The sequence below is a fragment of the Saccopteryx bilineata genome, chromosome 9 (assembly GCF_036850765.1).
Source record: "Saccopteryx bilineata isolate mSacBil1 chromosome 9, mSacBil1_pri_phased_curated, whole genome shotgun sequence".
Classification (NCBI taxonomy): domain Eukaryota; kingdom Metazoa; phylum Chordata; class Mammalia; order Chiroptera; family Emballonuridae; genus Saccopteryx; species Saccopteryx bilineata.
The window spans coordinates 36,517,780-36,661,617 of NC_089498.1; the positions used below are offsets into that span (position 1 = coordinate 36,517,780).

A 143,838-nucleotide genomic window follows, 5' to 3' on the forward strand; every position below is an offset into this window, starting at 1 on the left:
TACTATAAGCTGATACTTCGCACTCCTCCCCTAACCCAGCTCCTCTCTCTAAAATTATTAAAATCTTTTTTAAAAATTATCTGAGAAACGAAAGAAATTATCAACAATGAGATATCATTTTCCCATTATCTCCCTTTTTAAAATGGAAATTTTGCCCTGGCTGGATAGCTTTGTTGGTTTGAGCTTCATCCCAAAGTACACAGCTGGCCCGTTCAGTCCCTGGTCAGGGTACATACAGGAACAGATCAATGTTCCTCTCTCTCCCTATTCTTCTCTCTCTAAAATCAAGCAATTAAAAAAAATTTTTTTTAGAGACAGGAGAGAGATGAGAAGGATTCACTCATAGTTGCTTCACTTTAGTTGTTCATTGCTTCTCATGCTTGAGGGAGGCTGCTCAAACTCAGCCAGCGACCCCACACCCAAGCTGACGACCCCTTGCTCAAGCTGACAACCTTGGGGTTTCAAACTAGGAACCTCAGCGTTCCTGGCCAACTCTCTATTCACTGTGCCATCACCAGTCAGACAATAAATTTTTAAGAAAAACATTTTTTTTTAATGGAAATTTGGTCGAGTGTGGTGAAACTTGCATATATTTTATTGGTAGTGGTATAAGTTGGCACATCCTGTCAGGAAGACCAACTTCAGTGTTACATTCTCCCAAATGAAAACTCTGCCCAGGCCAGATAGCTCGGTTGGGTAGAGCATCATCCCAAAGCACAGAGGTTGCCAGTTCTATCTCTGGTCAAGGCACACATAGGAACAGATCCATGTTCCTATCTCTCTCCCTGTCTCTCTCTCTCTCTCTCTACCTTCCTCTCTGTGAAATCAAGAAATTAAATATTTTTTTAGATGAAAACTCCTATAAGCAGTAGTGCTCCAAGAATCTATTCCAGGGAAACAACGCAAAGTGCAGATAACAATGTCAGCAAAAAGTGTTTATCACATTATTTATGTAATCCATAGTGCTAGGACCTCCAGCCTTCTTTTATTTTTTAATATTTTCTGTTTTTAGATTTTATTTATTCATTTTTAGAGAGAGAAAGAGAGAGAAGTGGGAGGAGCAGGAAGCATCAACTCCCATAAGTGCCCTGTCCAGGCAAGCCCAGGGATTTAAACCAGTGACCTGAGTGCTCCAGGTCGACATTTTATCCACTGCACCACCAGAGCTCAAGCTCTCCAACCTTCTAAAAAGGAGCTCAGAGGGAGATCTCTGCTCTCAAAGGGGGTCCTTAAATAACTGTTCCATCCCTACCTGCCCTACTTAAAGCTTCCAAGATATAAACAATATATTGGAGCCCAGAGTCAGCTAAAACTCACTCTAATAATAGGAAATAACAACAACAACCCAAATCAGACACAGAAGCAATTCTGCCTGACCAAGCTGTGGCACAGTGGATTGAGTGTCAGCCGAGGATGCTAAGGACCCAGGTTCAAAACCTCAAGGTCATCGGCTTGAGCAGGGGTTGCTGGCCTGAGCATGGGATCCTCTCTCAGACTCTCTGTCTCTGTCAAAAATTTTTTTAAAATTTGTTTTCTGACACATGCGTGCGCAATTAAAGAGGACTGACAGGGACAGACAGGAAAGGAAAGAGATGAGAAGCATCAACTCATAGTTGTGGCACCTTAGTTGCTCATTGATTGCTTTTCTCATATGTGCCTTGACTGGGAGGTTATAGCAGAGCGATGACCCCTTGCTCAAGCCAGTGACCTTGGGCTTCAAGCCAGTGACCTTGGGCTTCAAGCCAGCGAGCTTTGGGTTCAAGCTAAAAACCTCACGGTTTGAAATCAGAGTCCTCAGAGTCCTAAGCCAACACTATATCCTTTGCACCACTGCCTGGTCAGGCAATAAAAAATCTTGGGAGGGAGGGAGGGAGGGAGAGAGAGAGAGAAGGGGGGAGGAAGAGAAAATGTTTTTATCCACTAGAGGGTTTTACACTAGATAGAAGACTTTAGTTCTATGAGAATATGTCAGCCTGTTTGCATTCATTTGTGCATTAATTTCATCATCTGAACTATACTTAGGTGTTACGAAAACCCATAACGGGTTTAGAATTGAGTAGAAAATTTTAATTTAGCTGTCTCAAATTTAGTCTCTTCCCTGTGCGACAGAGGTTTCGAGTAATGTCAATCCTCCACCTTTGATTAGTCAACTAAATAGTTAAGAAAACAAGATAAACATGTCAGCCTGACCAGGCAGTGGTGTAGTGGATAGAGAATCGGACTGGAACACAGAGGACCCAGGTTCGAAACCCTGGGGTCACCGACTTGAGAGCGGGCTCATCAGCTTGAGTGCAGGGTCGCCGACTTGAGTATGGGATCATAGACATGGCCCAATGTCACTGGCTCGAACCTAGGGTCACTAACTTGAGCAAGGAGTCACTCGCTCTCCTGTAAGCTCCTGGTCAAGGCACATATGAGAAAGCAATCAATGAACAACTAAGGAGCTGCAACGAAGAATTGATGCTTCTCATCTCTTCTTTCTGCCTGTCGCTATCTGTCCCTCTCTGTCTCTGTCACCAAAAAAAAAAAAAAAAAAAGTAAACATGATAACTGAAATAGTAACACAAGAGGCAGACTTTGTCCTCAAAGGAGGAACACAGACAGGGCATGGGAGGACACAGCTCAGGAACGTGGCAACACTAGGCCACAGCCCAGGCACAGGACCACAGAAGAGGCTGGGAATTCTCATCAGCACCACTGGCTCAGGTAAAAGATGAATTTCCAAACTAATTAGGGATTGATGAAGGGTGAGTAAACATCAAGCCTGGTGAAATGCATCTCCCTGACCTCAAACCCCAGGCTGTCTCCACAAGGCTGACAGTGGACAGGGCACTGATGGCCCAGGCACTGTCACAAAGAAGTTAGAGTCAACTGTGTCGTGCAGGCGCCTATGACAGGTGTGTGGCACGTAACATCAGGAAGGTAAGGCAGAGGTTATAGGACAGTCCAGGAACCAGCGGGAAGAGCAGGTATATGTGATGTGGGCAGCTCCATGGGCACAGCAGGCCTGGAGGAGAGTGTGCATTGGTGTGAGAAGACAGGAGTGAAAGGGAGCAGTTGGGCATAGACAGCAGGTGAGCCAAATGTTTCAGGACCATAATCCTCCAGGCCAAGGAGGCCCACAGAGACCTGGTGTCCTTGGGAGCCTCTCAGGTCCTCTCTGTGCTCCAAGGTAACTCTCCTTGTAGGACAGGAAAGGGTCCACTTGACACACACACACACACACACACACACACACACACACACACACCCCAGGCTGAGGAAGGGCAGTCCAGCAGGGCCAGAGAAGAAAAGCAGAAGGGGGAAGGCCCCCCTTCTGTTCCAGCTATTTCCCTTGGGTTCACCAAGACTCCAGACACATCCTGGGCTCTCTGTCTCCAGGAACCAGGAACCTCATGAGTGCCTGCTGCCTCAGACTGCTCCTGCTACCCCAGGAGACAGTGCCACACACTTCCTCCCAGGATGGCTCCAGAACTGCTTCTCCATCTCCACCCTAGATGATATGTCCTCTCCCATCTCTGAGCCCCTCACCCAGGCCTGTTCTGAGCAGTCACCCATCCCCAGAGCATGTGTACTCACTCAGGCCTCTCCCAGGCAGGTGCCCATCACACGCACTCGGGGCCTACACAGACCCAATGCCCACACACCACACAGGGCCAAGTCCTCCAGAGCTGTGCTGGGTGGAAAGTCATCTGTGAGCGTACTCCCAGACGCATGCTGAGTCCCCAGCCAAGGCCCTCCCAGAACCCACTACAGGCCTAACCTACTCCTTTCCCACAGCCCTCGTGCATAGAGAGCAGCTGCTAACCAGAAGGGCAGAGCTGGAAAACAACCTCAGGAACGGGGTGACAGTGGGAAGAGATGGTGGCGAGCACCACCGCGTTCAGCCCAACCACCATGACGGCCCAGACCTTTGCTGCTGTGAATTCCCGTGCCCAGCCCCGCCCAGTTCCCATAAATCACTACCCGAACTTCCCATCCATCCTAGCCCTCTCCTGACCAAAGGACTCAGGTTTACCTGCAGTTAAGCAAACTCTTATCTGTGTCTCTTGGCCAAAGAGGTCAGGAAGCACTACCAGGAAGGGTCAGCATCATCCGCTCCTCTCCTAGGACCATGAGGGCACCCCAGGCCCAAGACCTACCTCAGAACTCTCTAAGAGCCCACCATCCCAACCCAACATCTCTCTCTCTCTCCCTTTCTCTCTCTCTCTCTCTCTCTCTCTCTCTCTCACACACACACACACACACACAGTGGATCCAGCACTCAAGGGTCTTGCTTCCAGGCATGAGCACTGAATGGCTGGCCTTGCACAAGGGCCCTGTGTATACTGCCTGGACACACACACACTTGGTACACCGTGCATAGCACTCAAGTAAACCCCGGTTCTTGGGTCTTTATGTCCGACCCTTGGCTCCTTTATTGGGCCACTCAGGCTGTACTTGGACTTGCAAATAAATGGGGGTGGGGCTTCTTAAGTCTAGATTCTAAAGGCCAAGGCAGGTCTGATTTTGGCTGTGGTACCAAGACACCATGCACCAGACACTCTGGAGGCCCAGACAAACACTGGCCTGGAGAGCACACCAGCTAGTGAGGAGATGGACATCAAAGAAATAAGAACTTCTAGGCCCTGGCCAGTTGGCTCAGCGGTAGAGTGTCAGCCCGGTGTATGGAAGTTCTGGGTTTGATTCCCAGCCAGGGCACACAGGAGAAGCACCCATCTGCTTCTCCACCCTTTCACCTCTACTTTCTCACTCAGAGCATCACCCTCTGGTGAGCATGCCTGGTAGATCAGGGTCAGGCGCATGCAGGAGTCTCTGCCTCCCCACTTCTCATTTCAGAAAAATTAAAATAATTAAAAAAAAGAGAACAAGAACTTTTATTCTCCTGATAAACGAATGCAAGCAGTGATTATAGGCACAGTTAGAAGTGTCACCAGGTACTGACAGGAGAGTTATCCTAGAGGCAGGTGGCTTTGGCACCCAGGGCATCTATCTGGCTCTGAGTCTCATTCACACACTGCTTCCTCAGTGTCACTTTTGGAAAACAAACTTGGAGAGCAGGGGCCGAAAACTTTGGGAGTTTGGTGAAATGCAATAATTGGGAGCCTGGCTTATTTGTGTAACTGAGATCTAAAGCATCTGACCAAAAATTGAAATACTGGGCAGGGAGCGGACTAGGCAGAGGGAACTACATGTGCAAAGGCTCTGTGGTCAGAGGGAGAGTAGCCAACAGCAGGCCTGAAAGAAGGCAGTAAGGGCCCTGAAGTTCAGAAAGGGTAAAGTGTGACCAGAGATGTGCCTTTGATTCTGACAAAGTATGGTACATGAACTCAGTGCAGCTGAGTGTGGAAGCACGGGTAACCAGGATGGAGTAGGTGTGAAGCAGGAGGAGCTGAGTCCAGCTCCACAGAAGACACACAGGAAAAGTGGAGGGCTTCATTAGCACAAGGAAACACCAAGAGCAAAGCAGCTTTGATATCAGAAGCAAAAAAGAGGGCATTCAGAAGAAAGCTTTGCAGTAACTGGCTAGAAAACAAAGCAGACCAGCTCAAGAGGGAAAAACCAGAACAGGTTCCCGTTCCTGGAATTTACCCTCATCTGCCCTGTTCAGGTCACCTCCTCCAAAGAATCATCCTGTTGAAGTCCCCTTCTCCTCAGACACACTTTCCCCATCTGGGGACAACCTCTTCCTTCAAACACCTTGTTTAAAATCCCCAAACTCCCAGTACTTGCTTCCTCCACCCACCAGGGGGCCTCCCAGCTCCAGGCCTCAGTGCAGCAGGACCCCACTGGCTGCCACTCTGCTATTAGTCCCAATGGGCACTCCCCACAATGATCCGGTTCCTTACGCCTGGTTCCCCCAGATTGGTCCTACAGGCAGAGACCCCACATCTAACACTTGGGGAAAGGGAGGGCAAGAGTAGTAGCCAAAAGATGGTGGTCCAGGTTCCCAAAGAGTAAAGGGACTTGAGCACTGTGACTGGGTCTCTCCCCGGGGGCCACCCACAAGAGCAACTCCAGCGTAAGTCCAGGCTTCCTGATTCTGCTGTGTTTGTCAAAGAAAAATATTTACTCTCTGTTTCTTTTAACCACATTTCATTAGGTCACCACTCTTAAGACACGGACAAACAAAACCCCACATATTCTGAAGTCTGAAAGGCAGAGACATATATTGGCATTTTAGAGGCATTTATACAAAAATAGTTCAACTACAACACTTTTACCACCTGAAAATGATATACATTGGACAGTTGTGAATTTAACTTTCCTAAAAATAACAACTGTGAGCCAATTTTTAAAGGAACACTATATTCTTTTAAAGAAAATATTCTCAAAGGAAAAACTTAATTTAAGTCAAATCGTACGCGTGAGTCCTGGAGCCGGAGACAGTGCTTACTGCAATGTGTTCTCCCGCCACAGTGCAGGGAGCCCCTTACAGTCTCTTGACCCAGGCCTGTGGCTGAAATTCCGTGTAAGGGTCTTTTCCCGAGGTGGAAAGGTGGGGGAGGGGGGCACATCAGGACTGTGGCTTAAAACACCCACTGGAATCCATGTGGCCAAATCCCAGTGACCATAATGGTCAAAGGAAGGGCTCCTTTGCAGGCCCCACACCCTCCTGTGACCCCACCCAAACACGGCACACACCTCTGAACAAGACGCTTATGAAACATAGAAACATGCACACCCATAAGCCAACCACCATCGGCCAGTCCGCACTCAGCACGGAGAACTCTGGGAAAGGGTTCCTGGCCCCTTTTGAGCAGGAAACCGGCTCTGCCCGTGTATTCCTCTGCTCTCCTACCTGCACCCCCACTGAGTCCAGGAGCCTGTGCCTAAGGGGCGCAGGAGTCTCAGAACAGAGGCCATGATAGGGCAGGGGACCTGGGCAGAGCTGGAAGGAAGGAAGTGGCTGGAGGAGGCACAGACGGTGAATAAATAGAAGTAGCTTCGCGGAGGGGCCGGCCCCTCGGACAGCAGCTTGGTCGCAATTGTGGGGGGGGGGGGCCCGGAGGCGGGGCAGCCGGGCTACCCTGAAACAAAGCTCTGGCACTGAGCTGGGTCACCCATCCTGCTCACACGCTCTCTCTCTCTCTCTTTCTCTCTCTCTCTCTCTCTCTCTCTCACACACACACACACAGCGCCTCAGGGTCGGCTCTGCCCCTGCTCAGAGCTCAGTGACATGCACAGCAGGTGAGGGAAGTGGGCCCGTCCCGAGGCGCCGCAGGTGGCAGCGGCGGCACAGCAGATGGCCCTCCAGCGGGAAGCAGCGTCGCCCATCCTCCCCGCTCAGCTGAAGCCCGCAGTCCTAGGGAAGAACAAAAACCCCAAACACAGAGTGAGTAGGCGGGGTAATATACTGAGCAACTCAGGGTAAGGGTGTGGGGCTGTGTCTGACCTCCAGAGGACTCTCTGTGGCTTTAAATTGGGGGGCGGGGGGTGAAGGGATTGGGAACCCAGTGTGGGACACAAAACGGGGTGCTTCTCAGAGGAAGGAGGTGGGAGGACAGAGCGTAGAATCTGGGAGAGAGCTAGATGGTAAATGCGGCTCAGATAAAATAATAGGAACTTCTTAAAGCAGAGTACATCTCCCAGGGAGCACAGAAAATTAGAAAAGAGGGCAGGCAAGCACCTTAGCTATGGAGGCTCCAATGGTAAGAAAAAGTCTGAGCCAGGACTTGAGAGGAAAGTAAAAGTGAGGAAAACCAAAACCGCTTTGTCCTAAGGGCCCAGTGACAAGTCAAGGGAACTAGTCTGTGTGTGGAAAGCTGCTGAGAGCTGAGGAAAGAACAAGTGAGTGTCTCCTGATCCCACCATGTGGGGCCACTGATGATCTTGAGAAGGACAGGTGTCAAATACCTGACCCCAGAGACCTTGAGAGATAATGGAAGAGCCTGACCAGGCAGTGGTGCAGTGGATAGAGCGTCAGACTGGGATGCAGAGGACCCAGGTTCAAGACCCCGAGGTCGCCAGCTTGAACGCAGGCTCATCTGGTTTGAGCAAAGCTCACCACCTTGGCCCCAAGGTCGCTGGCTCGAGCAAGGAGTCACTCGGTCTGCTGAAGGCCCACGGTCAAGGCACATATGAGAAAGCAATCAATGAACTAAAGTGTCACAATGAAAACCTGATGATTGATGCGTCTCATCTTTCTCTGTTCCTATCTGTCTGTCCCTATCTCTCTCTCTCTCTCTCTCTCTCTCTCACACACACACACACACACACTCTGTCTCTGTTAAAAAAAGAGAGAGAGAGAGAGAGATAATGGAAGAGAAGAACTGGAGACACTAATTGAACAAGGAGTTCTACTTTGCCCCTCATCTTACCATTTTACCACTGCGGTATACTGTGTAGGCTAATTTTTTGTTTAAGAAGTCATGTGATTGGAATACGACCTCTGTAGAAAACTGGCAGGCAGTGTGAGGCACAGCCACAGAGGGGGTGCTGTCAAAGACAGTGGGACACCGGGCAAGACCAATGAGATCTTTTCCTTCCTTTTGCCTCCCACCCAGGAATGCCATGTTGGTCACACTGACTGCATCCAGGGCTGAACTCCTGCCTGGAAACTCTAACACTTGTTAGCCAAAGACCCTGAAACAAACCCCTGCCCTGCCCCACAGAAGTATAAGAGCTAGGCTGCTGGGATGGAGCCTCCTGTCCCAAGCCACTCATGTCTTAAGTGTCCTCCCTGTCCCGCCACAGACCCCTGACTGGGGCCTGCTACTAACTACCACGCACAGAGGAGGGAGAAAGAGGGGGGCCTAGAAACTCTAGTTCCTGCCCACGGTCCTGAGGCTTTGGGGGTGGAACCATCCACAGCCTGGCTTGCTCCTGGACTTCCCTGATCAACCTTTCTCTAGGGACTGTGCTTAGTGACCCCAAGGGGACACCAGTCTCTAGGACAGCCGAATAGGATGGCCTGTTAACTGGAGGGGGAATTGTAGCCCCTCTGCGGGCCATGATCCTCCTTCCCTGTTCCCCCAGCAGGATTCCTGTTCCCACTGGGCCACTTGCCCCACCAGGGTAAGCTGGTTCCAAACAGACCCTTGATGAGTGAAGATTTCTCACTCACACTCCCTCCTGCTCTTCCCTGGGCCCCGAAACCCAACTGCTCTTCTAAGTTTCTCTCCAACCACCTCATTCACTCGTTCTCGGCCTCCTGCTGCAGCTGCTTTGCCTCCGTGTGTCCCCCAAATGTTGCTGCTCTTTGGGCCATCCTCAGCCCAGTTCCCTGGCTGTACCAGCCATCCACAGGCCCAGGATGGGGCTCCTGCTTTTGGTCAAAACAGTAGCAAGGACTGCAATTCCCAGCCTACCTTTAACAATAAGAACCAAGCAAAATATATGATACAATGGATTCTCAGACCCTGGACAACTGCAAGGCAGGTCAGTGATCTCTGAGAGAAGAGAACCCAATGAGATGAGCCCTACAATTGCTCCATGTTACTATCAATACAGGTTTTCCAGGATGCCCATAGAGGACCCACTGGTCTCCTTGAACAGAGAACATGGGGAAGCCAAGGTATCTAGAAACCACAGGGTTGAGATTCAAAGAAGAAAGGTCTACATATGCCAATGGCTCCCAAATTCCTCTACCTATAGTTAGTCTTTGAACTCTAGCACATCCAGCTGCCGCCTGGACATCTCCATCCTGGTGTCTCCAGCTGCCAAAAATAAGAGCATCTTACCCCCTCCCCCTCTTGCCCTTACTCTCTCCTGGGGTCCTAATGAACACCTCCCAACCCCCAAACTCCCACACCCAGTGACTGACCAAATCTGGTCCTTTTTACTACCTGACCATCACTCACCTCAATGTACTTCCCTGACTCCACTAGCCTCCTCACAGAAAGCCAGCCCCTGTCCCTCTACTCCATTCATTCTCTGCATGGTGCTGAAAGCCCTTTCTGAAGTCCAAATGACATCATGGAACCCTTTTTGATTATTCTCTACTGCCCTCAGGATAAATCCACACTCCTTCACTCATGCGGCCTTTTGTCCCCAGCTCCTGCCAACTTCTCCAGTGACACAGAACACACTATTGAAGACAAGATGGCGATGGAGTAGGCAGATGTACCAACTTCCACCTCCCAGAACCAAAGTGGATTACAAACTAATTTTAAGAACCATCATCTGGAAAAACCAACTTTGGACTAAACTAAGAGGACTCTTCAACCAAGGAACACTGAAGAAGCCACACTGAGACTGGTAGGAAAAGCAGAAACGCAGAAGGGCTGCCCAGCTCCCCGAAGTGAACTGCAGTTGGGAGAGACTCGCGTGGTGGGAAGTGAGTTTAACAGAGAGGGGAGGGACCCAAGTCCCAGGAACAAAGCCCAAGCTTGCAGCCCCAGAGCCTAGAAGAGGCGTATGGACCATATTTAGCTGGAAACAAGACAGGATACTGTTTGTGAGAAAGAGACTGATTTCTCAGACCCAGGATTCTTCTTAAAGGGACCGCGCAGAACACCTCTCTCACAACCACTCACCCGGGGCTTGGGGGATGGGGAGAGAGGAGAAAACTGGAGTAGCAGTAAGAGAGTGTAATCTAGGAGGCATAGGGAGAAACACTTTGAGGGACAGCCACTGTAACCCCTGAGCTGAGTCACTCCCCAAATCTGAAGTGAATATTTCCCCCGGAAACAGCAATACCAGCAAAGGGAAGCAAGACACCAGCCAAACAAGCTCTCCCATGGCACTCAGAGCAGAATCGCTTAGAAGGAGGGAGCTTTCGGGACTACAGTAGTGAGTGTTAGTGTCTGAGCTGCAGCATCCCCACCCACACGGCTGAGGGCTTGCTGGGGGGCGGGCGGCAGCAGGACACAAAAGCGTGGTTCTTTTTTTTTTTTTTTTTTTTTACAGGGACAGAGAAAGAGTCAGAAAGAAGGATAGATAGGGACAGACAGACAAGAATGGAGAGAGATGAGAATCATCAATCATCAGTTTTCATTGGGACTCCTTAGTTGTTCATTGATTGCTTTCTCATATGTGCCTTGACCACGGGCCTTCAGCAGACTGAGTAACCCCTTGCTCGAGCCAGCAACCTTGGGTCCAAGCTGGTGAGCTTTTTTTGGCTCAAGCCAGATGAGCCCGCACTCAAGCTGGCAACCTCGGAGTCTCGAACTTGGGTCCTTCCGCATCCCAGTCCGATGCTCTATTCACTGCGCCACCACCTGGTCAGGCCAAAAAGCGTGGTTCTTTCAGCAAGGGCGAAAGCCAGCTGGCCACCACTGAGGCCCAGGTGTGAGCTCAGTATTGCCCTATTGGGGAGGAGGGGACGTGCAAAAGTGGTCAAGCCCAGCTGCGGGGGAAGGGCAGGAGCCCCAGAAAGGGCGGAGACCCGCCCTTGAGCAAGGGCGCAGGAGCACAGCCTTGCCCCACCCACGGAACCTAGGCTTGTGGCCTGTTTTGGGAGCCGGCTCCTCCTGTGGGGGTGAAGCCAAAAGCCCAGAACAGGCAGAGTCCCGCTACTGAGCGTGGGCATGCAGTCTCACCCGGCCTGTGGAGCCAAGGCTTGCAGCCATCCCACGAGCGGGCTCCTCCTTCAGGGGTGGGGCGAAAGCCCAGAGTCAGGCAAAGACCCGCAGCTGAGCAAAGGTGCTCACCCCTGCCCTCAGGGCTGAGCATAATGCCATCCGCGGGGGCTGGGCAAAGGCCAAAGCCACCAAGGCTTTTACACCCGAGCACGTGAGCACAGCCAATCCCATGAAGGAGAGGTGGAAACCACAGCAACAGCCCCAGTGGGCAGGCACCAGCAACGCCCATACCCAAATTCCCTAGGCATCAACAGCAGAGCGGGTGGCGGGCCTGTAGGCAGACCACACCTAGGGAACACATAGGCCACACACCAGTGGACTCCAGTGGACAAAACCTTCTTTTACACAGACAAAATGAAAAGGCAGAGAAATGCAACACAAATGAATCAAGAGAAATCCCCAGAAAAGGACCTGAATGAGTCAGATATACCCAAATTATCAGATGCAGAGTTTAAAATAACAATTGTTAGGATGCTCAAAGATATTAGAACAACAATAGATGGTCATTATGAACACCTAAATAAATAGCAAGTATAAAAAAGGATACTGAGGCCCTGGCCGGTGGCTCAGCGGTAGAGCATCGGCCTAGCGTGCGGAGGACCCGGGTTCGATTCCCGGCCAGGGCACACAGGAGAAGCGCCCATTTGCTTCTCCACCCCTCCGCCGCGCTTTCCTCTCTGTCTCTCTCTTCCCCTCCCGCAGCCGAGGCTCCATTGGAGCAAAGATGGCCCGGGCGCTGGGGATGGCTCTGTGGCCTCTGCCCCAGGCGCTAGAGTGGCTCTGGTCGCAACATGGCGACACCCAGGATGGGCAGAGCATCGCCCCCTGGTGGGCAGAGCGTCGCCCCTGGTGGGCGTGCCGGGTGGATCCCGGTCGGGCACATGCGGGAGTCTGTCTGACTGTCTCTCCCTGTTTCCAGCTTCAGAAAAATGAAAAAAAAAATAAATAAAATAAAAAAAAAAAAAAAAAAAAAAGGATACTGAAATATTAAAAAAGAATCAGTCCGAGATGACAAATACAATATCAGAAATGAAGACCACAATGAAAGGAATTAGAAACAGGATGGATAGAGCTGAGGATCAAATCAGCGAGTTAGAGGACAAGATAAAAAAAAGACACGGAAGCAGAGCAGAAAAAAGAAAAGAGACTCAAAAAGTCTGTAAGAGAACTCTGTGACAACATGAAAAGAAATAACATCCGCATCATAGGGGTTCCTGAAGAAGAAGAGAAAGAACAAGAGATAGAGACTTTGTTCAAACATATCATAGCTAAAAACTTCCCTCAATTGAGGCAGGAAAACATCTCAAAAGTTCAAGAAGCACAGAGAACTTCATTAAAGAGAAACCCAAAGAAATCTACACCAAGACACATCATAATTAAAATACCAAAGCTAAGTGAAAAAGAGAAAATATTAAAAGCTGCTAGAGAAAAAAAAACAATCACCTACAAAGGAGCCCCCATAAGGATGACTTCTGACTTCTCAACAGAAACACTTGAGGCCAGAAGGGAATGGCAAGAAATATTCAAAAGAATGCAGAACAAGAACCTACAACCAAGACTACTTTATCCAGCAAGGCTATCGTTTAAAATTGAAGAAGAAATAAAAAGCTTTCCAGACAAAAAAAAAAATTCAAGAAATTCACTACAACCAAACCAAGGCTGCAAGAAATGCTAAGGGGCCTGTTGTAAACAGATCAAAGGAGAAAACGAATATAGCAAAAGAGGAATACAGTTTTAAAGAATAAAATGGCAATAAAAATTACATATCAATAATAACCTTAAATGTAAATGGATTAAATGATCCGATCAAAAGACATAGGGTAGCTGCATGGATAAGAAAACAGGACCCGCCTGACCAGGCGGTGGCGCAGTGGATAGAGCGTCGGACTGGGATGAGGAAAACCCAGGTTCGAGACCCCGAGGTCGCCAGCTTGTGTGCGGGCTCATCTGGCTTGAGCAAAAAGCTCACCAGCTTAAGCCCAAGGTCGCTGGCTCAAGCAAGGGGTTATTCAGTCAGCTGAGGGCCCACGGTCAAGGCACATATGGGAAAGCAATCACTGAACAACTAAGGTGTAGCAACAAAAAACTGATGATTGATGCTTCTCATCTCTCTCTGTTCCTGTCTGTCTATCCCTCTCTCTGACTCTCTCTGTCTCTGTAAAAAAAAAAAAAAAAAAAAAAAAGAAAACAGGACCCATACATATGCTGTCTACAAGAGACACACCTTAAGCCAAAAGATGCACATAGACTGAAGATAAAAGGATGGAAAAAATATTTCATGCAAATGGAAATGAAAAAAAAGCTGGGGTAGCAATACTTATATCAAACAAAATGGACTTTAAAACAAAGGCTATAGTAAGAGATAAAGAAGGTCACTACATAATGATAAAGGGAGCAATCCAACAGGACCTAATATAGGATCACCTAAATATATAAAGCAGACTTTGATGGATTTAAAGGGCGAGATCAACAGCAATACTATAATAGTAGGGGATTTTAATACCCCACTAACATCACTAGATAGATCCTCAAGTAAGAAAATTAACAAAGAAACAGCAGACTTAAAGGACATACTAGATCAACTTGATTTACTATATAGATATCTTCAGAACCTTTCACCCTAAAGCAGCAGAATATACACTCATTTCAAGTGCTCATGGTACATTCTCTAGGATAGAACACATGTTAGGGCACAAAAGTGGTCTCAACAAATTTAAGAAGATTGAAATCATATCGAGCACATTCTCTGATCACAATGGCATGAAACTAGAAATCAACCACAACAGAAAAATTGAAAAATACTCAAACACTTGGAAACTAAATAGAATGTTATTAAGTGCTTCAATGGTGGAAAGGAAGGTCATTGAGCTAAAGCCTGCCAGACTTACATGCCTCTGCTGTGAGGAAACAGGGACACTGGAAGGTAGGCATAAAAATGAGACTCAGAGACATGGACAAGAGTGTGGGGGTTACGGGGTGGGGGGAAGGAGAGAGAGAGGGTTGGGGAAGGGGAGGGGCACAAAGAAAACCAGTTAGAAGGTGATGAAAGACAATTGGACTTTGGGTGATGGGAATGCAGCATAATCTAATGTCAAAATAATCTAGAGGTGTTTTCTCTGAACATATGTACCCTGATTTATCAATGTCACCCCATTAAAATTAATTTTAAAAATAAATAAATAAATAACCACACTCTTTACATCTGAGCACATTCTGCTTCGATTGCCTGAAAAGCCCTTCTCACTGCCTCCTTGGCTAACTCTTCTTCATCCTCTAAATCTTAGCTTGGGTATTGCCTCCTCCAGAAAACCTTCCCTTATTTTTCCAAGGCCTCTTATGCTCTCTGAACACCCCTTTGCTAGCAATGATGACATGTGTAGATAGTGCCCCAACACTTGTCTCTCCCAAGGGAGCAAGGACCATATTCTATGTGATCCACAACACCCCACACACTGTAAGCCCTCAATAACTATTTGACTGAATAGGACAAAGGCTGATAGCATATCTTGGGCACAGGGCTGAAGTCAGGAGAACAGGTAGAATGGTTAAGAAACCATAAAAGAGGAGATGAGCTTACAGAACACCCAGAAAGACGGAGACCCGTGTGAAGGTCAGCCTCTAGCCTTCTGGGAGAGCCAAGCTCACCTCACAGTGATAACATTCCACATGGTAGTCTCTGTCCATGGACACCACACGGATGGTTGTTTCACAGCCCTGAAAAAAGAGACGGAGTTCACACACAATAAGCAAGCTAGGATGTGACGTGAATTGTGCGTGGGGACACACCTACACCATGTGCTCTTGTCATGGTGGACGGGCACTCCTGCCATGTGAACACCCACATCAGGGTTTCCATAGGGTATAATGGGCCTCAGTACATGCACGAATGGATGTGCGTGTGCCTGGGCACCCGCCTACGGCTGCAGCCAGAAGCATGCCCACGTGTCCATGAGAGCCATTACATGGGTGTAAATGTGCAGGGACATGTTCTTTTCTGTTCTTTGGAGTCAGGAGATCACTGCCAGTCCTGCTTGCCCAGCATGGGACAGAACAAGCATGAGTGGAAGACAAAGCACCTGAGAGAGCCGCACACCCAAGGATGTCTCTGCAGAGACTGGCCCTCAGCTCATCTGTCCCCCGTGACCTCTGCCTACAGAGGTAACAGAGCCAGGGAGCAGTTCTCCTTCCATCGATGGGCAATGGAGCGGAGGGTGGCCAAAGAGAAGGGGCCACCATTTCCCTCTAACTCATGCAGGTAAACCACACACATGTCCCGAGGGACATGGAGGAGGAGCATCTGCTCATCCCTCCCACGCGGGCCCCAACAGCCAGGGCTGACCTGGGTAGGACCAAGCAGGGGCCAGGCTGGGCCAGGCACCTGGTCATCTCCTGGTGAGTGGTTCCTACCTGTGCAGGAAGGATAGGACGAGCACAGGAGGCACATTTTGGTGCAAAAACCCTGAAGAAGGAAAGGAAACCAGAAGTGACCAGCTGAGTGACCAGAGACCAAGGGCGCAGGGCAGACCCACCCACAGTAGCCCCATGATATGGCCTAGATGTCAGACCCCCTCTACTTATGTAGACATATTGGGGTGGGAGCAACTTCTGCCATGCCTTCTTGGCAATGGCCTTTTATCTAGCTTCCTAATTCACTCACCTCCATTCCATCACCTCCTCCAGATAGCTTCCAGTTCCACTTGGCCCTCTCCCTCATGCTTCCTGCAAGTTCCTTTCCCCCTAAAGTGCAGGTTTGGGCCACCCTCTAGCTGAGACCCCTGCGAAACCTGGCTGCACACTGAGTACCAGGGACCTAGGGCAGTTACCAACCCCATGCAATGCAGTCACAGTAAGGGAGAATGGATTGGCTGCTCACATGGATACCTGAGAGGCAGGAAAAGACTCTGCAGAGACCCAAATCCCCCATCCTAGGCAGAAGAGGCCTGGCCTGGCCTGGCCTGGCCCGACCCAGGGAATAGAGGAAGAGATGCTAGTAGGGCAGCGAGGAGCGTCCCCACCACTAGAAAAAGGGAAGCATGCAGGCAAAGAAGGGGAGGGAGAGGAAAGAGATGGCTGGGGACTGACCACCCAAGAGAGAGGGCTCAAGGCAGAGATCTGTGCCTTGACCCCACCACTGAGTACAAAAAAGGGAAGACTGGAAGTGAAAAGGCCAAGAACGGAGAGTACAGACAGGCAGGCCAGGAAAATACTTCCAAGCAGGGCAGAAGTCACACCTGCTCCCTATGCCAGCTACTCACGTGTGATAATCTCTGACACAGTAGATGTTGTTCTCCATGTCCACAGTGAAGGGCACCCCATCCAGGCACCCATTGCACACAGAGCACCGGAAGCAGCCTGGGTGATAGGACTTCCCAAGGGCCTGGAGGATCTGGGGGTGGGAGGCACTGAAGGGTCAGTGCAGGTGGAAGGCTCAACACCGCCCCCGGAATAGGCTCTGGCTCTGAGCCCTTGGCAGGTCTGCAACAGGTGAAAAGGGTGGGGTCCTGAGTTTGCCCATGTCAGAGGGGCTCCAGGAGGCTGGGGGAGGTTCTCACCATCTCCATGATGAGGTGTCCACACACGCTACACTTGTCAGCCGTTTGCTGGAACCCGGAGTACTGGCAGGGACACAGGATCCAGGATGTTACGTGACAAAGGGGCATTCACTGCCAAGCCAGCACCTGCCTCCTGTCCTCAGATGTCCATGCGAATCAGGGGTGCCCGGCTCCCACCCATGGCACCAGCCAGTGCACAGCTGTGACTCACCAGGAAGTCCTCCTGGCAGTATACCTTCTCGCCCACATTGTAGAACGCCTTCCCACGAAGTCGTCTCCCTGCAAGGACGAGGGTCGAGAAGGGTGTCCCTGGGCCGCTGGAAACCACGGATGGGACCCCTGCTGCCATTTTTTCAGCACCCTCCTCCAATAGATGAGAAGTGGATTATTCCCTTTAATGTTATCATCGTGATACTAATTAACTTTTTAAATGTATTTCTCAATTACAGTTCATATACAATATTGTATTAGTGTCAGGCATAGAACTCAGTGATTAGATATGTCTAGTCACCCCAGTAACTCTAATACCCACTTGGTACCACACCTAATTACTACAATATTATTGACTGTATTCCCTATGCGGTACTTCACATTCCTCTTTTTTTATAGCAGAAAAGAGACAGAGAAACAGGAAGAGAGAGATATAAGAAGAATCAATTTGTAGTTGGCGTCAGTTTAGTTGTTCATCGATTGCTTCTCATATGTGCCTTGACTGGGGGGGCACCAGCCGAGCCACTGACCCTTGGCTCAAACCAGCAATCATAGGATCATGGTGATGAGCCCTTGCTCAAGCCGGCAACCCCACACTCAAGCTGATAAGCCTGTGCTCAAGATGGTGACCCTGAAGTTTTGAACCTGGGACTTTAGCATCACAGGTTGATACTTATCTACTATGCTACCACCAGTCAGGCCCCTGTGACTATTTTGTAACTGCCAATTTGTACTTCTTAATCCTTTCACCTCTTTCACTCAACCCCCAACCCCCGTCCCACCTGGAATCCATCAGTCTGTCCTTTTGTCTCTGAGCCTGTTTCTGTTTTATTTTTTATTTTGTTTCTTTAATATTCCACATATAGCCTGACCTGTGGTGGCGCAGTGGATAAAGCGTTGACCTGGAAATGCTGAGGTCGCCGGTTCAAAACCCTGGGCTTGCCTGGTCAAGGCACATATGGGAGTTGATGCTTCCAGCTCCTTCCCCCTTCTCTCTCTCTGTTTCACCTCTCTCTCTCTCTCTCTCTCCCTCTCCTCTCTAAAGGGAATAAATAAATAAAAATTAAAAAAAAAATTAAAAAAAAAATTCCACATATAAGTGAAATCATATGGTACTTGTCTTTCTCTATCTTGACTTATTTCCCTCGGCATAATAACCTTAGATCTGTTCATGTTGTTGCAAATGGTAATTTTTTTTTTTAATTCAGTGAGAGGAGGGGAGGCAGAGACAGACTTTAGCATGTGCCCCGATCAGGATCCACCCGGCAAACCCACTAGGGGGCAAGGCTCTGCCCACCTGTGGCATTGCTTCATTGCTCAGCAACCAAGCTCTTCTTAGCACCTGAGGCAGAGGCCACAAAGCCGTCCTCAGCATCCAGGGCCAACTCGCTCCAACCAAGCCATGGCTGCAGGAGAGGGGGTGGAGAGAAGCAAAAGGGGGAGGGGTGCTTCCACTTCTCTCCCCTTTTTCTCTCTCTCCCTCTCTAAAAATCAATTAAATTTTTTTTTAATTTTAGATATTTTTATTATTTTTAAAAATTTTATTATTGGTTTTTTAGAGAGAGGGGAGGGGAGGAAGAATCAGGAAGCATCAACTCATAGTAGTTGCTTCCTATATGTGCCTTGACTGGGCAAACCCAGGGTTTTGAACCGAAAACCCCAGCATTCCAGGTTGACGCTTTATTCACTGCCTCACCACAGGTCAGGCAAAAAAAAACTATGATCAAAAATAAAAGGTTAAATAGAACATGTGGTCAATAGAACTATTGTAAGAGGTTGTCAAAGCAAAAATATGAAGAACTAACATAGCAAATTAAACTGATGTTCTAATTTATTTTTTTAATCACAAATATTTCCGTTAAACTGATAGCACTTTTCAGAATGACTTTCCTTATTCAATGAACATCAGAAGGACAACACTCACCAGGTGAAGGAGCCTAATATGAAGGATGTGTCCTTGTCAAAACATCAGCTCCAACAGCTTTGAGAGGCATCTCCATGACAGTGAGGAGAGACACAGAGCCTAACCAGAGACAAGAGGGCACCTCCTTCACCTGCTGAGGGCATCCATGAAAACCCACAGCTGACACGAGACAGAAAAGTAAAACGATAAATGTTTATCCCCTTAGGAAAAGGGGAGTAAGAGGCAGGCAGTGTACGAGCATGGGCAGTAGGAAGTAAAGGCCTTCACTGGCCCCGCTGGGTAGCTCAATTGGTTAGTGTTGACCAGACATGTCAAGGCTGTGGATTCAATCCCTGGTCAGTGCACATATAATAATCAACGAATGAATGCATAAATAAATGGAACAAGTCAATGTTTCTCTGTTTCTGTTTCTCTCTCTTCCCCTTCCTCTCTCTCTCTAAAAACAATAAATAAAAAATTTTAAAATGTGTAAATAGCCAAGAAGCCGACAAAAAGATGTTCAACCTCACTAGTCCTCAGGGAAATGCAATTTAACCGCACTGAGAAACTACATCATACACCTTAGAATGGCTAAAATTGCCCTGACTGGTTTGCTCAGTGGTAGAGCGTCAGCTCGGTATGTGGAGGTCCTGGGTTCGATTCCCAGCCAGAGCACATAGGAGAAGCAACCATCTGCTTGTCCTCCCCTCCCTTTCTCCCTTATCTCTCTCTCTCTTCCCCTCCTGCAGCCATGGCTTGACTGATTGGATCATGGTGGCCGTGTGCACTGAGGATGGCTCCGTTGTGCCTCTGTCTGAGGTGCTAAAACTAGCTCTGTCCACCTGAACAGGCACTAGACACAGTGGATAAAGCATTGACCTGGAACGCTGAGGATCCAGGTTCAAAACCTCAAGGTTGCCTCCTTCACTGCAGGCTCACCCAGCTTGAACATAGGATCACAGATATAACCCCATGGTCACTGGCTTGAGCCCAAAAATCGCTGGCTTGAAGCTCAAATCTCTGTGTTAAGCCTAAGGTCGCTGGCTCAGGCAAGGGGACACTAGCTCAGCTGGAGGTCCCCCACCCCTGGTCAAGGCACATAAAAGAAAGCGATCAATGAACAACTAAGATGCCGCAAGTGTAAGTTGAAGCTTCTATTCTCTCTCCCTTCCTGTTTGTCCCTATCTATCCCCTTCTCTCTCTCTTGCTTAAAAAAAAAAATTGTGGGCCCTGGCCGGTTGGCTCAGCGGTAGAGCGTCGGCCTGGCATGCGGGGGACCCGGGTTCGATTCCCGGCCAGGGCACATAGGAGAAGTGCCCATTTGCTTCTCCACCCCCACCCCCCTCCTTCCTCTCTGTCTCTCTCTTCCCCTCCTGCAGCCAAGGCTCCATTGGAGCAAAGATGGCCCGGGCGCTGGGGATGGCTCCTTGGCCTCTGCCCCAGGTGCTAGAGTGGCCCTGGTTGTGGCAGAGCGACGCCCCGGAGGGGCAGAGCATCACCCCCTGGTGGGCAGAGCGTCGCCCCTGGTGGGCGAGCCGGGTGGATCCCGGTCAGGTGCATGCGGGAGTCTGTCTGACTGTCTCTCCCCGTTTCCAGCTTCAGAAAAATACAAAAAAAAAAAAAATTGTGGGCCCTGGCCAGTAGGCTGAGTGATAGAGCCTCTGCCCAACATGTGGAAGTCCTGGGTTCGATTCCCCAGCCAGAGCACACAGGAGAAGCACCCATCTGCTTCTCTACCCTTCCCTCTCTCCTTTCTCTCTGTCTCTCTCGTCTCTTCTTGCAGCCAAGGCTTCATTAGAGCAAAGTTGGCCTGAACACTGAGGATGGTTCCATGGCCTCCACCTCAGGCACTAGAATGGCTCTGGTTGCAACAGATCAACGCCCCAGATAGGCAGAGCATTGCCCCCAGTGGACTTGCCAGATGGATCCTGGTCAGGCACATGCGGGAGTCTGTCTCTCTGCCTCCTCGCTTCTCACTTCAGAAAAATACAAAAAAAAAAAAAAACTGCTTGGTTGCAAGCATGGCCCCAGATAGGTAGAGCCTCAGACCAGACGGGGTTACTGAATGGATACTAGTTGGGTGCATGCAGGATTCTATCTCCCCTCCTCTCACTTATAAAAAAAAAAAAAACTGCTAAAATTAAAAAGACTACAATGCCAATTTCTGGCAATAATATAGAACAACCTAATTCTCTTATATTTCTAGTAGAAGTATAAAATGGTACAAGCCCTTTAAAAAGCATTTTGGCATTTCTTATGGAGTTAAACATACACTTAGCCTATGACCCAGAAATTCCACTTCTTGGAACTCAGCCAAGAGAAATTAAAATAAGGATGTTCACAGCACAATCTAGTATCTACCAACAGTTAAATGGATAAATAAATTGCAGTATCTTCATACAATAAACTTCCACTCAGGAATGAAAAGGAGTTACAATTCCTTTAGTTCATGCAAGAACATGAACAACAGAAAAGACATGCTTAGCAAAAAAAAAAAAATCAATCACAAAATACTATATACTACATGACTATACATATCAAGTTCTAGGACACATCTATGTGGTAGAAATCAGAACACTGGTTAGGTGGATATGATGAGGGAGCATACAGGAAACTATAAAAGGGCAAGATAGAAGTTTTTACTGAACTTTAAATTTGCTATATCTGCCCCGGCTGGTTGGCCAAGTGGTAGAGCATCAGCAGGACATGTGGATGTCCCAGGTTCAATTCCTGGTCAAGACACACAGGAGATGCGACCATCTGCTTCTCCACCCCTCCACCACCCTTTCCGTCTCTCTTTCCCCTCCTCCTGCAGCCATGAATCGACCTGCTCAAGTAAGTTGGCCTCGTGCATTGAGGGCAGCTCCATGGTCTCCACCTCAGGCACTAAAAAAACAGCTTGGGTGCAGAGCAATGGAGCAACACGGCAACGACCCCAAATGGGCAGAGCATCACCCCCTAGTGGGTTTGACAGGTGGATCCCAGTCAGGGCCCATGTGGGAGTCTGTCTCTGCCTCCTCTCCACTCACTAAAAAAAAAAAGCCCTGGCCGGTTGGCTCAGCAGTAGAGCATCGGCCTGGCGTGTGGGGGACCTCGGTTCGATTCCCGGCCAGGGCACATAGGAGAAGCGCCCATTTGCTTCTCAACCCCCCCCTCCTTCCTCTCTGTCTCTCTCTTCCCCTCCCGCAGCCAAGGCTCCATTGGAGCAAAGATGGCCCGGGCGCTGGGGATGGCTCCTTGGCCTCTGCCCCAGGCGCTAGAGTGGCTCTGGTCGCGGCAGAGCGACGCCCCGGAGGGGCAGAGCATCGCCCCCTGGTGGGCAGAGCGTCGCCCCTGGTGGGCGTGCCGGGTGGATCCCGGTTGGGTGCATGCGGGAGTCTGTCTGACTTTCTCTCCTCGTTTCCAGCTTCAGAAAAATACAAAAAAAAAAAAAATCTATGACTTTGAGAGGTATGAGTTATATAAATATATACACTTATCCAAAATCCTTTCACTATATAAAAATTGTTCTTGAAAACAAAGATAAATGTAAAACACTTGTGCCAGAGAAAAGAAGAGGTCAAAGAATGATGGGGACATGTCAAAGGGCACAGGAGCCAACTGGAAGGGACTTCCACTAGCCAAATTTGAAACAATTTATGTATCAGAAAGAATAATGACCATATTGTAAAATCTTTCATGAATAAAAATCCTTAAGTATGTAAGAATACTCATAACGCCTGGGCCGGCTGGTTCAGTGGATAGTGTTAGCCCAGCATGAGGACGTCCCAGGTTCAATCCCCAGTCAGGACACACACGAGAAGTGACCATCTGCTTCTCTTCCCCTCGCTCTTCCCTTCCTCTCTTTCTTCCCCTCTTGCAGCCAGTGATCAGTAGGTTCGAGAGTCGGCACCGGGTGCTGAGGGTAGCTTGGTTGATTTGAGCATTGGGCCCCAACAGGATTGCCGGGTGGATCCCAGTCTGGGCACATGCACAAGAGTCTGTCTCTCTATCTCCCCTTCTCTCACTTAGAAAAAAAGGGGGAAATACTCATAAAAGAAAAAAATACATTTTCCCCCATTCAAGTTTAAAACTTTCCTTAACAGAAAGTTTTCAAACATTCCCTGGGGAAATGCAGTGAACACAGACCTCAAGGAATTCTCACAGGCATAGTCCCACAACCAAAAATTACAAAACAGGCCCTGGCTGGTTGGCTCAGTGGTAGAGTGTCGGCCTGGCTTGCAGGAGTCCCGGGTTCAATTCCAGGCCAGGACACACAGGAGAGGCGCCCATCTGCTTCTCCGCCCCTCTCCCTCTCCTTCCTCTCTGTCTCTCTCTTCCCCTCCCACAGCCAAGGCTCCATTGGAGCAAAGTTGGCCCAGGCCCTGAGGATGGCTGCATGGCATCTGCCTCAGGCGCTACAATGGCTCTGGTTGCAACAGAGCAACGCCCCAGATGGGCAGAGCATCGCCCCCTGGTGGGCATGCCGGGTGGATCCCAGTCGGGCACATGGGAGAGTCTATCTGACTGCCTCCCCATTTCCAACTTCAGAAAATACCAAAAATAAAAAATAAAAAATTACAAAACATATGAGAAAACAAGGATCGCGACCAAGAGAGAGGAGAAACAGTAAATAGCAGGAGTTCAGAAAATATCAGATACTGGAAATATTAGATGCATAATATAGTATAGGCATGTTTAATATGCTTACAAAATAAAACCAGATGTCTAAAGCATGAGATTACAAAGATTTCTTGGAGAGGACTTTAAAAGCAACATTTCTAAACAAAGATTCATTGGTCCTTATTAAGAATTTCTTTTCATCAGAAGATTTCATTTAGAGCGTAATGAAGTACAATTGGGTTAGGTAAAAAATTTATGGCCCTGGCCGGTTGGCTCAGTGGTAGAACGTCAGCCTGGAGTGCGGAAGTCCCAGGTTTGATTCCCAGCCAGGGCACACAGGAGAAGCGCTCATCTGCTTCTCCACCTCTCCTCCCCTCCCACAGCCAAGGCTCCATTGGAGCAAAGATAGCCCGAACGCTGGGGATGGTTCCATGGCCTCTGCCTCAGGTGCTAGAGTGGCTCTGGGGGCAACAGAGTGACACCCCGGATGGGCAGAGCATCGCCCCCTGGTGGGCGTGCCGGGTGGATCCCGGTCGGGTGCATGCAGGAGTCTGTCTGACTGCCTCCCCGTTTCCAGCTTCAGAAAAATAAAAAATAAAAAAAATTATATCATACATAACCAACAAAGAACTTTTATCTAAGATGCGTGAGGAACTCCTACAATAATGGAAAGATAAGTGTTTTTCTGCTGTTGCAAAAACAACTTCTCAAAATGATTTGACTTAACACTGTGCCTGTATCATACTTTTATAAAATAAAATATTAAAGGCCCTGGCCAGGTAGCTATGTTGGTTAGAGCGTTGTCCCGATACAGCAAGGTTGCAGGTTCAATCCCTGCACCCCGTCAGGGTACATACAAGAATCAACCAATGAATGCATAAATAAGTGGAACAACAAATCGATGTTTCTCTCTCTCTTTCTCTCTTTCCTAGGTGGTTCATGGTGCAAGAGGGTCCAGAAAGAGGTTACCTACCACAGGAGTCACAGGTGAAGCAATCGGTATGATACAGGCTCCCCATTGCTGGCACGCTTGCCTTGCTCCGTAGATACCAAGCCCACACTTGATGCAAATGCCTGTGGGAGAAGAGGCAGGACAGAGCAGTTAGTACCATACATATGCAGCTGGTGCATCCAAATCCCAGCCCTAATGCTCCCCACCAGCCCAACCTCGGACAAGTGAACTTCTCTAGGCCTCCATCACGCACTCACTAATGCCTAACCTGGGGACGATACGGGGACCCACTACTTAGGGTTAGTTGCTGTTGCTGTTCAGCAGAGCACCTGGTACAGAGTCATCCTCGCCTCAAAATCATTATGACCGGGCCCTGGCCTAGCGTGCGGAGGACCCAGGTTCAATTCCCGGCCAAGGCACACAGGAGAAGCACCCATTTGCTTCTCCACCCCTCCGCCGGGCTTTCCTCTGTCTCTCTCTTCCCCTCCCGCAGCAAAGGCTCCATTGGAGCAAAGATGGCCCGGGCGCTGGGGATGGCTCTGTGGCCTCTGCCTCAGGCGCTAGAGTGGCTCTGGTCACAACATGGCAACGCCCAGGATGGGCAGAGCATCGCCCCCTGGTGGGCAGAGCGTCGCCCCATGGTGGGCGTGCCAGGTGGATCCCGGTCGGGCGCATGCGGGAGTCTGTCTGACTGTCTCTCCCTGTTTCCAGCTTCAGAAAAAAGAAAAAGAAAAAAAAAAATCACCATGACCGGTTTATACCTAGAAAGTCACCCACGGCCTGCTCTTGGGACTACAGAAAAATCCTTTCTTCTGGCTATGAGACAGAAAGAATGAAGACCACACAGACACAAGCAGAGCAGTCACTGACCCTCCCCAGTCATACCGTCCTCATCCGAACCATAAGGCTCACTTTTTTTTTTTTTGTATTTTTCCGAAGTTAGAAGCAGTGAGGCAGTCAGACAGACTCCCACGTGCGCCCAACCTGAATCCACCCAGCATGGCCACCATGGGGCGATATCTGCCCATCTGGGGTGTTGCTCCATTGGGGCTGCAATCATTCTAGCACCTGAGGCAGATGCCATGGAGTCGTCCTAGGTCCCAGGCCAACTTTGCTCCAATGGAGCCTTGGCTGTGTGAGGGAAAGAAAGAGAGGAAGGAAAGGAAAAAGGGTAGAGAAGCAGATGCTTCCCCTGTGTGATCTGGCCGGTCATTGAACCCGGGTCCTCCACACACCAGGCCAACGCTCTACCGCTGAGCCAACAGGCCAGGGCCTGTCTGTGTGATTTTTAAGTAGGGTAGGCAGAGCAGGTTCTGGTGATCAGGTGAGATCTGAGCAGAGGTTTTAAAAATAAGGATCGGGGCCCCAGACAGGTGGCTCAGTAGATTAAGTGTTATCATGGTGCACTGAGGTACAGGTTCAATCCCTAGTCAGTACACGTATGAGAAGCAACTAGTGAGTGCACAACTAAATGAAACACTTTGATGCTTCTGTCTCTCTCTCTCAGAAAACAAAAGCAAAAAAATATATTTTTTAAATATTTTAAAGAAAAAAGCGAAGCTGCTCTAGGAAGACTGGGTGGTTTCGGAGGCCACCCCTTGCAGCACAGGGTGGGGAGCCTAGCAGGCAGAGGAGGGGCGGTACTAGAGAGGTCACCAGCAATGCCAGGGCAAAGCCTGACACTACCCCTAGGAGACTCCCTGACCAGCCCTCCTGCAGACCCAGCCCACAGGTGGCCAGCCCACACAGCAGAAGTCCCCTTCCCAAAGTTACCCAGAGTGTCCCTGGCCCCAGAGGACTTGAAGAATATTCCACCTGCCCTCTGAATCCAAAATCTTCTGGCTGCTCTAGGACTCGCTGCCCTCACCCATTCCCTCCTGCGTTCTACCTGATCTCTCTCCTTGACATTTAACCATGGTCAAGCCTCTTCCAGCTTTAAAAAGACTTTCTCTTACCATCGGCCACCCATTTTCTTCCTCCCCTCAGTCAAGGAAGAAAGATTAGTTCTACACTGTCATCTCCTAACTGTGCAAACTCATGACTTCCTCTTCACGTACTGCTAGAAGGGGCCCTCTCCTCTTTGGTTTCCAGGATATGACCTGCACCTGGCTTTCTGGTTCCTCTCCCTTCCCAGCTCTAGTGGGTATTCTCCTACTCTGTCTTGGGTCACCCGTGCCTGTTCTCCCAGGGGTAGGAGGACTGCTTCATTTGCCAGCAAACCCAGGCAGGAATGTAGAGGTGGCTGCTGGGGACCTAGGTGAATGGAGGAGAGCCATGGCCACCAGAAGTCACAGCCATGCCTCGGCTCTGCTAACGGCTACTGGATGGACACGCAGGCCCAGCATTGCTAACGGTCCTAATTTTTCAAGAAAAGTGAGATATCTAGATTTGTATATGAAATCTTTCCATACTGAAATTACTAACATAAATGTTCCGAGAATGCAGAAGGCAAACATACTATATGTAAAGGTCTCCCTGGGCAGTCCCAAACTCTCTCAACACCCCTCAGAGGGCTCTGCCCCAGCCAGGACCCCTCTCTGCACTCACTGCTCCACCTCCCAGATGGCCTCCAGACGACTCCAGGTCCAGAACAGAGGTCCAGGGTCCTCCATAAAACTGCTCTTCCTCCAAGTTACTACTCAAGAAATGGCACTTTGGAGAGGCCAGGTTTCAGGGAACATCCAGGTCGGCTCTCTCCCACCTGCAACTCTGATCTCGGCCCCTGTACCCTAATCTTTTTTTTTTTTTTTTTTTTACAGAGGCAGAGATAGACAGGGACAGACAGACAGGAACGGAGAGAGATGAGAAGCATCAATCATCAGTTTCTCGTTGCGCGCTGCGACTTCTTAGTTGTTCATTGATTGCTTTCTCATATGTGCCTTGACCGTGGGCCTTCAGCAGACCGAGTAACCCCCTGCTGGAGCCAGCGACCTTGGGTCCAAGCTGGTGAGCTCTTTGCTCAAACCAGATGAGCCGGCGCTCAAGCTGGCGACCTCGGGGTCTCGAACCTGGGTCCTTCCGCATCCCAGTCCGACGCTCTATACACTGCACCACCACCTGGTCAGGCTGTGCCCTAATCTTGACTGAATTCCCTTCCCTCACTCCCACCACCTGATTCACCATCATCAATTCTCATCCCAACGATCATTTCAACATCCTCATGGTGTCACAGCCTGGCCCCCAATCACACATCCCAAATATTGTAGCCAGACTTTTCTTTCTTTTTTTCACTTTCATAAAAAAATTTTAGGAAATTATATTTAATGGAGTGAAATTGATCAATAAGAGTACACAGGTTGCAGGTGAACATTTCTCTAAGACTTCTTTTTATTTTTTGCGACAGAGACAGAGAGAATCAGATGGGGACAGACAGACAGGAAGGGAGAGAGATGAGAAGTATCAATTCTTCATTGCAGCTCTTTAGTCTCCTTAGTTGTCCATTGATTGCTTTCTCATATGTGCCTCAACCGGGGGCTACAGCAGACTGAGTGACCCCTTGCTCGAGCCAGCGACCTTGGGCTCAAGCTGGTGAGCCTTGCTCAAAACAGATGAGCCTGCGCTCAAGCTGACTCGAGACCTCGGGGTCTCGAACCTGGGTCCTCTGCATCCCTATCCAATGCTCTATCCACTGTGCCACCGCCTGGTCAGGCAAGACTTCTTTCTAAAGTGAAATGGCCCACTCTAAACCTTAGCTCTTGTCCATCTACTTTGAATACCCAATCTTTTCTTTCACTTGTCTAAGTTATTGAACTATGTAGTGAATAAACAGAGGTCAGCTGCCTGAGGGACACAGGAAGAATGATGGGCTATGACCTTGCATCATGAGGTTTTTTAGTTCTCTTTGATGTTTCCCTAAATATATGCCTGCAACAATTTAACAAAAATATACTGAAGAGGAACCAGAAGCAGGAGGTACCTCAGAAATTCAGGGAGCAACCCAAGCCAGTAACGCAGTTGATCAGAGTGTCGTCCTGATAGCCAAGACCATGGGTTCAATCCTCAGTTAGGGGACATCCAAGAATTAAACAATAAATGCACAGATAAGTGGAGCAACAAATCAATGTTTCTCTCTCTCTCTCCACCATCCTCTTTCTCTAAAAACAATAAATAAAAAATAAACCTTTGAAAACAATTCAGAGAGCAGAGAGTTTTAAGGAGAGACAACTCCACCCATGAGATGTAGCAGTGAGGTCCAGACCCACAAGGTCTGGCAAACACCCAGGAGAGTCACCAAGGTCATGAGCAAGAACTGGGTCAGCCCAGTAAGAGGAGATCTGAGTGGATGAGCAAAGACGATGCTAACCGGACACCCAGCTGAAAAGATGAGATGAAAGGGGCATCCAGACCTCGTGGCCATGCAGCTTTGGGGATTTTTATTTTTAATAAGAAAAACCTTTTTTTTAAGATTTTTTTATGATTTTATTTATTCATTTTAGAGAGAGAGAGAAGGGGAGGAAGAGAAGGAAGCATCAACTCCCCCCATATCATATGTGCCTTGACTAGGAAAGCCTCAGGGTTACAGGTCGACGGTTTATCCACTGTGCCACCACAGGGCAGGGAAGACTCTTGACCATATTTGTAACCAAAGGAAAAGCACCGGTGGGAAGAGGAAAGGTGAAGATGGGGTTGGAGATGGGAGGGTATTTGTCCTCAGATGACGTGGACTTGAGAGCCTGTGGGGAAGGGAACAGGAAGCCACTGGGAAGACAGCTGCTGACCTCAATTTTCTCAGCAAAGCAGGAAAGGCAGGGCCAGAGGAGAGAGGAAGGTTCCTGAGGGAATTAGAGGGAACTGACCAAGGCATAGGGCAATGGATGGTGCCGAGAAGACCAGAAGACCATCGCTCTGCCCCTGGCACGCAGCGAAAAAGGGAGCTGCAGCACAGGCACAGAGCTGGGCTCTGCAGGACAGACAGCGACTGGAGGAGGCAGAGGTAATAGTGAGATGCAGGCCACAGTCAGAACTGAAGATGGCAGCAGCGCAGAAAAAACAGGGTGTGGCTCTGGGAGTGGGTGCTGAGGACAAGGCAGAGAGGTCACCAAACTTAAAGAGGTTCTGGATGCCTGAGGCTGTTGGCTGGCTAAAGGCAAGGGACTCCAAACTTGGTGAGGAGAGACAGAGGGACCATGAGGTCAGCTGGTGCAAGAGCCACGAAGGAAGGGGCCAGAGAGGAAGAAACACCCTGAGAAACAGGTTCATCACAGATCAGCTGAGCTCAGGCTACCTAAAAATGTCCTTGTGCAAAATTTTATACTTTTCAGTTACCTGTATTTTTAAAATCAGAAAAATGTTACCTAAATCTGGCTTCTCTTGGGGAAAAAAAGATATATCATCCCTCACCTCCCCCTCCCACGTGGCTTCAATGGGCCGGAACTGAGGGGCAGCTCCCTTTAGAAAGGAGGACCCACTGCTCTTATGGTCTTGTGCCTGGGACCCCTTCACTTCTCCCATTAGCTGCCTGGGTATAGCCACCTCCATGCCACACAGACTCATGAGTACCTGCGGAGGTCCCCAGAACACACCCCACCAGCTTCTGCAAAGCGTAGGGACAGGTGAATGAATGGCCTTCTGTCCACAAAGCAATAGAAAGTCTTTCTCCTCAGAAGACAGTCCAGAGAGGAAACAGCTTCCTAACTCACTGTCTTTTCCCAGACGCTCCCATGCCAGGTCCCAGCAGCCACACCACAAATTCTCACCCTACAGCTCCCAGATGTGCTTACCCTCCCAAAGGCAGCCCACACACTCCCTTGACCACCAGATGCCTCCTGATCTGCAACCCAAGTGAATGGAGTGGAACAAGCACATGCTCCAGGCCTGCTTTGCCCACATTCTTCCCTTTGCCTGCAATGCCCCCATCTGACCTGTCACATACAGCTACCTCCTCCCTCCAGATCCAGTTCAGGGCGGTCCTGAGCTGCTAGCTGAAATGAATGCAGGAAACCCAGGACAGCCTACATCCCTGGCAGAATGAACACTAGCCACCTCCCTACCCCCAATTAGAGTCTGGTGCCTGGATTGTCCAGCCCAGCAGTAAGGGAGGGAAGGAAGCCCCAGGCATCTTGTCGAACCTCAAGCCTAAGAGTCCTATTGTTGTCCAAAGGACTAACAGGGTTCTGTGAGGCCCAGGGTCCGAATGGGAAATGAACTCAGAAACTGGTGAGGTTTGCAAATGCTGTCCAGCAGGATTCCCTCTGGAAACATGCCACATACAAAGCAAAGCTTAGAGAGAGGACAGCCCAGAGACTGGCTTGGTCCCCTCTGCTACAGGGTGGACTCTCCCCCCCTCACACACTCTACCTCCAACAGCTACCATCACCAAACACTCAGGTAAGAGGGGGTCCGGTGGCAACCCGGCCACTCCACCGCCCTGCTTACTGTCTACAAACGACACTGCTGCCGGGAGGGCAAACACCGGGAGGATGGGTCCCTACACAATTTATCCGACCCTGGTCACAAAGTATCCAGTAGGATGAACAGAAGCAACTGCCTGGAGTTAAGAAGAAATTAGTCGGAAATGGCTTGTTGTGCCTATTTACATGGCTTTTTCTCCCAGTTGAGATAAGAGCTTCAACTCACTTTCCAGAGCCCCTTTCTGGCTGGGAGACTGAGACGCCAGGCCGGCGGTCCACACTCACACACTTCCGGCGAAACATGTCACCGGCTCCCCTTATCATCCCGGCCCCTAACAACGCCCAGCCCCAGTCACCCAAGCTGTGCTCGACCGAGCCGGACGCAACCCCGGGCCGTCCCGACCGCTCACCGAAGTAATCCCGCGCCGTGCGCGCTTCCAGCGCCCGCTCCAGCTCCCGGGTCAACGCCTCCAGCCGCCGCTCCGCCGCGCTCGGGCCGCCCTCTCGGCCCAGGGGCAGCTGGAGCGAAGGCAGAGGGAAGGGGGCCGGCCCGGCAGACTCGGGGGAGCGAGTCGGCGCGGGGCCGGGGCCGGGACCGGGCAGGAGCAGGTCGGGGTAAGCGCCGGCCGAGCCGCGGGAGCCGAGACTGGACACGCTGGAGCGGGCGCTGCTCACACGACGGCGGCTCCGGACCGGGACGCGGGTCCGAGCGGCCTGAGCGCGGACTGCCGTGGCGCTGGTCGTAGCCCAGGCTGATGCCGCTGGAACGGGCGCTGCAGCTGCCGCCAACGCCGCCGCTGTCGGAGCCCGCCAGGCTGGCCCGCGGGCTGCCCGCTGGCTGCGCGCTCATCTCGGGGGCCACCGGCGCCGCTCTTCCCTCGACTCAGTCCGTCCGTCCCGGCCTCGGGGCCGCTGGCGCGGCCCTTCCCTCGGCGGCCCAGCGCCGGCACCGCCTCGTCTCCCAGCCCGAGCCTCGGCCCCCGCCGACCCCGGCCCGGAGAGTCGCAGCCAGGCTGCAGGTCCCGCAGGGCCAGCCCTGCCAGGAGCAGAGCCGCCTCGTCCTCGGCCGCCCGGGAGCGCTGCATGGCCCGACCCGCCGGCTGTCGCGCGTCACCTCCGCTTCAGCTTCCCGCCGCCGCTCCGCCCGAGCCGCCGCATCGTCCGCCCGAACTCGGAGCCCGCCCCGGGACCCCTGGGCGCGGGGCGGGGCGGGGCCGATGCCGGACTGGGGTCGCTCCGCCGACCACGCGCGGTCCGGGCCCGTAGCGCTCCGCTCAGAACCGCGCGAGGCGGAGGAATGTGCGCTCGGAGACGCCGGGACGCGCCCCCTCCTCCCGCCGCCGCGCGGGGGCGAAGGGACTCCTTTGTGGGGGCAGGAATGCGAGGAAGGAGACGGCACTGCGGCCTCTGGTATGTGGGGGAGTGGCGGCGGCGGCGCTCGGAGCGTGCAGGAGCATGGAGGGGCGCGGAGGCACCGCCGGAACGCCGCGCCGGTCGCCGCGGCTGCTTTTCCAACCTAGCCCTGGGCGGGCCGGTGGCGAGCTGTGGCCGCCGTCTTGCGTCCGGACCGTCGGTCCTGTGGAAGGGTCACGGTCCGTGCGAGCTGAGCTGGAGGAGGCCCCCGCCGTCTCGGCCGGAGAAATACAAGCTTACAAACGTTTCACACAAACTCCCTCGTCCTGCATCCCAGAGCTGCCACACTTTCAGCGACCCTGGCCTTTTGGCTGAATCGCTGCGCCCCATCCAGGACCCTGAAAAATCCTCTACATCTGGCGCATATCCCCCCCCTCCGCCCCAGGATCTCGCGTGACCCCACGGCCCCAGCCCAACCCTGGACCATGTGGTTCCTCACTGCTTTCCGGAACCCCCATCTGTCTGTTGGTGAAGGCGCCTAGTACAAGAAGTTGGGGTTTATTGGGAACTGTTTCTTGCTTCTGGTTGCTGTACGCAAGACTCCAAGGCCAAGCCAGGCCGAAGCCAATGTCAGGTTGAGCCAGTGGACGGCTGGGCCTCGGCTATGGCCACCACTTTCAGTCACCAAGACATATTAGGACTCCCTGTTTTTCCAGGACCTGCCCTCAGGGATGAGGTGGGGCTTTGGAGTCCACAGGCGGTGGGGGGAGGTAGAGAGGTGTCTAGGGCTTTGTCCCCAAAAACACAAGCTACAAAGTCCTTGTCATTAATTTCACACAGCTGATAAGGAATGCAAACCATTATCTGTCAGGACCTCAAGTGGTTGAGTCTTTCTTTTCCAGCCCCTCCCCCAGCAGAGAATTCCAGCCAGGAACCCACAGTGACTCTGGAAGCGGGGACCCTGAATCCGGAATCGTCCTGGTGCACACTGACCAGGACGTGGGCCCCCACATCGCTGAGGAGCCCGTCGTGGCCCATTGTCCTCAGCAGGCAGTTGAGCAGTATCCCACCCCGCAGCTCCTCCCCAGCACCTCTCAGAGCTTGCAGCATCAACACTCACCCCCAGTCCCCATGCTCAGGGTAATGGGGCAGGCACAGGTGAGGACAAGCGTTTTGGGGAGCAATTATCCAAAGAGCTGGCAATGGAAAAGTGACCTGAGCCTCACCTATGGTGGCACAGGGGATAAAGCATGGACCTCGAATGCCAAGGTCTCCAGTTTGAAATCCTGGGCATGCCCAGTCAAGGCACATAAGAGAAGTATCTACTATAAGCTGATACTTCGCACTCCTCCCCCGACCCAGCTCCTTTCTCTAAAATTAATAAATAAAATAGTTTTAAAATTTTATCTGAGAAACAAAAGAAATTATCAACAATGAGATATCACTTTTCACATCATCTCCCATTTAAAAATGGAAATTTTACCCTGGCTGGATAGCTTTGTTGGTTAGAGCTTCATCTCAAAGTGCACAGCTGGCCCATTCAGTCCCTGGTCAGGGCACAAACAGAAACAAATCAATGTTCTTCTCTCTCTCTCTCTTTCTTCCTCTCTTTCTAAAATCAATCAATTAAAAAAAAATTTAGAGAGAGAAAGTCAGGAAGGGAAAAAGGGAGGAGAGAGATGAGAAGCATTCACTCATAGTTGCTTCACTTTAGTTGTTCATTGATTGCTTCTCATGCTTGAGGGGGGCCGCTCAAGCTGAGCTGGCGACCTTGGGGTTTTGAACTGGGGACTTAAGCATTCCTGGTCTACTCTTCATCCACTATGCCACCACCAGTCAGGCTGTCATTGATCTAGATCAGGGATCCCCAAACTTTTTACACAGGGGGCCAGTTCACTGTCCCTCAGACCATTGGAGGGCTAGACTATAAAAAAAACTATGAACAAATCCCTATGCACACTGCACAGATCTTATTTTAAAGTAAAAAAAACGAAAATGGGAACAAATACAATATTTAAAATAAAGAACAAGTAAATTTAAATCAACCAACTGACCAGTATTTCAATGGGAACTATGCTCCTCTCACTGACCACCAATGAAAGAGGTGCCCCTTCCGGAAGTGCGGCAGGGGCCAGATAAATGGCCTCAGGGGGCCGCATGTAGCCCGCGGGCCCATAGTTTGGGGACCCCTGATCTAGGTGATTCTGATGTTAATAGAAGCAAGTCAGAAAGTCAGAATAGACTGGTGAAGACTAAAGCATGCAAAATTTTTCTTCAATAAATGTGGCCAGACTTGCCTGAACTCTGGTAGTGACCTGGAATCTGAGATCACCAGCTCGAAACCCTGGGCTTGCCCAGTCAAGGCAAACTCGAGAAGCAACTACAACGAGTTGATGCTTCCCATTCTTCCCACCCCATTCTCTCTCCCCTATCTCTGAAACCAATCTTAAAAAATTGGCCAGATTCATTTAAATAAATAAAATGTTCATTGCTCTACACTAGAAAAATGTACTTCCATGAAATTGACAATTCATTGAACAACTATTTTTTTAAAAGTTTTTAGAGATGTGGAATTTGCTAGTTCCTTTTTTTTTTTTTTAGAGAGAGAGAGAGAGAGAAAGTGGGGTGGAGCAGGAAGCATCAACTCATAGTAGTTGCTTCTCGAATTTGCCTAGACTGGGCAAGCCCAGGGTTTCGAACTGGTGACCTCAGCATTCCAGGTCGACTCTTTATCTACTGCGCCACCACTGGTCAGGCTGCTAGTTCCTTTTTTAATTTATGAATTTTAGAGAGAGAGGAAGGGAGAGCAAGAGAAAGAGAAACATCAATTTGTTCTACTTATTTATGCATTATTGGCTAATTCTTTTATTTTTAATGTCTTTTTGCTTTATTTATTTATTTATTTATTGTGCCAGGGACAGATAGGGACAGACAGACAGGAAAGGAGAGAGATGAGAAACATCAATTCTTCGTTTTGGTTTCTTAGTTGTTCATTGATTGATTTTTCATATGACCAGGGTGGGGAGGCTACAGCAGACCGAGTGATCCCTTGCTCGAGCCAGCAACCTTGGGCTCAAGCTGGTGAGCCCTGCTCAAACCTGATCAGCCCTCACTCAAGCTGGCGACCTCAGGGTCTCGAACCTGAGTCCTCCGCATCCCAGTCCGATGCTCTATCCACTGTGCCACCGCCTGGTCAGGCTCATTGGTTAATTCTTATATGTGCCCTGAGCGGGGATCAAACCCTCAACCTTGGTAAATGGGGACAGTCTCTCACCAACTGAGTTACCCAGCTAAGGCCTAAGCAATTATTTATAAATATATTAAAAATATTGAATGGGCCCTGGCCAGTTGGCTCAGCGGTAGAGCGTCGGCCTGGCGTGCGGCGGACCGGGGTTCGATTCCCGACCAGGGCACATAGGAGAAGCGCCCATTTGCTTCTCCACCCCCCCTCCTTCCTCTCTGTCTCTCTCTTCCCCTCCCGCAGCCGAGGCTCCATTGGAGCAAAGATGGCCCGGGCGCTGGGGATGGCTCCTTAGCATCTGCCCCAGGCACTAGAGTGGCTCTGGTTGAGGCAGAGCGACGCCCCGGAGGGGCAGAGCATCGCCCCCTGGTGGGCAGAGCGTCGCCCCTGGTGGGCATGCCGGGTGGATCCCAGTCGGGCGCATGTGGGAGTCTGTCTGTCTCTCCCCGTTTCTAGCTTCAGAAAAATACAAAAAAAATATATATTGAATGGTCTGGGGAGTCATACCATTGTCATGCTAAATGGATACAATATAGCATTCAAATTCATGCAGCTTATTCATACATTACCTAAATGTGCCCCAGATCCCATCTTCTTTTGTAGCCTCACTAAAGGTATATTAAGTGTTTGATCTCAGTTTGCTGGCTCTTTCTGTCTGAGAAGCACAATAGGGAGAAGGAAAGAAACGGCTGACTGGTGGGATTTGAAGCACCATCTGTGGACTCACCGGACCAGGCTCCACTGATGCCTTCTCTGTCCCCCACTGATAGAGGGGTGTTCTCTGTGCTCACCTCTCTCTTTGGCCCTTTTTCCTATTGGGTCCCGTGGTATGCTGGCAAATGTTTGACAACCAGTGCTTTGGGGGAGATTTGAACAAATCAGGAGTCCTGATTTATATATAATTTGCCAATACCACCAATGGTCAATTTCAAGCTACCAATATGGTATCACTGAACAGTGTTGGGAAGAAATGAGTTTATATAATCAGCTTGGAAAAGCTAGTATGAGCTGGTTCCAATTACCACTGCCAGGGTCCCAGCAGTGGAGAAAGGAAAAGTTTCACTAGAGAATTGCTGGGCCTGTAGGTCTATCATCCCCTCAAGCTAACTAGAATCTTCCTTTGTCTCGGCAAATGGACACACTCAGAGGCTGGAACAGAACACGTTCAACATAATCTCACACCTAGTCCTGAACCCTCCATTTTTCCCTTCTAAGACCCCAGAGTCTTACCGTATCCAGACTCTGTCCCTACTAATGGTTTTTTTTTTAAAGATATCCCAAATCTCTCCTTGCAATCTAGCTTCCATCAGGCCCCCTTATCTGACTGTAGTGTCTGTATTTTCTGGACCCCAATTATGGACATAATTCAGGGGTTTTCCTATGGTCTTGGGATACATTCAGATGTCAGTCAAACGTGGTTGGGTAACTTGTGTCAACTAGAAAAAGAGGATGGCATGCAAACTCCACATGGAGGAATTTCTGGGACCTGCACTTTTTCCTCTCCCCGAAGCCAGCAGCTGTCTTTATTGTTAGAATTCTTCCTGGAAGAGCAGCAGGAATCTTTCACCTGAAGCACACTTGTTACCTCTCCCAGCTCAGATCCTGGGGGCTGGTTATCCCATACACACACAGCCCCAGACCCAAGGTGCCTCTTCTGCCTGATCCACTGGGGGGCTGTCCCCTGGAAGTTGTGGCTGTCCCCTCCTCTGAGGCTCAGCCCTTTCAAATACATTGAACCCAACTTCTCCTTGGTCCTGATATCCCCTAAGTCCTCTCTGGGGACACAAAAGTTACAAAGGATTGCTAGTTGAAGCCATTGAGAGGTTGGTTCCCCAACAGAAGAATTAGGTTAAGTTGCTTCCTTCACTAGAAGTAGCTACTTCAAAAAAAAAAAAAAAAATCTTATTTGATTTAAGTTGTATTCCAAAGCTTCATAACTAATTATTTCAAAAATCAAGACCATCCTACATAACAAGATTATACCTAAAAAAATAATTACATGATCACCTACCTAATTTATTCCATTTTAAAATTTCCAATTGTCACAAGAATTGTTATGGTCATTTACTTTGCATTTGAGTTCTAGAATGACCCACATCCTGTACTTGTCCAGTTTGCTCTTAATGTTAACTTGTTCCTCTACCCCTCTATTTCTTGTCAGCTGGAAATTAAGTCTAGATGCTGGGTTAGATTCAGGTTAACTTTATTTGGGGGGTGGGGACCTAGGTGCTGTTGTAGTTATTATCCTCATCAAGAAGCGTATCAGATCTTCCCATTAGTGATGCTGGGTTTGATCCTTTAATTATGGTTGTGACAGACATCAGTTCATTGTCAAGATTGTTTTTCCTTTTGCAAGTTATCTGTATAGCACATGAGCACCGAGTGAAGATTCTGTTCTTCAGCAACCTTTTACTAAAGGTTTTGGCATCCACTGATGATCTTTGCCTCATCAGTTATTTCATTAAGGGTTCAGACTCTATTAAAACACTGAATTCTCATGGCACACTGAGGAATTCTTTCATTTGAGCCTTCAGTACACAGACTGATCTTCGGGACCATGGACTCTCTGGGTAACATCAGTCGGCAGATGACTGCTGCCAGTGAGGGTGGAAGATGTTTTGTCAGGCTGTATTTCAGGTGGAGCTGCCGGGTAAACACTCTTGAGGAGCCCTGCTCCCGGCTCTCCCAGAGAAGAAACTCACATGGGAAAACCACAAATATAATGCCACATCTAAAGTATCTCCACACTCCAGGGCAGTGGAGGTGGCTTGGATTTGCTAAGTCTAGTTGAGCAAGCCCCCTAGTCAGACCTGCCTTGCTGATGAACACCGATTTTATAAAAACAGGCAGAAAATGAATAAAAACCGCTGAAAAAGATAATAACACAGTTGTTGGAAAAACTGGGGGAAAAAAGCTCAAAACAAAAACATCCCTACAGATCATACTGTCACTTATTGCCATGTCCGTTAAAATGGGAAAGAACAGATATAAAATGCCAGAAACATTGCTGATAACTGGGTCTAAAAGGCAGGGCGAGGTTTTAAGGAATGAAGTTAACTTCAAAACACAAATTTCTGGTTTTTCAGAATTGAAACATTTTTTGTTGTTTTATTTTACTGACTTTTTTAGAGGGAAGGGAGAGAGCAGTAGAGACAAGGAACACCTGTTCCTGTATGTGCCCTGACTGGGGATCAAATGGCAACCTCTGCACTCTGGGTCAATGCTCTGACTGAGCTATCTGGCCAGGGCCAGAATTCAAACTTTTAAAATAGAAAATTATCAGTGACCAAGTTAATAAAAAATTATCCTGAGCTTAACCAGGTGGTGGCACGGTGGATACAGCTTCGACCTGGGATGCTAAGGTCCCAGGTTCAAATCCCCAGGGTTGCTGGCATGAGCCCAAAGGTCACTGGCTCAGCTGGAGCTGCCCCCTCCCTGGGTCAAGGCACATATGAGAAGCAATCAATGAATAACTAAAGTGACACAACAACTTGATACTTCATCTCTCTCACTCACTTAAAAAAAAATTATTCTAAGAGGTGGTATTCCAGGATATTTTATCTGTTCCATATATAGTTCTGTAACTTTGAAATAATCCCCTGGAGGAAAATAAAAGGCCTAACAACCCAAAAGCAAAGTGACCCTGACAGGCTGAGAGCTGTGGATGGGGAGCCAGCCACAGTTCTATCAGAAGGCTAGAAGTCAATCCACATGGGAGGCCTCAAGCAGCATGCTCCCGAGGGCTCCTCTGTTCAGTATTTTTCTGAAGGCTGCGATCACATGATGCTGAATTTACAGATACAAAACAAAGAGTAAGAGTTAATAAACTGGATGGCAAACACAAATCACACAAAGTGAGACAATATAATAAATTACCAATTTGAAATTCAGTTGCCTGTGGCCAAAAAACCAAAGGCAGATAGATGATTGAGAATGGGGGAACAGCTTCATGGATTTCTGTTATCTGAAAACTCAAGATACATCTGTGAGGAGTTCTTACAACCCTCTGGAGTCCAGGCAGATCTGAGTGCTGATCCATCCAGAGCTGGTCTGGCCACATCTGCAGGCTGGAGTTGGGCCCAGAACGAATGTATACTCAGGGACTTGATGAGGTGGGGCACAACCCAGAGAAGACCTCAGAATAAAGGACAGACTCTGCCTTCTGGAATCCCACATCCAAGGCTCCAAGTTACTGGGGCTAGCCAATGATCATGCAAATGCTCTCAACAAAAGGCCAACCGTTTACAATCCAAATTTAAAAAGCAACATGACCATTAAAAGCTTTATTTTAGAAAGTACTTATCTATGGCAAACAGTGGAGATCTTTTAACCTTCACATCCATTACAGGTGAAGTTTTTAAAAGGATAGAATTTAGCACACCTGCAGGAAATACAATGGATAAATCCAACAAGGCAGCAGACATTGAACTATGCAGGCATGTATAACAAGTATGCAGAGGCCATTTATTTGGTCCATAAGTACAGTATAGTTGTATCTGAGTTTACAAAACATCAAATATAAATAACCTGAAACTGTAACAATACACAAAAATTGGCTTCTTACAGACATATCAGGCAGTACAAGCTGAAAACTTGAGTAAATTAACATTGTTTTACATCAATATACATAGTGCCAGTTAATATTTAAAAACAAGTTTCAATGCATAGCACTTGATACTTTTTGAATCTGTTTCAGTCAGTTAAGAATATGAAAATGGTTAGATCTAGGCTAAAAATAATTCTTTTTCTAACCAAAAATAAAGGCATAATATTTATAACCAGGTATCAACTTTACTAAACCACAATATTTTGAAACTATTAAATGATACCTAAAGGGTATTTACATTAAAAAGGCAACATGCATTGTGTTGTTTCATGTCATGACTGGTTATGCAAAACGCTTTGTTCAAAGGGTTTTAAAACTACTTTGCTACTTTCAATACAGAATACCGCAATGTATCTAATATTTCTAGCAAAATGAGTGCTTTCAAAGGGAGAATTATTTTCAAGTCACTGGTGCCAACTTTCCCCTTTGGAACAAAGGATATAACAAACAACCTGGTTCTGCCCAGGTGACCCTAATGTAGGAAGAGGGTTCTGTTAGAGGCACTGCTGTTCAATCTAAAGCTATAACATCATCAAGCTCTTTTGTCTGTTCTGTGCGTGACCTCTTTGTACTGATATTCTCTTTCTCATCTAATTTTCTCTTGCGATTTCTCTCTTCTTCACTGATGTCAGCATTATTTGAAGGACCTTCTTCATCTGAATCAACTATGAGCACATCATCTTGCTCTTGTGCTTATTTCAAAAAAAAAAAGAAAAAAAATGGTTAAAGTGTGGGAGTTACTAGTGGTTCAATATTTCATAGACAAGAAAAGCTAACTCTTCTGATACACATCAGACTTAAGAATGGCTATCCTTGGGGAATCTTCACTACATTTACACATTACATATTTCTGTACAATTATAATGTATTCTGTAATAAGCATCTATTTCTTTCCTAATCAAAAAAATTGTTTTAAGCATATAACTCAAAAACTATTACAGTTCCTTGTTTCTATCTCTCCAACAGAAAAGGGGAGGGCACAAATCCTAATACTGGTAGTGATGATAATCTACAACAACAAAAACACATACACATAGCACTTACAATGTGCCAGGAACTTTTCTGAGCACTTTGCATATAACAACTCATTTAATCATCACAACAACCCTATAAAGAAGATAACATTATTATCTGTTTTCCATAAGGAAACTGAGGTACAAAGAGGCTAACTTGCCCAAGGTCACACGACAGCAGAGGATGAGGTCAGGATACAAACCCACACTGCGTGGCTCTACAGGACATACTTTTACCCTGACACAACAGTCAGTTTCATGTCCCTGCCCAACCAATCAAAAGCAGAGCACATATTACTTATCCTTACAATATCCAACACCTACCCATAGGGATCCATAAATGCACAATGCAAATTCTGGTTTTTAAAAAACTACCATATTCCCTTCCTCAAAGATGATGGACTCTCTACTTTCAAAGGAGAAAAAAGGTCATGAACCCAGATAGCCCATAAGTGTGCCAAACTCTAGGTAGTCTCAAAGTCCATCTTTAAACTCAGAGAACATGAGAACTTACAACCATATTCCAAAGAACACCAAAGACCCAGGATCAAAGAGATGGAAACAGAAGTAAAAAACTTAACTTTTCTTTTCTAGACTTAAAGAGTGAAGAGGGCTGTGTGAGGGGCGGGGGAGACAGCGGATACCCAAATCGAGCACAGTTAAGGCACCAGTACTGAACACCCAGAGAAACAGCCTCTGATGCACCCCCTTCCCATTACACTGGTCCTGGGATATCTGTGAAAGCTGTAACCATACTCACCAAGTTCTGCTCACTCTAAACAGTCAGATGCACTGATCTGCCACTCCCAAATAAAGCAGGGATACAAAATATAAAACTACTACTACTACTACTACTAAGAATGAATAGTCTTGCCTGACCAGGTGGTGGGGCAGTGAATAGAGCGTCGAACTGGGACGTGGAGGACCCAGGTTCAATACCCCAAGGCCGCCAGATTGAACCCAAAGATCGCTGGCTTGTGCAAGGTGCCACTCGCTCTGCTGTAGCCCCTCGGGTCAAGGCACATATGAGAAAGCAATCAATGAACAACTAAGGTGTCACAACGAAAAACTGATTGATGCTTCTCATCTCTCTCCCTTCCTGCCTGTCTGTCCCTATCTGTCCCTCTCTCTGACTGTCTGTCAAAAGATAAAAAATAAAATAAAAAAATAAAGAATGGTCTTTATGCACTAGTAAACTCACTGACATTTCCAGTTGTAAAAATCCATTACCCAAAAAAAAGGGAAGAAAAGAAGAAAAGGAGGGAGAAGAGAAGAGAAGAGAAAAGGATAACAAAGTGTTTCTATTCTCAGTAAGAATTTCCCCCAGTCTTAAATGGCTTTATAGGTCATATATTCAAAACTCCATTGAAACGATCAATGCCAAACCAACACACACCTCTAGGTGGCCTATGGATTTCTACTTTATGGTCAAAGGCCACAGAGTAATCAAAGTTTGTTTCTATGTAGTCTTGATTATTGGGTATGTAACAACCTGCTGGTTAGGGCCACGGCTCACCTGTGGACGTGGAAGGCTGAGCTCCATCGTCACTGCCATTGGTTATGCTTTTGGCAGCATCTTCAGCTTGCTTGGGCCCCACTTTTTCTGGGGCATCACCAACAACTTCAAATTCAACATCCTTTCCTAGGTCTTCACTATAAGAGAACCACACACTGTAAAACTGGACCAGGGCTATGACTATTTACAAAAGCAAGGCAGACCAGAAAGATACTCTTCCTCAGCTTGAAGTATGCTATGTACACACCAAATATTTGGATTCTAATTTTCTTTCAAAAAGATAAAAGAAAACAAGGCTATACATAACAGATTTTTGTGATAATTCAAAAACTCTAAGTCAAATGAAAAGTACCACTGCACCTTCAAATTAGGGAAAGGGCTTTTATTTTAAAAAAAAGTAGGCCCTGGCCGGTTGGCTCAGCGGTAGAGCGTCGGCCTAGCGTGCAGAGGACCCGGGTTCGATTCCCAGCCAGGGCACACAGGAGAAGCGCCCATTTGCTTCTCCACCCCTCCGCCGCACTTTCCTCTCTGTCTCTCTCTTCCCCTCCTGCAGCCAAGGCTCCATTGGAGCAAAGATGGCCCGGGCGCTGGGGATGGCTCTGTGGCCTCTGCCTCAGGCGCTAGAGTGGCTCTGGTCGCAACATGGCGACGCCCAGGATGGGCAGAGCATCGCCCCCTGGTGGGCAGAGCTTCGCCCCTGGTGGGCGTGCCGGGTGGATCCCGGTCGGGCGCATGCGGGAGTCTGTCTGACTGTCTCTCCCTGTTTCCAGCTTCAGAAAAATGCAAAAAAAAAAAAAAAGTAAGTTAAGTAATTAACATCTATTGCTAAAGCAGAAAGCTGAGTCCAAAACTCTAGGCCCAATGTAACTCTGGTATTATTTCTTAAGCTACTATGCAAAAAAATTCTACATACTCTACTCTAATTTTGACCAAAATATAACTTAATGTTTTAAGAGTAGAAGAGATGGATTGTGGGTTTCCCCCCATTTTTACAGGTAGCACCTTGGTTTTGTAATGAGTTCTCAAAAACATGTTAACGTTTAATGCATGAAAGTCAAACAAAAGTCTTTTTTGTTATAAAGGGGGTTCTGTACCCAGAGCTAAAAAATATAACAAAACCTCCCCCTAACTATGCCTCCTCTTTTAGACACCACTTAATATATTTCCATTTTATTGTACATGTCCTTTCATTCTTTTCTTTCTCAACTGAACACTAGCACAACACTGACATACAACAGGTGTCTAAATTGAAGCTAGAGATCATTCCTAGCATTATCTTTGACTCAATTGTCAAAGACAATTCAGGCCTGACCTGTGGTGGTGCAGTGGATAAAGTGTCGACCTGGAAATGCTGAGGTTGCCGGTTCGAAACCCTGGGCTTGCCTGGTCAAGGCACATATGGGAGTTGATGCTTCCAGCTCCTCCCCCCTTCTCTCTCTCTGTCTCTCCTCTCTCTCTCTGTCTCTCTCTGTCTCTCCCTCTCCTCTCTAAAATGAATAAATTAAAAAAAAAAAACAATTCATATAAGTTCGTGGAACTTATACTTATCACTAAGAACCCACACATTTAGTTTTTCCTGTCATTGTATGCTTTTTATAAACCAAATATATATAATACAATGTGTTCTCCAAAATACGCAAGTTATATATGCTTGTGCAGAGGTGGGGATACTGGAAAAACAACTGGATATAGTTGTTTAAATTGGTTAGATGGTCCCCAAAAGTCCAAGTCAATGGGCAGTTTAGGAGTATCAATGAGCACGTATAAAATTGCAACTTGTTAAGAGATAAAATTACCAAAGTGGAGGACCATCTCTATTCCAACTGTACTTTTTACATGCAAATATTCTATAATACAAACACTTTAAATGGTTCTTATGAAGGATGTAAAAGCAAATAAAAACAATATGACACAGAGGCCCTGGCCGGTTGGCTCAGCGGTAGAGTGTCGGCCTGGCGTGCGGGGGACCCGGGTTCGATTCCCGGCCAGGGCACATAGGAGAAGCACCCATTTGCTTCTCCACCCCCCCCCTTTCCTCTCTGTCTCTCTCTTCCCCTCCCGCAGCCAAGGCTCCATTGGAACAAAGATGGCCCGGGCGCTGGGGATGGCTCCTTGGCCTCTGCCCCAGGCGCTAGAGTGGCTCTGGTTGTGGCAGAGCGACGCCCCGGAGGGGCAGAGCATCGCCCCCTGGTGGGCAGAGCGTCGCCCACCTGTGCTGGGTGGATCCCAGTCGGGCACATGCGGGAGTCTGTCTGACTGTCTCTCCCTGTTTCCAGCTTCAGAAAAATACAAAAAAAAAAAAAAAAGACACAGAAATCTATATAGGATAATATTTAATATTCCATTATTGTTACAGACCATAAATGAAATATTTCTTCCTTTCTTCTAATAAATATTTAAAAATAGAAATTTTTACTCTAGTTCAATTATCAAACTGAACTCGCCTCTGACTATAACTATTCAAACACCTGGATTTTACCCTTCAATAAGCCACTGTTGACATTTACCCTTAAACATTTTCTGTCTATCCCTTTTATTTCTGAATACCCATATTTTTCTGTAGGTCAAACATTAGGGAATTTAGTAGCCAACTCGAAATATTATGCAGTTCCAAATGAACAGTATAGGCTTTAAGAGTAAGACCGTATTTTTCTCCATCCACTTTATCTTAATTATATATATTCAAATAATTTCTTACACTTAAAATATTAATAGTTTCAAAAAATATTAATAGTTCCTACCTATGAAGGATGTTGATCAATAAAGTGTAGTCCTGAAGGAAATCGTCTGCTTGAAGCCGGCTTCCATTTCTAATCCCAAATTCTGACAATTTCTTGTGATTATTAGCTAGAAAATTGTTAGGAAATTTAGATGCTTTAGTTTTATCTACATTGAGCAGTCACATTGGTTTTAAAAAGGTTAAATCCCCACTCTAACCTGAATTATGTTCCCCCAATTCATACGTCAAAGTCCTAGCCCCAGCACCTCAGATTGTGACTGTATTGGGAGACAGTGCTATTTAAAGTGATTTAAAAGGAGGTTTGTTAGGGTGGGCCCTGATCCAAACTCACTGGAATCCTCATGAGAAGCCAAGAAGAGAAACCTCGAGAGAAAACAAACCTCTAGCACCAGACCCCAGCCGGGTGGCTCAGATAGAGCAATGTCCCAATTTGCCAAGGTTGCGGGTTTAATCTCCAGTCAGGGCACATACAAAAACCAACTGATAAATGCATAAATAAATTAAATGACAAATCAATGTTTCTCTCTCTCCCCCGCCCCTCTAAAACCAGCAAATAAAATTTTTAAATAAAAATAAGTAAATAAAACCTCAGCCCTGGGCGGTTGGCTCAGTGGATAGAGCATCGGCCCGGCGTGCGATCCCCAGTCAGGGCACACACGAGAAGCTACCATCTGTTCCTCTTCCTCTCCTCCTCTCTTTCTCTTTCCCACTCGCAGCCAGTGGCTCAACTGAGTTGAACATCAGCCCCACGTGCTGAGGATTAGCTTGGGTGATTTAAACATCAGCCCCAGAAGGGGGTGGCTGGGTGGATCCCAGTCAGGGTACATGCAGGAGTCTGTCTCACTGTCACCTCTACTCTCATATAAAATAAAATTTTAAAAATCTCTAGCCACCGAATTATGAGAAAATAAATTTGTTACATAATTGACCTTTATCTATATATTTTGGTATGGCAGCACTAGCAAACTAATCCATTAAAATATTAGGGCTCTGGCCTGGTTGCTCAGTGGATAGAGCACCATGCTGGCATGCAGAGGTTGCAAGTTCAATCCTTGGTCAGGGCACATATGAGAAGCAATCAATGAGTGCACTACTAAACAAAACAACTAAGTGGAACGAGTTGATACTCCCCCCATCCCGTCTCAAATCAATAGAAAAAACACATTAGACACTTACGAATTCATCCTTGAACACTCAACTACTAAAACTGTTTCAAAGGCACAAAACTGAAATTCTGAGAACCTTCTCTCATTCAAACCAAAGTAATCTGGAATCCTGAAGAGTCAGATTTTTTTAGAGTTCTTCAAAATATATGCTATGTTGCAAACACATTATCCATGACAAAAGTTTTTAGCAAATTTTATAATTCAGAAATTATAATTACAATTTAGCAAATTTTATAAATTTTATAATTTATAATTCAGAAATATGAGAAACCTTTAATAAAATTTTCATTTCTCAACATAAATTTTCAATATTTCTCAATGAAGAGCTGGTGGGGCCTCCCAAAAATAAACATTCCAATCCAGTTCTATTTTCCACATGTCATTTCTGCTTCATCTGAATATCTCCAGTATGCAGAACGTTCTTAGCACCCAGTCATCACTCATTAAACCTTTGCTACCTGGACTTTAAATACTCCAACGAAGAACAATTCCTCCAACCAAAAGTGTGGTGTCACCTATTCTAGAGCCTTTCTGCCTTAATTATGCTTTCTCTTCTTCATGCTCAAACGCTCCTCCTTCCTGACCTATAAAAGCAATCAAGTCTTACCTACAACACCGCTTCCTCTATAGCACAGGGCATCTGTCAGTAATACCGCAGTACCTACGTATGGCGCCAGGAGGGTACTGGACCAAGGTGGGTGAACACTTTGTAAATTACAGAATTGTCTAACCACTATGTTGTACACCTGAAATTAATATAATGTTATACATAAGCTAATGAAAAATAAAATTTTTAATGAAAGAAATAGTCTTTGAAAAAGGAAAAAATGGAGGGGAAAATGCCCATGTGTCTTATGGAGCGAAAAATACTGCATTTTATTAAATATTTTAACACATCATTTGGTTCATAGTATATTTTTCTTATTTTCATCCTTAAAACCCTAGGTGTGTCTTATGGTCAGGTGCGTCTTATGGAGCAAAAAAATACGGTAGTTAGTTATTTTTGAGAGAAAACAGGAAGGGAGAGAGATGAGAAGCATCAACTCACAGTTGCAGCACTTTAGTTGTTCACTGATTGCTTTGTGTATGTGCCTTGACTGGGGGACTCCAGTTGAGCCAGTGACCTGCTCAAGCCAGCGACCTTGGGGTTTCAAATATGGGTCCTCAGCGCCCCAGCCTGATGCTCTTACTCACTGTGCCACCACAGGTCAGGCTAAATATTTACTCTTATTTTGACTTTTTTATCTACCTAGAATGTCTTTTGAAAACTAATAGTTTCCTCCCATACTTCCATCCCAAGAACTTTCATACATTCCCCACTCCCTACAAACTCCTCAGACCTAACATATTCAAAAAGAAAAAGTTTCTACCTGACCAGGTGGTGGCGCAGTGGATAAAGCATCGATCTGGGATGCGGTGAACCCAGGTTCAAAACCCTGAAGTCACGGGCTTGAGTGCGGGGTTGCCGGCTTGGGCATGGGATCAGAGACATGACCCCATTGTTTCTGGCTTAAAGCCCAAGGTAGCTGGCCTGAGAGCAAGGGGTCACTAGCTCAGCTGGAGCCCTTCCTTCTGTCAAGGCACATTTGAGAAAGCAATCAATGAACAACTAAGGTGACTCAACTATGAGTAGATGCTTCTCATTCATCTCCCTTCCTGTCTTTCTGTCCCTCTGTCTGTCTCACAAAAAACAACAATAAAAAAACAGTTCCTGTGCATTCTACCCTGGTTATTAGCATCATCTGTAAAGCCTGTGTCCTGGCAACTGTCTCACAGAGGCCTAACAATGCTGCTCTTCTTCACCTGCGCCCTGAATCCTGACCTACAAATCTCAAGTTTTGTCACCTGCTTCTACCTCAGTTAAAATCCCTCACTCCCCTCATTTTTTCTTCTTCTAATGAGCTCCTGTTTCTACTCTCACACCCTTAACTCACCCTCTGCAGGTTATAGTAGAAGGTAAGCACATTACTTCACTGCTTAAGCACTGGAGGGAATAAGATACCGAGGAGGAGATAAGTACACATTCCATGTCGACACAGAAAGTCCTCCAATGCACGTTCAATGCACCAGCACTGCCACTCCACAGCACCCCACCTTCCAGTGACACAATAACTGGCCATTCCCAAAGCCTTTTGCTGGTTTATAAGTCATGCCTTTGTAGAAGCTACTCATTCTGCCCAATGCAAACAGACATTCCCTTCTCTGCCCAAAGGGTCCTTATTTCTTCAAGAACTGGCCCAAGAGTCCTTTCTCATGTGACTAATCTTAACCTTCCTTTCACAAAGTTTCAATTCATACACTCTTTTTCCACAGTATTTCTTAGACTGTACTAAGTACACTAGCTGATAATCTCTCTTCTCCTTCCAGGCTATAAAGTCATTCAAACCAGAGACTACTGTTATTTATAATCAACCCTGATTTAGGAAAATACCTGACTACGCCTATAATATAGGGCTCTCCACGTATTTGAAAAAATGCCATTTCACCCTCAGCAGCACGCACAGTTGGTGGAGAAGGACACATTTCAACCACTGAGATTCTTGACCAGTTTCTATTTTTAAGGTTCTAGCATTTGAAAGAGCTGGCTAGAACTACAAGGCCAGCACAGTCATGAACAAACTTTTCTTTGGTGAAGACAGCTGGCTAGAATGAAGCCTAAATATTCAACTAGACTCTTAAAATAGACTACTACCCAGCCAAAACATGGCCTCCAATTACTCATGACCTAATAGCGCAAACAATCTGAACAGGAACTACAGCCAGAATCCTGACGCTAAGTTTTCATTTAAAGAACACGTAACATTTGAATCCCCACGAAGGTCTGGCAAAGTGTACTGAATAAATAACCAGTGAAGAAATAGGTACATAAATAACAATGCCCCCAGATTTTTTTGTTGTATTTTTCTGAAGTTGGAAACGGGGAGGCAGTCAGACAAACTCCTGCATGTGCCCGACCGGGATCCACCCGGCATGCCCACCAGGGGGCGATGCTCTGCCAATCTGGGGCATCGCTCTGTTGCAACCAGAGCCATTCTAGCACCTGAGGCAGAGGCCACAGAGCCATCCTCAGTGCCTGGGCCATTTTTGCTCCAATGGAGCCTTGGTTGCAGGAGGGGAAGAGAGAGACAGAGAGGAAGGAGAAGGGGAGGGGTGGAGAAGCAGATGGGCGCCTCTCCTGTGTGCCCTGGCCGGGAATCGAACCCAGGACTCCCACAAGCCAGGCTGACGCTCTACCACTGAGCCAACTGGCCAGGGCCTGCCCCCAGATTTTAAAAGTAATGGTACACTAGCAAAATCTGGAATATGAAATCAGCTAAAATGATAACCCAAGAGATTCTGAGCTGCCAAAGTGACAAAAGAGGTGTGAGAGCTTCTAAGCCTAGACTGGTATGTAATCTGAAGGAGGCATAACCAGAACCAATCCACATTACGCAAGTTTAAACAGAATCAAACACTGAACCCTCTATAATAAATTCATTAACAAAAGAAGATGGCCTGCTTGGACTTTAACAAAGTCTAAAAAGCCAAAACAAGGCACAGATTTCTAGCACTACTTTCTGCTCTATAGGAGGAGCCGGCTATCAAGGCTTTCCCACCCTTGAACCAAACACCTAACAGCCTTAGATTACCTACTCTGACCTAACAGCACAGCCACCTTCTCATTACTAATCTAGCTCCCAGGATCCATGATACAGGCAAGGCAGCTCCTTTGAAGCAGACATTGGGATCATTGTAAATGGTGACTGTGCGCTGGGTATTGACAGTCCCTGGGACATACTGACAATAATGGAGTTCCCCAAACTGGAACTGTTGTGATCCAATCAAGACAATGCCGTCTTGGGAGAGCACCTCCTTGACCACACAATGCCCCATTCAGCTGTGATACTGAATAACAGATACAGCAAATGGACAAACTAATGTGCACCCCCTTCATTTAGGCATCTCTACCCAAAGGATGGGAGGAAATAAATGCAATGCATCAAACCTTCCGTTTCTCCCTCTTCTGAAGATATCAGGATTGTTCCTTTCCCATCTTCAATTTGAACATCTGGTGCTACCATAGCAAATTTTTCTTTCACAATCTACCGGAAAAAAAGATTCAAAATATTAATACATGCAATTAAACACCATAAAAATCTCAGACATTTTTCCATAAAGGGTCTTAATTTCCCTTCCATGGGAAAAGAGCCAAGTTGCTCTATAAGTTACCTTAGGGCAAGTGGGAAAGCAGTAGGAATTTGCCCAGTTATTTCATGCCCATTTTCCATTCCCATGTTTGACCACCAATGAAGATCAAATATAACTTCTTACTGTTGGCATTTTATCCTTTTCTGCAGATCAGGTACTGAACTAGAACCATAACATTTCCTCTTAGTCTTCACAACAACCCTGTACTGGCAGATTTTTTTTTTTTTTTTTTTTTTTAGAGACAGTCAGAGAGAGGGATAGGGACAGACAGACAGGAACAGAGAGAGATGAGAAGCATCAATCATCAGTTTTTCGTTGCGACTCCTCAGTTGTTCATTGATTGCTTTCTCATATGTGCCTTGACTGTAGGCCTTTAGCAGATTGAGTAACCCCTTGCTCAAGCTAGCGACGCTGGGTCCAAGCTGGTGAGCTTTGCTCAAACCAGATGAACCTGTGCTCAAGCTGGCGACCTCAGGGTCTCGAACCTGGGTCCTCCGCCTCCCAGTCTGACACTCTATCCACTACGCCACTCACTGCCTGGTCAGGCTGTACTGGCAATTGTTTTACAACTGTAAGTTTTCTCATTAACCTGATTCTCAGATGGTCTTCCCCTTCACAAGTTATATTTTGCTTTAAATTCCAAGATGGATCAAAAGTGACAATATTGTCAATTCTACCTGCTCGTAAAAAAGGGGGGGGCCTCTCTAAAGGTCTGTTTACTCTACAAATAAGCAGAACTGCCTTTAAGCTCAAGAATGAGTACATAGCAACTATAATTACTTCCTAAGAAAGAAGGTGGGGCACCTGAGGTTGCCTCACACTCTGCTGGCCAGCATTCCAAGTCCTGCTGTTTACCCTTGTGAAACACGAGATCTAGTGAACCTGCTTGTGCATCTATTCCTGGGAGAAAGGCCATTCCCTCTTAAGTAGCCTTGAGGACCATGAAGGTCTAAAAGGTACATATAAATGATGATGATATAATCAGATAACAATCTGAAGTGATACCAAAGTAGGACATAATACCAATTGGGGCCATTTTTGGTAAGTTCCCTAATAAAGAAACTAAACTAGCCAGTTTAGGAGGAACCTAAAAACCAGGCCATAGAACCAGACCACATCCTAAACCACCATTTCCCTCACTCTGGAGTGCTATAGGTGAATGAGGTATATAAATGCTGCATCTCCCCAGGTATTAACTTTAACACACAGGAGTCAGGACATTAACCCAACCATTTAGGATACCTCCTGCATGCCAAAAAATACAGACTTTATACACTACCTGGGACACATGGCGAGCAGTCTCTTGCTTGCCAGGATATACTACACCACCTCTGTAATACCTGTAGTGCATTTTCCAGCCAAATACAGCTCTTTCCTTTCCGGGACGTGAGGCACATATTCAGGAACCACAGAGGAACACAGCTAGCAGGACCCCAAAGAGTAAAGTGACAGAGGATATCAGAGCAACATACCTCAGCAACCAGTCTTTCAGAGTAATTATGTGGCTTTTAGTTTGTTATTGAAGTAACACAGTAAAAGGCAAAAAAAAAAAAAAAACCTCAAAAAACTTGAGGGTATTTTCAGGAAAAAGAAAATTAACAAATTAACAAATTGAAAGAGAACTAGCCTCTGTACTGACCTTATCTTGTAAGGTGAGGACGGTCACTTTATGGACATTTAGTCGCACAGTCACCTCTGGCTTGCTGGCACATACGTAACAATTAGGGTTGGGAGGGTCCAGTGCACAAGGAACAAGGAGCTTCTTTCTTGGGTTTGGTTGTTTATTCAAAAAAATCTTTGGAGGGGAAAAAAACACAAGCAGAAATCAGAAATTTAAGTCACAATTTTATATATCACACTATCTAAAATTTACTGTCTTATTTACTGTACAGCCAATGAAAAGGATTTAAATATCACCTTCTAGATGGCAAAAAGAATAAGAAAAATAATGACCTTAAAGAGCCTAATTATCCAAACTTTTTTTTAACAACAATAAGGCTTAGCCACACTCATCTCAGTATCATTAAATCAGCTTTTGGCCCTGGCCAGTTGGCTCAGTGGTGGAGCATCAGCCTGGCGTGCAGGAGTCCCAGGTTCGATTCCCGGCCAGGGCACACAGGACAGGCACCCATCTGCTTCTCCACCCTTCCCCCTCTCTGTCTCTCTCTTCCCCTCCTGCAGCCGAGGCTCCATTGGAGCAAAGTTTGCCTGGGCACTCAGGATGGCTCTGTGGCCTCTGCCTCAAGCGCTAGAATGGCTCTGGATGCAAAAGAGCGACGCCCCAGAGGGGCAGAGCATCGCCCCCCGGTGGGTATGCTGGGTGGATCCCGGTCAGGCGCATGCGGGAGTCTGTCTGACTGCCTCCCCATTTCCAGCTTCGGAAAAATGGAAAAAAAAAAATCAGCTTTTGTGTGTCTTCCTTGTGGTTATTCTTATCTTCCCAATAAGACCAGAACATTAAGTTATCCAATTAATCATAATGCTTGCATAGATGTATAGAACCAATATGCTTGCCTTTTTCAAATTTTCTATAACTACAATATTAACATTTATATAGTAAAGAAAAAAAATAATGTACTTCTGGCACTATAAGTACTTATTTACCATTTCCCTAAAACCCAAACAAATAATACAATAATAACCAAGGAAAATTTTAAAATCTGCACTGAAATTTAAAAAGGCCCTAGCCCTGGCCGGTTGGCTCAGCGGCAGAGCATTGGCCTGGTGTATGAAAGTCCCGGATTCAATTCCCAGCCAGGGCACACAGGAGAAGTGCCCATCTGCTTCTCCACCCCTCTCCCTCTCCTTCCTCTCTGTCTCTCTCTTCCCCTCCCGCAGCCGAGGCTCCATTGGAGCAAAGATGGCCCGGGCGCTGGGGATGGCTCTGTGGCCTCTGCCCCAGGTGCTAGAGTGGCTCTGGTCGCAACAGAGTGACGCCCCGGAGGGGCAGAGCATCGCCCCCTGGTGGGCGTGCCAGGTGGATCCCGGTCGGGAGTCTGTCTGACTGTCTCTCCCCGTTTCTAGCTTCGGAAAAATACAAAAAAAAAAAAAAAAGAAGAAGAAATTCCTGAAAGTAAATGCATTCATTTAATTTCAACATTATAGTAAAAAGGAGAACCTAAATAGCAAAAATCTTGGCTACATTTTTTTTTTTTTTTCCTTTTTCTGAAGCTGGAAACAGGGAGAGACAGTCAGACAGACTCCCGCATGCGCCCGACCGGGATCCACCCGGCACGCCCACCAGGGGCGACGCTCTGCCCACCAGGGGGCGATGCTCTGCCCATCCTGGGCGTCGCCATGTTGCGACCAGAGCCACTCTAGCGCCTGGGGCAGAGGCCACAGAGCCATCCCCAGCGCCCGGGCCATCTTTGCTCCAATGGAGCCTTGGCTGCGGGAGGGGAAGAGAGAGACAGAGAGGAAAGCGCGGCGGAGGGGTGGAGAAGCAAATGGGCGCTTCTCCTGTGTGCCCTGGCCGGGAATCGAACCCGGGTCCTCCGCACGCTAGGCCGACGCTCTATCGCTGAGCCAACCGGCCAGGGCCTTGGCTACATTTTTAAGGAGTTTTCTGAATTGCTAAGCTGGTAAGAAAGCAAAACATCTTCAGACACACAAATTCAATACAGAATCAAAGTAGGAATCCAAAGACACTATCCAAGTGGCTTTAATCGTAATAGATATAGTTAAGATGACACATAAAACTAGGACCAGCAAGGGAAAGAGAGTAAAGAGGGAAAGATATCTTCACAGGAATAACAAGAAAAATTATCTTGACCTTGCAGCTTAAAGAAGCGGATGGAATTTCCTTTTTAATTAATTATAATAACATAGGAATCATGCAGATTGTCTGAATACGTATGTAGATTAAAAAACTAAAGAATTTAAAAATGATCCCGGATTAATAGGACCCCAGGCACCCAGATATAAGTAAACACAAATCCTCTTTTAAGAAATACACTTTTAATGTGTCCTTAAACCCTTTGGGTAGTTATGAACGTTCATGTACGTCCTCCTGCCTCCTGACCTTCCAGAGTACGATCGTACATTACGTAAGCCAACATTAAAAAAAGGTAAATGTATGTACTTCTTGTTTCCATAAATTGTTTATCAAACAAACATGATTTTAAGTTAATAAAACTGGAACTGAAATAATTTCATTTTTTGGAAAAAACAAACAAAAAACCTACTTCCAAGGGTCAGCAAGCATGAAAAAGAACTCACTACTCAAAAGGTTAAAAGAATTATCAAAGATATAGTTTTAATCCATTTAGTACGAATGTTCATGTACATCCTCACTCAAAAGGTTAACAAAAAACTCACTACTCAAAGGGTTAACAAATACTAAGTCAGTTAAAAATACTAACCATACACCATAAAGCAAACAATTTACTATGAGAGATCTGGCAGACATACAATAGACTCATTCATAAAGATGTCAGACATCAGCATTATCAAAGAATAGAAAAGTTTAAAATAAAATCATTAAAGAATAGGGGGACTATACATAGGGACATAAGGTACAGCATAAGAAATGGAGTCATTAATATGGTAAAGATGGGTCCTGGAAATATCAGGGGGAACACTGTAAGGACATCATTGTCTATCCACTCTACTATACCCCTGAAACCAATACAAAATAATATTAAATGTGAACTGTAATTTGAAAAAAAAAACCCACAAAAAATAACAGAACAGGGGACTATAAAATAACCAAACAAAATTTAAAACCCATAAAGAACTCTTAGCACTCACAAGGTAATTGGAACAATTATTTTTTCCATTGCTTTAAACCAGTTTTGATTTAATTTTTTAAATTGTTGTTTTAAGGGGGTTTTTTGGTAAAATTTTCCCCTGCAAATATGTATTATTTTACAAAAAGGTTGAATAAAAAATACAAATAGAAATACTCACTGTTCTACACTGGTCTATTTTTCCTGATAAAATCTTCAATCCTTCCAATACTATTAACCCAGCAATCACTGCATTAGTAGTAGCGATAGCAGGAATAATGTTCCCTGCCATTGCTAAAAAAAAAAATTAAAAAAAATTTAAAAAGATGCGTATGTTTGTTAAAATAGAAAAGAATAACTTAGCATTTTAATGATGCCACTAAGTACAAAACAACTTACATTTTATATCAAATCTGCTCTTCATATTCATACTGAAAATATGCATCCTGAGGTTTGCAGCAGATGTGACAAAATCCATTGCAGATGGGTCATCCTGCCAATAATTTAAATAATTTAGCAAGTCTCCCAGAAACTTATTAATTTGATTAGTATTACTTTCAGAACAATAATTTCACATGTTTGCAACACTGCAGTCCATCAACAAGCGATGGCCTTGAGGGAGAGGAAAAGCCTTACAGTAGCATGGATATTGGATGAGTTGGGGGCAGGGTCTCATCAACACTTTCTCTGACCCAGGAATGTAATCTGACAAGAACTCAAGAGAGCCAGGCTTCTGGGAACTCAACCTGCTTAAACAAAGGAACTGGAGACTAAGTGTATAGATCCAAACAATTCCATTCACTGACAATGGCAATCCTTTCCTGGGTCTATCAGTCAGTACAGGCATACCTTAAAGATACTGCAGATTCAATTCCAGACCATCGCAATAAAGCGAGAATCATAATAAAGTAATCCTTTTGCTGGTGGAAGGTCTTGCCTTCTATTTGTAAAAAATACAACATCCACAAGATGCAACAAAGTGAAGTACAATAAAATGAGGTATGCCTGTAATGAGGAGGTTGTTAGAAAAGCACAGCTTTCAAACAAAGAAAAGGAGGCTCTTTTGACAAAGCTGTTTTATTTAAGCCTCAGAAACACCTGGATGACTCCTTTTAGCTTTTCTCCTCTGAATTCCCTTCATATACACATTATTCTCCTACATTTGCTATGTATGTCTCTTCAATACGGCAATACAATAAAAGTTTCCCCCGACAATTTATATTCTTCCTGAGATTATATTCTAGTTCTTTTAAATTAGATTTCAGCAAAGTTTCTTGCTTTCCTGAGAATATACTATCCTACCCTATAATTCAGAAGCACCAAAGTAAGGAAAAATGTACTGATAGGGGGGTGTGGGTTCTTTATATACTTATCGGCTGGCTATGTAACCTCAAATCAATTCCCTGATCCAAAATTCCTTAACCTATTAAATAGGAAAAATTATTATATAAACATCTCAAAGTTGTGGTGAGAATTAAGTTGAAATATTTAAGAGTACCCAACACAGTGTCCATTAATTACTTCCCTGGGCAATTGGCTCATCACACCCATTAGGTGTAGACTTTACTCAGAGGGTAAAAATTCCCACTTTCTTTTCTTTTTTTTTAAATTTTTAAAAATATTTTATTTATTGAATTTTAGAGAGGGGATAGAGACAAAGAAGGGGGAGGAGGAGGAAGCATCAACTCCCATATGTACCTTGACAGGCAAGCCCAAGGTTTCGAACCAGCAACCTCAGTGTTCCAGGTCGACACTTTATCCCACTGCGCCACCACAGGTCAGGCCAAATTCCCACTTTCAAGGGTTCATTACCTAGCCCATGTATGGAGATAAAAACCTCTCGCCTGGCCAGTTGGCTCAGTGGTAGAGCGTCAGCCTGACGTGCAGGAGTCCGGGGTTCAATTCCCGGCCAGGGCACACAGGAGAGGCGCCCATCTGCTTCTCCACCCCTCCCCCTCTCCTTCCTCTGTCTCTCTCTTCCCCTCCCGCAGCCGGGGCTCCATTGGAGCAAAGTTGGCCCGGGCGCTGAGGATGGCTCTGTGGCCTCTGCCTCAGGCGCTAGAATGGCTCTGGTTGCAACAGAGCATTGCCCCCTGGTGGGCATGCCGGGTGGATCCCGGTTGGGCGCATGCGGGAGTCTGACTGCCTCCTCCGTTTCCAACTTCAGAAAAATACAAAAAACAAAACAAAAAAACCCTCTCAAATCCCTATTATAACAATAATAAAAATGTTTTTAAAAAATAGTTACTCCTTATACCACATATACTCAAGAGACTAATGTTTACAAGAATCCCAAAAATCTAATTTTACTAGCATCATTTTCGATGTCTAATTCTACAATTCCAAAATTTGCTCACACAAAGTTATTATGTTGATTTGCTAACACTGACTAAACTTTTCCTCTTACTTTAAAACTCATGGCAAATCTTTATCATCACAGAAACATGTAACTTTGTATCAGATATACCACTTATAGCTACAGAAAATACTGACTAGATCAAAAATATCATCAAACCTCAAAATATATCTAATTGCAAAATACTACATACTATATATTAACTTGCAAGGCTAATTACATCTTATTTTTGAACTGAGATATCTCCGACCTCTAAAATAGCTATAACTATTTCAACAGAAAGGTAATTTTATTATTTTCAAGGTCAAATTGGCCCAAAGTTGTTGTCTCCAAAAGGATTTTGACTTCTATTAACAAAACTATAGTATACAGGAAGCTTTCTTAAGTATGTAAAACATTTTACTCTGATATATTCACATTCCTAGAATCTAAAATGAGATTTTATGATATTGCTTGAATTCAAATATAAAACATTCATAGTTCAGTGTAGTAATTAAAGATAAGAACATTCAAACAAAATCAACACTATGCTCTCAATATCTGGTAGAATATATCCCCGGTCAGAGCACATACAGGAACAGATCAATATCCCTATCTCTCCCTCTCTAAAATCAATTAAAAAAAATTAATGACGATACCAACATAACAACCAAACCAAAAAATCTGGCAGGATAAATGATATTCCAAAATTTGCTAGCTTCTGATTCTAGTTCAAGCACTAAAATATACACCTGACATAAGTAATTGCCACACTACTTCAAAACGTACCTTGTCCCATATGAGCTCAGCTCCATCCCCTTTTTCTGCTAAATGAACTCTCAAAGTCTCAATGCTCTTTGAAAAAAGATGTGCATAGCTCTTTACATCTAGAACTTGTTGATCTTTCAGACCTAACTGAGGTTCGTTCTGTTGATCTGCTGCATGAGTATCTTCTCCTAAAATAAAAAAATATTAGATATTTCACTATTAAACATTATTACTCTTTTAACAACTCAATGCCTGACCAATAGTAAAATGATATAAAACAAATTATATTAAAGTAATTATCACTATAATGCATATATCTGTACAAGGAAATTGCTAATACTGAGATGGAAACGGTACAAGACTTTCAGAACCTAATAGGATTATTGGGGAATTTAAGGATACATTGTGATATAGATAAAATGACAAGCAACATGCCCATCATATAGTGAGCACTCAATTAAGTAGAAACTATTAGAGCCATACTTAAATTGGTCCATTAATTCAAGTATCCATTACTGTAGAAAACTACTCCAACCTGACATCCCTAATCTCCTGGGATCCTTTAAATTCCAATGTGCGGACTATTGCTATGCATATATCAATTGCAGTTCAATTCAGATAAAGCAGAGGAACAATGTGTTGAAGAGAGTGAGATAAGGAAGGTCACTACTACAATAGTTTTACTCGCATTTAAAATTATAAATATGTGCCCCAGCCGGGTAGCTCAGTTGGTTAGAGCAGTGATTTTCAACTGCTGGTCACAGATGGTGCCAGTCCGCTAAAGAGTTAATCACTCTGCCTGCCCTGTGGTGGCGCAGTGGATAAGGTGTCAACCTGGAATGCTGAGGTAGCCAGTTCAAAGTCCTGGGCTTGCCTGGTCAAGGCACATGCAGAGAAGCAGAGTTAATGCTTCCCACTTCTCTCCCCAACTCCCCCACCTTTCTATTTCTCTCCTCCCTACTCCCCTCTCTAATATAGAAAAGTATCTTTAAAATATATATATATTTTTAATAAATATATAAATATAAATATAATATATATATATAATTGGCCCTGGCCGGTGGCTCAGTGGATAGAACACTGGCCTGGAGTATGGATATCCCGGGTTCAATTCCCAGTCAGGGCACACAGGAGAAGCAACCATCTGCTTACCCTTGTCTCCATTCTCTCCCTCTTTCTCTCCCACAGCCAGCAGCTCAACTGGTTCAAGCACGGCCCTGGGAGCTGAGAATAGCTCGGTTGGTCCAAGTGTCAGCCCCAGGTACTAAAAATAGCTGGGAACACAAGCATGGCCCCAGACAGGGTTGCTAGGTGAATCCTGGTCTGGGTACATGAGGAGTCTATCCACTAGCTCACCATCTCTCATTTAAAAAAAAAAAAGTTAACCACCCGGATGCATGAAGACTATAGACCCAGTCTGCAAAAAAGTTAACCATCCTCATGTATGAAGATTACAGAGTCTATACTCATTGGGTCTATGTTCTTCATACACCAAGGTGGTTAACTCACAGAGTGGCACAAAATTTCTGGCAGACTGGCGATTAAAACCACTGAGCTAGAGCACCACCAGGCTACGCCAAGTGCTGGTTCCATTCCCATCAGGGCACATGCAAGAAGCAACTAATGAGTACACAAGCAAGTGAAACAAACAACAAAAAAATGTTTTTCTCTCTAAAAGCAATAAAATATAATTGTAACTATGTTCCTAATTTAAACCTTAAAGAGGTAATCACACAAAGGTACAAAAATGTATGCACATATCTACATCACTGTGCTTCAGGGAAAATATGAAATAATTAAATATTAACTGATAAGGGACTAGACTAGGTTAAGTATTATTTCCTAAAAAGAGCAAGTTAGAGCATATGAATTTACATGATTTCATTTTGTAAAGTGCATACACAACTGCTTGTGTCTAAGGGCATAGATTTGACTACCAGACATTCCCTAGACCACTAATTAGTGGATATTTTTCTACATGATAAGATTTCCAGCAATTTTCCTTTTATTCATACTCTTCTAAACTATTTGAACTTACCATGATCGGATACCATTGTCAAAACAACAACAATGGCCTGACTTGTCGTGGCACAGTGGATAAAGCGTAGACCTGGAATGCTGAGGTTGCCGGTTCAAAACCCTGGGCTTGCCTGGTCAAGGCACATATGGGAGTTGATGCTTCCTGCTCCTCCTCCTGTTCTCTCTATCTCTTCCCTTCCTCTCTCTCTCTCTCTCTCTCTCTCTCCCTCTCTCTCTCTCTCTCTCCAATAAAAATGGATAAATAAAATCTTTAAAAAAACAAACAAAAAAACAACAACCACAAAAACGGGCTATTTCCAATTTAGGTTTCCCAAAGACTAAAACGTATCCTTTACCTTGACTCTGTACTTCAGCCCAGTCCAATGGAACCGGAGGTTTCCTTTTCCGCCACAGTTTGTCCATTGTCAAGAGATACCTGATATCATCTTTAAAAAGCTTTAAAAAATAAATAAATAAATTCCATGAACTCTACAGTCTCTATATTGGTACAATATAATAAAATTTCTTTGCTGATTACCAGTATTATATTATAAAACCTTATAATTTAAAGACATGCCCTATACCAGTAGATTAACTATTTTTAAAAGAAGCTCAAGCCTTTTAGAAAAGGAAATTTGACACAGAACTCCTACATTTGAAACAGTTAAAAGCAGAGGTGCTCTGAGGAAAGTCAAGTAAGGGAACTCTGAACTGTTCTGACTGACCCTAAACGCTCCCCTAAGGCTCCAAAAACCATCTAAAGCACAATCATACCAATCAAGGAGCTAAACAAACACACCAGCTCTGAAAGAACTGAACACAGTCACTGAGCCTAGCCATACCAGTTCGTAGTATCTCTCAATCTATGGGCACATACTGATAAAGCATATATATTTTAGAAGTTATTAAAAAGTTTCTTTTTTTCTTTTTTCTTTTTTTTTTTTTTTTTTTTTCATTTTTCTGAAGCTGGAAACAGGGAGAGACAGTCAGACAGACTCCCGCATGGGCCCGACCGGGATCCACCCGGCACGCCCACCAGGGGCGGTGCTCTGCCCCCCAGGGGGTGGTGCTCTGCCCATCCTGGGCGTCGCCATATTGCGACCAGAGCCACTCTAGTGCCTGAGGCAGAGGCCACAGAGCCATGCCCAGCGCCTGGGCCATCTTTGCTCCAATGGAGCCTTGGCTGCGGGAGGGGAAGAGAGAGACAGAGAGGAAAGCGCGGCGGAGGGGTGGAGAAGCAAATGGGCGCTTCTCCTGTGTGCCCTGGCCGGGAATCGAACCCGGGTCCTCCGCACGCTAGGCCGACGCTCTACCGCTGAGCCAACCGGCCAGGGCAAAAAGTTTCTTAATCATCTTTAACATCTTTGAAATGTGCCCCTCAAAAAACCCACAAAAAATTACTATTTCAAAAACAAATATTACTACATGTGGACCAAAAGACTCTCACGTGAATCACACCATCCCATGTGGTAGAATTTCAAATGACTCTAAGATCATTGGTTGCATTTCGCTATTGCTAATTGACCTACTCAACATATTTATTCTCTTTATCTGCTATAAATTTAAATGTGGCTTAAGAGAAAAAGTTATAATTATTTCTATCAATACGTATTCAATTCTATCAATATTAATTAAGCATCCTTAATCTAGTAAAACCAGCCAAATACACAAATTATTGGAATATAATTCAGTGTGAAAATCAGTTTTGAGAACTATCAGGAGTTTTGTATCTACCTAAAGAGTTCAAGTGAAGGTAACATCTGAAATAGGTACACAAGCAAAGAATGAGAAGTCCAGTACGATATGGGTCACAAATGTGCCTGGAAACATTTGGTAGAGGACCTTCAGCACTTGACTGAAAAGCTTTCCAGGCAATGGGGAGACCAGCATGGTTTCCCAAGCACAAACTTCATGTCCCTCTTTATGCAATTACTAAATGCTGGGAGTTCCTCAGGGTTCTGTACTGAAGTACCTTCTAACGCTTCTTTTTCTATAAACCTATGAACCCCAAGTATGTGTACAGTTCAAACCTCTCTACTCACCCATAAAATCACTTGTCATCTCTCTAACATTCCATAGGAATCCAATCTCCTTCCTCTATGCTCCAAACCCTAAACATCTGCTTCTCACCTTACCTACCTCAGAGAGTGGTACCTCTGTTCATCCTGCCACTCAGCAGGAGACTAGGTACTTATTCCTCATCTCATACATCCTACACCCTGTTGAGTATACTTTTCTCCACTTTCCACTGGGAATACAGGGAATAGAGGTTTTCCATCAGACTATTCACAACTACGGAAGGCACTGGCCGTACTGCTCACGACAGGAATATCAGGTGCTAGAATGGTGCACTGCATACCCTCTATGGTCTTACAGTCTGTAGTGTCTTACAGTGACACTACAGACTATCTTTTAATGGATTCTCGTTATCTTCATATAACTTCCTATCATAACCTAGAAAGCCCTGCCTGATCTAGCCTCAGCTTACCTATTTAGGGTTCTTTTAACACTGCCCTTTAGTGGGAATTATTTTAGTACTGCAACCTGAGACTTTCTTTGCATATACTGTACTCTTATTCCCACCCTTATTCTTTAAAATCTTAGGGTAAAATGTCACTTCCTCTGGAAAGCCTCTTTTGAATCCTTATACTAGGTCTACTGATAATAGTACAAATGTATAATAATGTCTAATAATAGTAAGTTAAATCTACTTATCATTAAAGGGTTTCAATGCAAGTGAACTTAATGTCTTAACACTGAATCTGAAATTACTTGGTCAATGTTTGACTGCCCTTTAGACTTTTAGTTCCTTACAAAGAACAGAGACCCCATTTTCCATGTTGTTCCTCACTAAATCTTCTGTACTTAAAGTAGTGTTTGACACACAGCAGATGCTTAACATTCCCTGCTGAACAAAAGACTGAAGATGTATGTCAGATTATTCTGGCATTCAATTGTTACTCAAATTGGAATGGAAATAGGTTTATGGACACCAGTTTGGAAAATACTGTCACTATTTGTATCAGAACTAAGTGCATTTTAAGTATAATCAAAATAAAAACCATTTTTTCAAGGAAAAGGCAATACTGAGGAAAGAAATGCAATAGGTTTAAGAAAGTCAACCTGTAACATCCATTGATAGTGAGGCAAGAGATAAAACATAAGCTGGATGAAACAGTAGGTCATCTGCTTAGGACAGTGGGACCTGTGCAACTAGAAAGCAGACAGGAGCCAGGGGAGGTCGAATACGCAGCGCAGAGAGAAAACAGCAGATAGGAAAGTTAGCCTTTATTTCAAGATTCCTCTCAAAGAGAAAAGAGTTTGGAGAGAAGGAGGGCATTCTCTTAATAGGTAAATAATGTCCAAATGGCCTCAAGCCTATTAACATATCTTTAAGGTCACCTGCTTACTGAAGGTGGCAAGAATATATCAGGAGTTTAAAGAAGAGCTGAGAAAGTTACAAGTATCTAATATGATAAACTTGCTAGAAAGCAAAGATAGAATAAAAAGACTTCACAACACAGATCTGAGGTCCTGAGCTATCAGGTAGAGCCAATTAAAATAATTTTGAGTATTTTTTCAGAAATAATTGGCAAATAATATATAATAATGGACAGGAGGTGGAGAAAGCAGAGAGGAAGGAAGAGGCGGCGGCGGCTGTGGTGGTAACAATCATACCCTAAACTGCCTTATAAATCCAATGTGGGAGTTTTGATTGCACCTCAAGGTGCCATTCTGGCTATCTTATAGAACTTTATGTGTTGGAGAAATTATCTGCATCTGTGCTATTCAATAAGGGATCACTTCATATCAGTACAGCAACAATCTCCGCCTTCCTTATGACTGCAGTCTTGAGAATCGATTTTGAAGGATACCTGAAGGTGGCCTGTCTGCCCTGTTGACAACTGATAAAACAGTTTGCATTTGGAATGCGAAGAATACAAATTTCACAAGAAAGAGTTCTCTCACCTTGTGAAATCCTGTCACCCTGATGTTCTTATGAAGATAGTCTTTTGTTCCTCGAATTGTGAGAAAACAAACTATGGAAAGTAACAGGATCGTCACTGATTTCCATTAAGGGCCAATGAATATTGGGTCAAATCTCTTAATTACAGAGATCAAAGGAGAATAATACATTTAAACTCAAAGTTCTTTTTTTCTTCAAAAGAATAGTCCTCAGTGAAAACATGTATGTCTTAACCCAATAAGGAAATCAGTGATGAAAAAAAAAAATATATATATATATAAAATAATGAAAAGGGCTCAACAAAGAACAAGAGGATTTTAATACAAACACAATTCAGAGCACTACGAACAGCCAACAGAAAACTTAAGCAGGAAAGGGATATAAGATGAGAAAAAACAGCTATTTATAAGGAAAACCAAATTTCAGTGAAAGTGACGGAAGGGAAGACATCCAAGAGTGTATAAGACTCTGTATTTTACCTTTTATAAAGATGTGATGCTATACTGACTTAATACGGATGCCAAAATTTCAAAACCTGCTTATCTTGACTATATCAACCAATTTATTAAAACAGTATTAGGCATAAAGAGAAGTATAATTCTATTTTATATACTATTTTAAAACAAATCAAACACACATTATAAAGTAAACCTAACCTTGGTAAAAAGTTTAACTGGATCATATCCAGTTGATTTAGCCCATTCCTTTGTGGAAATACGTTTAATGTCACCATCTTCATTCGATGCTCTGGCTCTGGCTTCAGCTTCCATTGGTTCCCCTACAAAACAAACACCACTTTTATTTTCAACTGTAATAAATACAGATCCAAGTTATCACTCATCTTAGGGCAAAAATGTCACTCAGGGAAGTCACCTGCACACAATACAATCTGAGTTCAAAGACAAAGAAAGATAACCTGCTTATTGTACCTCAGTTTCTGAAGGCCACATGTAGAGCGTTCAAAGTATAAATCTGTAATCAGATCTAGGAACAACTCCCAGCTCTATTTACTAGATTTGTGAAAGTTCTTGCACTTTAATTTTCTCACCAATATATTGACACTACCTATTTCTTAGAACATTGTTTTAAAGATGAAATAATATATCTTAAGCATATAGCATAGTATCTAGCACATAACAGCATTTTCCCCCTTAAGCTATCAACATTACATTAGTAAAATAAGGGTAATGCTCATTAATAAGAAAACATATCCCATGCCTGACCAGGCGGTGGCGCAGTGGATAGAGCGTCTGACTGGGATGCTGAAGGACCCAGGTTCGAGACCCTGAGGTCGCCAGCTTGAGCGCCGGCTCATCTGGTTTGAGCAAAAAGCTCACCAGCTTGGACCCAAGGTCACTGATTCGAGCAAGGGGTTACTTGGTCTGCTGAAGGCCCGCGGTCAAGGCACATATGAGAAAGCAATCAATGAACAACTAAGGTGTTGCAATGCACAAGGAAAAACTAATGATTGATGCTTCTCATCTTTCTGTCCCTGTCTATCTCTCTCTCTCTCTCTCTCTCTCTCTTAAAAAAAAAGAAAAGAAAACATATCCCAAATAGTTTACTCACAGGAAGCTTCAGGGTCAGCTCTATCAGGAGAGACTTCCTGATCAGCATCTTCTTCCCCAAACAACTGGCTATGATTTAAAAGTAGTAAATATTTATGTACAACAAAATATTCTGAACAAATGTTTACTTTTCCAACTTTCCTCACAAACAGCTAATTTAGAATAATCCAAATCTTTGGTTAGGATGAAGAACAAACAATTGATAAGTAACACTCCATAAACTTAAAAATATTAAAATAATCTGCTGATACCTTGTATCCTAATTTCAATTGCAACACAAGCAAAGCTAAAGCTAAATTTTAGTCAACCTATATTCATTCCTATCAACTAGGCTCTGCAATCCATTTGTTAAAAATCTCTGATCAACAGACAGGTGAGCACCTTTTACATTCCAACTTGGACAACATTCTAACGCCAGACTAGTGGTTGTGAAGTATACCTGCAGCTAGCGTTCAACCAACTTTATCATCCACCTGCTATGTGCCAGGTGCTACTCTAGGTGTAGAAAACTCAGCAGTGAATAGGAGTATTCTTTTCATGGTAGTATGTATCGTTACTACTGAAGAGTCTTAAGGAACAATAAAAAATAGAAAGCTGAAATTCTCTTTTGTTAAATCAAGTTATCCTAAAGCCTGTTTAATTAATAACACTTATGGGAATACAGTTTTCCAACCTTTCAAGTACACGGCATGAGAAATTTATCTTAAAGGAATCCTTTGTAGTTTACAGAGAAAAACAGAACCCTAAAAGCTATTTATTATTTCAAAGCTCCTAATACATTCCACAAGAATATGCCCATTTGTTTTCTAAAGTCGTTGTACCAATTTGCACTGCATAATGGTATGTAAGAATTACTATCAAACCCTCTCTAAATAGCTAGGTTCGTTAGAGCATCGTCCTGAGGCACAGAGGTTGCTGGTTCAATTCCTGGTCAGGGCACATACAGGAACAGATCAATGTTTCTGGCTCTTTCTTTCCTACTCTCTTGCTCAAGTCAATAAATAAAAATTTTTAAAAAGAAAAAAATTCTATTGAGTCACTATCTCTCCAGACTTAATGTTTTGCCAAACTAGTAGTGTAAAATAAGCATCCTACTGTGATTTTATTCTTAATTTTGCAAGTTAGTCATAAAGTTAAACATATCCTTTGTTTATTGCCTATTTGGATTCCCCTTTAAGTGAAAAATCATGCCTGTTCATATACTTTTGTCAGATTGTCTTTTTCTTATTGATTACAGGAATATAATTCAGATCAATTTTTAGTTGCTTATATGTTGCAAATATTTTCATACAGACTTCTCATTTGTATTTCATTTAATGTATTTTGTTGATTAGATATTTGATAGATTTGAAGGTACTGATCTTTTCTTTTATGATTAGCACCTTCTGTGTCTTGAGAAATCATTTCCTACCCCAAGGAAAAAAAATTCCTTGGAGCCTGACTAGGTGGTGGTGCAGTGGATAGATCATCGGCCTGGGATGCTGAGGACCCAGGTTCGACACCCTGAGGTGGTCAGCTTGAATGAGGGCTGATAGACATGACCCCATGGTTGCTGGCTTGAGCAAAGGGTCACTGGCTCGGCTGCAGCCGCCCAGTCAAGGCATATACGAAAAAGCAATCAATGAACAACTAAGATGCCCCAATGAAGAACTGATGCTTCTCATCTCCCTCCCTTCCCGTCTGGTCTGTCCCTGTCTGTCTCCAGCTCTCTCTTGCTAAAAAAAAAATCCTTCCTATATTAGAAAGATTTTAGGTTTTGCCTTTCACAACTAAATACTTAATCTGTACTTAATTTCTATATACTGTTTGAAGTAGAGAATATAAGATTTCCCAGATTGATAGAGAATTTCCCTACCTTTTATTTAATCCCTTCTTTCATCTGGGATCTATTATGAGATATGAGCTCTGAATTGTTCCAACAGTCTGTTTTTCTACTCCTGCACCAGCAACACCCTAAACTATTTTTACTTCATCTTAAATCTTAACAGTTACTAGAGCAAGTCACCTCAAGTTATTCTTCTCCATGAAGATTTTGGTTCCTCTTAGGCCTTATTCTTCCATATACATTTTAGAATCAGCTGAACAAGATCCAAAAAATCTCTGATGAGATTTTTACCTTAAAGTTTTTTATGAATTGGGGTTTCTTTTAGCAAGAGAGGGAGGGAGAGGAAGAGGGAGTGGAGAGAGAGAGAGACAGGAACATCGATCTGTTCCCACATGTCCCCTGACTGGGGATCAAACTGGCAACCTCTGCACTTCGGGACGATGCTCCAACCAACCAAACCATCCGGCCAGGGCTCTGATGAGATTTCAATCGAAATTCCATTGATCAATTTAAAGACATATTGAAAACATTGAAACTGCCAATTCACTAACTAACACATTCTCTCCCCTTTATCTAGTGCTTCTTTTTATGTTCTAACAGTCACTTTCTATATTGAGGCTTATCCAATCTTAAGATTTTCGGGTACTTCTACTTCTCAATGTTTCACATTTAGTTATCTTTCATAGTTATGTGTTTTTATAGTGAGTTATCTATTGTTTCATTATATTTCTACCTGCTTAATACCTAATGCCTAATGATGTGATTAGAAATGCAACTGATTTTTTTAATGTTTATTTTATTGATTTTTTTTTATTTTTATTTTTTATTTATTCATTTTTTAGAGAGGAGAGGGAGAGACAGAGAGAGAGAAGGGGGGGGGGATGAAGCATCAACTCCCATATGTGCCTTGACCAGGCAAGCCCAGGGTTTTGAACCGGCGACTTCAGCATTTCCAGGTCGACGCTTTATCCACTGCGCCACCACAGGTCAGCTTTTGATTTTTAAAGAGAGGAAAGGACAGAGTGAGAGAGAGACAGAAACACTGATCTGTTCCTGTATGTACCCTACCAGGGATCGAAACTGCAACCTCTGTACCTCAAGCTGATGCTCGAACCAACCAAGGGTCTCTTATTTTACTAAGAATTTTTGGCCCTGGCCTGTGGGCTCAGCAGTAGACAGTCCAGCGTGTGCAATCCTGGTTTCAATTCCTGGTCAGGGCACATAGGAGCAGCATCTGCTTCTCCACCCCTTCCCCTTCTCTCTCTCTCTTACTTCTTCTCCAGCAGGATGGCACCATGGTCTCACCTCAGGCACTAAAACAGCTCGGTTGCCAACCAATGGAGCAGCGGCCCCTAAGGGCAAAGCATCATCCAGTTGGGAGCTTGTTGGGTGGGTCCCAGTCAGGGGCGCATGAAGGAGTCTGTTTCTTTGTCTCCCACCTCACACTTAACTTAAAAAAATAAATAAATTTTGTCATAAAAATGTATATGCTAAATTTTAACAGATGTCTTTTCTCTTTTAGAGAGAGAGGGAGGGAGGGGAAAGAGAGAAAGTGGTGGGAGAAGCAGGAAGCATTAGCTAGCTCGTAGTAGTTGCTTCCTGTATGTGCCTTTACTAGGCAAGCCGGGGGTTTTAAATTGGCCTCAGTGTTCCAGGTTGACGCTTTATCCACTGCACCACCACAGATCAGGCCCAGATGCCTTTTCTATATCTAGGAAGATTATATAGTTTCTATTTTTTTGTTTTTTTAGGTAAGAGGAGGGGAAATAATGAGGCAGACTCCCACATCCACCCAGCAACCCCATCTGGGGCTGATGCTGGAGTACCGAGCTATTTTTAGCACATTAGGTTGATGCCCTCCAAAGGAGCTATCCTCAGTGCCTGGGGCCATGCTCGAACCAATCGAGTCACTGGCTGAGGAAGGGGAAGAGGAAGAGAAGAAGGAGAGGGAGGAGGGCAGAAGCAGATGGTGGCTTCTCTTGTGTACCCTGACTGGGAATCAAACCCAGGACATCCACCACGGGGCCTACACTTGATCTATCCACTGTATCACCAGCCAGGGCCTCTTTAATTTTTTAATGAAGTGAGTAACACAAGATGTCTCTAGTGTTGAACCATGCTTACATTACTGGAATAAATAGAACTTGGAAGTATAGATTTATATGCTAATATTCTGTATAGGGTTCTTGCATCTATATATATGAGAATGTCTTGTAATTTTCTTTTTATCCCATAATGACCTAAACTAGCTTTGCTACCAAAGACGTGACGGGCCCTGGCCGGCTGGCTCAGTGGTAGAGCGTCAGCCTGGCATGCAGGAGTCCCGGGTTCGATTCCCGGCCAGGGCACACTGGAGAAGTGCCCATCAGCTTCTCCACCCCTCCCCCTCTTCTTCCTCTCTGTCTCTCTCTTCCCCTCCCGCAGCCAGGGCTCCACTGGAGCAGAGTTGGCCCAGGCGTGATGAGGATGGCTCTGTGCCCTCTGCCTCAGGCGCTAGAATGGCTCTGGTTGCAACAGAGCAATGCCCCAGATGGGCAGAGCATCGCCCCCTGGTGGGCATGCCGGGTGGATCCCAGTCAGGTGCATGCAGGGAGTCTGTCTGACTGCCTCCCCCTTTCCAACTTCAGAAAAATACAAAAGGCCCTGGCCGGTTGGCTCAGCGGTAGAGTGTCGGCCTGGCGTGCGGGGGACCCGGGTTCGATTCCTGGCCAGGGCACATAGGAGAAGCGCCCATTTGCTTCTCCACCCCCCCCCCCTCCTTCCTCTCTGTCTCTCTCTTCCCCTTCCGCAGCCAAGGCTCCATTGGAGCAAAGATGGCCCGGGCGCTGGGGATGGCTCCTTGGCCGCTGACCCAGGCGCTAGAGTGGCTCTGGTCGCGGCAGAGCATCGCCCCTGGTGGGCGTGCCGGGTGGATCCCGGTCGGGCGCATGCAGGAGTCTGTCTGACTGTCTCTCCCTGTTTCCAGCTTCAGAAAAAAAAAAAAAAAAAAAGATGTGACGGCCCTATAACATGAACTAAGTATTCAATTAAAAAAGAATTTCTCTGGTAGTGTTTATCTAAGATTAGAAAGATACATTCCTTACAAATTTAGTGGAAATCACCTATAAATTCAGAGATTAGGTCATTTTTAGAAGAATTTAAACAATTAAATTTCCCTAAGGCATACATACTATTTGGGCTTTCTGGTTTTGTTTTTTTGTGACAGAGACAGAGATAGGGACGGACAGACAGACAGAAACGGAGAGAGATAAGCATCAATTCTTTGTTGCGACACCTCAGTTGTTCACTGATTGCTTTCTCATATGGGCCTTGACTGGGGGACAACAGCAAACACAGTGACCTGGGCTCAAGCCAGTAACCTGGGCTCAAGCTGGTGAGCCTTGCTCAAACCAGATGAGCTTGCACTCAAGATGGCGACCTCAGGGTTTTGAGCCTGGGTCCTCTGAGTCCCAGTCCAACACTCTATTCATTGCGCCACCATCTGGTCAGGCTTTGTTTTGTTTTTTAATTATTTTTTTTAGTGAGAAGAGAGAGAGAGGCAGAGATGGGGGAAGGAGCAGGAAGCATCAACTCCCATATGTGCACTGACCAGACAAGCCCAGGGTTTCGAACCAGTGACCTTGGCATTCTAGGTTGACACTTTATCCACTGTGCCACCAAAGGTCAGGCTGGGCTTTCTATTTTTTGAGTCAGTTTTTTAAGTTTTTTAAATAAATTTATCCAGATCATTAAAAAATTTTTTTAATTCATTTTAGGTAAAAGAGGGAGAGAGAGAGAGAGAGAAGAGAAACAGAGAAAGAAGGGGGGTAGGAGCAGGAAGCATCAACTCCCATATGTGCCTTGACCAGGCAAGCCCAGGGTTTCGAACCGGCGACCTCAGCATTTCCAGGTCGACGCTTTATCCACTGCGCCACCACAGGTCAGGCCAGATCATTAAAATTTTAAGTGTACTGACATGGTCTTCTCTTATTATTTCTCTTCTGTGCTGAGATTACATTCCCCATTTAAGTATTTATTTCTCCTCTCCTTTTTATCATAGAACTTGCCAGTTTATTATTTTTGTTCTTATCTCAATTATATCCTTTCTTCTAATTTTACTGAGTTTATTCTGAGGTTCTTTTCTAACACAAGTTGGATCCTTAGCCCATAAATGTTTACCTTTCTCCATGTAGGTAAACCTATTAACTTTTCCCAACTACCACATTCAATGTACCCTACAAGATTCTCATGTAGTATATAGTATTTTTACTATTACAACAAAATTTTAACTTACATGTCTTTGTTAATGAGGTTTTTTTTTAAATTTTTTAACATATTGATTTTAGAAAGAGGGGGGGAGGAAGGGAGGAGGGAGAGGGAGGGAGAGGGAGGGGGAGAGAGGGAGAGAGGGAGAGAGGGAGAGAGAGAGAGAAAGAAAGAAAGAGAGAAACATCGATTTGTTGTGCCACTCATCCATGCATTCATTGGCTGACTCCTGTATGTGCCCCAACTGCAGACGGAACCTGCAACCCTGGCCTATCAGGACAACATTTCAACGAAATGAGCCACTTGGCCAGGACTGAGAGTTATTTATAAGTATGTTTTTATATCTTCAAAATACATGTTTGTCTCCAATATCAAAATAAGCTTCCTACATAGTTCACTACATACAACAGGCATGCACTTAATATTGGCTGAATTTAATTTAATCTAAGAACCATCACAAGAAGCTACTAAAGTGTTCTTTCACCATATTTAAAATAACATTCACTGTAAGTGCAATCTCTCCAACACTTTAAATAAAAAACGACCATTTTCTACCATCAGTACTAAAAATATTCCCAGAAATAGATGTACTCTTACTTGAATAAATACTTTGCCCAAACGATGCAATGAATAGGCTCTGAAGGTGTGTTACGAATTGTACAGCCCGGAAAGGTTCTCTGAGTTGGTTTGGGATGGCATTCATAACACTCAGTCACACCCTACAAAGTCAGAATATGAGAAAAACATTTATCCCATGAGAGTGTTTCTCAATAAGAAAATATTATCATAAGCATTTCATTCCTTCATCTCCATTCCAACTGGGTTGTCAAAATTTTAAAACATTGGGGACTCAAAAATCTTTACTTTACAGAGAAGGAACTATAATATAAAAACTAACTGAAACAACCATAGTAATGGCTAAGTGACTCCACTTATAGTGGAGTCCAGTGAACTCCACTTACAATAAGCCAAGTAAAAATCACCGAACTTTAATATCAAATACAAGTTTATCTTGATCATACCAAACAGAAAGAAAAACTATTAGACAAATAGCTTTCCAAACAACTTCTCTCTCAAAGTTGTGAAACTCAGTTACCATAGCCTTACCTAATATTCTCCAGAAAATTAAGTGAACTAAAAGTAATTATTAATTTCAAGAGTTATCTAGATACATGAAAAATAACTAGGTATTATCAAAGTAAATATTCTTCATTTTGCTGACAGGGTTACCTTTTAAGTTACAGCGTAAGAAACCCTTCAAAGTCTACAGCACTGGACACAATTTTTCAAAACTATCAGATGAGTATTTTTCCTCTCAGATATTCTCAATCTCAGTCTTACTACTTACTAATATCTCAGGATCATGGCAATGAGAATTATCTTTCTAATAATAGCTAAAGAACCAAAATCTGCAAATACTGTTTTAATATAAATTACAGTAGATCCAGGGTTTTCACCATGATACCATTTCTGAAGGCCTTGCAATACTTTCTCAGGGCAGTAATACGGCACAGTTATTCCTCCTATCACAGTGGGGAAAAGAAAACGACTGCCTGGATCTATCAACAGACCCTGGGAGGCCTTCACTGATTTAATGAGCTGTCATACACTTTGATATTTACAAGTCTTTGTAGAATAATATAAATCAGCTCCCAAGAGTAAGTTTAATAGTTACAACAAAGAACCAGAATTTTCAAGATGGGTAAACTGCCAAAGGAATAAAACCAGCAAATATCAAGTAGAATATAATTCCTATTAGTTTCTAAATTTGAAAAACCATCATTCAAATGTATTTATATTTAGGGTCTTAAAAATATTAAAAAAGAAAAGATGTGAACAGCAAATGAATTACAATGCTGACATTTTATAAAATTGGGTTATAAGCACAGAAATATTTGTTCTATTATTCTCTAGTTTTACCTCAACATTTGAAAAATTTTACAAATATACCAAAAATATGTTTCAACATATTCTTCATATCTCTACACCCAGAATCTTTATATAAAAAGTAACTTTTCAGAAGCCTGGTCATATATATCAACTATAGCTTGACATGTCTCGTGTGTACAAAGAATTTTAAAAGGCAAGTTAATTATGCTTACCTGTCTACGAATTTTAATGTACAAACAAGCTAAATGACTCAAAGAAGCACACAGATAAAAGGTCTGTGCCTGTCCTCTTTTTGGGTACCTTTATGGTACCTTAAGTTTTAGAGAGGCACAAAATTCCTTATGTCTTGGATGTGTTTATCTTTTCTCCTCCTCCTTGAGGTTCCAAATAAGTATTCTGAAGTATATTTTTTAAAAAGTTCTTTACCTTTTTTATAGTAGTTACTTGCCCAAGATAACCAGCAGTTCCACTTTCAATAAGAGGGATGTCAGCTGCCAGACACATCCTATTAACATGGTTGCGAGCAGCTGAAAGAAAAATACTACTTAGTGGTACTTTATGGGCAAAAATTAATTACCTTTAATTAAGATGGCATTTATCCAATCTATTTCTTACCATTTCTATTTTACATGCAATCTTCTTACAGTTATTACCAGAGTAATACAACTTACAGACAATTAAGAAATATTCACTAGCAAAATTTTAACGTAAGGAATTTACATCAAAAATTTACCCCAAGCCCTGGCCGGTTGGCTCAGCGGTAGAGCGTCGACCTAGCGTGCGGAGGGCCCGGGTTCGATTCCCGGCCAGGGCACACAGGAGAAGCGCCCATTTGCTTCTCCACCCCTCCGCTGCACTTTCCTCTCTGTCTCTCTCTTCCCCTCCCGCAGCCAAGGCTCCATTGGAGCAAAGATGGCCCGGGCGCTGGGGATGGCTCTGTGGCCTCTGCCTCAGGTGCTAGAGTGGCTCTGGTCACAACATGGTGACACCCAGGATGGGCAGAGCATCGCCCCTGGTGGGCGTGCCGGGTGGATCCCAGTCGGGCGCATGCGGGAGTCTGTCTGTCTCTCTGTTTCCAGCTTCAGAAAAATGAAAAAAAAGAAAAAGAAAAAAAAATTTACCCCAAGAAAAGTACCCCTATATGTTATTTTTTAAATTCCAAAATGCCATCTTCTTTAAGCTCCACTAAAACAGTTGCAATGTGTTCCAGATCTCAACTTGCTATTATTCTACTACAATTATATCAGGCAATACATGGAAGTTTAGGAGAATGTGGACCATCAATTTTCAACTATTAAGGCAGTTTAAAGCCTGGGGAAAGATGAATCCAGTTAAAAAGAGTCATTCTGGCCCTTTCTCATGGTACTTTGTATGTTTTTATTCTGGTATTTCTGGCCCAAAATTGTTACAAATTCATTTGACAGATGTACTTCTACATGTGGAAGTAATTTACAGGCAAGGAATATTAAGTATTTTCATCTCACATTCCAGACACAGATTTGTTAACAATAGCTGGCTATATAATATTAGATTATATGAAACATCACTGCTTACTGTGAAAAGTTTAAATGGTCTATAATGTACACATCTAATAGAATTCAGTCTGACATCTTATGGCGCCAGACAGACTTAAAAGAATTCAAGAGCCTGAGCTTCTATATTAACTTTGGCACCCTCCTGTCTCATTCTCAAAACAGTGGTTTTCAGCCCTGACTACACTTTACAATCATTTGGGAAACTGAAAAAATATGGCCCCACATTGGTATTTCTTAGATTTTCACATAAATGCAGTGAGTAATAGCATTTAAGCACTGGAATAACCTGAAACACCTAAGCATATGTAGTCACCCTCTTTAGAATTTTAAGTTCCCTATAGTCACACCTTTTAGTAAAACAGCAGAACATATATGACAGCTATCCTACCTGTAACCAGTTTTAGTTAAAATTAGTCATTTGCCATGATTTAAACCTGATCACACTTCCCTTTTAGTTCTAAAAATATTTCATAAGGAATAAATGAAATATTTCCTAATTAACCCTAAATATGTAAACAGCCTTGTACTGGGGAAAGGAGAATACTTAGAAATTAAAAGTATTAGAATAATCTCATCTGCACATGGATGGATGGAACAGACAGCTGAGAGAGAGCAGGAGGATTAGCGGACTGGATGAAAGAAGGTGAAGGGATTAACGAAAAAACATATACATAACACAGAGACACAGACAGTGTGACAGAGGGAAAAGGGCGTCGTGGGTAGGTGAAGGTGGCTCAGAGGACAGGGGTTTGGGGATGGAAAGAGACTTGGCTTGGACAGGGGTTTGGGGATGGAAAGAGACTTGGCTTGGGGCGATGGGCACACAATGCACTGTGTAGATGATGTTTTATTGAGTTGTACACTTGAAATCTATATGGTTTTGCAAGCCACTATCACCAAGATACGTTTCAATTTCTTAAAAAAAGAACAGAAAATAATCTCACCTCTGTTATCTAAAGCATTCATAACCAATATAAACTGTCGAAAAAATTCCACATTATAGTCGGGGCTACAAAGCAAAACAAAAAGAAAAAGGTCAATGAAACAACTGACCTTACACATGATCTTCTCAGTATTAATACAGGATCCTAAAAAGCACATTCAAGTAATAATAATGCAAAAATATCATAATTAAGGATCTCTATCATTACATAGCTTTAACTTTTTCTACATACCATAAGTGAATTTTAAAGAAATTACTTCCCCTAATCCCTATGAGTGGCTACACATCCCTTTTGGCCAACTACCTAGGGCACAAGAGCAGGATCTCCAACTAGCAGAAAGATGGCATGACTTCACTAGTCCCTCCAGGCCTTCTCTGGGCAGCAAGTGCCTGAGAACATACAAAGAACAGATTCCCAGGATCTGCCTGGCCACTGGCTTCACCTCACATGGTTAGGATCAGGCAGGGTTCAGGCCTCTAGAGTCCCCGCTTTTAGCAACACTGAGAATGCAACACAGGGTAAAGTGGTTATAGAGCTATAGGCAGGCTTGTAGAGCAAACATCCAGAGAATAAAAAAGCTGGAGACACAAATACCCTGAGAAAGTATAAGACTTCCTCTAATTCCAGATCTCAAATAAGAACTCATTATTTTTAATACCATTACTTGTGAGCTACATAATAATAGGTAAAAGATAATTGAAGTGCTGGGCCCAACATCTCCAAAATAGTATTTACTCTTTATCTTCACTGAGATCAGAGCATATTTACATACTGTCAAAACTAGTGCTCTATCACAACTCCCCAGGTTATATTACAGAAGTCACAGTCCTAAAAAAATGAATTATCTTGGGAAGGAACCTTCTAAACTGAAAAAAACCACAGCTGAAATCAATCAGAATGAGGGAAACAATGTATTTAGAAAAACCTGAATCATCTCACATAAGGATTTTTCATAGCTTAGAATATCTTTTTATTTAAAACAATAAGACCCTTTATTAAGTTTCCAAGTAACTTATTTATTGGAAGTACTAAAATATATCACCTCTTATCTAAATCATTCAAATCATATATATAAGCTGTTACAAGAACGCCACTCAACTTATGTGGGCACAAACTACCACATTCTAATTATTTTAGAAAAATCACTTTAACCTTCTATGGGCCAATTTTTTTTCATGACTATAAAAAAAATTATGTAACATGAAATCAACAAATATCAACCTATAAAAACAAATTAACAATTCAGCAGCTTCAACAATTTTATTATAATGAACATGTTTTGTAACTTTGAAGTAACAACAGATTACGTTTGCACTTGTCTGTATAAAAGTGTAAGTATGGAATTCCATAAAATAGTTTGTGCTTGGTGCTAAACATAGAATACACTGCATTTTGAACATTTAATTTTGGAACTCCTTTGCACCCTGGCTTTTTGCAGCATCCCTTCTTATCCAAAAAAATTGGCCAATGTGCTATTTTCTCTTGTCACATGTTTTTCACTGAAAGTATTATTGCATTTGGTCCATCCTTTTCTTCTTCTCTTCTAACTGTTCATCTAAAGAAGTCAAGTCAGATTCTAATAAAGAATCTTTGAATCTACATTAATGCTTCTTATTCTTACTGCCTTTTTATTATTATATGCTTTTGTATTCATATTTTAGGCCTCTGATATATAAAACTAAAAAGCAAAAAAAAAATGAGCATTATTGCAAATACACCAAACCCTACCATTATAGCTCATTGTGACTCGAAAGTTACAAAGCTTTATATGAAAATAACAAAATGAGCGTCGGCCTAGCATGCGGAGGACCCGGGTTCGATTCCCAGCCAGGGCACATAGGAGAAGCGCCCATTTGCTTCTCCACCCCTCCGCCGTGCTTTCCCTCTCTGTCTCTCTCTTCCCCTCCCGCAGCCAAGGCTCCATTGGAGCAAGGATGGCCCGGGCGCTGGGGATGGCTCTGTGGCCTCTGCCCCAGGCGCTAGAGTGGCTCTGGTCGCAACATGGCGACGCCCAGGATGGGCAGAGCATCGCCCCCTGGTGGGCAGAGCATCGCCCCTGGTGGGTGTGCCGGGTGGATCCCGGTCGGGCGCATGCGGGAGTCTGTCTGACTGTCTCTCCCTGTTTCCAGCTTCAGAAAACTGGAAAAAAAAAAAAAAAAAAAAAAAAAGAAAATAACAAAATGTTGAAATGCAAACAAATAAGAGATTATTGGTATATAAACCAAGAGCTATTATGTAGGCTTTTTCTTGTTTACCAAACATCTATAGAAGAAAAAATAATGACAACTGCACAAGATGGTTCCTATGTCCTCTATCTGCAGACAACTTGCAAAAGCATTTACTTTGATAGAGTAGACAAGTGCTACCAAAAATGTTACTGGTTACTAAGAAGACATTATTTAACAAGATGTATACGCCACCTTGTGGTAAAACATTAAAAAATTAATAAAATATTGATATATTAGTATGTGACTTGCAAGTTACACAGGCCCATAGAAGGTTAAAAATATTTGGCTACACCTGACCTGTAGTGGCAAAGTGGATCAAGCATTGACCTGGAATGCTGAGGTCGCCTGTTCAAAACCCTGGGCTTGCCGTGTCCAGGCACATATGGGAGTTGCTTCCCCCCTTCTCTCTCTCTCCTCTCTAAAATGAATAAATAAAACCTAAAAAATATATTTAGCTAATAAAAATACCTTATACTTTACAACTTTAATTAAAAATTCACAAGAAAAAATTTCGCAACATAATAATGAGTGCATACTTCATGATGCTGTCATGGTAGGCTATGATATTAGCTTTCGGGTAAAACTGCAGCACACTTTCTTTGGCAACCTGGAAAAACAAGCAACACTAAATCACTAATTTACTAAATTAGTACATTTCTATTTATATTCGAAATATATTTATGGCAGACAACACTGTTATTTCACCTACTTACATAACCTTATTTGTATTAAAAACTAAAAAAATGTTAAAATGTTACAAGATTTCATTGAAATTAAGCTATATACACATATTTATAAAACAACAGGACTGCCCCACTCCTATATAATTCTGTAAGAATGACAAGTTACAGCAAAAATATAAACTATACACACAAAAATATAAACTACACAAAAAATGTTCATTCATTCAACAAACATTTACTAAGTATCTTCTATGTAACAGGATCTGTATAAGGCATTCAGTGAGCAAAAGTAACATTAATCAAATAACCATCTAGATAAATTTAACTATAATCTATGATAAATGATACACAGAAAAAAAAGTAGAGATTGCTATGAGAGAATGATTTCGTTTAGTGTAAGAGGTTTAGGAAAGTACTCCTAGAGGAGGGAGCCGAATGGAGAAAAGCGTGGGATTTGCCAATAAGGCTAGGAAGCAAGCAAAGGGAAAAGATGTTTTAAGACCCTGAATAGGGGAAGGTAAGGATGGACAAATATAACGATCTGAGTTTCGGTGATGGGCACACAACGCAATCTACAGTTCAAATGCTATAGACATGTTTACCTAAACCTATGTATTCTTGTTGATCAATGTTACCCTGTTAAATTAAATTTCTAATTAAAAATAAATAAATAAATAAATAGCCTGACCAGGCAGTGACGCAGTGGATAGAGAATCGGACTGGGATACAGAGGACCCAAGTTCGAGACCCCCAGATTGCCAGCTTGAGCACGGGCTCATCTGGTTTGAGCAAAAGCTCACCAGCGTGGACCCAAGGTCGCTGGCTCGAGCAAGGGGTTACTCGGTCTGCTGAAGGCCCGCGGTCAAGGCACGTATGAGAAAGCAATCAATGAACAACTAGGTGTCACAATGCGCAACGAAAAACTAATGATTGATGCTTCTCATCTCTCCGTTCCTATCTGTCCCTATTTCTCTGTTTCTGTTAAAAAAAAAAAAGTAATAAAAGAAATAAATAGAAACCCCAAATCAAACTGGAACGTTTGAGGAACTAAAAGAGACCGTCTCCTTTAAAAAGAGACAACAGCATAAACTACAGCTTCTCTTTTCCCAAATATAGGAGCTGCCAACCTCTCTAGGTCAGGGGTCGGGAACCTATGGCTTGCGAACCAGATGTGGCTCTTTTGATGGCTGCATCTGGCTCTCAGACAAATCTTTAATAAAAATAATAATAATGTTAAAAATATAAAACATTCTCATGTATTATAATCCATTCATTTTCTACCGCTCATGTTCATGGCTGCAGGTGGCTGGAGCCAATCACAGCTGTCCTCCGGGACAACATCAAATTTTTATTGGATAATGCGTAAGGTACACAGGCCATTGTATGGCTCTCACGGAATTTTAAAATATGTGGCATTCATGGCTCTCAGCCAAAAAGGTTCCCAACCCCTTGCTCTAGGTAATGTAGGAAGAGAACGTTGATATTAAGCAAACAATATTTAAATAATAAAAGGACACCATTTACAGTATTTGGTAGAGCACTTCCATTTTCTCTGTAGACCAAGTAAGGAGGGCGTTTTTAGTCCTTTCCTCATCCTTTTTATTCTTCACAATCCCTCAGCGAAAAAGAAATGGCTTCCCCATATTCTCCCTTCCTATTAGAGTCTAAACTAATATATCATAAATAGAAGATCCACCCATAAGGGTAGAAATATGAATGAATAAATAGAAATGGTAAGAGAAATATACTTACCTGGGCCTTTGATCTTCCAACATGTTTCTTTTGGAACAAAAACTGCCTGTTGAGGTTGCTGACATCAATAGTGTCCAGATCAATCTACAAATGCATAAAACCCAGATAAATCACAAATGTTCTGGTATGTTGGAGCAGTATCACTATTCTTAGCATCCATAACCTAGAACTTTTTTTTTTTTTTTTCATTTTTCTGAAGCTGGAAACAGGGAGAGACAGTCAGACAGACTCCCGCATGCGCCCGACCAGGATCCACCCGGCACGCCCACCAGGGGTGAAGCTCTGCCCACCAGGGGGCGATGCTCTGCCCATCCTGGGCATCGCCATGTTGCGACCAGAGCCACTCTAGCGCCTGAGGCAAAGGCCACAGAGCCATCCCCAGCACCCAGGCCATCTTTGCTCCAATGGAGCCTTGGCTGCGGGAGGGGAAGAGAGAGACAAAGAGGAAAGCGTGGCGGAGGGGTGGAGAAGCAAATGGGCGCTTCTCCTGTGTGCCCTGGCCGGGAATCGAACCCGGGTCCTCCGCACGCTAGGCCGACGCTCTACCGCTGAGCCAACCGGCCAGGGCCCATAACCTAGAACTTTTGATATTTGCTACAGGAGTGGAGAAAATGCTTTTTGACCAATACCCAAATTCTTGAACAGATAATAATTTAATGCATCTTTTAAAAAATGGAAACCACAAGATTTAACTTCAGAGATAACTTCCTCAAAAAAAATTTCAGAAAGGATGCTTGCTGCTGTTTAATTATCCTGGCAAATATGTTAAGAAATTCCTTACTGAAAATGCATAATTCATCTCTATCAATCTAATTAATTAGTCTTTTGAATCTACAATATTAGATTTAACCGTTTGGTTTTTTACTTAAATGATACTTCCCAAACAAATTTGTTGAATTTTTGCTCATTTCTTTAACTCAAGTCTTCACACAAACAAATTTCATTTACAATTATTTCCTGAGGGCTAAAAAGAAAAATTTCTACACAAGATTTGAAAAGTGTAATGGTTTAAGTCTTATCTAACTGCTGCTCAAAAGTAAATGTAGCCTGACCTGTGGTGGCGCAGTGGATAAAGTGTCAACCTGGAAAGCTGAGGTCTCCGGTTCAAAACTCTGGGCTTACCAGGTCAAGGCACATATGGGAGTTGATGCTTCCTGCTCCTCCCTCCCCTTGTGTCTCCCTTCTCTCTCTCTCTTCTCTCAAATGAATAAATAAAATCTTTAAAAAAATTACTCTTTACAAAAAAAAAAGTAAATGTAAGAAAACAATGACTTTTAAAGCCATTTTCATTCCGTTTCCATAAATTTATATGCAGAAATCAAATGTTCTAATTGTGCAACAGGTTAATGGTATGGTTATAATTCGTGAAAATCATCAAAACATATAACCACTTATTCTAAACAATTTATTTTTTCGTCTGACCAGGCGGTGGCGCAGTGGATAGAGCGTCAGACTGGGATGCGGAAGACCCAGGTTCGAGACCCCGAGGTCGCCAGCTTGAACATCTGGTTTGAGCAAAAGCTCACCAGCTTGGACCCAAGGTCGCTGGCTCGAGCAAGGGGTTACTCGGTTTGCTGAAGGCCCACAGTCAAGGCACATATGAGAAAGCAATCAATGAACAGTAAGGTGTTGCAACGCGCAATGATTGATGCTTCTCATCTCCGTTCCTGTCTGTCTGTCTCTGAAAAAAAATTTTTTTTTCCCATTTGAGAAAGGGGGGTGAGGAAAGGGGTGGAAGGAAAGTTCAGAGAAGCATCAATTCGTTCCACTTAGTTGTGTCCTCACTGATTTCTTTCTCTTATGCGTCCTGACCAGGGATCCAAACTGCAACCTCAGGACCCCAGGAGGACACTCTATCCACTGAGCAAACAGCCAGAGCCAACTATTCTTTTATTTGTACTTTCAACATTTACTACAAAAATTAAACCAAATTTTAAAAGGCTCAACATTTATCTTTCAGGTGCCCAAACTCACTATCTTGTCTATTACAAAATGGTTCTTTTAAATAAATATCAGTAGTTATCACGTAAAGGACCATATTTGGATTTATGGTACAGAATAAGTCAGCCACAACTACTTGTTTTCATTCCATGTTTCCACTACATCTTAGAAACTTTAAACTCACATCCATTCCAGAAAACATCTCTAATATCTAACAAGTTTACTTTAAAAGCAATAACGATTTAAAACTAGTCACTGGAAACCAATGCAAAAGATCCTAATCAATGTCTTAGTAAAATAATGATAGTCACGCAGGTTGTACCCAGAACAGAAAACCAAGAGCCCAAGAGTCCTGCCACTTGCTTCATGACCCAAGGTAAATTACTAAGCCACTCTGTATCTCACTTTTCTTCCCATCTGTTAAAAACAAAATGTGATGAAGATAAGAGCTTGCAACCATACGGCGGTGGGAAGATTAAATGAGTTAACGCGAGTAAAACCCTCAGAACCTCACCAGGCTCGGGACAAGCCCTCAGTTGGATACTATTACCGCCACCCTCTGCTCTCTGCAACGTTATTTCTGAATTAAGGGGGACCTCTGATTTAAAGTCACAACGTGCAACAGAAACTCAATCACTTCCTGCCTCCCATTAAAGCAACCGACTGCTCTAAAGCGAAAAGACAAGAAACCGCTTCTACACCCTAGAGACGTCACACATTGGCTGTCTGGGAAGCCAGGGCCGCCCCGCCGCGGGACGCCCGGAAGACCCGGGCCCGCGCGGCCTCCTCGGCGCGCCAAATAGGCCCAGCGAGCGGCGAGGACCGGCCCGTCCACACCGAAGAGCTACCTCTCTTCGGCCAGGACTCCGGGGCCTCTTGGCCTGCCGCCGAACTCCAACTCCGGTCCGACCCCCGACCCCACGGCCCGCCATTCAGCTCGCGCGCACGCCTGGCCCTCACCAGGTCGATGTTGGAGAACCCAGTGAGCACGAGGTTCTTGAGGAGCTCACAGCCAATGCCACCCGCGCCCACCACCAGCACCCGGCCCCCGGCCACAGCCTCAGCCAGCTCCCGGGGTAGCCCCCGCGATAGAGCCATGGCGGGAAGACCACGAGCCGCAACCGAGGCGGAGGCGGGAGAAATGAGCCACGACCGGAAGCAGGTGGGGGAAGGGTGGCCCGGCTTCCGTTCCTGCGCACTGCGGCCGCCAGTCGGCGCGAGGCACCGCCGCCTGGGACCTGGGGAGTGGGCTTTCTTTCGCTGCCCAGGTTCCTCATACTCCGGAGATTGTCCTCCTGCCTGGTGGTGATCTTCACAGATGTCCACTGACCCGCTATCCAGTTTAAGAAGCCTGGGGTTTGAACTGCCAGCCAGGTTTTCTCACAGGTTAGAAAACAGAGACCCCTATATGTAAAGAGCTTTTACAAAATAAGAAGAAAACAACTGTTACCCACAAAAAAATATAGGCAGAAGATGTGAACAGGAACGCATAAATAAAATGTACAATACGACCAATAAGAATATTTAAATGTATTCAAAGAAATGCAAAATTGTGTTTAAAGTATTTTCATCTAGCCCTGGCCTGCTAGCTCACCGGTAGAGCATCGGCTGGCCTATGGAGGACCCAGGTTCAATTCCTGGTCAGGACACACAGGAGAGGCGCCCATCTGCTTCTCCACCCTTCCCCATCTCCTTTCTCTCTCACTCTCTCTTCCCCTCTGGCAGCCAAGGCTCCATTGGAGCTAAGTTGGCCCAGGTGCTGAGGATGGCTCCGTGGCCTCTGCCTCAGGTGCTAGAATGGCTCTGGCTGCAACGACCAAAACCCCAGATGAGCAGAGCATCGCCCCCTAGTGGGCGTGCCGGGTGGATCCCGGTCTGACGCATGCGGCAGTCTGTCTCTCTGCCTCCCCACTTCTCACTTAAGAAAAATACAAAAAAAAATTCATTTTCACCTGTTAAACTAGCAAAAAGTTGGGGGAAGTTACCAGGCTGGGTGAAAAACGTGAAGGGATTAAGAAGTACAAATTGATAGTTACAAAAGTGTCGTGAGGATGTAAAGTGCAGCATAGGGGTTACGGTTAAAACTATATTTGGTGCCTAGTTACTACTTATTGGAGGGTAGCACTTCATAAGGTATACAAATGTCTAATCACTATGTTGTACACCTGGAACTAATATAATATTGTATGTCAACTGTAATTGAAAAAATATATATATAAAAATACATATATTTATATATAAAAAATATATAAATATAGTTTTTGAAAAATATATATTTTAAAAGCAGCAAAAAGGCCCTGTCAGGTTAGCTCAGTCAGTTAAGGGCATCATCCCAAAACAATAAACTTGCAGATTCAATCCCTGATCAGGGCATACATGGAAGCAACCAAAAACTGCATGACCGAGTGGGACAATAAATGCTTTCCTTTCCCCTCCCTTCTCTCCCTTCCTTTTTCTGACATTATTTTATTTTATTTGATTGATTGATTTTAGGGGGGGCGGGGCAGGGAGAAGCAGAAAGCATCAGCTCATAGTAGTTGCATCTCCTATGTGCCTTGACTGGGCAAGCTCAGGGTTTTGAACTGGTGACGTGAGCATTCCAGGTTGATACTTTATCCACTGTGCCACCACAGACCAGGCTCTCTCTGTGGCTTTCTAAAAATCAATAAGTATTGAGTCCTGGCTAGATAACTTGGTTGATTGGAGCATGGAGGTTGCCAGTTCAATTCCCCAGTCAAGGCACATAAAGGAGCAGCTCAATGTTCCTGTCTCTCTCCCTGCCTCTCTCAAAACAACAACAACAACAAACAAACAAAACAATATAAAAATATAAAACAGCATAAAAGTGTAACACTCTTGTCAAAGGTTAGGAAAACAAGAATGGCTAAAGCAAAGCTTTTCTAGAAGGTGTTAAAGATAAACTGAGACATAGAGGTTGACCAGGTGGTGGCGCAATGGATAGAGTGTTGACAGGGAAGCTGAGGACCCAGGTTCCAAACCCTGAGGTCACCAGCTTGAGGGCTGGCTCTCACCAGCCTGAGCCCAGGTTGGCTGGCTTGAGCATGGGATCATAGACATGACCCCATGGTCGCTGGCTTGAGCCCAAGGTTGCTGTCTTGGCTGGGGCCCTCCAGTCAAGGCACATAAGAGAAGCAATCAATGAACAACTAAGAGTGCTGCTACTATGAGTTGATACTTCTCATCTTCCTTCCTCTCTCTCACTAAAACAACAAACAAAAGATAAACTCAGGCATATTAAATTTTTTAAGAGTGTATTTGAGGCCCTGTATGCCTTGTGGGTCCAATTCTAGGTCAGAGCACATACAAGAACCAACCAATGTTCTGGCCTGTGGTGGTGCAGTGGATAGAACATGACCTGAAACACAGAGGTTGGCAGTTCAAAATTCTTGGCTTGCCCAGTCAAGGCACATATGACAAGCAATTAATGAAAACTAAAGTGAGGCCTGACTTGTGGTGGCACAGTGATCACGTGTCGACCTGGAATGCTAAGGTCTGCAGTTCGAAACCCTGGGCTTGCCCGGTCAAGGCACATATAGGAGTTGATGTGTCCTGCTCCTCCTCGCCTTCTCTTTCTCTCTCTCTCTCTCTCTCTCTCTCTCCACTCTCTAAACTGAATAAAATTAAATTAAAAAAGAAAAAGAAGCCTGACCTGTGGTGGCGCAGTGGATAAAGCGTCGACCTGGAAATGCTGAGGTTGTCGGTTCAAAACCCTGGGCTTGCCTGGTCAAGGCACATATGGGAGTTGATGCTTCCAGCTCCTCCCCCCTTCTCTCTCTGTCTCTCCTCTCTCTCTCTCCCTCTCCTCTCTAAAATGAATAAATAAATAATTTTTTTTTTAATTTAAAAAAGAAAAAGAAAACTAAAGTGAAGCAACTATGAGTTGATACTTCTCATCCACACCCTGCTTCTCTCTGTAAAATCAATAAATAAAATCTTTCTTTAAAAAATCAACCAATGAATGCACAAGTGGAACAATGATGTTTCTCTTTCTCTCTCCCCTTAAAAAAATTTTAATTTAAAAAAAAAAAATTTTTAATTTGAGCAAAAATTCATTTAAATCAGGCAGCACCCGATCTACCAGATAGAAAGGAGCAGACTTTTGTAAGAAGAAGGGAGCAGGAACAGGAAAGTTATACTAGGCAAAAAAGTGGGTTGGTTATTGCAAAGTCACTTTCATACAGAGTAGTGGTTTTTAACCTTTTTTCACTTGGGGATCAGTGACCTAGCGAGCTGGAAATGGAAACATAGAATGAATCAAGGTTTATCTTACTGCACATGACAGTGAAACACAGGTAAAAGCTGGTGCTTGATTTCTGAACTCCACATGTATGATGCATTGAAAACTATGTAAGTTTGTCCAAATGTCTTTTGTCCATTGCTCATGATCTGTAAATACTTTGCACAGTGCAAAAGATTGTTTGAACGAGCCTGTAATTTCCAAAGATATCTAAGAGAATCTCAATAGTATTTTCATTGATGGTACAGGTTGATAAGTGACAATCACCCTGAGCATAAGTGAATTGGACTAAGATCACTGGGTCTATAATCTTTATACAACATCAGGCTGGTTAACTTTTTCATGGACTGGCACAAAATATCTGGAAGACTGGCAGTTGAAAAACAGTACTTTAGAGAATAACAGGGATTTTTCAAACAAATCGATGTTTCTTTTTCTCTAAAAAAAACAAATTATTTTTAAATTAGCCATAGAGATATTCATTACAAGAACAAAAAAAGAAAAGACAAATGGCAAAATTTGTATTTTTGATGCATATTTTAGAAGAATACTTAGCAGTTCTGGCTGGATAACTCGGTTGGTAAAGCACTGTCTAGAAAAGCAGAGGTTACCGGTTCCATCCAGTCAGGGCACATACATGAACAAGACTGCTCTTTCTGTCTTTCTCTCTCTCTCTCCCTCTCTCTCTCTCCCTTCCTCTCTCTCTAAAATCAATAAAGCAAACATTTAAAAAATACTTTGCTGACCCTGGCTGGTTGGCTCAGTGGTACAGTGTCAGCCTGGCGTGGGGATGTTCTGGGTTTGATTCCTGGTCAGGGCACACAGGAGAAGTGCCCATCTGCTTCTCTACCCTTCTCCCTCTCCTTTCTCTCTCTTTCTTCCCCTCCTGCAGCCAAGGCTCCACTGGAGCAAAGTTAGCCCGTGCACTGGGGACAGCTCAATGGCCTTCGTTCATCTCAGGTGCTAGAATGGCTCCAACCCTAACAGAGCAACGCCCCAGATGAGCATAGCATTGCCCTCTGGTGGGTGAGCATGCCAGGTAGATTCTGGTTGGGCGCATGTGGGAATCTGTCTCCTCGCTTCTAACTTCAGGGGAAAAAAAAAAAAAAACTTTGCAGAAATACAAATTATGTCCTGGGCAAATACTGCTGGAGGAAATGTTCTCAGTGTTAATGAAACAGATACAGAATCACTTGTATGATTAAATTTTGTAAAAACAAAACCAAAGTATCTATTTGTTAAAAACCAAAAGCAAATAGCCTAACCTGTGGTGGCACAGGGGATAAAGTGTCTACCGGGAACGCTGAGATCACTGGTTCGAAACCCAGGGCCTGCCTGCTGAAGATACATATGGGAGTTGATGCTTCCTGGTCCTTCCCCCCTTCTCTCTCTCTCCCTCCCTCCTCTCTCTAAAACTGAATAAAATCTAAAATAAAAAAAAATCAAAAGCATATAGAGGTGTCTCGGAGGTTCCCTGAGCAGACAAAACCAGCTTAGTCATGAGGAAAGAGTGCCGCCATGTTAGGAGCTTCGAATCAACAATAAAGAACCTGGGGTGCTGAGCAGGAGTGGCTTTGGTGACTGAAGTGAGTGGATTCAAATATATGGTATAACTTAACTTTGCTAGAGAACTTTTTGTTTTTTCAGAAACAGAGACAGAAAGAGGGATAGATAGGGACAGACAGGGAGGGAGATGAGAAGCATCAATTCTTCGTTGTGGCTCCCTAGTCTCCTTCGTTGTTCATTGATTGCTTTCTCATATGTGCCTTAACCGGGGGGTTGAGGGTGTGGGGGGAGGCTACAGCAGAGCGAATGACCCCTTGCTCAAGCCAGCGACCTTTGGGCTCAAGCCATGCAATCATGTCTATGATCCCAGTCTCAAGCCAGAGACCCTGAGCTCAAGCTGGCGAGTCCACACTCAATCCTGAGATCTCGGGATTTCGAACCTGGTTCCTCTGTGTCCCAGTCTGATGTTCTATCCACTATGCTACTGCCTGGTCAGGCAGTGATTAGTTGGTTTTACTTTGCCTATTTCTGAACCTTGGACAAAAAATGAAGAAAAAAACCATAGTTGATATTTTTGCATGTGTGTGGTGCAATTATAGATGATTTTTTTTTAAAGTTTTGTGTATTTCCCAGATGCTCTGCCAAGAAAATATTTTATTTTTTAGTGAGCAAGAAAGACAGACACGGACATATAGGAAGGGAAAGAGATGAGAAGCATAAATTATTCGTTGCAGCACCTTATGTTCATTGATTGCTTTCTCATATGTGCCTTGATGAGGGGGGGCTCCAGCTGAGCAGTGATCCCTTGCTAAAGCCAGCAACCTTGGGTTCAAGCCAGCGACCATGTGGTCAAATCTATGATCCCATGCCCAAGCCAGTGAAAAGCACTCAAGCTGGTGACCCCACGCTCAAGCTGGTGACTTCCGGGTTTTGAATCTGGGTCCTCTACATCCCAGCTGATGCTTTATCTACTGTGCCACCACCTGGTCAGGCAAAAACGTTAATTTTAAATTGGAAAAAAAAATTGCCCTGGCCAGATAGCTTAATTAGAGCAGGGGTACCCAAACTATGGCCTGCAGGCCGCATGCAGCCCCCTGAGGCTGTTTATCTGCCCCCCACCACTGCACTTCCGGAAAGGGCACCTCGCACCTCTTTCATTGGTGGTCAGTGAGAGGAGCACAGGATGCATCCACATCCTGTGCTCCTGGAGTACTGTATGTGGGGCAGCGTTGCAAAGCGCAGTGTCGCCCACGTACAGTACTACTTCTGGTGAGGCGAACGCACGTGTCACGGCTCCGGAAGCACGTCATATCACTTGTTACAGTTAGCAGTGACAAAATATGGAACCCGACATTGACCATCTCATTAGCCAAAAGCAGGCCCATAGTTCCCATTGAAATACTGGTCAGTTTGTTGATTTAAATTTACTTGTTCTTTATTTTAAATATTGTATTTGTTCCCGTTTTGTTTTTTTACTTTAAAATATGTGCAGTGTGCATAGGGATTTGTTCATAGTTTTCTTTATAGTCCGGCCCTCCAATGGTCTGAAGGACAGTGAACTGGCCCCCTGTGTAAAAAGTTTGGGGACCCCTGAATTAAGAGCATCGTCTGGAAGCACAGAGGTTGCTGGTTTGATTCCTGATCAGGGTACGTATAGGAACAGCTCAATGTTCCTGTCTCTCTCTCACCCACTCTTCTTCTCTAGCTGAAATCAATTAATAAAAATTAAAGAAAAAAAAAATTTTAATCAGAAGAAATTATCCAACCACTAAAAAGAAAGGATAACTATATAATGTGATAGAGGTGCTAAATATTGCTACAATGGTAATCATAGTACAATATATCAATGTTTCAAATCAACACTTTGTACACTTTAAACTTATATAGTATTATATGACAAATATATTTAATTTTAAAATATTAGGAAAAAAGATAAAGATGAAAAACAGACAAATATGCTTTGACTTCTGTGGTCTTTCTCACCAACTGCTGGGTTCACCAACCAGACAACAAGCTGATCTGTCTGGAATAGTCTGTGGCCCTGATGCATGAGGTGCAGGAAGTATCAGCCTGGCCGGGGTAGGGGGCACCCTGCACAGTGGGTTGCTGATGTTCCTTTCCTACTATTGGGCTGGCTCCCACAAAGGCCCCACCCTGGCAGCTGAACCGAACAGAAGGATGCTAAATTTCTTCTCTTTCTAGACATTCAGTGAATGGGAGCCACCTTCCCGGGCTCTCCCCTGCCGCTCTTTTTCCCCTGGGCCTAGGCAGGACTGAGCACCTAACTAACTCTGAGGGTCTTTGCTTTTCTTGGTGGGTATGTCTGTATGTAAAATACTTGCTCACCAAATTCAAACAGGTTACAACGCTACCCTTGTTTACTGTGGCTAACAACCTCATACAACTGGCTCCTCCTTCACCTCTCAATATCTTTTGTGTTTAGCTGAAGGAAGTATTTAAGGTGATGGCTTGGACCTTGGACCATTTCTGGGAGTTAGTTTTCCTGGGCCTTTTTATTTTATTTTTTTAAGGATTTTATTTATTGATTTTACAGAGAGAGGAAAGAGGGGTAAGGGGAATGAGAAGTATCAACTCATACTTGCTTCACTTTAATTGTTCATCAACTGCTTGTCATATGTGCCTTGACCAGGCAAGCCCAGGGTTTTGAACCAGCAAACTCAGCATTCCAGGTCGACGCTCTATCTACTGCACCACCACAGGCCAGGCCGGGTCTTTCTCATACATACAGTATGATAAAATATACATATTATTAAACTTATTTTTTTTTTGTTTTTGGGGGGGATTTTTGTATTTTTTTTCCTGAAGTTGGAAACGGGGAGGCAGACAGACTCCCGCATGCGCCAGACCGGGATCCACCCAAGATGCCCACCAGGGGGCAATGCTCTGCCCATCTGAGGCGTTGCTCTGCTGCAACCAGAGCCATTCTAGTGCCTGAGTCAGAGGCCACAGAGCCATCCTCAGCACGCCTGGGCCAACTCTGCTCCAGTGGAGCCCTGGCTGCGGGAGGGGAAGAGAGAGACAGAGAAGGAGAGGGGGAGGGGTGGAGAAGCAGATGGGCGCCTCTCCTGTGTGCCCTGGCCGGGAATCGAACCCGGGACTCCTGCATGCCAGGCCAACACTCTACCACTGAGCCACCTGGCCAGGGCCCATATTATTAAACTTCTTAATCTTTAATTACATTGGGGGTGTCTCAGCTAAGAGCCAGAAGTGTAAAAGGGAAAATTAATTTTCCTCCCTTACAAAACCCAGCATGCCTGAAGCTTCATGGATGAGCACCTCCAGTTTGTACACAGCCAGCCACTTTCCTAAGCTTAGGTGCCTCAGGACAGGACCAGGTAGGGTTCTAACCAGACACACTGCTCAGGGAACCCCCACCTCATGATAATTTGAGCCTAATGTGTTATTTATGAGAGTAGCAAACCAAATTGTTTATAACAAGTTTCATCGTCTCTGCAGGCAAAGAACAGGTTTATACACAACTGGTCAATGTCTTCACACTGTTGTCAAGGGGCAGCAGATGGAAGGAGTTAGTAAAAACAACTGAATGGAAAGAGAAATTGGAAAGGTGGATGGCTGGATGGAAGGAAGGACAATGCTTTGAATTCATTAAGGGCCCCTCCCTGTGATGCTGCAAGGGCAGAAGACAGTGTCAATTTAAGAGAAATCCAAATCTGTAGAGAATTTTTTATGAGTTTGAGCCAGACTGATAATATGAAACAAAATCTCAACAAGCTGAAGAAAATGTTCCAGAGGCCCTGGCCAGTTTGCTCAGTGGTAGAGCATCGGCCCAGCGTGTGGAAGTCCCGGGTTCGATTCCCGGCCAGGGCACACAGAAGTGCCCACGTGCTTCTCCACCCTTCCCCCTCTCCTTCCTCTCTGTCTCTCTCTTCCCCTCCTGCAGCCAAGGCTCCACTGGAGCAAAGTTGGCCCGGGCACTGAGGATGGCTCCATGGCCTCCACCTCGATCACACCGGCTAGAATGGCTGATTGCTGGGGAGCAACGCCCCCTGGTGGGTTTGCTGGGTGGATCCCAGTTGGGCACATGCAGGAGTCTGTCTGTCTGTCTGCCTCCCACCCTTCTCACTTCGGAAAAAGACAAAAAAGAGGAAATGTTCCAGAGAATGGCAGTTTTGCAGCTTATTTTGTACAGAGACCAAAAGGAGGGGACAAGGAGGGTTCCATGAAACCCACTGATGGTAGGTTAAGAGTTGGGAGAAAGTACGAGGGGGAAATCTTTGGGATTGGATAAAAAGGGGAAACAGAGAAACATACTACTTTTAGATCAGTGGGTACAGGACAGTTCATAATTAACATTTATACACGTAGAGATAGTATGGGGGAACAAGACAGTGAGTTCAGTGATTTGGAGCTCTGGTGCTGAGGCTGTGCCTTGAAGGGTCTGGAAAAGATTATGTTCCCATTTCATAGGCATGTTATCTTAGATGCAAAAAGACAATAGACAGGCTCACTTAAGGTAACAAGTGACCTTTGTCAAGGAAGCTACAGGCCTAGGACATGACTACCTGCCATGACCCACTGTTAGGAATTTTAAGGTTGTTTTTTTAATTTTAGAGAGGAGGGGGGAGAGAGAGAGAGAGAGAGAGCTGGAAGCATCAACTCCCATATGTGCGTTGACCAAGCAAGCCAAGGTTTTGAACTGGCAACCTCAGTGTTTCCAGGTTGATGCTTTATCCACTGTGCCACCACAGGTCAGGCAGGAATTTTTATGTTCAGACCATCCTATGTGGTTATTACTTTCAAACCCAGAGTTCGAAGGCCCACCCACCATGCAGGCCTCCTCTGAGCTAGTCAGGTTTACGATGTGGACCCTTTTCTGTCCACAGTAAGAATGGGTGAGGGCAGGAAGCCTGGGTGGGGGAACACGGGGCAGGTATAATCTCCGTGTCACACCATGTCACAGGGCGGGAGCCTGAAGCAGCTGGAGCAGGAGTAACCTGTCATCACCCAGGGACTGCAACTGAGTCCAGTGAGGTGCGGGAGCGGCCGGTGTGACCGAGGCTGCCCACTGCTCCTGGCTCTTCTGCAGCTCACCCTCCTAGAATGCCCACCATGCTGCTGTGCAGGAGCACCTGCCCTCCGGGCTGGGGAGGAGCTTCATTCCAAGCCTGCACTGTGGAGAAAGGCCACGGACCCTGGAGGGGCAGATCGGCCCACTGCCAGGAGGTTCTAAATCTTGCTTGCATCCCAGCATGTTGCCACAAAAAGCAAGACAACAGTTAAAAGCAAGTATGAATAATCTGTTAGTCAAAATGAAGTACAAACACAAATTTGGACATTAAAATTTGTTTCAATTTATATAAATAAAGGGAAATATTCTACTTAAATAATAATTCATCTGGGTCTTCTTGAACCACACAAATTTCTTCCATGGGAGTCTGCTGATTGTGAGGCCAGCAACTCTTCTCACACGTGTATATTAGAATTGTTCCAAATTCCACAGAAACACCTGAAAAATATAACACATTAAGGATTTCAGCAAAAAGGAAGTGTTATGAAATACACTCAATATTTGAGTTTGCTTAGCGGCGAGTTCAAACTCTGGAGCCAGACTGCCTGGGGTGATATTCCAGTTCCCACCTTGGGCACATGACTTCACCTCTCTGTAAGAATGATTGTTTCATCCTGACATTAAGATTGTTGTAGGCCCTGGCTGGTTGGCTCAGTGGTAGAACGTCGGCCTGGCGTGCAGGAGTCTTGGGTTCAATTCCCGCCCAGGGCACACAGGAGAAGCACCCATCTGCTCCTCCACCCCTCCCTCTCTCCTTCCTCTCTGTCTCTCTCTTCCCCTCCTGCAGACAAGGCTCCACTGGAGCAAAGTTTGCCCGGACGCTGAGGATGGCTCTGTGGCCTCTGCCTCAGGCGCTAGAATGGCTCTGATTGCAGCAGAGCGACACCCCAAGATGGGCAGAGCATCGCCCCCTGGTGGGCATCTCGGGTGGATCCTGGTCGGGTGCATGCAGGAGTCTGTCTGACTGCCTCCCCGTTTCCAGCTTTGGGGGGAAAAAAAAAAGATTGTTGTGAGGGCATTAAATAAACTAATTCAGATAAGATACTTAGAACATAGCCTGGCACATCTTACATGTTCATCATCAACAAATAGTTTAAGAAATTAGGTGATGATAAAAGGAAAGAAGAAAGATGGCTCAATATCAGGATAACTGGTGTTGATATAGGGAGTGATTTTACATTACAAGCTAAAGAAAATAATTATGTAAAGTAAAATCAGTGCTCACTAACTCAGTTACAACACAGCCACCCTCTTTCCTACAATAAATGACTACTGAAGACAAAAAGCAGATGTAACAGGAAAATATATTTTAAATATAAACAAAAATCTAAACAAGTCTTCATTATAACCATCAAGGCTATCTGACATTGAAAATCATTTAAAAATAGGCCACTCTAATATAATACCCTATCTCTATGGAAGGATTCAGGCAAAAAATAGAAAGTAAATCTTAAGAGTTCATAGAAATTTAACAATGAATGGAGCCATGAAAGACGGTACCAAGAAAACACGAGCAGCCTGACCAGGCAGTGGCACAGTGAATAGAGTGTTGGCCTGGGTCCTGAGGACCTAGCTTCGAAACCCTGAGGTAGCCGGTCTGAGCATCGGGTTGCCAACTTGAGCACGGGATCATAGACATGAATGACCCTATGGTCACTGGCTTGAGCCCAAAGGTTGCTGGCTTGAGCAAAGGGTCACTGGCTTGGCTGGAGCCCCCTGGTTAAGGCACATATGTGAAAGCAATCAATGAACAGCTAAAGTGTCACAACAAAGAATTGATGCTTCTCATCTCTCTCCCTTCCTGTCTGTCCCTGTCTGTCCCCCACACCCACAAAAAAAAGAAAACATGAGCACCAACGACTATTAATATCAGAACAGGAAGCTAGGATGATGGGATGAAGTGGGCAACTGGTTTGAAGCAGCCAAGGAAAAATACATTAAAAAAAACTATATATACACACACACACACAGCCTAACCTGTGGTGATACAGTGGATAAAGCGTTGACCTGGAACACTGAAGTCACCAGTTTGAATCCCTTGGCTTGCCTGGTGAAGGCACATATGATTCCTGCTCTTCCCCCCTTCTCTCTCTTTCTAAAAATGAATAAATAAAATCTAAAAAAATAAATATGTAGGTATGGGCTGACCTGTGGTGGCACCAGTGATAAAGCATTGACCTAAAACACGGACGTCTGCGGTTTGAAACCCTGGGCTTGCCCAGTCAAGGCACATATGGGAGTTGATGCTTCCTGCTCCTGCCCCCATATGCCCTCCCCCCGAAATGAATAAATAAGGTCTTAAAGAATTAAAAAAATGAATATAGGCAGGTATGCCTGTGGCACAGTGTATAAAGTGTCTGGAATGCTGAGGTCGCCAGTTCAAAACCCCAGCTTGCCCGGTGAAGGCACATACAAGAAGCAATTACTATGAGTTGATGCTTCCCGCTTCTTCGCCTCCTCTCTTCTAAAATCAACTTTAAAAATTGTAAGCAGGAAGAGTGGAAAAAAAGTGATCCAACACAAAAGAAAAAAGGCCAAAATACAGCTGATTTTGGAGAAATAACCTAGGGTATTTAAAATAATTTCTGCCTGACCCAGCGATGGTGTAGTGGCTAGAGCATCAGACTAGGATGCAGAGGACCCAGGTTCGAAACCCCAAGGTCGCTTGCTTGAGCATAGGCTCATCCGGCTTGAGCATGGGCTCACCAGCTTGAGCATGGGGTCACCGGCTTAAAGCCCAAGGTCGCTGGCTTGAGCAAGGGATCACTCGCTCGCTGTAGCCCCCTGGTCAAGGCACATATGAGAAAGCAATCAATGAACAACTAAGGTACCGCAATAAAGAACTGATGCTTCTCATCTCTCTCCCTTCCTGTCTGTCTGTCCCTATCTGCCCCCCACCCCGACTCACTCTGTCAAAAAAAAAAAAATTCTAACAAGAATGTGTAATGGGGACAGGAGAATGCTGGAGCCTCATAAGTAGTATCCAGCAGGACAGGAAAAACAGCAGTGCAAGAAATAAAATGCCAAGTAACTCAGCAGTGTCCATGAAGCCTGAGCCCAGAGACCTGTCACAATTGGGGGGTAGGGAGGGGCTGGAGAAAGAGTCAACATACAAAAGTCAAAACGGCCCCATTACACATCTAATGAAAAATAACCGAAACCACAGGAACATGTAATTACAGGTAGAAAGAAGAGTTGAGGGCCCCAGCTGGATGGCTAGCATCATCCTGAAGCACAGAGGTTGCTGGTTAGATCCCTGGTCAGGGCACATACAGAAACAGATCGATGTTCCTGTCTCTGTCTCTCCCTTCTTCTCTCTCTCAAGTCAATAAAATAAGCATTTGAAAAAATAAAAGAAAGAAGACTTGAGAGAGACTCAATGAATGCAGAGGAAAAGTTAAAGATGTTAACATGGATTTAAGAGGAGAAAGGGGACTAAAATTGGTATTGCTTCAGCAGAATAGCTAAAAATGCAACAAAAAGAGATATTTAGGCCCTGGCCGTTGGCTCACTGGTAGAGCCTCACCCCGCGTGTAGATGTCCTGGATTTGATTTCCAGCCAGGACACATAGAAGAAGCGCCTCATCTGTTTCTCCACCCCTTCCCATCTCATTTCTCTCTCTTCTCCTCCCCTCCTGCACCCATGGCTTGATTAGTGAGCTGGCCCTGGGTGCTGAGGATGCCTCCATGGCCTCTGCCTCAGTCCCTAAAAAATGGCTCCAGTTGCAAAGGAGCTGGGGCCCCAGATGGGCAGAGCATCGCCTCCTAGTGGGCTTACTGGGTAGATCCCAGTCACGGCGCACACGGGGAGTCTGTCTCTGCCTCCCCTTCTCTCACTGAATTTAAAAAAAAAGATATTCAGAAATTAAAAGGAAGAAACACTAAATATCTAGGTCTAAAACCTATTTTTCCCCATGATAAAAGGATTATAGAACAATGGGATAGCAAAACGTAACTATTGATAGTTTATTTCTCAGACCCAGCCATGGGAGATGACAAGAGGCAACAAGTAGAAGGGCTGGTGGGGCTCTCCCTGTAAAATGACAGCATGGGGCCTACAATATTCTGAAGAAAGTAGGCTTGCCCTGGCTGGAAAGCTTGGTTGGTTAGAGCATCAGCGTGGAGTGTAAAGGTTGCCGGTTCAATCCCTGGTCAGGGCACATACAGGAACAGATGTTCCTGTCTCTCTCTCCTGCTCTCTCCCTTCCTCTCTAAAAAATTCAATAAAGTAATACATTAAAAAAAAGTGGGGCTTAGCCTGACCAGGCGGTGGCGCAGTGGATAGAGTGTTGGACTAGGATGCAGAAGGATCGAGGTTCGAGATCCCAAGGTCGTCAGGTTGAGCGCGGGCTCATCTGGCTTGAGCAAAAAAAGGCTCACCAGCTTGGACCCAAGGTCACTGGCTTGAGCAAGGGGTTACTCGGTCTGCTGAAGGCCCGTGGTCAAGGCACATATGAGAAAGCAATCTATGAACAACTAAGGAGTCCCAACGAAAAACTGTTGATTGATGCTTCTCATCTCTCTCAGTTCCTGTCTGTCTGTCCCTATCTATCCCTCTCTCTGACTCTCTGTCCCTGAGGGGGGGAAAAAAAAGTGAAAGAAAAAAAGTGAGGCTTAAAGAATTTTATACATGGGTTGTCCTTCAAATACAAAGGTAGACAAGCATACACATTCTGAAATAAGAACACCACCTATGAGCCCTCCCAGGGCTCTATATTACTTGATAGAATCTAGCTAAGAATTCGATTCTAGAGAAGAATCAAAGTAAAAGATTTAGGTATGGTAAAGGTAAAATGTAAGAGTGGTGCAAACAGCCTGACCAGGCGGTGGCGCAGTGGATAGAGCGTCGGACTGGGATGCAGAGGACCCAGGTTCGAGACCCCAAGGTCGCCAGCTTGGGCACGGGCTCGTTTGGTTTGAGCAAAGCTCACCAGCTTGGACCCAAGGTCGCTGGCTCCAGCAAGGGGTTACTCGGTCTGCTGAAGGCCCGCGGTCAAGGCACATATGAGAAAGCAATCAATGAACTAAGGTATCGCAACGAAAAACTGATGATTGATGCTTCTCATCTCTCTCCGTTCCTGTCTGTCTGTCCCTATCTCTGACTCTCTGTCTCTGTAAAAAAAAAAAAAAGAGTGGTGCAAGCACCGAAATCATTTAAGCACAGAACTAAGACTAAGCAGCTGGAGAGTTATGGTTAAGAATACTTATAAAACAAACACACACACAGAAGAATAGTTATAAACCCTGATAAAGTAAAACTGATACTAAAATATGTGGAGGTGAACTACGGTATAAATTTTCTTCTTTTCTCCTTCTAGATTCTGTGATTCCTGTAACTGGTTATTTTTCGGTTTTAGACACAATAATTTAAAAAGTTTCCAACCAGATTTATGACCCATCTTCAACAAGTATTTTTATATATTTATGATTTCTAACATGTACTTTATATGCTACTCTTCTCATTTCTTCCACTATTATTTTTTTATTAATTTTTCTCAATTATTTGAAACAGTATTTAAACTTGCTGAATTTTAAGTCATTTTTAGAACAGCATAATATTTATTAATTCAGTGAAGATCTGGTAAATAAAACAGATTTTTAAAGATTTATTCTTGGCCAGCCTGACTAGTGGTGGCACACTGGATAAGCAATGACCTGGGACAATCAGGACCCAGGTTCAAAACCTGAAGGTTGCCAGCTTGAACACAGGCTCATCTGGCTTGAGCACAAGGTCACCGGCTTGAGTGTGGGATCACAGACATGTTCCCATGGTCACTCGCTTGAACCTAAGGTCACTGGCTCAGCTGGAGCCCCCCCCCCCATCAAGGTATATATGAGAAGCAATCAATAAACAACTAAAGTGATACAACTACGAGTTGATGCTTCTCATCTCTCTCCCTTCCTGTCTCTGGCTTAAAAAAATTTTTTTTTGCCCTTTTTGGGTAGCTCAGTTGGCTGGCGAGTCAACCAGATATGCCAAGCTTATGGGTTTGATTGCCAATCAGGGCACATACTAGAATCAGCCAATATTGAATGCATAAATAAGTGGAACAATAAATTGATGTTTTTTTCTCTCTGTCTCCTTTATTCTCTAAAAGCAATAAATAAAAAATAAAAAAGAAGTAAAGGCCTTCCTAATGTCAGTTACTAGAGGGGACTAGTTTTACTTTTTTATATATTTATTATTTTAGCAATGATTTTTAAAAATTGATTAATTTTAGAGAGTAGAGAGAGAAAGGATGGTGGGGAGAGGAACAGGAAGCATCAACTTGCTTTTCGTATGTGCCTTGACCAGGGAAGCCCAGGGTCCTGAATGAGCAACCTCAGCGTTCCAGGTTGATACTTTATCCACTGCGCCACCACAGGACAGGCATATGGAAATATTTTTGAGGGCGAGTTTATTTTCCTCTCCTTTCCTCTAAACATATTTTATATGTACTCAAACACATTAATAAATACACATGTAAAACAGTTTTTTAGACAAAAATAGGCATACTGTTTTATAGTCTCTTTCTTTCTCATATAATTGGGGAATTTTTCCATGTCAACATATTAGAATTTTTTTGCAAATAGCTTTTACGAGATGTAATTGGCATATACCAAAACTATACACACACACACACTCACACACACACACACACACACATATATTTAAAGATTTTATTTATTTATTTTAAAGAAAAGAGAGCAAGAGAAAGAAGGGGCAGAAGAGCAGGAAGCATCAACCCCTATATGTGCTTTGACCAGGCAAGCCCAGGGTTTGAACCAGCGACCTCAGCATTCCAGGTTAACACTTTATCCACTGCACCACTACAGGTCAGGCTATTTATTGATTTTAGAGAGAGGAAGAAAGAGAAAAAGGCTAGGGACAGGAACAGGAAGCATCAACTTGTAATTGCTTTTCATTTGTGCCTTGACTGGGCAAGCCCAGTGCTTTGAACCAGCGACTGCAGCATTCTAGGTCAACACCTTATTTACTGTGCCACCACAGGCTAGGGAATAGTCTTTCATTTTAAAATAATTCCCAATGAGTACCATAAATTCACAAACTTAAATAAAGGCCTTATTACCTAAATTAGCACTTCTTAGTATGCTGACCAGTGCTGGCATAAGCTGAAACTCAAATATCCTCTGGGATCCACAGTGACTGCAGGCTGGGAGCTCAGTGACTTCTGATGTAGAACAGGTCAAAAAAAGTGGTTCTCCACTCCAGGAATACCTAAGTCAAGGATACAAAAAACACTGAGTCAGGACCTCATCATGCAAGTCACAATCCAACATCTACCAGCTCACTTTGCAGACAATGTTCCTTTCTTGCAGAGTATCAGGCATAGGCCCAAAACACTACAGGCAGGCCTGTAAAGCACTGCAAAATATCTTAAGTTTATCAATACCTGATTCAGACTTTGGATGAAGGCACTAAAGCCAAGTGGAATTAAATCTAACAATGCCACAAAACCTACACTCAGCTCAACTGTAAATTAAATGGACTCAGAACCCCTCACTACTGGCATGCCCCTCTACAGAGTATATATTTACTTCAGTATCTATATTTTTTCACCGTACAATTTCTGGTAAATAATTTAAAAAAATTAATAGATATAAAAAGATGAAAAATTTAATCATAAGGCAAGTCAATACAAGGAGACTCACAAACAAGATTATGAAATGATCAGACCAAGACTTTATTTTATTTTTTAGATTTTATTTATTCACTTTGAGAGAGAGAGAGAGAAGGGGAAGCATCGCCTCCTTATGTGCCTTGACCAGGTGAGCTCAGGGTATCAAACAGGCAACCTCAGCATTCCAGATTGATACTTTATCCATTGCGCCACCATAGGCCAGGCCAAACAAAAGTTAGTGTGGTTTTTTGTTTTTGTTTTTTGTATTTTTCCGAAGTGAGAATTGAGGGGTGGCAAACAGGCACCCACATGCGCCTCATCGTGATCCACCGGCATGCCCACCAGGGGACGATGCTCAGCCCATCTGGGGCACTGCTACACTGCAACCGGAGCCATTCTAGCGCCTAGGTGGAGGCCATGGAGCCGTCCTCAGCACTCGGGCCAACTTTGCTCCCATGGAGCTTTGACTGCAGAAGGGGAAGAGAGAGATAAAGAGAAAGGAGAGGGGAAAAGGTGGAGAAGATAGGTGCTTCTCCTGTGTGCCCTGACCGGGAATTGAACCTGGGACTTCCACATGCTAGGCCAACGCTCTACCGCTGAGCCAACCCGCCAGGGCTGTGTGTATGTGTTTTTTTTGGGTTTTTTGTATTTTTCTTAAGTTGGAAACGGGGAGGCAGTCAGACAGACTCCCGCATGTGCCTGACCGGGATCCACCCGGCATGCCCACCAGGGGGCGATGCTCTGCCCATCTGGGGTGTTGCTCTGCTGCAACCAGAGCCATTCTAGCACCTGAGGCAGAGGCCACAAAGCCATCCTCAGTGCCTGGGCCAACTTTGCTCCAATGGACCCTTGGCTGCAGGAGGGGAAAGAGAGAGACAGAGAGAAAGGAGAGGGGGAGGGGTGGAGAAGCAGATGGGCGCCTCTCCTGTGTGCCCTGGTCGGGAATCAAACCTGGGACTCCTGCATGCCAAGCCGACGCTCTACCACTGAGCCAACCGGCCAGGGCCTGTGTGTGTGTTTTTCAGAGCATTTTCAGTCATCACCTCATTTAATTCTGATAGAAAACCTATGAAATGGGTATTTGTATCATTATCCTTATTTTAGAAATAAGGCATTGACAATAAAAAGCAGCCCTGGCCGGTTTGCTCAGCAGTAGAGTGTTGGCCTGGCATGTGGAAGTCCCGGGTTCAATTCCCAGCCAGTGCACACAGGAGAAGCGCCCATCTTCTTCTCCACCTTTCCTCCTCTCCTTTCTCTCTTTTTCTTCCCCTCCTGCAGCCAAGGCTCCAGTGGAGCTAAGTTGGCCCAGGCACTGAGGACAGCTCAGTGGCCTCACGTCAGGCGCTAGAATGGCTCCAGTTGCAATGGAGCAACAGCCCAAATGGGCAGAGCATTGCCCCCTAGTGGGCATGCTGGGTGGATCCCAGTCGGGTGCATGCGGGAGTCTGTCTCTCTGCCTCCCCAGTTGTCACTTCAGAAAAATACAAAAAAACCCCACAAAACCCAAAAACCAAAGAAGGTTAAGTGCCTTGCCCAAGGACCCACAATTAGAAATGGAAGACCTAGGCACTGAACTTCCAAGGCCTTGGATTCAATACCCTATGAGTACTTGTTACTTACTACAAAAGTAATATGTCTTCAGTATACAAAACTTGTAAAGTAGTAAAGATTTAATTATCAAGATATAAATCAAACTGACAAAGACACGCTCTGTAGTCCCAGAAAAACCAAGACTCCTGTGCTCAAGATAACTACCTCCTAAACCTCCATCTTCAGAATAGCATCAACACTTGTCCAACCTCACAAGCCAGCATATACAAATACCTCAGAAATCTATCCCCTACTTCCCATATCGTCTGCCTTGCTCCAAGCCCTTCTACCATCTCATCTGGATTCCCTTTCTCAGAAGGATCATAACACTTCCCTGACATCCACTGGCCACAAAATAACATACAAATTCTGTAAGTAAGAAATGGATTGAGTCTGACTGACTGGTGGTGGTGCAGGGGATAGAGCCTCAACTTGGGATGCTGAAGTCACAAGTTTGAAACCCCAAGGTTGCCAGCTTGAGCACAGGCTCAACAGCATGATCCCAAGGTCTCTGGCTTGAGTCCAAAGGTCGCTGGCTTGAAGCCTAAGGTCTCTGGCTTGAGCAAGGGGTCATTGGCCTAGCTTGCAACCCCTAGTCAAGGCACATATGAAAAGCAATCAATGAATAACTTAAAATGATACAACTAAGAGTTGATGCTTCTCATCTCTCTCCCTTCCTGGCTCTCTCTATCTCTCTCACTCTCTCTCTGAAAAAAAGAAAAGAAAGAAATGTATTGAAAACATACCAGTTGAGTACTCAATCCAATCCATGCTAGTACTAGATACCAGGTATGAGGAATACTCAGTCTGGCAAGAAAGACAGACAAGGGTATGTGCCCTAAAGAAGGTCAAGGTATAGAGATGCTCTCATTTCAGACACCATGACGTCCAGCTCACTGAACTGCCCCCACCCACCACCATGCAGTGGGTACCTTTTTTCCTTAGTCAGTGACCCTTCTGTCACTTGGTTCAATGACCTTTAGTCCTTCCAGCAGGACTAAAGTCTGTCTCTTGGGCTCAGGGCCCAAGTCTGTCTCTTCTGCGTGTTGCCTTCCCCGAGGCACAGGTCTCTCTCATCCCTCCTCTGTGTTTCCTGCATACTTGTTCACAGCTGCACTGGGGCACCTGCCACAGCTACAACATTGTCCGCATCCCTGATCAGATGGTACTATGTATTCAGCACTGAGGACAGTGGTTATTGGCCCTCCTCCCGCATCAGCACCCAGTAACTCGTCCCTTTAGAGCAGGGGTGAGTCTCACTGGTGAAGTGGTCTCTCCCCAGCAGTGATCTTTAGCTGAGCCCCACTGCCACAGTGAGGTGCCACATGCTTAAAAATATTTGTTCAATCTGAAAATCCTGTTGAAGGTATAATTTGGGCATGTTTCTATGAGGTCTCTAAATCAAACAAGGAGGAACCTAATTAAAACAAGGAGAAAGAAAATAAACTAGATTTTAATAAAATTAGGATGCAGGAATCAAGAGTAAAGTCTAACATTTTGCTAAGTAGTAAAAGCTACAAACAATTTATATCAAGAACCATTAAACTTCAGAGCTTTGATTCTGACTTTCTATTCTAGAACTAGATTATGGGGACATCATTACAAATTCTAAGATTTATGAAAGAGATGTGTAATGTAGCACTGAAACTACAAAACAGAAACAAACTGGATGGGAGCACTCAAGTACCTAATGCTATATCTATAAGTAAAGGCAAAACACAAGTAAAAAAAATTAATCCAAATAAAGGGCTAATCTCCTTAATATATAAAGAGTTCCTAAAAATCAGAAGAACCAAGAACTTATAAAAAAATGGGTAAAGGATATGAATAGACAGAAAAAATTCCAAAACAGAGAAAGATGTCAGTAATACAAAAAAAAAGTAAAGTAAAATTATACCAAGATGCCTTTTCACCTTGAATTGGCAGAAATACAAAAGCATGAAGCTCACGGCATCGGTAAGGTTATAGGAAAACAGGCACTCATAGACTGCCCATAGGAATTAAAGTGTAATATATCGCCAACAGGAATTAAAGTCCTATGGGAGTCACTTTGGTGCTATCAATCAAAATTTAACTGCATATGCCTTTTGCTTAACTATGCCACCTGGCCCTGGCCAGTTGGCTCAGCGGTAGAGCGTCGGCCTGGCGTGCGGGGGACCCGGGTTCAATTCCCGGCAAGGGCACATAGGAGAGGCGCCCATTTGCTTCTCCACCCCCACCCCCTCCTTCCTCTCTGTCTCTCTCTTCCCCTCCCGCAGCCAGGGCTCCATTGGAGCAGAGATGGCCCGGGTGCTGGGGATGGCTCCTTGGCCTCTGCCCCAGGCGCTAGAGTGGCTCTGGTCGCGGCAGAGCGAGCCCCGGAGGGGCAGAGCATCACCCCCTGGTGGGCAGAGCATCGCCCCTGGTGGGCGTGCCGGGTGGATCCCAGTCGGGCGCATGCGGGAGTCTGTCTGACTGTCTCTCCCCGTTTCCAGCTTCAGAAAAATACACACACAAAAAAAAACCCAACACAAGATGTCCATTAACAAGAAATACTGATGAGGTCGCCGGTTAAAAACCCTGGGCTTGCCTGGTCAAGGCACATATGTGTGTTGATGCTTCCTGTTCTTCTCCCCTTTTCTCTCTCTCTCTCTCTTTTCCTCTCTCGTAAAATAAATAAATAAATAAATAAATAAATGCCAGGCCCTGGCTGGTTGGCTCAGTGTTAGAGCATTGGCCCGGTGTATGGAAGTCCTGGGTTCAATTCCCAGCCAGAGCACACAGGAGACGTTACCATCTGCTTCTCCTTCCTTCCTCTTCTCCTTTCTTCCCTTCCCACAGCCAAAGCTCCAGTGGAGCAAAGTTGGCTGGGCACTGAGGATGGCTCCATGGCCTCCACTTCAGGTGCTAGAATGGCTCCTGTTACAACAAAGCATTGCCCCCTAGTAGGCTTGCTGGGTGGATCCCAGTTGGGTGCATGCAGGAATCTGTCTCTCTGCCTCCCTGCCTCTCACTTCAGAAAATTAAAAAAAAAAAAAAAAAAAAGATATGCCTGACCAGGCAGTGGCGCAGTGGATAGAGCGTTTGTCTGGAATGCTGAGGACCCGGGTTTGAAACCCTGAGGTTGCCAGCTTGAGTCAGGCTCACCCAGCTTGAGTGTGGGGTCACCAGCTTAAGCACAGGATCATAGACATGACCCCCATGGTCACTGGCTTGACCAAGGGGTCGTTTGAGTCGGCTGGATCCCCCAGTCAAGGCACATATGAGAAAGTAATCAATGAACAACTACAGTTCATCAACAAAGAATTGATGCTTCTCATCTCTCTCCCTTCCTGTCTATCCCTCTCTCTCTCCCACACGAGTTAAAAATACAAAACAAAAAACCACAATACTGAGTGACATCAGAGGAATGGCAGAGAAAGATATCACCTTGATCTCTCCTTTTGAAGTTTCAACAATTTGAACAGCTACAACTCAGCAAGTGAACCTCAGCTAGGCAAGCATGGACACCTGAAAGGACTGTCCTGAAACATCTAAAGGTAGGCACACAGTGATGGGGCATGCAGCAAAAGAGAAGGACGCAGTCCCAGAGCCAAGCACTCCTGGCAGCGTTCTGGGGAGGGAAGAATCCCAGGGTTTCTTCCTGCTGGGAGGAGCAAAGAGACTGGGTGGGGGCACTCTCAGGAGTGCACCAGAGTGAGTAGTCACTGAGAATGGGGACAGGGAAGAAGCTGGGACACTACTGAACTCCTGCAACTGGCAGGCAGCTCATTCTTGGGAAAGAGAAAGGGAAACACAAGCTGCCATGGCAGACACTGCCCCTCTTCACCCTTAGTGTAGGGGTACAGAGAGTACCCTAGGACTAACTGCAAAATCACTGTGTTCCCTGGAGAACAGGGGTACTGTCTGCCTGCTTTCCAGTCTGTTAGGACACAGGAAGAACGCATAACACCCGAGAGTGCCACTGCCAGGAGGGATAACAAAGAAGGTGATAAAGCCCTCTCAGCTCACCCCACTCACAACAGGCTGCATCAGCACAGTGAGAGTTAACCAAGGGATTTCACAGAACTAAAATTTGTAATCCAGCGCCACCTACTAGAGAATGAAAAAGAACCAACCTCTTGTAAATATGCAATTAATAAAGTCAAAACCCCCTGGTGGCTGGCATGAGCCCCCAGGTCACTGGCTTGAGCCCAAGGTTGCTGGCTTGAGCAAGGGGTCACTCGCTCTGCTGAAGCCCCCTAGTCAAGGTACATATGAGAAAGCAATCAGTGAACAACTAAGGTGCCACAATGAAGAACTGATGCCTCTCATCTCTCTCCCTTCCTGTCTGTCTCTATCTGTCCCTCTCTCTGTCACAAAAAAAAGCAATCAATCAACAACTAAGGTGATGCAACTATGAGTTGATGCTTCTCATCTCTCTCCTTTCCTGTCTGTCCCTATCTGTCCCTCTCTCTCTCGCTTAAAAAAAAAAAAAAAAAAAAGAGCCACATACCGAAGTCTGCCAGGCAGAAAAGAAATAAATCGAACCCACGAATAACCAAGACAGTTCAGAAAGAAAAACGAAAAATCTCCAGATGGCAATCTCATCACATGAAAACTTAGGATATAAACAACAGAGAATTCAAAATTGAAGTTTGAGGCCCTGGTCAGTGACTCACTAGATAGAGCATCAGCCAGGCATATGGATGTCCCGAGTTTGATTTCCAGTCAGGGAACACTGGAAAAGTGACCATATGCTTCTCTCCCCCTTCTCTCCCTTTTTCCTTCCCACAACCAGCAGCTCCACTGGTTTGAGCGTGGCCCCAGGTGCTGAGGATAGCTCGAGTGGTCCAAGCGCATCAGCCTCAGGTGCGAAAAATAGCTCCATACTTGAGCATTGGCCACACACAGAGTTGCAGGGTAGATCCTGATTGGGGCTCATGCAGAAGTCTTTTACTAACTCCCCTCCTCTCACTTTAAAAAACAAAACAAAAACCCCCTACAAAACTGAAGTTTAGCCCTGGCCGGTTGGCTCAGTGGTAGAGCATCGGCCTGGCGTGCAGAAGTCCTGGGTTCGATTCCCAGCCAGGGCACACAGGAGAGGCGCCCATCTGCTTCTCCACCCCTCCCCCTCTCCTTCCTCTCTGTCTCTCTCTTTCCCTCCCGCATCTGAGGCTCCGTTGGAGCAAAGGATGGCCCGGGCGCTGGGGATGGCTCTGTGACCTCTGCCCCAGGCGCTAGAGTGGCTCTGGTCACGGCAGAACGATGCCCCGGATGGGCAGAGCATCGCCCCCTGGTGGGCGTGCCGGGTGGATCCCGGTCGGGGTGCATGCGGGAGTCTGACTGCCTCCCCATTTCCAGCTTCAGAAAAATACAAAAAAACCCCAAAAAACAAAAACAACAACAACAACTGAAGTTTGGCCTAACCAGGCAGTGGCGCAGAGGATAGAGCGTCGGACTGGGATGCGGAAGACTGGGATGCGGAAGACCCAGGTTCGAGACCCCGAGGTCGCCAACTTGAACACGAGCTCATCTGGTTTGAGCAAAAAAAAAAAAAAAAAAAAGCTCACCAGCTTGGACCCAAGGTCGCTGGCTTGAGCAAGGGGTTACTCCATCTGCTGAAGGCCCACGGTCAAGGCATATATGAGAAAGCAATCAATAAACTAAGGTGTCAAAACGAATAACTGATGATTGATGCTTCTCATCTCTCCGTTCCTGTCTGTCCCTATCTATCCCTCTCTCTCTCTGTCTCTGTAAAAAATAATAATAGTCCCTGGCCGGTTGGCTCAGTGGTAGAGCATCGGCCTGGCGTGCAGAAGTCCCGGGTTTGATTCCCGGCCAGGGCACACAGGAGAAGCGCCCATCTGCTTCTCCACCCCTCCCCCTCTCCTTCCTCTCTGTCTCTCTATTCCCCTCCTGCAGCCGAGGCTCCACTGGAGCAAAGATGGCCCAGGCGCTGGGGATGGCTCCTCGGCCTCTGCCCCAAGTGCTAGAGTGGCTCTGGTCATGGCAGAGCGATGCCCCAGAGGGGCAGAGCATCGCCCCCTGGTGGGCGTGCCAGTTGGATCCTGGTCGGGCGCATGCAGGAGTCTGTCTGACTGTCTCTCCCCGTTTCCGGCTTCAGAAAAATACAGAAAGAAAATAATAATAATAATAATAATAATAGTAATAAATAAATAAATAAAATTTTAAAAAAAACCTTAAGTTTGGCATATACTTAATGAGATGTGAGAAAACACTGATAGGCAGTTTAATGCACTCAGAAAACAAATTAATATACAAAATAAGTACTTCACCAAAGAGATTAAAACTTTAAAAAAACACACAGAAATTCTAGAAATGAAGAACTCATTATGTGAGCTGAAAAAATGAAGTAACAAGTATAGCTAAATAGAACTGGTCAGATAGAGGATAGAATCAGTGACATCAAACACAGGCAATTAAAGATGACGTAGAGGGAAGAAGAGAATCAAGAATTGAAAAAAATGATAGAGCTCTGCAAGAATGATCTGATTTCATTAGAAAGAGGCATATAAGAAATAAGAATAATAGATAAAACAGAAAAAGAATAGAGGGAGAAGGGAAAGGGGAGGCTATTCAGACAAATAGAGAACTTCCCAAACCTATGGAAAGACTTAGATCCTAGAATCCAAGGAGCAAACAGAACCAGGTACCTCAACCCAAGCAGACCTTCTCCAAGGCACATTATATTTAAAAAGATGATTTTTTAAAAATTAATTGATTTACATTAGAGAGGAGAAACAGAAGGGGGACGGAGCAGGAAGCATTAACTCCTATATGTGTCCCGACCAGGCAAGCCCAGGGCTTCGAACTGGCGACCTCAGTGTTCTAGACTGACGATTTATCCACCAAAATTTTGTTTTTTAATTTGTTTTCTGAGTGCACCACCACAGGTCAGGTGGTACATTGTATTAAAACTGTCAAATATTAGGCCCTGGCCGGTTGGCTCAGTGGTAGAGCATTGGCCCAGCTTGTGGAAGTCCCGGGTTTGATTCGCGGCCAGGGCACACAGGAGAAGCACCCATCTGCTTCTCCACCCCTTTCCTTTCTGTCTCTCTCTCCCCCTCCCGCAGCCAAGGCCCCATTGGAGCAACGTTGGCCCAGGTGCTGAGGATGGCTCTGTGGCCTCCGTCTCAGGTGCTAGAATGGCTCCGGTTGCAACAGAGCAATGTCCCCGATGTCAGAGCATCGCCCCCTAGTGGGCTTGCTGGGTGGGTCCCGGTAAGGCACATGCAGGAGTCTCTCTGCCTCCCCTCTTCTCACTTCAGAAAAATACAAACCCCCCCAAAAAAACCTGTCAAAAATTAATGACAAAGAAAGAATCCTCAAAGCAGTAACATAAGAAGAAAGTAACATAAAAAAGGAAAGCCCATCAGGTAATCATCAGACTTCTCTGCAGAAACTCTACAAGCCAGAAGACAGCGGACCCAAACATTTGAAGTACTGAAAGAGGGATTACCAATGAAGAATAACATAGCCATCAAAGTTCTTTTTTTTTTTTTTCACGGAGAGAGAGAGAGACAGGAAGGGAGAGAGAAGAGATGCATCAACTTGTAGTTGCAGCACCTTAGTTGTTCCCTGAAGGCTTCTCAGACGTGCTTCGATCAGGAGGTGGGGGGGTCTCCAGCTGAGCCAGTGACCCCTGGCCAAGCCAGCCACCTTTGGGTTCAAGCCAGCAACCATGGGATCATGGTGATGAGCCTGCACTCAAGCCAGCGACCTCAGGGTTCCGAACTTGGGTCCTCAGTGTCCCAAGTCAACTCTACCCACTGCACCACAACTGGTCAGGCAAAGTTATCCTTTAAATATTAAGGAAAAATAAAAACTTTTCCAAATATACAGAAGCTGAGGGAATTTATCACCAGAGAACCCCCCTGCAGAAAATACTCAAGCGGGTCAGTCTACCTGATACAAAGAATAAACCATCGTCTGTCAGGCGTCCCCAAACTATGGCCCACGGGCCGCATGTGGCCCCCTGAGGCCACTTATCCGGCCCCCCGCCGCACTCCCGGAAGGGGCACCTCTTTCACTGGTGGTGAGAGGAGCACTGTATGTGGCAGCCCTCCAATGGTCTGAGGGACGGTGAACTGGCCCCTGTGTAAAAAGTTTGGGGACCTCTGGCTGACTGGTGGTAATGCACTGGATAGAGCAGGTTTGAAACCCCAAGCACTGGCTTGTGTGTGGGCTCATCTGGCTTGAGCAAGGAGTCACTGGCTAGGCTGGAGCCACCGCTGCCACATTTTAGCTCCACCAGGTAAGGCCCATATGAGGAGCAATCAATGAACAACTAAAGTGGCACAACTATGAGTTGATGCTTCTCATCTCAAAAAAAAAAAAGGTCCTGGCCAGTTGGCTCAGTAGTAGAGCACTGGCCGACCACTGATGTCCAGGGTTCGATATCTGGTCAAGGCACACAGGAGAAGCAATCATCTGCTTCTCCACCCCTCCTGATCCCCTTCTCTCTCTCGCTTCTCTTTCTCTCTTTTCCCCTCCTGCAGCCATGGCTCAATTGGTTTGAGTGCATCAGCTCCAGTCGCTGAGGATGGCTCCTTGGAGTCTCAGCCTCAGGTGCTAAAAATAGCTCAGTTATGAGCATGGCCCCAGATGGGCAGAGCACTGGATCATGGTTGGGGTACATGTGGGAGTCGGTCTATTTCCTCTCTTCTCACTTGGAAAAGAAGAAAAACAAAAGAATGGGTATAGAAAAAAAAGTACCTCAATATAATAAAGGCCATACCGGATAAACCCTCAGCCAATATCATACTCAATAGTGAAAAACTAAAAGCTTTTCCTCTAAAATCAGGAACAAGACAAGGATGCCCACTCTCCGCTTTTATTCAACATAGTTCTAGAAGTCCCAGCCAAAATAATCAGGCAAGAGAAGTAAATAAAAGGCATCCATATTGGGAAAGAAGTAAAGGTATCACTTCTTGCAGATGACATAATTCTGTATATAGAAAACCCCAAAGACTCCATCAAAAAACTATTAGAAACAATAAATAAATAAATAAATACAGTCAAGTCACAGGATACAAAATCAATATACAAAAGTCTACTGCCCTCCTATACGCCAACAATGAAACCTCATCTGCATTAGCTATTAGAGAAATGCAAATCAAAATTACAATGATCCCACTTCACACCTATTAAAAACTCAAAAACATTGGTACGTAAAGAGACAGGCACCCCCATGTTCATCACAGCATTATTCACAGTGGCCAAGCCATGGAAACAACCAAAGTGTCCCTTGAAAGAAGTCTGGATACAGAAGATGTGGTACATATATACAATAGAATACTACTCACCATAAGAAATAATAAAATACTGCCATTTGTGACAACATGAATGGACCTTGAGAATATGATAAGTGAAATAAATCAGAAAACTACATCACTTCACACATAGGTGGAATATAAAACTAAGACTCATGGACATAGACAAAAGAGAAGTAGTTACCAGATGGAGGGGGGGAGGGGAGTAAAGATGGCCAAATATCTGGTGATAAAAAGTGTTTTGTTTTGTTTTTTTAATTTTTTATTTATTTATTCACTTTAGAAGAGAGAGAGAAAGAGAGAGAGAGAGAGAGAAGGGGGGAGGAGCAGGAAGCATCAACTCCCATATGTGCCGTGACCAGGCAAGCCCAGGGTTTCGAACCGGCGACCTCAGCATTTCCAGGTCGACACTTTATCCACTGCACCACCACAGGTCAGGCAAAAAAGTGTTTTGACTTGGGGTGATGGGCACACAACACAATGACTAGTTCACATGCTATGAAGAAGTACACTTGAAACCATGTGTTCCTTATGGACCAAGGTCACCCCATTAAATTTAACTTCTAAATAAAAAAATATGAGTAAATAAGTAAACAAAATAAATACACAATAACTACCTATATGCATGAATCCAAATGCATAAAAAATAAGTGAATACAATATACCAAAATCGTGGCCTCTCAGTTTGAGGAATACTGTGGATTTCAGTTTTCTTGTTTTAGTTTCCTGTGTTTTCCAAACTAACATACATTACTTTTTATAATCAAGAGAAACAATAAAAGAAAATGTACCTTTACCTCAAAATCTGCTCCTGACAGGCAGCAATTCTCTTCATGAATTTGTAAAATACCTTATCTCCATTTTTAATTGTGGTCTTCTCATATTTTTCATTACCATCAACAGGAAGACTAAAAAAATAAGCAGGAAATACTTCTGAGTGTCTACATCCAGAGAATCACATTATCTAGAAGACGAAACAAGGTAATTTAATTTTTTAAAACAAAGTTAACATATGTACACAATTTAAATATCATAAATATATAACATTAATCCCCTGCCTACCCTTCTCCCAAGTCTTGCTCCCTAGCCATTTTCAACCCTGGGATAATTACCATATTTCCCCACATATAAAATGCTCCTATGTACAAGATGCACCTTAATTTGGGGGCCTTAAATTTTAGAAAAGGACAATAAGTACAAAAAAGTGGGAAATGCAAGTAAAAAATCTACAACGAGGCGCCAGTTGGCTCTGGGATAGAGCGTTGGCCCGGTGTGTAGAAGTCCCAGATTAAATTGAAGCACCCATCTGCTTCTCCACCCCTCCCCCTCTCCTTCCTCTCTGTCTCTCTCTTCTCCTCCCGCAGCCAAGGCTCCATTGGAGCAAAGCTGGCCAAAGTGCTGAGGATGGTTCCATGGCCTCTGCCTAAGGTGCTAGAATGGCTCTGGTTGCACTGGTTACAAGAGCAACACCCCAGATGGGCAGAGCATCGCCCCCTGGTGGGCAAGCCGGGTAGATCCCAGTTGGGCACATGTGGGAGTCTGTCTCTCTGCCTCCTCTGCTTCTCACTTCAGAAAAATACAAAAAATAAAAATAAAAAATAAAATATCTATGACAAAGAGCACAAAAACAAGCGTGAAAAAGTGGCAAATGCAAGTAAAAAAATCTACAACCACTGTATAAGACGTATCCAGTTTTTAGACCCCAAATTTTTTGAAAGTGTGTCTTATACATGGGGAAATACAGTATTTGCAATTTAAAAAGTCATTACGGCTTTCCCGCTACAAGTTGTGTGGAGTAGTTGTGCAGTAGGTTCATGGGCCTCTGAGACCTGAAAGCTGAGTTTTTCCATGCTGCCGGTTGTCCCAGTAGAACCCAAGCTCTACCTCAAGCAGGGGTCCCCAATTTGACTTTCCTGCACAGTGGGACACTCCTATCAGCAGGGCTGGCAGCCTCTTTGAGACTACTCTTGAGGAGGCCATAAGGATTCTACTTATCCTCCAACTGCCACCGGAGGAAAGACACGACCACACACAAGTTAGTTGCAAGAATCACACAGGCAGTTTATTACTCACAAATCCTATGGCGTGCCTCGGAACAGCTTAAGGGGGCCCCATCAGTGTGCTCCTCTCGGCTATCTTTGGTCAGAGTGGCGTGGAGACAGTCCACATTCTCATTGAAGTGTGGGTGGTGACTACTGCAGCAGGGGGGCCCCTTAACTTTAGTACCTTTTCTGGCCAACGCCTTCTAACAGGTGTCAATCTATAAGATTATCATCTCAAACCACCTTTTTTGGGAGTTTGGTTGCAGCGAGCCCTTTTTATATTAATCTACTGAAATGTTACATCAAGCCACTTTTAAGATGTTCCTAGGGAAGCCTCCTGTCTATGTCTATCCACAGAGTTATGACATCAAGCCACTTCTTATCTATATGTAACTTCACATACACACACTGAGCCCTGCATGAAAGGCAGTCTGTTTATCATATCTGTACACACTATATTAATTCCTATCCAGATGGCATAACTTTAATTTCCTTAATTGCTTTTAATATTATATCTTAATTACTTTTATATATCTTCCATATTTTTCTATATTTCTGTATATTTAATACTATAACCTTATATTACTGTAACACCGAGGACTACCTCCAGAGGCCTGGCAGCCGTAACCATGCCACAAAAAGAATGTATTGCATTACACTGTTACACCATAAGTGCTGTGGATATCGTTTGGGTCACCATGAGAAAAAGAGAAAGAAGGAAGGTTACGAGGCTCATGAACGTTCAAAGGCAAAAAGATGATGGGTCTGGCCCTGGCTGGTTGGCTCAGTGGTAGAGCGTCGGCCTGGCGTGCGGAAGTCCCAGGTTCGATTCCCAGCCAGGGCACACAAGAGACACGCCCATCTGCTTCTCCACCCCCCCCCCCTCTCCTTCCTTCCTGTCTCTCTCTTCCCCTACCACAGCCAAGGCTCCATTGGAGCAGAGATGGCCCGGGCGCTGGGGATGGCTCCATGGCCTCTGCCTCAGGCGCTAGAATGGCTCTGGTCGCAACAGAGCGACGCCCCTGGATGGGCAGAGCATCGCCCCCTGGTGGGCATGCCGGGTGGATCCCGGTCGGGCGCATGCGGGAGACTGTCTGACTGCCTCCTGTTTCCAGCTTCAGAAAAAAAAAAAAAAGATGATGGGTCTGAAGGCTAAGCTCTACTATAAACAGCACCATGCTGAGAAAATACAAATGAAAAAGACTATCAAGACTAATGAGAAGAGAAACACCAAACAAAAGAAAGATGACAAGACTCCACACGGAGAAGTACCTGTATATCTACTGGACAGACAGGGACAGTCCCAAGCTAAAGTACTTTCCAATATGATTAAACAAAAGAAAGCAGGAAAATGGGAAGTCCCTCTGCCCAAAGTTTGTGCCCAGGGAGAAACAAAGGTATTAAAAGTTATTCAAAGAGCCTGACTAGGCAGTGGCGCAGTGGATAGAGTGTCGGACTGGGATGCCGAGGACCCAGGTTCGAGACCCCAAGGTCGCCAGCTTGAGCGCGGGCTCATCTGGTTTGATCAAAGCTCACCAGCTTGGACCCAAGGTCACTGACTTGAGCAAGGGGTTACTCAGTCTACTGAAGGTCCACAGTCAAGGCACATATGAGAAAGCAATCAATGAACAACTAAGTTGTTGCAACAAAAACTGATGATTGATGCTTTTCATCTTTCACCGTTTCTGTCTGTCCCTACTTATCCCTCTCTCTGACTCTCTCTCTCTCTGTCTCTGAAAAAAAATAAAAGGTATTCAAACAGGAAAAAGGGGAAAAAAAGCATGGAAGAGGATGGTTACTAAATGCTTTGTTGGATATGGGTTTACTCGAAAACTACCTAAATATGAAAGATTCATTAGGCCAATGGGCTTATGTTTCAAGACCCATGTAACACATCCTGAACTCAAAACTGCCTTTTGCCTGACAATACTTGGTGCAAAGAAGAATCCGTTATCCCCACTTCACACAACTTTGGGTGTTATTACCAAAGGTACTGTCATAGAGGTGACTGTGAGTGAGTTGGGCCTTGTGACACAAGGAGGCAAGGATATTTGGGGGAAATATGCTCAGGTTACCAACAATCCTGAAAACAATGGATTTACTGGTCTGACAGCAGTGTCATACAAGTAATTCCTTACAATTACTGAAGATTATACACCAATCAGAACTCCTTTACTATGGTGTTTCTGAGTACTTCACACAGCTTACACATCTCTAATCATCCAGAAAATTATTTATTCTATTGTAAAGAATATTAAAGTAACTGTTTTACAAAAATAAAATAAAAATAGTAAGTCATTATGACCTGACCAGGCAGTGGTGCAATGGATAGAACGTCAGCCTGCGATGCAGAAGACCCAGGTTCAAGACCCTGAGGTTGCTGGCTTGAACACAGGCTCACCAGCTTGAGTACAGTGTCGCTGCCTTGAGCATGGGATCATAGACATGACCCCATGGTCACTGGCTTGAGCAAGGGGTCACCGGATCAGCTGGAGCCCCCCAGTGAAGGCACATATAAGACAGCAATCAATGAACAGCTAAGGTGCCACAAACGAAGAACAGATGCTTCCCATCTCTCTCCCTTACAGTCTGTCCCAGTCTGTCTCTCTCACTAAAAAAATTAAAGACTTGGTGTTTAAAAATAATCCATAAAATGCCTGACCTGTGGTGGCGCAGTGGATAAAGCATTGCCCTAGAATGCTGAAGTCACCGGTTTGAAACCCTGAGCTTGCCCTGTCAAGGCATATATAGGAGTTGATGCTTCCAGATCCTCCCCCTGTTCTCTCTCTCTCTCTTTCTTTCTAATAAAAATGAATAAAATCTAAAAAAAAATAAATTAATTAAAAAAAAAATAATCCAGGCCATGGCCGGTTGGCTCAGCGGTAGCGCGTCGGCCTAGTGTGCAGAGGACCTGGGTTAGATTCCCAGCCAGGGCACACAGGAGAAGCACCCATTTGCTTCTCCACCCCTCCACCGCGCTTTCCTCTCTCTCTCTTCCCCTCCCGCAGCCAAGGCTCCATTGGAGCAAAGATGGCCCGGGCGCTGGGGATGGCTCTGTGGCCTCTGCCTCAGGCGCTAGAGTGGCTCTGGTCGCAACATGGCGACGCCCAGGATGGGCAGAGCAGCGCCCCCTGGTGGGCAGAGCGTGGCCCCCTGGTGGGCGTGCCGGGTGGATCCCGGTCGGGCGCATGCGGGAGTCTGTCTGACTCTCTCTCCCTGTTTCCAGCTTCAGAAAAATGAAAAAAAAAAAAATAATAATAATAATAATCCATAATAGAGAAAGAAATGAAAAGAGTCAAAGGGCATAATGATTTTTTTTTTGAGAAAGAGAGAGGGGCAGACAGAGACAGGAAGGGAGAGAGAAGCACCAGCCTTTAGTTGAGACACTTTAGTTGTTCACTGATTGCTTTCTCATATGTGCCTTAACTGGGAGGCTAGAGCAGAGCGAGTGACCCCTTGTTCACGCCAGTGACCTTGGGCTCAAGGTAGTGAGCCTTGCACAAACCAGATAAGCCCACTCTCAAGCTGCAGGGCTCAGGGTTTCAAATCTAGGTCCTCTGTGTCCCAGTCCAATGCTCTATCCACTGCGCCACTGCGTGGTTAAGCCAAATGGTATTTTTCTAACTTACCTGTCTCAGCTATACATTTAGAAACAGAAAACAAAGTTAAAGAGATAGTAAACACATCTTTTGCAAATACTCAGTATCCCTAACTTTTGTTTGTTCATTTTCTTGAGGGTACTTAAAAATAGAGCAAAATATTTCAAGCTAACTCAAAGGTGGCTAAGATCCCCTTCTGTCTCCCTTTCTCATCTAAAAGCACAAAGTGCTTTTACACACAATTCTGCCTGAAAAAGTTTCCCCAGTTACTAGGGTAAAACTAAAGGATATCTACTGTGGCAGCTTTCTGTGCAAGTCTCCTCTTAACCGCAGCTGCATACATTCTTACCCTTGGGAAAGCAACTGTTCCAAATCAACTCCCTCTTGCTGTTGATATTCCCGGAGAAGGCTATGAGCGTGCTCTAGGCTGCCAACGTCCCTGTAATCGTCCTCATCTACCACACAGATGTAGTAGGGCTGGAACTGGGGCACCACAGAAGGCAAGGCCATCCCCTCCTCAGGAGGAACAGGAAGAGCAGCACCCAGAATAGTGTCCTGAAGGCGGAGGTCTTGGAGCTGGGTAGTCCAGTCTCTGTCTTTAGCACTGTTAGAATCATTTCTAAAATCCAAGGTAAGCTGTGGTGAAGTCATATCCTCATTGTCACTTCCCCAGTCATCTGCACCTTCACACCAATCCTCAGCTGCGAGGCCATTTTCCTGTTTCTGGAAAGATAACCAGTGGATAAGGTCCAAGCACACTGGGTGAGCTCACCTATTCCCTTGGCTTCAGCCATTTATCCCTTCACCTCCCCAAGGGAGATTTCACACCAGCTCCTTCCCCTCTGGCATACTCTAATTCACTTCCTAGACCCCATTTACTCAAAAGGCGTGTTGAAGGCGGCAAACAGTGTCTTTCCTTTCTAAGGGCAGTATGGCAGTTGTAGTACAGGGTCTTTTTCAACCATCTATTCCAAATTCTTTCAGTTGTAATTCATGTACAGTATTGTAGAATCTGACGGGAAAGACCTACATTTCCCATATTCCTTAGTGGCTGGGGATCCAAATACGATCAGTGGTCTGCTAATCAGGTCCACTACAGAGATAGAAACTTGAGGACATGAAGCAAAAGTCTGTAGATGGAGACAGAGCAAGGCTTCCAGTTCACCAGACCACACCTCAGCTTCCCAACTGCAGCAGAAGGGAAACAGCAGCTCCTGGACAGGCCAGCTCTGAGGGGTGGTTCTGGAGGTCAATCCTGGAGTTGCCTTCTCCAGCCTGTCCAATAAGTTAGCAAACGCCTTAAGTCTGCAACACCTTTAAAAAGTCAAAGTGCTTTTCTATTATTTGCAATTGAACCCTGATAAATATAGGCACACACCAGGATCATCTTTTTATTCCCAGTATTGCTAGTAGTATACCTAGCACATACTAAGAATTCAACATATATATAAAGCAACATTTACAGGCAAAAGGCGGCTAAATTTTGTTCTGCAGCTACCAACTTGCCTGACGTTCTGATTATTAAATTCAGATTTCGTCTTATTAAATTTGTTATATATAGCTCTGGCCGGTTGGCTCAGTGGTAGAATTTCGGCCGGAAGTGTGGAAGTCCTGGGTTCGGTTCCCAGCCAGGGCACACAGGAGAAGCGCCCATTTGCTTCTCCACCCCTCCCCCTCTCCTTCCTCTCTGTCTCTCTCTTCCCCTCCCACAGCCAAGGCTCCACTGGAGCAAATTTGGCCCAGGCGCTGAGGATGGTTCTGTGGTCTCTGCCTCAGGTGCTAGAATGGCTCTGGCAGCAACAGAGCAAGGCCCCAGATGGGCAGAGCATCGCCCCCTGGAGGGTATGACGGGTGGATCCCAGTGGGGCGCATGTGGGAGTCTGTCTAACTGCCTCCCTGCTTCTAACTTTAGAAAAAATACCAAAAAAAAAAGTTACATACATATCCCAGTAAGAATATTTTTTATAAACACAACCACGTATATGTACACACTCATACTTTTTCCCAAACAGAAAAATAAGTAAGCTATGCGCTCTCAAGACCTTCGGTGTCCAGTAAAAGAAACAACAAAACCTTAAGGAAATAGCATTTTATGGCTGTGTACATTAAAAGAAAGAACTAACAAAATCTTAAGGAAATAGTATTTGATGGCTCAGGAAAGAGTGAAAAACATTCCAAAAGACTTGAAAGAACACGGCTTAAGTTTTTTATCTTAAACGATATTCTGGAAAATCAGCTCAAATCACAGCAAATCCTAACATGCATAACGCTTTACCTGAGTGACCGGCGCTTCTTCCTCTCGCATCTGCAGGAACTGGGAGCGGAATACCTTCCAGCTTCAGGGTAAAGATAAACTACAGTGAGGGCTGCTCCGCTGACTGCCAGCAGGCTGGCCAGCCCCATCTTGGTGGGCGCGGTGCGGACCCCAGCTCCCGCCCACTCGGTATAAAATCGCGAAGGCAGCCCTGGAACTTTCCCACTTACCTGCGCGCCCCACCGCCGCCGCACGTGGTGCTGGGGCAAGCGAACACGTGCAGTAGCCTATGAAACGAGGAGCCTTCCAGCGGGCAGTACACCTGCACGACCAAAGCAAGCAGCTGCCTGCAACGTTCACACACTGGCCTCGGCGCTGCTACCGCGGGCAGGGCGTCCTAAGGGTAGGGGCGGCGCTCAGACCCAGACGGTCCCGGGATCCAGCTCACTCCCTCACCCCGCAGCCTTCACTGGCACGCGCCGCCCCCGACTCCGGCGCCCTATCTCACCGGAAGGCCGCCCAGCTTGCTGGCGGTCCAGGCGCTCGGCCCCGTGGCGCAGCCAGGTATCGGAGCGTCCGGAAGCCCCAGCAGCACTGGCTTCCGAATGGCCGCCATGACGACGGAGCGCTCTCGTAAGAAGACGGGCTACGGCAGCCGCTATGGTGCTCCCGTTGACGCACGCGCACTTCATACTTTTGCGAGCTGGCCCCGCCTCCTTAAAGCGTGTCAGAGTGGCACAGGTTGACGTGTGCTGTCTTGGGCTCAGCATCCCGGAGCGCCAGGCATTTATGTGCCTCCTAATGCGCTGCAATAGGAAGTACACAACTCTACTATTAAGTAGTATTACCGTAAAAGTTTACCTGAAATAAACGGGATAATAGTATTATTGTTAACAAAACAAACAAAACACAGTCTTTAATTTTTAGAGAGGCACATCAAAATGCTTATGTATGAAATAATATATTTGGGATTTGCCAAAACAAGATGAACTAGATGTAAGGCCACATAAGTTTAAAATTGATGAAATTTGGTGTCAAGCACATGGAGATCTTTTATGCGATTTGTTATATGTTTGAAATTTTCTGTAATCAAGTTTTTTTGGGTTTTTTTTGTTTGTTTGTTTTGTTTTTAAGATTAAGAGAGAGAGACACATAGGAAGGGAGAGAGATGAGAAGCATCAATTATTCCTTGCGACACCTTAGTTCATTGATTGCTTTCTCATATGTGCCTTGATCCAGGGGTTTCAGCCAAGCCACTGACCCCTTGCTTAAGGTAGAGAACTTGGGTTCAAGCCAGCAACTTTGGTCTCAAGCCAGCGACCATGGGGTCATGTCTAGAATCCCATGTTCAAGCAGGTGACCCCGCACTCAAGCCAGTGACCTCTGTGTTTTGAACCTGGGTCCTCAGTGTCCCAGGTCCACAATCTATCCACTGCCCCACCACTTGGTCAGGCAAATAAAATCAAATCTTTAAAAAAATAAATTGCCCAGACCTTGAGACCCTTGTTCTATCTAACACTTGAAAGGAGGACACAAGTGACTCACAGTGTTTGGCTCTAACCCCAAGAGGACCTGGAGATGAGATCAATTTACTTCTGGTTTGTCAATGCCAATCTGATAGCTTTTTTTTTTTTTTTTTTTTTTTTTTACAGAGACAGAGAGAGAGTCAGAGTGAGGGAGAGACAGGGACAGACAGACAGGAACAGAGAGATGAGAAGCATCAATCACCAGCTTTTCTTTGTGCATTGTGACATCTTAGCTGTTCATTGATTGCCCTCCCACATGTGCCTTGACCGTGGGCCTTCAGCAGACCAAATAACCCCTTGCTCGAGCCAGCGACCTTGGGTCCAAGCTGGTGAGCTTTTTGCTCAAGCCAGATGAACCCGCGCTCAAACTGGCAACCTCGGGGTCTCGAACCTGGGTCTTCCACATCCCAGTCCGACGCTCTATCCACTGCGCCACCGCCTGGTCAGGCAGCCAATCTGATAGCTTTAAAAAGGGCTGCGAAAGCCCTGGCCAGGTAGCTCCTTGGTTGGAGCATCGGCCCAAAGTGCAGAGATTGCCGGTTCAATCCCGTCAGGACACATAAAGGAACATATCAAAGTTCCTGCCCCTCTCTCCCCGCCTCTCTGGCTAAAATCAATCAATTAATAAATAAATATTTTTAAATAAAAAATGCCTGTGAAGGCTTATCCTGGTCTTCACTTCAGATCTAGCCAAAGAGCTGGATGATGACTTGACATTTTTAAGTTATAGCAAGAAGCAATCTTCAAAATCCTTATTATTCTTCCTAACACAGTGATACAACCTCCAACTGTTACTGATCACTCTCCAAAATATCATGTATTTACACCATAACACTACCTATTAACCTCTTGATTGAGGTGTGATCACAGCATGAAGGCCTACTACTTAAGATGGATTTTAAAAGGCAAAAGATTTATGCGATCTGAAGAGAAACCAGAGTATAAGATGGATTTTAAAGATGTCAATTGCTGGCCCTGGCTGGTTGGCTCAGCGGTAGAGCGTCAGCCTGGCGTGCGGGGGACACGGGTTCGATTCCCGGCCAGGGCACATAGGAGAAGCGCCCATTTGCTTCTCCACCCCCCCCTTCCTCTCTGTCTCTCTCTTCCCCTCCCGCAGCCAAGGCTCCATTGGAGCAAAGATGGCCCGGGCGCTGGGGATGGCTCCTTGGCCTCTGCCCCAGGCGCTAGAGTGGCTCTGGTCTTGGCAGAGCGATGCCCCGGAGGGGCAGAGCATCGCACTCTGGTCTTGGCAGAGCGTCGCCCCTGGTGGGCGTGCCGGGTGGATCCCGGTCGGGCGCATGCGGGAGTCTGTCTGACTGTCTCTCCCCGTTTCCAGCTTTAGAAAAATACAAAAAAAAAAAAAAAGATGTCAATTGCTGACAGATTCTGAAATTACAGAGGCATTTTAGCATCCATGTTGACAATGACATCATTGCAGAGTCCTTAGAACAATGTAACAAAAAAGTGCTTGCATGTGTGAGGTTTGAAGTATCCGACTTAAATCATGACTTAAATCATGATTTTGTTGCATTTGGACAGCCTGACAACCTCACACAAATCAACAAGTTGTGATACAGTTGGTGTGAGAAAATACAGAATAAAGATGTTGAACGCTGCTTCAGTTTCACACAGAGGAGCTACCAGTTTGTAATGGTTAATTTTATAAATGGGCTCAGGGATTGAGCCCATAGCTGGTAAACCATCATTTTGGGATTGTCTGTGAGGGCGTTTCCAGAAGAGAATAGCATTTGAATCAGTAGACTGAGAAAAGAAGATAGTGCTCACTAATGTGGTTGGGCATCACTGAGGGCTGGAATAGAATAAAAAAAGGAGGAAGGGCAAATTCTCTCTCTTCTTGAGCTAGGACATCCATCTTCTCCTGTCTTTGGACATCTGAGCTCCTGGTTTTCTGACCTTCACTCTGGGACTTACAAGTGGCTCCCCCAGTTCTTAGGCTTTCAGGCTGAGACTGAATCATACTTCTGGCTTCCCTGGCTCTCTAGCCTGCAGACAGCATATCAGTGGACTTTTCAGCCTCCACAATCACATGAGCCAATTCCCATAGTGAATCCCAAATAATGATATATATATATATATATAGTATTGGTACTGTTTCTCTAGAACACTAATTAATACTGTTCAGTACTTTGGACAGCTACCTGTAAAAAAATGAAACTAGATCACCAGCTTACACCATTCACAAAAATAAACTCAAAATGGATAAAAGACTTAAATGTAGGCCGTGAAACCATAAGCATCTTAGAAGAAAACATAGGCAGTAAGCTCTCCGACATCTCTCGGAGCAATATATTTGATGATTTATCTCCATGGGGAAGTGAAATAAAAGACAGGATAAACAAATGGGACTATATCAAACTAAAAAGCTTTTGCACAGCTAAAGACAACAAGAACAGAATAAAAAGACAAACTACACAGTGGGAGAACATATTTGACAATACGTCTGATAAGGGGTTAATAACCAAAATTTATAAAGAACTCGTAAATCTCAACACCAGGAAGACAAACAATCCAATCCAAAAATGGGCAAAAGAGATGAATAGACACTTCTCCAAAGAGGACATACAGATGGCCAACAGGCATATGAAAAAATGCTCAACATCACTAATCATTAGAGAAATGCAAATTAAAACCACAATGAGATATCACCTCACACCAGTCAGAATGGCGCTCATCAACAAAACAACACAGAATAAGTGCTGGCGAGGATGTGGAGAAAAGGGAACCCTCCTGCACTGCTGGTGGAAATGCAGACTGGTGCAGCCACTGTGGAAAACAGTATGGAGATTCCTCAAAAAACTGAAAATCGAACTGCCTTTTGACCCAGCTATCCCACTTTTAGGAATATACCCCAAGGACACCATAGAACGGCTCGAAAAGGAGAAATGCACCCCCATGTTTGTGGCAGCATTGTTCACAATAGCGAAGATCTGGAAACAACCCAAGTGTCCGTCAGAGGACGAGTGGATTAAAAAGCTTTGGTACATATATACTATGGAGTACTACTCAGCCATAAGAAATGATGACATCGGATCCTTTACAATAACATGGATGGACCTTGATAACATTATACGGAGTGAAATAAGTAAATCAGAAAAAAAACTAAGAACTACATGAATCCATACATAGAAGGGACATAAAAATGAGACTCAGAGTCATGAACAAGAATGTGATGGCAACAGGGGTGGGAGGTGGGGGTTGGGGGAGGGGGGAGGGGGTGAAGAAGGAGAGAGGGGTTGGGGGAGGGGAGGGGCACAAAGAAAACCAGATAGAAGGTGACAGAAGACAATTTAACTTTGGAGGAGGGGTATACAGCACAATCAAATGTCAAAATAATCTAGAGATGTTTTATCTCAACATATGTACCCTGATTTATCAATGTCACTGCATTAAATTTAATAAATAAATAAATAATACTGTTCAGTACTTAAAACAACAGGCAGCTATGGAACACTTAAGTGGAAGCCCCAAGTGATGATAGTGGGAGTGATGAGGGACAGGGCACAGGGACATGAGGCCAGTTAGCATGTGCCAGTCCTTCCTGTATAAGAGAAGACATGAAACCTGGCAGCTGGCCTAGAGCACGGTGGTCCTGCTGCTAAGAGAACTTTCACGTGAAGCCAAGTTAGCCTGTGAAGGTCTGCCACTTTAATTCTCCTCTGTCTGCAGACGTTTTGGGGCTTGTTCTTTTGTAATAGAGGAAGTGGTTCTGATGGGGAAAGGCCTTCACTTTCATCAGCTGCATTAAGAAAGGAGATGGGTCAGCTGGAGCCTAACCAGAGCTCAACTGTCAAAGAGCATCACTCTATCACCTCTGCAAAGGTGGGGACAGAAGTGAGCATTCACTTCTGGAATTAAAAAGAAAAAAAAAATAAAAGAAACCTATAGCCTGACCTGTGGTGGCGCAGTGGATAAAGAGTCGACCTGGAATGCTGAGGTTGCCAGTTCGAAACCCTGGGCTTGCCCGGTCAAAGCACATATGACAAGGATCAGTGAACAACTAAAGTGAAGCAACTATGAGTTGATATTTCTCACTCCACACTCCCCTCTCCTCTTGCTGTAAAAAAGTCAATAAAAATAAAATCTGAAAACAAAACAAAACCTAATTCACCAATAGAAAGATGAGAAGTGCCAACAATTTCTAAGTATGATTTCAAATTTGATATATGCACCTGTATGGTCACTTTCCAGCATTAGTGTATTCCTTGCTTTTAGACTTTGAGGTGCAGTTTGCCTTCTCCTTAGAGCAAAAAATACAAATCCTGGCTTTTCTTGTCTTAAAGAAGGCATGTGACCAATCCAGAGTACAATTCAGAAGTGATGACCCAGGAGAGAATGGTGTAGAGCAGGGGTAGTCAACCTTTTTATACCTACCGCCCACTTGTGTATCTCTGTTAGTAGTAAAATTTTCTAACCGCCCACCGGTTCCACAGTAACGGTGATTTATAAAGTAGGGAAGTAACTTTACTATACAATTTATAAAGCAGTTACAGCAAGTTAAAGCATATGTCGGATTTTCACTAAGTTTGGCAGAATAAATCTTTTTTTTTTTTTTTTTTTTTACAGATAGAGAGAGGGATAGATAGGGACAGACAGACAGGAATGGAGAGAGATGAGAAGCTTCAATCATCAGTTTTTCGTTGTGACACCTTAGTTGTTCATTGATTGCTTTCTCATATGTGCCTTGACCGTGGGGCTACAGCAGAGCGAGTAACCCCTTGCTTGAGCCAGCGACCTTGGGTCCAAGCTGGTGAGCTTTGCTCAAACCAGATGAGCCCACGCTCAAGCTAGAGACCTCGGGGTCTCGAACCTGGGTCCTCGGCATCCCAGTCCAATGCTCTATCCACTGCGCCACCGCCTGGTCAGGCCAGAATAAATCTTTTTAAGACAACTTACTATAGTTAAATCTATCTTTTTATTTATACTTTGGTTGCTCCGCTACCGCCCACCATGAAAGCTGGAACGCCCACTGGTGGGCAGTAGGGACCAGGTTGACTACCACTGGGGTAAAGGCATCCAGAAGACAGGGTTGAGGGCAGCAGGTTCCCCATCTGGACTTTGTATCCTGGTCTATGGTGGAGGTCCTGAAAGCTCAGCCTCTAGCCCGCCCACCAATTCTGCCCATCACTCTTTAAAATTCCTTTTCTACTTAATTGGCTAGAAATATTATTTGGTATCTTGAATAGAAAATAAAAGGGTGGTTTGCTCAAAAATCCTGTTTTCAATTTCTTCTTTATAAAAGAATTGCCAGGTGATGGTAGTCACCCTTGATCTGGGCCAGGAATTCACCCAAAAAAAAGATGAAATGTCAATTCCATTTGTAAAACTATCCAGTGAACAGAAGCATATAATTCCTCCAAAGTCATAGAGGTGGAATGGAAGATGGAGAAGGGATTTTTTTTTAAAGATTTTATTTATTCATTTTAGAGAAGAGAGAGAGAGAGAGGGAGAGCGGGGGAAGAGCAAGAAGCATCAACTCCCATATGTGCCTTGATCAGGCAAGCCCAGGGTTTTTTTTTTTTGTTTTGTTTTGGGGTTTTTTGTATCTTTCTGAAGCTAGAAACAGGGAGAGACAGTCAGACAGACTCCCGCATGCACCTGACCGGGATCCACCCGGCACGCCCACCAGGGGCAATGCTCTGCCCACCAGGGGGCGATGCTCTGCCCCTCCGGGGCATCGCTCTGTTGCGACCAGAGCCACTCTTAGCGCCTGGGGCAGAGGCCAAGGAGCCATCCCCAGCGCCTGGACCATCTTTGCTCCAATGGAGCCTCGGCTGCGGGAGGGGAAGAGAGAGACAGAGAGGAAGGAGAGGGGGAGGGGTGGAGAAGCAGATGGGCGCCTCTCCAGGGTTTTGAACTGGAAACCTCGGCATTCCAAGTTGACACTTAATCCACTGCGCCACCACAGGTCAGGCTAGAAAAGGGATTTGAGTACAGAGGTCAGGTTACCTGTGACTTTGTGCTCTCCACCCACTCTATTCTCAGGGACCATCCTCCATTCAAGACCTCTCCCCATTTTCAGTCAAGCCTCAGTCAATGCACATCACTCCTCCTACAGGGCGCTCAAACTCCTGCATAAAGCACCCTCTCCGGAAACAAGAGGTTGAGCCTACAATATCCTTTGTGGCATCTTTATTTTTCTACCCAGTACACGAACAAGGTGAATATGGGTCAGAAGAATCAGCTGCATTGAAACAACACTTCAGCTAATTGTAAAACAGAGGAGTGGACACGGAGGATGGGGTGGTGATTCCAGACCAGCCTCCTCAAAGGGTCTGTGTTCTAAGCCCGTGACCACAGAGGGGGCTCTGGGCAGGACTATGCAGTGCAGGCTCAGGCAAGGAGGAACAAGGACATCACAACAGGGGCTGCAGCCCAGCACGAGTTTATTGGCTTTTGGCATCGCATTCCTTCTTGATGAAGTTGATCAGCCCATTGGTGGAAGAATCATGAGAGGTCACAGGGCTGCTGCCATCAAGCTCAGGCTCAATTTTCTTAGCCAGCTGCTTTCCCAGCTCCACTCTGCCAGAAAGAGGAGAAAGAATGGTATGAGGAAGGTTCCAGTACTGCTAGTGAAATTCACAAGCATTCCCCACCTTCCCCTTGAGTCAGCAACTCACCCCCATTGGTCAAAGCTGTTGATGTCCCAGATGATGCCCTGAACGAAGATCTTGTGCTCATACATGGCTGCAAGGTGGTAGACAGTATACATTAGGGCTCTACCAGCCCAGTACAACTTACCTCAAGCTGTGACCTTCCCCTCACTCACCGATCAAAGCTCCAAGAATGAATGGTGTGAGTTTGGTGAACACAATAGAGTTGGTTGGGCGATTTCCTTCAAAGACCTTCAAAAAACACCCAGAGACGTCCCCCAGTTAGCTATGATCCCTAAATCCTCAGAAGGGAAGCCCACCCTGACCCAGAAACTTGGATACATAGGTCTTTAAGGATAGGCCCTTTTACTGTGCAGGACAACCAGGCATGCCATAAGGCCCTGCCTTGTCCCCACCTTACCCTTCCAACTCCAATATGCCACCCAAAGCCTATGACAAAAATGCTGACCTTGTGTGGCAACAGTTTCTCTAATTCCTCTGGACTCTTTCCTGCAGCCTGGAGCTCCTTCCGAGCCTCCTCTGGTGATTTCCCCTTCATCAGAGCCTCAGTCTGGGCCAAGAAGTTGGCCAGGAGGATCTGATGAGAAAGACATCCAGTTATGCTAGAAGCAGTGTCCGAGCTTCAGGCACAGGGCCAAGACTGCCTGGCACTTCCCAGGCACGGTGGTCCCAGCCTGGGTCAGACTCCGGCCCCCACGCTAGCCCTCAGTTGGAGCAAGGGGGGGTCAGCAAGGCACATCTGATGACATTGGAAAGTAGATAACTACCCTTTAAGGCATATGTATGACTTGCAAAGGGCCCTGCTAAGAACTTTACTGACATCTATTAAGATCCTGAGGAGGAAAGGCATCATTGCTCTTGTAGCTGAGCCTCAGTTTCCTCACGTGCAGAAGTCTGGAGGGGAGAATCAGATCTAACCCAGGTGTGTCTGAGTCCAAAGCTGGGCCCACAAGAACGGCTATTACTCTGAAGAGGTATGAACAATCCTTCTCAGGGACTCTGTCAGGTTAGGAGTCGGACGATTTGCCCATTTGCTGCTGTGGTAGCAAAGGCTGTTCTCCATGATTTTTGCCCTCTGCTGTTACTCCTGTGTATGTTACATGACATGGCAAACTCACAGATGGAATTGAGGTTACAGACCTTAAGATCTGGGGGTTATGCAGTTGGGCCCAATGGAACCACATGGGCCCTTAAAAATACAAGAGGAAGGGAAATGAATTAGTAACAAAGATGCAACAGAAGAAGAGACAGGAGAGAATCGAAGCTGGAGAGGAACTCGACCCACCAGTGCTGATTCTGAGATGGAGGGGACCACGAGCCAAAGTGGCTTCTAGAAGCTGAGAATGACCTCTAGTCACCAGCCGGCAAGGAAACAGAACCTTGGTCCTAACCTGAGCAGAGACCGAGGAAAGCCTGGTAGACTTCAGACCCACAGAAACCGAGATAATACATGGGTGTGGTTTGAAGCGACTAAATTTATATCAACTTGTTATGGCAGAAATCGAAAACTAGTCTAACTGCCGACCAATGCATGTCTTCAGAGGTCTGGGTGCGATGCAAGCCTAGGAAAGTGCGAGGAGGGTCTGGATGGGGGCTGTACCTTGTGATGCAGACCCTTCCGTATTGGGTGCTGGGTCTGGACCGGGATGAGGAAGTCACAGGGTATCATCTTGGTGCCTGTGAACAGCACTGTGGTCACTCAAGCGTCTACCCCGGTGCTGTCATGGGGGACAGCATGGTCCTAATGGAGAATTCTGTGCTGGTGGGCCCTCTCCCTCCCCAGCAGCACCATGCCCGGGCCTGGTGGATCCTACCTTGGTGGATGAGTTGGTAGAAGGCATGCTGGCCGTTCGTCCCTGGTTCCCCCCACACAATGGGACCCGTCTGATGGTTCACACGGGTGCCAGACTTGGTGATATACTTCCCATTGGACTCCATGTCACCCTAGAATGTGGACAGAAATCCAGTCCTCTATCTGCAAGTGTTGTTCCTTCATGCACTGTGCCCAAATCCCACCTGGGATATACCAGGCACAGCTGCTTTGCCCTGACCCCACGAGATCTCCCAGGCACGATCCTTTCATCCCCTCCCCTGTGAGGACCCTGGCTCACAAGGACCCACGACCAGAAGGTGGGTATGAAAGTTGCAGGAAGACTTCTCACAAGCAAAAACTGGTCACAAAATCTTTAATTGGTTTCTTTTTTAAAAAAATGTTTATTCCAGCCTGACTTGTGGTGGCGCAGTGGATAAAGCGTGGACCTGGAACGCTGAGGTTGCCGATTCAAAACCCTGGTCTTGCCTGGTCAAGGCACATGTGGGAGTTTCCTCCTCCACCCTTCTCTCTCTATCTCTCTCTCCTCTCTAAAATTAAGTCTAAAAAAATTTTTTTTAAAGCGTCTATTCCAGGCCCTGGCCGGTAGGCTCAGTGTTAGAGTGTAAGCCCAGCATGTGGATGTCCCGGGTTCAATTCCCGGTCAGGGCACACAGAAGTGACCTTCTGCTTCTGCACCCCTCCCACCTCACTTCTCTCTTTCTCTATTTCCTCTCCCGCTGCCATGCCTTGGTTGGAGCAAGTTGGCCCCGGGCACTGAGGATGGCTCCATGGCCTCATCTCAGGTGCCAAAATAGCTTAGTTGCCAAGCAATGGAGCAACGGCCCCAAATGGGCAGAACTTCGTCCAGTAGGGGGCTTGCTGGGTAAATCCCAGTCAGGGTGCATGCGGAAATGTGTCTCTCTGACTCCCTGCTTCTAACTTAAGGGGAAAAAAATGTTTATTCCATTGATCTCAGAGAGAAGAATGGAGAGAAAGGAATAGATAGGAACATCAATCTGTTCCTCAATGTGCCCTGATAGGGGATCGTACCGGCAACCTCTGCACTTCGGGAGGATGCTGTAACCAATCGAGCTATCCAACCAGGGCTCGACTGGTTTTTAAAGGGAGAAGCAGGCTGGCATCCAGAGCGTACACTGCAGGAGTCCCCAAACTTTTTACACAGGGGGCCAGTTCACTGTCCCTCAGACTGTTGGAGGGCCGCCACATTCAGTGCTCCTCTCACTGACCACCAATGAAAGAGGTGCTCCTTCTGGAAGTGCGGCAGGGGGCAGGATAAATGGCCTCTGGGGGTCACATGTGGCCCGCGGGCCGGGCCGTAGTTTGGGGACGCCTGGCGTATAGCCTTTGAGGGCTGTCACTTCAACTAGATGCCAGACCTCAGGGCGCATTTGCCTCTCCATCAAGCACAGGATTCACACCCAGATGTTGGTGAAAGTCAGCTGTGACTGCCTAAGGGCTGCAGGGCAGGGACTGGGTTTGTGCTAAACAAAAGCAGGGACAGATGTGGAAGGCTGGCTGCCTGCCTGGAGCAGAATCTGGACTAAGAGAGGGGCTCACAGGCTCTGGAGAGTCCAGGGGAGCAGAGGGCTGTGAGTAGCCCAAAGAGGCACCACAACCTGGGTGTGAACTTGCTTTTCTGGAAGGACAATAGCAGTTCAAGCCACAGGGGTCCTGACCTGCGGCCTCATCCTGTCACAGGCACACAGAGTCATGTCCAAGAAAGAGATGACCCAGTTGGGAAACATGCCCTCAGCCAAGCCAGGGAACCATGACATCAGTCATGCCCTTCCCACGGAAGTCAAACTCAGCGGACACTCAAATCGAACAGGTCTTCGATGCCAGGATTCACCATGAGACGGGGAGCAGAGGTGAGTCTTGGCATGCCCAAGGGTAATGGGGAAAAGGCTCCTGGAAGTGCAGCAAACTGGGTACCTGGGCTCAGGGGCCTTTCAAGGCCCCCCTAGGCTATGTTGACCCCAAGGCCTGGCTGGGCAGCTGGTACCTGCTGGAAGTAGGCAGCAAAGCGGTGCAGGTACTGGTCATAGGGCAGCATGGCATGCGTCTCACACCCAAAGCAGTTGATGTACCAGATACCCAGCAAAGCCAGCAGGACGGGCACATTCTTCTCCAGGGGTGTCGTGCGGAAGTGCTGGTCCTGAAATGAGAGCAGAGTGGGTGGGCACTGAGCAGCTGCCAGGGAGGGAAGGAGAGGGGAGGAGGTGGACTGACTACAGTCTCTGGTCAGCGCCTGGCAGAGACCATAAGCCTCCGCACTTACCATCCAGTGAGCCCCTGAGAGCAGCTGTTCGAAGTTGTCAAATCCTGTGACACAAAAGCAGCAGCATCAGAAACGGCCATGCCCTAAGCCCTCCTGGCAGTGGGCACAGCTGCTTCTGGAGCCAGGGAAAGGCTAGCTGTGGAGCCAGAAGAACGAGGACCTGGGAGGAATCGGGCTTGCAGAAAGCCTCTCTAAACAGAGCAGGCTCTGAGCGCAAAGAGGATCTAACTTCGCCTCACATGGGAAACAAGGCCTCCCCAACCCCCATCTGGGAAACAAGCAGGACTGCAGTTGTGAGGGACAGAAGGAGAGGCCAACCTGCAAACCCCAGAGACACTTGGTCCATCCCTCCAGACCTGAAAGAAATGTACCAGCCATGGGCAGCGAGGCCAGTGGCCTGTGGGGGCAGGAGGTGCTCAGTGACACGAGACCCTCACCCAGCCTTAGACTGTCAACCTTGTTCGCCAAGCCAGAAACATGCACACTCACCCACGTGCAGGGCAATGGAGAGTCCAATGGCTGACCACAGAGAGTAGCGTCCTCCTACCCACTAAGAGAGAAAGAAAAGGTGCTGAAAAAGGGTTGGCACACCCGCCCCCCTCCCTCCTGCCACAAAACTTGGTCCTGAGAGCAGTGCTCTTCCACAGGTGTGGCTCAGAGGGCCTGGGTCCAGCCCACCTCCGGCCAGGTGCTGGGACTCTGCTGAGCCTCCAGACTCAAGCAAAGACCTTACCACAGCTGGTCGTCTCCTTAGACACCAAAAGAGCCAGTGCCTTATACTTGTGCCAGGTCCAGCCTCTTTAAACACTGACAGATCCAGAACCTCATACCTGTGCCAGGCCTTACCTCCTTAAATATCGGCAGACCCGGTGCCTCATACCTGTCCAAGGCCCTACCTCCTTGAATATCGACAGACCTGGTGTCTCATACCTGTGCCAGGCCCTACCTCCTTAAATATCGGCAGACCCAGTGCCTCATACATGTGCCAGGCCCTACCTCCTTAAATATCGGCAGACCCGGGGCCTCATACCTGTGCCAGGCTCTACCTCTTTAAAAATGGACAGACCCGGTGCCTCATACCTGTGCCAGGCCCTACCTCCATAAATATCGAGAGACCTGGTGCCTCATACCTGTGCCAGGCCCTACCTCCTTAAATATCGACAGACCCGGTGCCTCATACCTGTGCCAGGCCCTACCTCTTTAAATACCGACAGACCCGGTGCCTCATACCTGTGCCAGGCCCTACCTCCTTAAATATCGGCAGACCCGGTGCCTCATACCTGTGCCAGGCCCTACCTCCGTAAATATCGACAGACCCGGTGCCTCATACCTGTGCCAGGCCCTACCTCCTTAGATATTGACAGACCCGGTGCCTCATACCTGTGCCAGGCCCTACCTCCTTAAATATCGACAGACCCGGTGCCTCATACCTGTGCCAGGCCCTACCTCTTTAAATACCGACAGACCTGGTGCCTCATACCTGTGCCAGGCTCTACCTCCTTAAATATCGACAGACCCGGTGCCTCATACCTGTGCCAGGCCCTACCTCCTTAAATACCGACAGACCCGGTGCCTCATACCTGTGCCAGGCCCTACCTCCTTAAATATCGGCAGACCCGGTGCCTCATACCTGTGCCAGGCCCTACCTCCGTAAATATTGACAGACCCGGTGCCTCATACCTGTGCCAGGCCCTACCTCCTTAGATATTGACAGACCCGGTGCCTCATACCTGTGCCAGGCTCTACCTCCGTAGGCATCGACAGACCCGGTGCCTCATACCTGTGCCAGGCTCTACCTCCTTAAATATGGACAGACCCGGTGCCTCATACCTGTGCCAGGCCCTACCTCCGTAGGCATCGACAGACCCGGTGCCTCATACCTGTGCCAGGCCCTACCTCCGTAGGCATCGACAGACCCGGTGCCTCATACCTGTGCCAGGCTCTACCTCCTTAAATATCAACAGACCCGGTGCCTCATACCTGTGCCAGGCTCTACCTCCTTAAATATCGACAGACCCGGGGCCTCCTACCTTTGCCAGGCCCTACCTCTGTAGTCATCGACAGACCCGGTGCCTCGTACCTATGCCAGGCCCTACCTCCTTAAATATGGACAGACCCGGTGCCTCGTACCTGTGCCAGGCTCTACCTCCTTAGATATTGACAGACCCGGTGCCTCATACCTGTGCCAGGCCCTAACTCCGTAGGCATCGACAGACCCGGTGCCTCATACCTGTGCCAGGCCCTACCTCCGTAGGCATCGACAGACCCGGTGCCTCGTACCTATGCCAGGCCCTACCTCCTTAAATATGGACAGACCCGGTGCCTCGTACCTGTGCCAGGTTCTACCTCCTTAAATATGGACAGACCCGGGGCCTCATACCTGTGCCAGGCCCTACCTCCGTAGGCATCGACAGACCCGGTGCCTCATACCTGTGCCAGGCTCTACCTCCTTAAATATCGACAGACCCGGTGCCTAATACCTGTTCCAGGCCCTACCTCTTTAAATATCGGCAGACCCGGTGCCTCATACCTGTGCCAGGCTCTACCTCCTTAAATATGGACAGACCCGGGGCCTCATACCTGTGCCAGGCCCTACCTCCGTAGGCATCGACAGACCTGGTGCCTCATACCTGTGCCAGGCTCTACCTCCACAGGCATCGACAGACCTGGTGCCTCATACCTGTGCCAGGCTCTACCTCCTTAAATATCGACAGACCCGGTGCCTAATACCTGTTCCAGGCCCTACCTCTTTAAATATCGGCAGACCCGGTGCCTCATACCTGTGCCAGGCTCTACCTCCTTAAATATGGACAGACCCGGGGCCTCATACCTGTGCCAGGCCCTACCTCCGTAGGCATCGACAGACCTGGTGCCTCATACCTGTGCCAGGCTCTACCTCCACAGGCATCGACAGACCCGGTGCCTCATACCTCTGCCAGGCTCTACCTCCTTAAATATCGACAGACCCTGTGCCTCGTACCTGTGCCAGGCCCTACCTCCGTAGGCATCGACAGACCCGGTGCCTCATACCTGTGCCAGGCTCTACCTCCGTAGGCATCGACAGACCCGGTGCCACGTACCTGTCCAGGCCCTACCTCCGTAGGCATCGACAGACCCGGTGCCTCGTACCTGTGCCAGGCCCTACCTCCGTAGGCATCGACAGACCCGGTGCCTCATACCTGTGCCAGGCTCTACCTCCGTAGGCATCGACAGACCCGGTGCCTCGTACCTGTGCCAGGCCCTACCTCCTTAGATTTCGACAGACCCGGTGCTCATACCTGTGCCAGGCTCTACCTCCTTAAATATCGACAGACCCAGTGCCTCATACCTGTGCCAGGCTCTACCTCCTTAAATATCGACAGACCCGGTGCCTCATACCTGTGCCAGGCTCTACCTCCGTAGGCATCGACAGACCCAGTGCCTCATACCTGTGCCAGGCCCTACCTCCTTAAATATCGGCAGACCCGGTGCCTCATACCTGTGCCAGGCTCTACCTCCGTAGATATCGACAGACCCGGTGCCTCATACCTGTGCCAGGCCCTACCTCCTTAGATATTGACAGACCTGGTGCCTTATACCTGTGCCAGGCCCTACCTCCATAGGCATCGACAGACCCGGTGCCTCATACCTGTGCCAGGCTCTACCTCCTTAAATATCGACAGACCCGGTGCCTCATACCTGTGCCAGGCTCTACCTCCTTAAATATTGACAGACCCGGGACCTCATACCTGTGCCAGGCCCTACCTCCGTAGGCATCGACAGACCCGGTGCCTCATACCTGTGCCAGGCTCTACCTCCTTAAATATCGACAGACCCGGTGCCTCATACCTGTGCCAGGCTCTACCTCCACAGGCATCGACAGACCCAGGGCCTCGTACCTGTGCCAGGCTCTACCTCCTTAAATATCGACAGATCCTGTGCCTCGTACCTTTGCCAGGCCCTACCTCCGTAGGCATCGACAGACCCGGTGCCTCATACCTGTGCCAGGCCCTACCTCCTTAGATATCGACAGACCCGGTGCCTCATACCTGTGCCAGGCCCTACCTCCGTAGGCATCGACAGACCCGGTGCCTCATACCTGTGCCAGGCCCTACCTCCGTAGGCATCGACAGACCCGGTGCCTCGTACCTGTGCCAGGCCCTACCTCCGTAGGCATCGACAGACCCGGTGCCTCATACCTGTGCCAGGCCCTACCTCCGTAGGCATCGACAGACCCGGTGCCTCGTACCTGTGCCAGGCCCTACCTCCGTAGGCATCGACAGACCCGGTGCCTCGTACCTGTGCCAGGCCCTACCTCCACAGGCATCGACAGACCCGGTGCCTCATACCTGTGCCAGGCTCTACCTCCACAGGCATCGACAGACCCAGTGCCTCATACCTGTGCCAGGCTCTACCTCCGTAGGCATCGACAGACCCGGTGCCTCGTACCTGTGCCAGGCCCTACCTCCGTAGGCATCGACAGACCCGGTGCCTCATACCTGTGCCAGGCCCTATCTCCACAGGCATCGACAGACCCGGTGCCTCGTACCTGTGCCAGACTCTACCTCCACAGGCATCGACAGACCCGGTGCCTCATACCTGTGCCAGGCCCTACCTCCGTAGGCATCGACAGACCCAGTGCCACGTACCTGTCCAGGCCCTACCTCCGTGGGCATCGACAGACCCGGTGCCTCATACCTGTGCCAGGCTCTACCTCCGTAGGCATCGACAGACCCGGTGCCTCATACCTGTGCCAGGCCCTACCTCCTTAAATATGGACAGACCCGGTGCCACGTACCTGTGCCAGGCTCTACCTCCATAAATATCGACAGACCCGGTGCCTCATACCTGTGTCAGGCCCTACCTCCTTAAATATCGACAGACCCGGTGCCTCATACCTGTGCCAGGCCCTACCTCCTTAAATATCGACAGACCCGGTGCCTCATACCTGTGCCAGGCCCTACCTCCGTAGGCATCGACAGACCCGGTACCTCATACCTGTGCCAGGCCTTACCTCCGTAGGCATCGACAGACCCGGTGCCTCGTACCTGTGCCAGGCCCTACCTCCGTAGGCATCGACAGACCCGGTGCCTCGTACCTGTGCCAGGCCCTACCTCCGTAGGCATCGACAGACCCGGTGCCTCGTACCTGTGCCAGGCCCTACCTCCGTAGGCATCGACAGACCCGGTGCCTCGTACCTGTGCCAGGCCCTACCTCCGTAGGCATCGACAGACCCGGTGCCACGTACCTGTGCCAGGCCCTACCTCCGTAGGCATCGACAGACCCGGTGCCTCATACCTGTGACAGGTCTCTTTAAACACTGACAGATCCAGAACTTCTTACCTGTGCCAGGTCTGGCCACCTCACAAACAAAGCCAGCTCTTCATACCTGTGCCCAGTTTCCTCAGACACTGACTGACCTGCCACCTCATGCCTGTGCCAGACCCTGCCTCCTCATACCTGTGCCTTGGACACTGACAGATCAGACTTTCATACCTGTGCCCGGTTCTACCTCCCTGAACACTGCCAGAGCCAGTAGCTTCCATCGAGGACACTTCCCTGACCAACGAAAGACCCCGACCTCCTACCTGGCCTTGGCCCCGCCTCCTCAGATACTGAGAGACCCAATGCCTCTTACTTTGGCCGGGCCTTGCCCTTCTGACACTAACAGACTCAGCGCCTCATACTTGTGCCTAGCCTGCCTTTTTAAATTAAATTTTACTTTTTAAATAAATGTATTAATTTGAGAGAGAGGAAGAGGGAAAGAGAGAGACATCAACTTGTTCCTCCACTTATTTATGCACTCATTGGTTGATTCTTCTATGTGCCCTGACCAGGGATTGAACCTGTACCCTTGGCAAATAGGACGACATTCTAACCTACTGAGCTAGCCGGCCAGGGACTAGCCTGCCTCTTGAGACACAGGCCCAGTGGCTCATACGTGGGCTTCACTGATCGCCTTGGCCTCAGCCCCAAGTCACACAAAAATCTACTGTTCACACTGCCTTTTTGCGCCACTTTGTATCATCAGAATCCTCAGAACTCCATTCACATCTTTCTAACAACTATCTATGGAGCACCCACCATGCTCCCAGCACAGAAAATGAAAACAGTCCATAGGATAGAAAGAGGTAAATAAAACAATCATGCCTATATGATAAAGAGATACAAGAGCTTGGGAGAAAGGAAATATAGTACTGAAACCATTTATAAAAGGTACCTACAGAGAGCCTCTTAGACCACACCTTTCATCTATGTAGCTCCTCAGGCCACTCAGCCTTCTGTGCCTCACCTGTGGCCCAGACTTTGCATTATCTAACAAGGTATTATCCTATCTTTTTCCTCACCTGGGTAAGTCAGACCCTATGCCAACCAAACTCCAATACTATAAATCACACCTTGGACTAGTTATAGGTCCTTAGGCATCTGCAATCCCCTGAGCTCTGCCCATCACACCCGGCCAGGCTCTCGACATGGGTCAGGGCATTCTACCTGTCCTACCTGATCCTAAGAGCTCTCAAGACCTTGCAGGAAGACCCAGGTATACATACCTAGAATGACCATCTTTCCCTTGATGAGTCCCACACTGCCCACCTACCTACCTGTGACCAATTATTCCGCCTGTGTCTGACCTTCTCGGGCCCCACCAGCCACACCAATGAAGCATTCCTGGGCTAGATCTTGCCCACTCATTTTACTTAACAAGCCCAAAGATCTCAATTCATACCGAATCCAGGTAGCAAGAACCTACCTAAGGCCCTGGCCGGTTGGTTCAGCGGTAGACGTCGGCCTGGCATGCGGGAGACCCGGGTTCAATTCCCGGCCAGGGCACATAGGAGAAGCGCCCATTTGCTTCTCCACCCCCACCCCCTCCTTCCTCTCTGTCTTTCTCTTCCCCTCCCGCAGCCGAGGCTCCATTGGAGCAAAGATGGCCCAGGCGCTGGGATGGCTCCTTGGCCTCTGCCCCAGGCACTGAAGTGGCTCTGATCTCAACAGAGCGACGCCCCGGATGGGCAGAGCATCGCCCCCTGGTGGGCGTGCCGGGTGGATCCCGGTCGGGCGCATGCAGAAGTCTGTCTGACTGTCTCTCCCCGTTTCCAGCTTCAGAAAAATACAAAAAAAAAAAAAAAAAAAAGAACCTACCTAAGATGTTTCTATACCTCTGCCCATGTGGCCCTAGATCCATGGACTTGCTGACGCAGCCAGTGGGCACGGATGCAATGGCTTCCCCAAGGGGGTAAGCTCTGTGTCTGTGTCCTACTCCAGTGCTCCACACTGCAGGGTTAGACACCTGTCAGAGGCAGGACAGCTCAGCTAATGGGCCAAGTTTCATGTACGTGCCTGGACCTGATCCTTGCATCTCAACCTAGAGACCCAGGTCCCTCTCCCTGATCTCAACAACTCAGACTCCTTCCACCTTCCTGAGAGGTCCAGCTTTATCTACGTGGGCTTCCAGGCCTAACTTAAAGAGACCCAAGTCTACATCCTATGCTTGCCTCTTCTTTTTATGTCTTCTACAGATCCGACACTAACAACCCCCGGTTAACCTGTGCACCAATACCTCACTGAGGAGTCAGACCTCATCAGACACGAATATCTCTCCATACCTGTGCTCCACGGACCCCACGTGAGAGATGTAGGTAGGTCTACCTACCTGTGACTAACCCATGTTCCCCAAGCCTAACCTCTACAATCTGGGTCAACACAACTGAGTCAGAACCATGCTCCAAAGACTTCACCTGCAGGATCCAGGTACACATACCTCTAGCTCCAAAGTCCTTGCTTGACATCCAAATCTACCTGAGTCTAACTTGGGTTCTAGAGCTCCTATGAGCCCCACAGTGCTCTGCCTACAAGAAGACTCCAGTGCTGTGGGCCTGACCGGAAAGGCCACTGTACTCCGGTTCCTCAGGCCTCACCAAAAAAACCCAGGGGTACCTACCTTTGCTTGAATCCAACACCTGAAAAAGCCAACTCTACTGTGTTCAACCTTTAACTCCTTAAGCCTTGTACATACTACACTTTGCAGATGGGCGTTGCCTACTGGTCTTTGACTCTGGTTCCTCAAACCACACTTGGTGGACCAGCTCTACCTACCTGTGGATTGATCCTGGGTCCTCAGATACACCTGACAGGCCACTTCTACTTACATGTGCTTGACCCTAGTTCCTCAGCCATACCTGAAGGGTCAGCTCTGCCTACCTGTGCTTGGCTTGGCTCCTCAGACCACACGTGGTAGGATGATTCTACCTACTTGTGCTTGACCTGGGGTCCTCAGCACCTGACAGGCCAGTTCTGCCTACCTGCGCGTGAGTTAGGCTCCTCCAACTACAACTGGTGGTCCAGCTCTGCCTACCTGTGCTCGACCTTGGCTCCTCAGACCACACCTGACAGGCCAGTTCTGCCTACCTGTGCTTAACCTTGGCTGCTCTGGTCATACCTGGTAGGTGAGCTATGCCTACCTGTGCTTGACCTTGGCTCCTCAGACCACATGTGGTAGGACAGTTCTACCTACTTGTGCTTGACCCCGAGTCCTCAGACGGCACCTGGCAGACCAGCTCTACCTACCTGTGCTCGACCTTGGCTCCTCAGACCACATCTGGCAGGCCACCTCTGCCTACCTTTGCTTGACCTTGGCTCCTCAGACCACATGTGGTAGGACAGTTCTACCTACCTGTGCTTGACCCTGAGTCCTCAGACGGCACCTGGCAGACCAGCTCTGCCTACCTGTGCTCAACCTTGGCTCCTCAGACCACATCTGGCAGGCCACCTCTGCCTACCTGTGCTCGACCTTGGCTCCTCAGGCCACATCTGGCAAGCCACCTCTGCCTACCTGTGCTCGACCTTGGCTCCTCAGGCCACATCTGGCAGGCCACCTCTGCCTACCTGTGGGCTCGACCTTGGCTCCTCAGACCACATCTGGCACGCCACCTCTGCCTACCTGTGCTTGACCTTGGCTCCTCAGACCACATCTGGCAGGCCACCTCTGCCTACCTGTGCTTGACCTTGGCTCCTCAGACCACATCTGGCAGGCCACCTCTGCCTACCTGTGCTTGACCTTGGCTCCTCAGACCACATCTGGCAGGCCACCTCTGCCTACCTGTGCTTGACCTTGGCTCCTCAGACCACATCTGGCAGGCCACCTCTGCCTACCTGTGCTTGACCTTGGCTCCTCAGACCACATCTGGCAGGCCACCTCTACCTACCTGTGCTTGACCTTGGCTCCTCAGACCACATCTGGCAGGCCACCTCTGCCTACCTGTGCTTGACCTTGGCTCCTCAGACCACATCTGGCACGCCACCTCTGCCTACCTGTGCTTGACCTTGGCTCCTCAGACCACATCTGGCAGGCCACCTCTGCCTACCTGTGCTTGACTTTGGCTCCTCAGACCACATCTGGCAGGCCACCTCTGCCTACCTGTGCTTGACCTTGGCTCCTCAGACCACATCTGGCAGGCCACCTCTGCCTACCTGTGCTTAAGCCTGGCTTGTCCAACCACATCTGGTGAGCCAGCTCTACCTACCTGTAAATGACCCTGGCTCTTTACACTGGTACATAGTATGCCGGCTTTGCCTACATGTGCTTTACCTTGGCTCCTTAAACCACACCTGGTGGGCCACCTCCACCTACCTGTGCTTGATCCTGGTCCTCACACAGCACCTGGCAGGCCAGCTCTGCCTACCTGTGCTTGACCCTGGCTTGTCCAACCACATCTGGTGAGCCAGCTCTACCTACCTGCAAACAACCATAGCTCCTCATACTGTACCTAGCGGGCCAGCTCTGCCTGCCTGCCTTTGCTTGACCTGGGTTCCAGACCACACTGCGTGGGATAGTTCTACCCACCCATGCTAGGCCCTAGGTCCTCAAACCACATCTGGCAGCCAGTTCCGCCTGCCTGTGCTTGACTGTGCTTCCTCAGACTGAACCTATAGAGCCAGCTCTACCTATAGATGACCATGGCTACTTACACAGCAGCCTGGAGGCCAGTTCTACCTACCTATGCTTGACACTGGGCCCCAGAACACACCGGTCAGGCCAGCTTTGCCAACCTATGCTTGACCTTGTGTCCTAGACCTCACCTGAAAGACAGTGCTCCTGTGTTTGATGCTGGGTCCTCAGACCACACAGAGCAGCTTTTTTTTACCTGCGTGTTACCCTGGCTCCTCAGAACACACCTGGTGGGCCAGTTCTACCTACCTGTGCTTGCTCCTGGCTGCTCAGACTGCACCTGGAAGGCTGGCTGGGCCTCATCTTATCTGCTCACATCCTGTCGAAGGCAATCAGTTCCTACCTGAGCTAGGCTGTGACTTTTTAGACTTCACTTGTCAGACCCAAAGTGTGAACTTGCCCTGATGCCGGCTCCACAGACCTAACCTGACAAACCCCGCTCTACCTACCTGTGTTTCACTGACACTGACAGACCCACGGACACAAACCTGGGCCAGATGCAGATTCCATAGACCTTGCCTGAGAAACTCAGTTCCATACACCTGTACCTGCCCACAATTCCTCAACCTTACAGGACATCCCTACAAGACAGAGAGATGCAGTTCCACCTGCCTATCTTGACCTTACCTGGGAGCCCCAGACCTATTCACTTTACCCAATCCCAGCTGCTTAGAGCTCACCCGAGAGACCTCGCTCTGTCCACCTGTCTTCACTTCATAATCTGAGGCCGTCTTTCCAGATGAGCTGAACACTGGTTCCTTAGGCCTCCCCTGCACATCTGCTCTACCCACCTGTGCCTGAGCTCACCCGTGAGACAGAGTTGAGTGAATGAAGCTAGCCATGGCTTTTCAGGTTAACCTACCTCTGCTTGCCCTTGGTTTCCCAGACATTACCTGAAACGCTCAGCTCCATCCACCTGTGCTTGCCTCCAGCTCCTCAGATGTAGAACACAGCTCAGGGACTGACCTCAGCAGCTCAGGCATTAGTTGTTCAAGACCCAAAAATACTAACCTGTGTATCTCACCTCAACTCCTCAAACCTCACCAGACAGACCTGCTCCACATGCCTGAGTCAGACCTGGAATTCACAAACCTTCCCCATCCTTCTGCCTGGCTCCACCG

At 46.0% G+C, this 143,838-nt stretch overlaps 4 protein-coding genes and 1 pseudogene across 4 annotated transcripts in view; 1 reads left to right on the top strand and 4 right to left on the bottom strand.

Annotated features, from left to right (window-relative positions):
• Positions 1 to 6,476: 6,476 nt before the first annotated feature.
• Positions 6,477 to 32,902, bottom strand: WTIP (WT1 interacting protein). Its single transcript, XM_066243687.1, is given in 11 exon segments — positions 6,477 to 7,306; positions 15,171 to 15,239; positions 15,933 to 15,984; positions 16,781 to 16,911; positions 17,078 to 17,140; positions 17,289 to 17,356; positions 24,766 to 24,813; positions 24,816 to 24,866; positions 31,505 to 31,769; positions 31,771 to 31,960; positions 31,962 to 32,902. Coding segments are annotated over 11 exon segments (1,296 nt in total). The 5' UTR covers positions 32,180 to 32,902; the 3' UTR covers positions 6,477 to 7,165.
• Positions 32,903 to 39,942: 7,040 nt separating this feature from the next.
• UBA2 (ubiquitin like modifier activating enzyme 2) lies at positions 39,943 to 84,511 on the bottom strand. Its single transcript, XM_066242257.1, has 17 exons — positions 84,305 to 84,511; positions 81,404 to 81,487; positions 79,505 to 79,575; positions 76,741 to 76,805; positions 74,688 to 74,788; positions 72,969 to 73,090; positions 66,303 to 66,370; positions 65,390 to 65,511; positions 61,123 to 61,222; positions 58,769 to 58,935; positions 56,044 to 56,137; positions 55,826 to 55,938; positions 52,557 to 52,712; positions 50,715 to 50,811; positions 45,565 to 45,670; positions 42,824 to 42,960; positions 39,943 to 40,986 (listed from the first exon to the last, which is right to left on the bottom strand). The coding sequence occupies exons 1-17, from the start codon at positions 84,440 to 84,442 to the stop codon at positions 40,805 to 40,807; spliced, it is 1,923 nt and encodes a 640-aa protein (XP_066098354.1). The 5' UTR covers positions 84,443 to 84,511; the 3' UTR covers positions 39,943 to 40,804.
• A 9,855-nt stretch (positions 84,512 to 94,366) lies between these two features.
• PDCD2L (programmed cell death 2 like) lies at positions 94,367 to 121,159 on the bottom strand. Its single transcript, XM_066242258.1, has 7 exons — positions 121,028 to 121,159; positions 120,750 to 120,916; positions 120,541 to 120,601; positions 118,615 to 118,988; positions 113,422 to 113,532; positions 101,229 to 101,377; positions 94,367 to 94,596 (listed from the first exon to the last, which is right to left on the bottom strand). The coding sequence occupies exons 1-7, from the start codon at positions 121,133 to 121,135 to the stop codon at positions 94,466 to 94,468; spliced, it is 1,101 nt and encodes a 366-aa protein (XP_066098355.1). The 5' UTR covers positions 121,136 to 121,159; the 3' UTR covers positions 94,367 to 94,465.
• LOC136313126 (ribosome biogenesis protein NSA2 homolog) lies at positions 115,296 to 116,776 on the top strand (annotated as a pseudogene).
• Positions 121,160 to 128,180: 7,021 nt separating the features above from the next.
• The window catches only part of GPI (glucose-6-phosphate isomerase), a 34,209-nt gene continuing 18,551 nt past the window's right edge, over positions 128,181 to 143,838 (bottom strand). The window contains exons 10-18 of the mRNA XM_066242135.1: positions 133,279 to 133,339; positions 132,790 to 132,833; positions 132,514 to 132,666; positions 130,492 to 130,621; positions 130,278 to 130,354; positions 129,126 to 129,254; positions 128,833 to 128,908; positions 128,684 to 128,750; positions 128,181 to 128,585 (exon numbers count right to left, since the gene is read on the bottom strand). Of these exons, the coding sequence (XP_066098232.1) occupies positions 128,450 to 128,585; positions 128,684 to 128,750; positions 128,833 to 128,908; positions 129,126 to 129,254; positions 130,278 to 130,354; positions 130,492 to 130,621; positions 132,514 to 132,666; positions 132,790 to 132,833; positions 133,279 to 133,339 (873 nt within the window). The 3' untranslated portion in view covers positions 128,181 to 128,449. The remainder of the gene's footprint in view (positions 128,586 to 128,683; positions 128,751 to 128,832; positions 128,909 to 129,125; positions 129,255 to 130,277; positions 130,355 to 130,491; positions 130,622 to 132,513; positions 132,667 to 132,789; positions 132,834 to 133,278; positions 133,340 to 143,838) is intronic.

Excerpts from the sequence above, each read along its gene's own strand:
- UBA2 (XM_066242257.1), bottom strand. The coding sequence starts at position 84,442 with ATGGCTCTATCGCGGGGGCTACCCCGGGAGCTGGCTGAGGCTGTGGCC. Across the intron at positions 65,512-66,302 it reads AGCTGACCCTGAAGCTTCCT|GGGAACCAATGGAAGCTGAA; the intron begins GTGAGTAAACTA and ends TTTGTTTTGTAG. Across the intron at positions 50,812-52,556 it reads TCCTCACCTTACAAGATAAG|ATTGTGAAAGAAAAATTTGC; the intron begins GTCAGTACAGAG and ends TTTTTCCGGTAG.
- PDCD2L (XM_066242258.1), bottom strand. The coding sequence starts at position 121,135 with ATGGCGGCCATTCGGAAGCCAGTGCTGCTGGGGCTTCCGGACGCTCCG. Across the intron at positions 118,989-120,540 it reads AAGAAGCGCCGGTCACTCAG|AAACAGGAAAATGGCCTCGC; the intron begins GTAAAGCGTTAT and ends TTATCTTTCCAG. Across the intron at positions 94,597-101,228 it reads ACTAAGAAGTGCTAATTTAG|GTGTTTCTGTGGAATTTGGA; the intron begins GTAATAAGGCCT and ends TATATTTTTCAG.